Below are 144,179 nucleotides of genomic sequence, written 5' to 3' on the forward strand. Positions count from 1 at the left end.
AGTAGGACTTAAGTGACTTAGTATGTGCACGCTAGGTGGCTGTATTTTTCTTAGAATTTCTTCAGCATCAAGAAAGACAGTGCTAGAATACTGGCTTAGAAAATTATAGCAAACCTCTAAGTTTGACTTTCCCCAAAACTAGGTATAACTGATAGTGCTATGAAGACTTTTTAAAGAAAGGAAAAGGCATATACCAAAAAGATGGTAAAGTGAACACCATTTCCAATGCCTAGCTCCAAGAATTACCCACTGATGGTCAGTCTTCATCTATACCCCTACCCATTCCTCCTCCCTCAGAGACTCATTGTAAAGCAAATCCTAAGTGTTTTATAAGTGAAAATCGCTCAACCATGACCGACTTTTTACGACCCCATGGACTATACAGTCCATGAAAATTTCCAGGCCAGAATACGGGATGGGTAACCGTTCTCTTCTTCAGGGGATCTTCCCAACCCAGGGATTGAACCCAGGTCTCCCACATTGCAGGCAGATTCTTTACCAACTGAGCTACCAGGGAAGCCTAGATGTTTGTAACATCCTATTTATTTCTAAAAGATATAATCACAATACCATTATCCAATGATTCCTACTTAACTACCCTTCACAGCTTCATCCTTGTGAAAAGCACTGTGTGGTTCTTACCTTGAAGGATGTAAATTGTTTGTCATGAAGGAATGGTGGTGTAGTGTTCCGCATGTTTGAAGTCATAAGATCTGAAGAGGTGTGCCATGAGTGTACAATTAAAGCTACACTAACTCTGTCCGGCTTGGCTTCAAGAACTGCATATTTTGGACCTAACTGACCTGGTTTAATTTTTTTCCCCTTAACTTCAGGAAAGCAAGGCGTGGGAAGGAGATTTGGTGTCTGTGTTAAATGCGAAGGCGTGTTTGAACTTGTTTCTTTTTCCAAAATGTACAAGTTGCTGAGCGAACCATGGACTTACGTGAACAAGTGCTGCAAGAAAAAAATAAAAGAGAGACAAAACTGGCTGAGTTAGGAAAAATCGTCGGCTTCGGGTCACGTTCTTGCAGTCGGCAGTCCCGGCCGGTTTGCTCCGGCCGTGCTGGAGGTCAGCGGCCTCGGACTTGGTGCCTGGGTCTCGGGCAGCTCTCTGGCTCCAGGGCGTTTCCTCCTTTTCCGGCCTCGGAAAGTTTTGTTTCGGTCCTTAATTCCCTATCAAGGAAAGGCACCCTGTTGACCATTTCTCAGAGTCTCCTCCGGTTGGCTAGAGGCCAAGTTTCCCCCATCCCAGTTGGCCCCAACTTGGGTCCCTCGCCGAGATCCTCGAAAGCTCAGGAAGCGAGCCTTCTGAGGAGGGAGAGAGAAGGCAGCCTGGCGGTGGGTTCCACTGTTTCTGGCCGGCCCTTCTCTTCGCTCCGTCCCTATGCCGGTACCCAACGCACAGCGAAGGGTGCGGGCAGTCTACCGGGTGATGCTCCGGGGCCGGGTTCTCCACCATTCCAAAAAGAATACTCATTCTCCGACGCGCCAGCGCTGGGCAGAGAGGAAGACGACGAAAAGCCCGGGAATGGGGCCTAGGGCGCATGCGCAACCCAGCCTGGGCGTTTGAAGGTTCGCCCCGCGGCGGCAGCCGCTAGGTGGCGCATGCGCCCTGGAGGGTGCGGGCAGGTCTCCGGGAAGAAGGCGGCGGCTGCAGCGAAAGGCGGGGGCGCCGTGGGGGCCGGGCCCGTGTTTACGGAGCGGCGGGAGGGCGCGGACGCGGAACCCGGCGCGGCGTCGGCAGCGGCACGATGGTCATGGCGCATTTCGTTGAGAATTTTTGGGTAAGAGAAGGATGTTGGACATGGTGTGGGTTTCGGAGGCCGAGTTTCTCCGCCTGACCTCGGCCTGCGTGCGCTTCGGGCGGTGGCGGCGGCTCCGCGGGCAGGGCCGGCGTCCTCGGACCTCCGCCTGCTGCGTCCCGCCTGGACGAAGCCCGTCGAATGACGACCGGTCGCCGGCCGCGCCGACTCGCGGGCTCGCCGCCCCGGCGGGGGGCGGGGGCTGTCAGCGCGGCCCCTCAGCCCGCGGCGGGGACGCCCAGGGGCCGCCCGCCGCCCGCCGCCCGCGCGGGGACAAAGCGCCGGATGGGGCGGGAGACCGGAGCCGGCCCCGCCGGAGACTCCCGGCGCCGGGCGCGCTCCGCGGTTCGGACGCGGACGACGGGCCCGCGGCGCGGCCACCCCAGCTGCGCGCTGCCGGCGAGTGCGGCCCGGAGCCGGGCGGGGAGGCTCGCCTCCTTCCCGGCCCGCAGGCCCTCATCTTAGCCCTTCGGCCCCCCACCATTTCCCCACGAATTCCCGGGCGGACTTGGGCTGGATCAGCATTTCCTCTCGGCCTCGCAGCTCGACTCGTTGGTCTGCGCCCAGGACTTTGCCTCTGGGCCTGTTCACAGAGCGAACAAAAGTTGAATTTAGTGTAACTGGACTCCTTGGGCTTGAACGCACCCATACTTCCCCTTGTTCCCTGGGCTCCTTCGCCTTCCTCATTCTTTCCACACCTCTCCTCTCAATTCAGTATTGGTTTTAGGTGGTTCTCTGAGAATGACTTCCCGGTTTCCCAGTGGAGTGTTTCTCTGCAGTTGCTGTTCGTTATGTTGGGGAGTAGAGTTCAGCCGTGTACAGGAAAGGAACATGTGTACTCAGGTGTCTCAGGAATCCCATTTTATGGCTTGACAGTCGCAAGAGGTACAATTCCATTTTAGTTAAGATGTAGAAATATTTAAAGTGGTACGGATAAAGTGAATAAGGAATGTCTTAAATTCTTAGTGTCTAATTCACCCACAGGTTTGCTTAGTAATCAAATCAGTTCATAGTTATTTGTCTTGAATGTTCCTTGTTTTCCACAAGCGACACAAATACTATACGTCAGCTTTGTGTTTTTTTTAAAGAGCTTTATTGAGGTACAGTTCACTCGCCATACAACTCATTTAACAATTGAAGGATTTTTCGTATATTCATAGAGCTGTGCAGACGTTAACGACGCTTTATTGAGGTATAATTCACCTGCTGTAACCTATTTAAATGAACAATTCAAGGTTTTTCGTATGTTCATAGAGTTGTGCAGACGTCAACCATGCTTTTAGAATAATTTCTTCATCTAAGGACGGATCCCAGTGTTTATTAGCAGTCATCTTACCTTACCATGTAGATTTGTAGTCATCTTTCCTTACCATGTATATTTGTCTACGCTGGGCATAATCATATAAGTGGGTTCATACACGTGGTCCTTTATGACTAACTTCTTTCATTAACATGTTTCCAGGGTTCACCCAGGCTGTAGCAGGCAACAGTAGTTAATTCTATTTTATGATCAAATAATGTTTGTGGATGTGTGTGTGTATCGTGTTTTATTTAGCCGTTCATCAGTGGTAGAGATTTGTTTGGTTGTGCTTTTTGACTGTTACAAATAATGCTGCTGTGAGCGTTTTTGTACAAGCTTTTATGTGGGCACATGTCTTCATTTCGTTTGGGAGTCGAATTCTTGGGTCATACAGTAACTGTGTGTTGAACATCTTGAGGAACAGCCAAACATTTTCCAAAATAGTTGCACCATTTTACAATCCCACTAACAATGTCTGAGGGTTCCAGTTTTTTCACATGCTGGATGGACTACACTTGTTGTTATTTGTCTTTTATTGTAGTGGATGGGTGTGAAGTAATATCTCATTGTAGTTTTGGTTTGCACATAACATAATTTTGTAAGTATTATCTCCCATTGTTTGGGTTGTCTTTTTCACTCTCTTGATAGTGCCCTTTGCAGCATGTAAGTTTTTAATTTTGATGAAGTCGAATTTGTCTAATTTTTCTGTTATCTGTTACACTTTTGTTGTGATATCTGAGAAGTCTTTCCTAACCCAGGATCACAGAGGTTTACTGTGTTATTTCTGTGGGTCTTATATGACATTTCAGTTCTTACATATAGGCCTATGATCCATTTGAAGTTAGTTTTTGTGTACAGCCCTGGGAAGAGGTACACCTTTATTCTTTGCATGTGGGTTTGGTTGTCCCAGCATTATTTAAAAGGCTGTTCTTTTTCCATTGGATAGTTTTGGCACTCTTGTCAAAAATCAGTTAACAATAGATACATGAGTTTTATTTCTGGATTTTCATTGGTATCTCTATCCTTATGTTAGTACCACACTGTTTTGATTACTGTAGCTTTCTAGTAACTTTGAAATGTGGAAGTGCGAGTGCTCCAACTTCATTTTTCTTTTTCAACATTAGTTTGGCTCTTCTGGGTCCCTTGATTTTCTGTATAGCCTATTGATTTTAGACTTTAGTTTTTACGTAGGCAGTTTCTGAAATTTCTATAAGGATTGTTTATAATTTGGCGTTCTTAGAGTTTTCTGTATTTTTTTTTTTTTTTGGATGCATGATTGTGTTTTTGAAGTTTGATAACCGCATGTTAACATTTAAAAGTTACGTTTTGTTTTCTGTCCATGATTTTGAACATAGCCTTTTGGGGATGTGTTTGGCTATTTTATGAATAATGTTTTATGAACATTTTTGTGCAGATTTTTGTGTTCCCCTTGTTTTCCCTCTTAGTAGAGACATAGGAATAAATTTGGATATCTGAAATGTAGAGAGAATCCCCAGTCTAGTTTATGTTTTAGTGTATGTTGAGTGTTTGCTTTCACTTCCAATATTGTGTATTCTTAAAATAGACTGCATTTTATTTTATCTCCAAGCCTGGTTGTGGCTGAACATGCTAAATTAGCTCTTAAAAAGCTTCAAAGAATGATAAATGAACTGGAAAACCCTGAGAACTAAATAGCTTCTGAAAATTCTTAGCTGTCTATTTAGACAACTTAAAAATGTGCATATTTCTGAATCATTATAAAATAATTTCTTATTATAGAGAATTTATTTCTCTATTCAATTTCATGTTTCTCCCCTAATGTTTAAAGTGGCACTGTCAAAACAAAATAAAACTTGTCAAAGTGGGGTAATGGGAACCTTTAAAGCCTTAGGTTTCTAACCAAACAGGCTATTAATTGTTTTTTTTCCCTATATGTAAAAAGATAGATCTTTTTGTTGTGGCATTTTGTTAGAGGAAAATTTGAATCATTCAAACTCTCTTCGAGTTCATTTGAAAGCAACACATCCTGCTTTTTTCTTTATAGTTTTTTCTTAACTAAAACTATATGCTATGTTACAAATTGCTTTATTTAATACTAACCTTTGAAGAGGAAAATATATACAAAACTTCCTACACAACAGGTGTTTTGTTGCTGATAAGTCAGTTTTTGCCACAGAGTATAGTGCTGCAAAGATAATCAAGTAGAAAATGTTTTTCTTTCTATTAAAATTAGATGGCAAGAATAATTTTGATAACATATCCACAGTTACCTTTAGTGTATAAAAACAGTTGTTAGCCCTTCAAAAGATTATTTAACTTTTTTTAAAAAGTTACTGACAAATATTACAGCGAAGAAGTGTCTCCAAATGCTGCTTCTTTCTCAAAAAGTCCAGTACTCATTTTTAGTACTCTTGAGATTATAGATGTCCACTTTACATTATAAGGATTAAAATGGTGATTTATATTTTTTATAAAGCCCAAATTATTTTAATTCAGGAGTTAAAAGGTTTTTTATTTTTAAGAAGTAGATTTCATAGTAATAAGGAGAAAAAACAAGTACAACATAACATAGTGATCCCAATCTATATAAGGTATAAAGCATTCTCCCAAAGACACCAAGTATTTTTTAGCATGCATTACATTGTAATAAAATGACATTTTTACTTAGGTAACTTTTCAAAGATCTCCATTCAGCATATCAAGAATGAATGAATAACAATTATCTTAGATATTTTTGTTCCGAATCTTTTTTTTTTTTTTTTGGCTGCAACAGGTCTTAGTTGTGGCACATGGGGTCTTTACTTGTGGCACATGGGCTCTGGTTCCCTGACCAGGGATCGAACCCCAGGCTGCTGCACTAGGAACTCGAAGTCTTAGCCACTAGACCACCAGGGAAGTCCCTGTTCTGAAGTTTTTCTTCCTTTTGTTTTCTTTTAGTGCTTAACTAGTTAAGAAGTCTCATGTCATTTATCTGTTGATTTCACTGGTATTGTAGTGCTTTGCTTTTAAATGAATTGAGAGCACCTGGTTATGCCGCTCTCTCTCGGTATCCTTGGGGCATTGTTTCCGGGGCCAGTACCAGTATCTACAGGATGCCCAGTCCCCTGTGTGAAAGGCATATGGTGCTGTATAGCCAAAATTTGACCTGTCATTATGTGGATAAACTGGGAGGGTTAAAATAAAAAAAAAATCTGGAGTTGCTATTAATAAGGACTATGGAATGCAAACCATTATTATGTTTTTGCTTGGTTATTTAATCTAAATTTAGTATCCTACATGAGAGACTAATGGCACCCCCCCACACACACACATATATACACATTCTTTGGGGTTATTTATCCATATGAAAAATTTTAAATACACATTTTTAGAAAATTAGTTGAGGTGACCATATAAACCCAGAATATAGACTGTTACTTGAAATTTACAAATATTGTAGTTAGATCTGATCCCATCAGATGATATACAAAAATTTTTAAAGGGTGTACGTTTGTATATTTGCAATATGTTAATTAACATATTTACATGTTTTAGTATTTAACAGGTGCAAAAAGGAATGTAGTTTAAGATCTTCCTCCTTTTATCCACCCACCAAGATATCCCAAAAGGCAATTCACTGTTACCAATTTCTTATGTCGCTTTCCAGAGGTAACCTATGTATATACAAGCAAATAGCATATATGTTAAAAATATGTTATTATATGTTAGCCAGTTATCTATGCCCAAACTTTTTTCAACTGCAACATGCTATGAAAACTCAAACTACAGGTTCATCTATCTTGGTTCAAGTAGACTTGTCAGGTAGATATTATATAATTATATTATTTCAGATGAAACTGAATTTTATTGTCAGTCCCTTAGGTTTTTTTCTGGGGGGGAGGTGGAGTGGAAGGGTGGTTTATTTTTTGTTTTTGCCTTTATTGTTGAAATTGAGAAGTTACTGATTTAGTCTCCTTTTACTAAATTTGCTAAGAAATATAGTCTGCATTTACTAAGAAATTGTTACTGATTTAGTTCAATTTAGGGGAAGGATTTTAGAGAATTGATACAGAGTGATAAAAATTTGCTGTTTAGGTTCTTTTCCAGCCCTACAGACTGAATCTTAATTGTTCAGATCCTTTCAGAGATTTAGACGAAGGCATGGGAGAACACTTTGCTTTGTGTCTTCCTGCAGGTTTGATTAGCATAAGCCCTTTGGAAATACATTGTTGTTGTTTAGTCCCTAAGTCATTTGTCCAATTCTTTTGTGGCCCCATGGGCTGTAGCCAACCAGGCTCCTCTGTCCATGGGATTTCCCAGGCAAGAATACTGGAGTGGGTTGCCATCTCCTTCCCCAGGGGATCTTCCAAACCTGGGGATGGAACCCGCATCTCCTCATCTCCTGCATTGGCAGGCGGATTCTTTACCACTGAGCTCCCCGGGAAGCCCTTGGAAATACACACACGTATGTTTTGGGAGGAGAGCAAGTAATTTTTTGAGTCATAGGGTGTCTTCTCAGATTATCCATCCTGATTTTATAATTGTGGAACAATTTTACAGAAGCCCACTGGGAAGTCTTTCTAGAAATACAGTGCAAGGAAAATTGTGCAGAAAGGAGAATTAGGACTTGTCTTTAAATTTATCTAGTGTGGAAAAATTAAGATATTTGAATTGGAAGAATTTTAGTAGAAATCTGGCCTATAGGGATAAGCAAAAATTGGTTAGATGTGAGGAAAAACAAAAGCCAGGCAGTAATGGAGACCTATAATTATAGTTGACCCTTGAGCACTATCGGAGAAGGCAGTGGCACCTCACTCCAGTACTCTTGCCTGGAAGATCCCATGGACAGAGGAGCCTGGTCGGCTGCAGTCCATGGGGTCACTAAGAGTCAGACACGACTGAGCGACTTCCCTTTCACTTTTCACTTTCATGCATTGGAGAAGGAAATGGCAACCCACTCCAGTGTTCTTGCCTGGAGAATCCCAGGGACAGGGGAGCCTGGTGGGCTGCCGTCTATGGGGTCGTACAGAGTTGGACACGATTGAAGTGACTTAGCAGCAGCAGCTTGAGCACTATGAGGTTTAGGAGTGCTGACCTCTGCGTAGTTGATGCTTCCTATCCATGGTTCTCTGTAGTGGGACTCTACATCCTTGGATTTACCAGGCCCCTGGTCGTGTAGTAGTACTGAAGGAGGTGCTATTGAAACATGTAAGTGGTCCTGCACAGTTCAAACCTAAGTTGTTCAGGGTTCCTCTGTGCATCTGCTGGTGTAGAGGCTAGAGAACATTGCTGCAGTGGCCAGAGACAGAGAGGATTACATTGGGAAGTGATTAGTGAACAGCGTGATGAAGTTGAGGCAGAGGATTCCATCATTTCCATCACACACACTCCGTGATGGTCTGGCAGGAGTGAAATGTATGGAAGACATGCCAAGCATGTTTGCTTGACTTGAGGGAAAAGATAGGAAGGTACAATACGAGTAATGCAAACTAGTGGCTGCTGGGACCTTAGATAAGAGGTGTTAGTTACTAGTGGCTTAACAGCCAGTGACTGGCTCATATCATGAACTCCGTATTGCAAAATTCAGACTTAAATTGACGAATGTAGGGAAAACCACTAGGCCATTCAGATATGACCTAAATCAGATCCCTTATGAGTATACAGGAGAAGTAACAAATAGATTCAAGAGATTAGATCTGATAGACAGCCTGAAGAACTGTGGACAGAGGTTTGTAACGTTGTACAGGAGGCAGTGATCAAAATCATCCCCAAGAAAAAGAAATGCAAAAAGGCAAAATGGTTGTCTGAGGAGGCCTTAAAAATAGCTGAGAAAAGAAGCGAAAGGCAAAGAAGAAAAGGGAAAGATCTGAATGCAGAGTTCCAGAGAATAGCAAACAGAGAGAAAAAAGCCCTTTTAAGTGAACTATGCAAAGAAATAGAGGAAAATAGTAGAATGGGAAAGACTAAAGATCTCTTCAAGAAAATTAGAGATACCAAGGGAACATTTCATGCAAAGATAGGCACAGTAAAGTACAGAAAGAATATGAACCTAACAAAAGCAGAAGACATTTAGAAGAGGTGGCAAGAATACACTGAATCTTAATGATCCACGCAGATAACCACAATGGTGTGATCACTTGCCTAGAGCCAGACATCCCGGAGTGTGAAGTCAAGTGGGCCTTGGGAAATGTCACTATAAAACAAAGCTAGTGGAGGTGATGAAATTCCAGCTAAGCTATTTCAAATCTTAAAAAATGATGCTGTGAAAGTGCTGCACTCAATATGCCAGCAAATTTGGAAAACTCAGCAGTGGCCACAGGACTGGAAAAGGTCAGTTTTCATTCCAGTCCCAAAGAGGGACTATGCCAAAGAATGTTCAAATTAATGCACAATTGCACTCATTTTACATGCTAGCTAAGTAATGCTCAAAATCCTTTAAGCTAGGCTTCAGCAGTATGTTAACCAAGAACTTCCAGATGTTCAACCTGGATTTAGAAAAGCCAGAGGAACCAGAGATCAAGTTGCCAACATCCTTTGGATCATAGAAAAGCAAGAGAATTCCAGAAAAACATCTGCTTCATTGACTACTCTTAAAGCCTTTGATTGTGTGGATCACACCAAACTGTGGAAAATTCCTGAAGAGATGGGAATACCAGACCACCAATACCTCCTGTGAAACTTATATGCAGGTCAAGAAGCAGTAGTTAGAACCGGACATGGAACAACAGACTGGTTCCAAATTGAAAAAGGATTACATCAAGGCTGTATATTGTCACCTTGCTTATTTAACTTATATGCAGAGTACATCATGCAAAATGCTGGGCTGGATGAAGCACAAGCAGGAGTCAGGATTACTGGGAGAAATATCAGTAACCTCAGGTATGCAAATGACACCACCCTTATGGCAAAAAGCGAAGAGGAATAAAGAGCCTCTTGATGAAGGTGAAAGAGGAGAGTGAAAAAGCTGACTTAAAACTCAACATTCAAAAAACTAAAATTGTGGCATCTGGTCCCATCACTTCATGGCAAATAGACAGGGAAACAATGGAAACAGTGACAGACTTTTATTTTCCTGGGCTTCAAAATCACTGTGCATGGTGACTGCAGCCATGAAATTAAAAGACACTTGCTCCTTGGAAGGAAAGCTATGACAAACCTAGACAGCATATTAAAAAGCAGACACATTACGTTGCCTACATATGTCCATATAGTCAAAGCTATGGTTTTTCTGGTAGTCGTGTACAGATATGAGAGCTGGGCAATAAAAAAGTCTGAGCGCCGGAAAACGAACTGTGGTGTTGGAAAAGACTCTTGAGAGTCCCTTGGACTGCAAGGAGATCAAACCAGTCAATCCTAAAGGTAATCAACCCTAAATATTCGCTGGAAGAACTGATACTGAAGCTGAAGCTCTAATACTTGGGCCCCCTGATGCAAAGAGCTGACTCATTGGAAAAAGACCCTGATGCTGGGAAAGATTGAAAAGGAAAAGGGGACGACAGAGGATGAGATGGTTGGATGGCATCACCAACTCAATGGACGTGAGTTTGAGCAAGCTCTGGGAGATAGTGAAGGACAGGGAAGCCTGGCATGCTACAGTCCATGGGGCTGCAAAGAGCAGGACACGATGAGTGACTGAAGAACAACAGATAGTCAGTGAAAATGCTTTTCCTATTTTTGGGGTGTGTGTGTGTGTGTGTGTGTGTGTGTGCCTTTTTATTTATAGCTTATTATGTGATAGTTAAAAGACATAACAAAGTAAAAATTACCTATAGCCTTTTGTTCCAAGATTTTCTTTGGAAATACAAAATTCTTAGCGAGTTATACTATATACTTCTGTATCTTGATAGCTTCAAATGATACATCAAAGCATTTTTCTCATGATTAAGTATTCTTTGAAAATATTTTCAGGATAGGTTTCATGGAATAGATAAGATGTCATTTTTAGCATTCTCCTTTTGGACATTTAGGTTACTTTCAGTTTTTGTTTTTCTCTGTTCATGAATTATGAGGATTGGTGATTTAAACCACCAATTAATGTGAATGAAATGCCAGATTAAGAAGGTAGCCTTGTGTGTCTTTCCAGTCATAGACTGAGAAGTTTTTGAAAAAGCTGAAATTGTTTTATTTTTCATTTTGAAAGTAATGAAAACAAATTTATATACAGAATACTACAGAAAATTTGAAATATAAAACAGTAGAGAATTAGCTCAAAACTATTTGCTTCTGCTGTTTTTGTTGTATCCGTAAAATATTTTTTTATATGGCTTAAGGATTTAACTAACTGGAAGAGCTGAGTTGTAATTTAAAAGATATGAGAGGAGTATTTGAGGGGTGAGAAAATGATTTTTTTTTTTTTAAGTAATAAGATTTGTTTCTTTCAACCAATCAACAGATGTGTTTGAATGACTACTGTTCTGACTGCTGAGCAGTACTCATTCTACATTTTAATCACTGTTTTCTGCTTTAATAATATCTTGCCAAGAGCTCTACATAATAGTTTTAGTGATCTTGTGTGAAAATTTTAATACGTAGAGGTTATAACTTGTGGTTGAAGTTCTGTTTACCTGTAGAAAAACTGTGTGCATGTATTCTTTTTTTCGCCAAAAAAGAAATGGCCCTGGAGGGCCATTTGTTGGGCATATTTGTTGAATTCCTATAAAAAATACCTAGAAAATTCCTCACTAGAGGGGCCATTCTTCAAAGCAAAAAAAAAAAACTTCAGAATTAGTTTAATGTTTCATCATGTTTTTCAGAGAAGGCAGAATAAAATGAGATGATATCAAACACAAATTTATGTTTTGCAGTGATTTGTCCTAGGTTACCTGTTAAATGTCAGTAAGCGCTAGAGTAAAGGGAGAATGTAGCAAGGTTGGAAATGATGATGTTCATTCATTTTTGAAGCAGTTTAGGTGGAGAGAAAACGGAGGTATGAAATTGCTGTTCACATGACAGTGCCTCCTGATCCTTCCCTCCTTCCAGGAAAAACTTTTGATTAAAAAGGAAACTAGGTAAAATCAACTTTTTAATGAATAGCCTGATTATGCAGCATGCATTCTTAATCTTTTGCCTATTTTCTAGTTCTTTGACTTACCAAAAGTGAAGAATACCCAGGTTTTTAATTTTAGTGTTTAATATACGGTTGCCCTTAAAAGTTCTTTGAAGGAGAAGTATCAGAGCCCAATTAAAATCTATAGGATTTACAGTGTTGTGCTTTTTCATCATTACTTTCCATGGCTCTCTAAAACCCAGATATGTTGACAGTTCCGTTTTTATTCAGATAGGAGTTTCATAGCATTATTAATACAGTGCACATTTTTCTTCAGGTGGAAATACTTTGTATTTTGATTATATTTTATAACTATTAAAAAAAATGAAAGCGTATATTTATGAGATCAGCCAGAAAAGTGAGTGTTTTGAGTAGCCAAACTAGCTTTGATGACTTAAACATTTTAACTTGGAATTTCAAGGCTGCCTCACTTGTAGACTGTATGTTGTATGCTCAGTCACTCAGTTGTGTCCAACGCTTTGCGACCCTGTGGACTATAGCCCACCAGGCTCCTCTGTCCATGGGTTTTCCAGTCAAGAATACTGGAGTGCGTTAACATTCCCTTCTCCAGGTGATCTTCTTGACCCAGGGATCAAACCCAGGTCTCCTGCATTCCAGGCGTATTCTTTACCATCTGAGCCACCTGGGAAGCTGCAAGACTCTATATTAGACTGGAACAAAATCTGAACATTTTTAGTGACTTGGTGGCCTTTTTATAACTTAGTTATCTTTTCAGCTAAATTTCACTTAAATTGATGATTTAGATGTAAAACAATATGAATAAATGATCTCATTTTTATATTAAAAAGAAGCATGTTTTTATATGTATGCAAAGGAGGAATCTGCACTGATACAAATCAAACTGTTAATTTCAAGAATCTTACTTCAATTAGCATCTTTAGAAGAAATGATAGGTACTAAGTTGGTCTTCTCTTAAAGGATCTGTTAAAAAAAAAAAAGCAAGTTCCAGAAAAACATCTATTTCTGCTTTATTGACTATGCCAAAGCCTTTGACTGTGTGGATCATGATAAACTGTGGAAAATTCTGAAAGAGATGGGAATACTAGACCACCTGACCTGCCTCTTGAGAAATCTGTTTGCAGGTCAAGAAGCAACAGTTAGAACTGGACATGAAACAACAGACTGGTTCCAAATATGAAAAGGAGTACATCAAGGCTGTGTATTGTCACCATGGTTATTTAACTTATATATGCAGAGTACATCATGAGAAATGTTGGGCTGGAAGAAGCACAAGCTGGGATCAAGATTGCCAGGAGAAATATCAATAACCTCAGATATGCAGATGACACCACCCTCATGGCAGAAAGTGAAGAACTAAAGAGCCTCTTGATGAAAGTGAAAGAGGAGAGTGAAAAAGTTGGCTTAAAGCTCAACATTCAGAAAACTAAGATCATGGCATCTGCTCCCATCATTTCATGGAAAATAGATGGGGAAACAGTGGAAACAGTGGCAGATTTTATTTAGGGGGCTCCAAAATCACTGCAGATGGTGACTGCTGCCATGAAATTAAAAGACGCTTACTCCTTGGAAGGAAAGTTATGACCAACCTAGACAGCGTAAAAAAAGCAGAGATACTGCTTTGCTAACAAAGGTCCATCTAGTCAAAGCTATGGTTTTTTTGGTGGTCATGTATAGATGTGAGAGTTGGACAGTAAAGAAAGCTGAGTGCTGAAGAATTGATGCTTTTGAACTGTGGTGTTGGAGAAGACTCTTGAGAGTCCCTTGGACTGCAAGGAGATCCAACCAGTCCATCCTAAAGGAAATCAGTCCTGAATATTCATTGGAAGGACAGATGGTGAAGCTGAAACTCCAATACTTTGGCCACTTGATGTGAAGAGCTGACTCATTTGAAAAAACCCTGATGCTGGGAAAGATTGAAGGCAGGAGGAGAAGGGGACTACAGAGGATGAGATGGTTGAATGGCATCACCGACTCAATGGACATGAGTTTGGGTAAACTCTGGGAGTTGGTAATGGACAGGGAGGCCTCCTGGCGTGCTGCAGTCCATGGGATCGCAAAGAGCTGGACACGACTGAGTGAACTGAACTGAAAGGATCTGTATGATTCTAGACTTCCATCTTTAAAGGATGATGAAACTTTTTCCCACTTCATATTAGAAATTATTAAAAAGATTTTTACACCTGTTTGTATTGGATTATGACAAAATTTTATTTACCCTGGGCACATTCAGGGGGACTTTCTATGAAAATGTTACCTCTTTGCAGCATGCATTGAGATTGGCAGAGAAAAGATCCTCTCTCAGTCTGAGCCTTCATTGTAATTGTCCTTGGATCAGCAATGGTGTTAGTAGCTGTTCTTGCCAGTTAATACTGAAAATTTCCCTGCTAGAGTTGATTATCAATAATATTGATAAACTTATGTAGTTGGGCTTCACTGGTGGTTCAGGTCGTAAAGAATCCGCCTGCGATGTGGGAGACTGGGGTTTGATTCCTGGATTGGGAAGATCTCCTGGAGAAAGGAATGGCTACCCACTCTAGTATTCTTGCCTGGAGAACTGCGTGGACAGAGGAGCCTGGCTGGCTGCAGTCGATGGGGTCACAAAGAGTCCGACATGAGCTGCTTTCACTTCACTTCGTTGTTTAGTTTTTTAGACAACTTTATTGAAATATATTTTGTGTATCATACAGTTTTTCATTTGAAATATACAGTTTCATTGTTTTGGTAGCATTCACAGATATTTGTAAACCATCATCACAGTCAAATTTAAATTAGCTCAAAAAGAAATCCTGTACCTTTTATCAACCCCGTCTCATCCTCACCCCACCTCAAGAAACGCCCTAATCTACCTTCTGTTTCTCTCTTCTGGCCTTAAATAAGAGTGGAATCATATAGTCTTTTGTGACTGGCTGCTTTCTCTTAGCATAATGTTTTCAAGGTTCATCAATACTATAGCACGTATCAGTATTTCATTTCTTTTGTGGCTGAATCATATTCCAATGCATGGAATATCACATTGCTTACCCATTTGTTAGTTGATGGACGTTTGGGTTGTTTCCATCTTTTGATTATTATGAATAATGCTACTCTAAACATTACAAACATCATAAGTATTTGATATACATTAGTGTACTGATTTGTTTTTGTGGACATAGGTATTTTCTTATGTGTTGATTGAACTAACGACAAAGACGTGAGGGAAGGAGAAGGTGGGATGGATTGACAAGTAGCATGGAAACATATCTATTACCATATGTAAAACAGGCAGCCAGAGGGAATTTGCTGTGTGATGGAGCTCAGACCCGCTCTGTGACAGCCTAGAGGAGTGGGATGGGGTGGGAGGTGGCGGGAGGGTCAAGAGGGAGGGGACATATGTATATCTATGGCTGATTCACGTTGATGATATGGTGGAAACCAACAAAATGTTGTAAAGCAATTATCCTCCAATTACAAATAAATTTTTTAAAAAATTGAAAATAAAGCTCATCACTGATGAGTGAATACCTTCTCTTTAAAACTTAGCTGTTTGGATTTGAATTTCTTTCTGGTGTTCTAAAATTGATTGCAGTAGTGGTGCAGTAGTGGTGTTATAACTCTGTAAATATACTAACATTTTTTGCATTGTATACTTTAAAAATTTTGTATCATGTGTGAATTATATCACAATAAAATTGTTACTAAAAAAGAATAAAACTTTGAGGAGAAGAAGGAAAAAACTGACTGTTGATAATCAAGATTTTATATCAACAATTGTAACATACTTGGCAGAAAATTGCATTTTAAAACTGCGTATCACCATAGCTTTTAACTCTACTGCTTCTGTATTAAAGACTTGACTTGTTTATTAGAAAGTTAATCTATGCTCATTATTCCAGTTTCCAGAAATAATTTGCTGTTAATAGTTTAGATTCTTTTTGTATGCATATGTGCAACCTGTTGGGCTTCCTAGATGGCTCAGTAGTAAAGAGTCGCCTGCCAGTGCAGGAGATCTGGGTTCAATCCATGGGTCAGGAAGATTTCCTGGAGGAGTAAATGGCAACTCGCTGCAGTATTCATGCCCGGGAAATCCAAGCACAGAGGAGTCTGGCAGGCTACAGTCCAGAGGGTTGCAGAGTCACACAGGATTTAGTGACTGACCGTGCATGTGTGCAACCTGTTAATTTTTTCAGTGGAAATCAAATTCTACATGTACTGTTTTACACCTTGCTTTTTTAGAAAAGGTTTTATTGGAGCATATTTTATATATCATAAAATCTACCCAATATAAGCGTGCAATTCGTTGATTTTTAGTAACTTTACTGAATGGTGCAGCCATTATCAATTTTAGAACATGTTTATCCTCCCATTGATTAGATTATGCCCACTTAACAGTTAATACTCTTTTCTACCCTCAACTCTGTAGATTTGCCGGGTCTTACATTTTGTATAAAGGGAATCATACAGTATATAGTCTCTTGTGTCTGGCTTTCACTTAATAAAGTGTTTATGAGGTTAATCCATAAGGTCTTATCTGTCAGTGTTAGTTAATTTTTATTGCTGATATGTATTCCATTGTGTGACTCTACCTCATTTTGTCTCTGCATTCATCAATTTGAGACATTTAGGTTGTTCCCAGCATTAGATTATTTTTGGCTTTTATGAATAATTGTATCATGCTTTTTTTTTCTCACTTACATTATGTATATCTGGGCAGATTTAAGAGATTAATACTTAAAATTCGACTGCAAGTTTTTAATGCAATTAAAAAACACTATATTTCATTGTCGGATATGCTAGCATTTGTTTAACCAGTAATGTTAATGGATGTTTTTGAGTTGTTCTGTTTTTTCACAATTATGAACAGTACTGCAGTGAATATTTTTCCACATTTATCTTTGTATGTGTGTTTTTGCAGTATAGATTTCTAACTATGGAATTGCTGGACAAAGGGCATGAAAATTTATAGTTTTAGTGAAATACTGAAGACCAGAAAACACCTTTAGTTATAATTCTACTTGATAATAAAACTGTTGTCTATTTGCTTGTACAGTTGTGTATTTGTAGTTAGCTAAGAAAAAGCAAGCTCTGCTTGCTTGAGTTAACAGAATATGTTAAGATAAATTTTTGTGTGTGTCGGAAAAAAACATACTACCAAAGGGAAATGGTGCTTGATGGGGATAAATTGGATTTGGGATTAACATGTACATACTACTGCATATAAAATAATCAACAGGGACCTACTGTATAGCACTGGGAACTTTATTCAGTATTCTGTAATAACCTATATGGGAAAATAATCTGAAACAGAATGTGTATATTTGTATGTGTAACTGAATCACTTTGCTATACACCTGAAACTAACACAGTGTTGTAAATCAATTATACCCCAATATAAAAGAAAAATTAATTTAAAGGAAATTACAGGAACATATCCACTTCAAGGTCTAAGATGATAAAATGGATATGTAATTCAGAAATATTTCTAGTTATTTTACTTGTCTTTGAATTAGAATAAAAACATTCAGTTCAGTTCAGTCGCTCAGTCGTGTCCAACTCTTTGCGACCCCATGAATCGCAGCACGCCAGGCCTCCCTGTCCATCACCAACTCCTGGAGTTCACTCAAACTCACGTCCATCGAGTTGGTGATGCCATCCAGCCATCTCACCTCTGTCGTCCCCTCCTCCTCCTGCCCCTAATCCCTCCCAGCATCAGAGTCTTTTCCAATGAGTCAACTCTTCGCATGAGGTGGCCAAAGTACTGGAGTTTCAGCTTTAGCATCATTCCTTCCAAAGAACACCCAGGGCTGATCTCCTTCAGAATGGACTGTTGGCAGCTATTAAAAAATTAATTAGAACTTGCATGGAAGTACTTGTAGTTTTAAGAAAACTGGTTAATCTCAAATGGTGACGGAATTATGAGTTAGGATTGCTAGTTTCCAGAGTGATCTTCCCCATCGCCCCAGAATTTCCAGTTTTTTTCAGGTGAAGATCCTGCCGCCTGAGCTCTAGTGCTCCGTCTCCTGCTGTATTTCACCTGTGTATAGATGTGTGTGTATGTAATACACTGTCATCTCTTATCAAAAGCTATAAAGCAAGTTTTGATAAGGTAATAGTAGGCTTGGGTTCTTTTTTGGTACTTACCTTTGAACACTTCTCTTTAAGATACATGTATATTTGTGTGTGTGTTGAGATAGAGCCACTTGAAGTATTAAAATTTTTGCTTAGTTTTACCAAAGGAAAGTTAATGATCTATTAAGTATTTGTGTTAACAGGTTTGTGAAATTAAGAAAACAGTGCCTAGAATCGGGCGTTTTTACACTTTTTAGAGCATCAAATGAGTGAGTGGGCTTCCCAGGTGGCTCAGTGGGTAAAGAACCTGCCTGCAATGCAAGAGACACCAGAGATATGGGTTTGATTCCTGGGTGGGGAAGATCCCCTGAAGGAGAGCAAGGCAACCCACTCCAGTATTCTTGCCTGGAGAGTCCTGTGGACAGAGGAGCCCAGCAGTCTACAGTCCATAGGTTGCAAAGAGTTAGACACGACTGAACACAGCATAGCACCAGCTTATTTCTAATTTGAATATGCATAACCGCTGAGTGACTTCACTTTGACTTTTCACTTTCCTGCATTGGAGAAGGAAATGGCAACCCACTCCAGTGTTCTTGCCTGGAGAATCCCAGGGACGGGGGAGCCTGGTGGGCTGCCATCTCTGGGGTCGCACAGAGTTGGACACGACTGACGTGACTTAGCAGCAGCAGTGACTGTGCATAACACACATTGGGAACCTGACTTAGAATTATGTGCCAGAGAAAACTGGCAGTTGTCAGGGAAGATTTTGGGGGGCTGAGAGCTCCAGACTGTGGATTTCATGATTTTAGATTCCAGATTTGTTTTTCTTTCAGGGCTCATGGCTGTATTATGGGAGTTGGTGGATAATTTAATTATTTGTAGTTTCTGTAGTATATTCAAGTAAATCTCCAGTCTTGGAGATTTCAGGTCCTTTATTATTTTGTCTGTAATTTTATTTATTAATCTTCATGTTGTTTTTTTTTTTTGCTTGCTATAGACTAGAGATAATGGTTACCTCAGAATATTATTTTGGCTGGAATAAATTTGCATGAAAAACCCAGAGAAAGTAAAGAACTAAAGTTAGATCATAATTTATTTTAAATGTGAAAAATTATAGAAGCAAAAATGGATGTGTTTAGATTTATAGGAGAACTGGAGAAGGAAATGGCACCCCATTCCAGTACTCTTGCCTGGAAAATCCCATGGATGGAGGAGCCTGATAGGCTGAAGTCCATGGGGTCACACAGAGTTGGACACGACTGAAGCAACTTAGCAGCAGCAGCAGCAGCAAATTTATAGGAGACTCTAGTTTTATATCCTTGATAAAATGGAAATGGATGTTCAGAATGCTAGGGATATTGTTTGTATTATCTCATTACATATATTTTAATTTTTTGTTTGTGTAACAGTCTGATTACTTGCTATGCTAGCTCTCATTACATATATTTTAATTTTTTGTATGTGTAACAGTCTGATTACTTGCTATGCTAGCTGACAGGTTTATTAGGAATCACTTCAAAATAGCCGGAACTTTCTATAATATGTTTCCTGTTTTTGTTGAACTGTGGAAAACTAAGTCTCAGATTGCATAATACTTGCTTTTGGCATTGCTTTCTATTTCCAACAAATATGTTCAGTTCTTCTTATCACTAAGTGAAGTGAAGTGAAGTGAAGTCGCTCAGTCGTGTCCGATTCTTTGTGACCACATGGGCTGTAGCCTACCAGGCTGCTCCGTCCATGGGATTTTCCAGGCAAGAATACTGGAGTGGGTTGCCATTTCCTTCTCTAGGAGATCTTCCCGACCCAGGGACTTGATCACTAAAGAAAAACTAAAACTGCTGATTGTAAAAAGAGTTGTTGAACTTAGTTTATACTCTTTCATTTCACCCATAAAATTTCCATTTCTAATGTTTTCTTTGCTATTACTTGCTAATTTAAATTTGTATTGGATTAAATGGCTCTAAGATTTTCTAGGGTTCTATAGTAGTCTGGTTCTGTTAATTTTCCATTAGTTGAAGTCACGGGGTTGCAAAGAGACACAACTGAGCGACTAACACGCAGCCAGTAGTCTGTTGCTGCTCTTTTATTAGAATTTTGCCTCCTTTTTCATTTCTCAGGTTAAGTTCACTGAAAGGCTTATATCAGCGATTATAAAGGGTTTTGTGGTGTTTAGTGCTTATGTGATTAGTAAATGCTGTTTTGACTCAAAAATCAAGATTTAGTTATTTTAAAGTGTAGACTCTGAGTTAAATAATCAGGAATCCCTCAATATAGGTAAAGGGATTGATATGGGATTTGGTAATGATCCATGTTTATCTTTCCCAAATTCAGTTCAGTTGCTCAGTTGTGTCCGCCTCTTTGCGACCCCATGCACTACAGCACGCCAGCCTTCCCTGTCCATCACCAACTCCCAGAGCTTGCTCAAACCCATGCCCATTGAGTCAGTGATGCCATCCAACCATCTCATCCTCTGTCATCCCCTTCTCATCCTGGCTTCAATCTTTCCCAGCATCTGGGTCTTTTCTAATGAGTCAGCATCAGGTGGCAAAAGTATTGGAGTTTCAGCTTCATCATCTGTCCTTCCAAAGAATATTCAGGATTGATTTCCCTTAGGATTGACTGGTTTGAGTCCAAGGGACTCTCAAGAGTCTTCTTCAACACCACTGTTCAAAAGCATCAGTTCTTTGGTGCTCAGGTTTTTTTATGATCCAACTCTCACATCCATACATGACTACTGGAAAAACCATTGCTGTGACTATGTGGACCTCTGTCGGCAAAGTAATGTCTCTGCTTTTTAATATGCTGTCTAGGTTGGTCATAGCTTTTCTTCCAAAGAGCAAGCCTCTTTTAATTTCATGGCTGCAGTCACCATCTGCAGTGATTTTAGACCCCAAGAAAATAAAGTCCTAAATTACACTGCATTTATTTTTTTTAAATTTCAAATGTGTTTCATTAAAATATCCTTAATAGTGATTATAGGGTGTATGTATATATGTATGTTGTGTATATATGTGTACGTAATGTACACTTTATCAAAGCCTATAGTATTCCTTCTTACAGTTTAAAATTATACAGTGAGGAGCAATGCTTAACTTAAGGAAAACAGTTCATTTGAACATTGGAATTGCATAGTAGTTTTGCTTAAGTAATTTTGATCTCTTCTTTTATTAAACTAAAAATCTTTTTAAATTTTAGGGGGAAAAGAATAGTGGCTTTGATGTCCTTTACCATAATATGAAACATGGACAGATATCGACAAAAGAACTAGCAGATTTTGTAAGAGAAAGGTATGTATTTTTTAATAAGTCATTTAATAATTCATTATTGAGAAACATTTCAGAATATGAATAATTGAGAAAATTTTTCGTTGGATTTGAACAAATGTAATCAACTACTCTTTTAAAAAAGTATACTCTTTACACTTTAAAGTAGTGGTTCTCTGTCATCTATACACTGTGGGCTAAGTAGTGGCTCTCAGTGGCATTGATCTGGTTTGCAGATCACTGCTTGAGAATATTATCTATATATTTTTTATTAAATATGCTAGCAAGGTGATAAAACAGGAATTTTGTAGGGTGAGAAATACTGTTTCTTTAAACAAGTATGTCATTAAACATACTAAAATAACTTGAAAAGACTTAAGTTTTCTGAATTTGTCATTTAGCTATATATAGTTTTATGACTTTTATTTTTAAAAATCCTTAATTATGTGTTTTTAGATTGTGCAAATTTATAAAACATAGTTTTCCTTAATACTCTTAGAATATAATAGTCAATTAAAAACTGTTAGTATCAGCATAATTTAATTTGATTAAGGCTATTTTGTGGCTGGTCCTACTTGGTCATTTTTATGTGAACACATTTAAAATGTTTTCCTTGCTAATATAGGGATATGTTGCCTTTAGATACAATATGCCATTCATTTATTATTTCCATATATATCCCACATCTGCTGTGTGTCGGGGAATGTGGCGATAAGGATTCAGCTTCTCCCTTCTTGGAGTTTATCAACTTGTAGCAATTGAGGAACTAGGTATCGTTAGACAGATCCTCTTTGACTTCCACCTTTCTGCTGCAGTTGAAAGGGGGACCATAAGCCCTAAGTGCTGTGGATAAAGCTGTCCCTTACTGACATACTTTGCATCACTAGAAAGAGTAAAAGGAGAGACAGTGGAACTGCATCTCCTGGCCCATCCTCTAGCCTCCATCTCGACCAGCACTTACATCACTACTATAATTATCTACTTTGCGACCAACAGGGCAGTTGTAATTATGCCTTTTAGTCCTGTTTGTGTCAGTTACTATAAGAAGTCCAGGACTCCTGGGTCATCCTTTGTTCAGAATCTGACCCGTGAATGTTTCTGTGGGCATTGAGAAAACACCTCCTTCCACCTGACCGCTGCTACTTTATTTTTCTCCATAGCACTTAATAGCCACCTGATATGAGTGATATTTTACTTATTTAGCCTGTCTCTCCCGACTAGAATATAAACCCCACAAGAACAGGGTTTTGTTTTTTTTCTTTTTTGCTTATTCATTGTCCTGCACTTAGGATAGAGCTTGGCCTTGGTAGGCCCTCAGGAAACATTTTTGGATAGAATGAATTTCTAACAGCTCTGTCCTGATCCAAGCTATCATTATTGTTGGCTGGACTGTAGCAATAGTGCCTAACTGTCCTATCTACATTCATTATTATTCTCCTGCAATTTATTCTCTGTACTGCAATTGGAGGTTTCTTTTTCAGACTACAGTTTGAAAGTTCAAAGTGAAGTCTTTCAAAGTTCAGTTTGTTACTTCTGTGGAAACCACTTCAGAGGCTTCCCATTGCTCTTAAGAGGCCTACATGGTATGACCCCAAATTGCCTTTCAAACTTAGCTCACACCAGACTTATATTTATTTAGACTCCTTTTTCCTCTCTAGAAACATTGGCTATTTTATTGACAGGCTTTTATCAATCGAAGTTTTATACATGTGAAGGCAGTGGCACCCCACTCCAGTACTCTTGCCTGGAAAATCCCATGGACGGAGGAGCCTGGTAGGCTGCAGTCCATGGAGTCTCGAAGAGTCGTACATGACTGAGCGACTTCACTTTCACTTTTCACTTTCATGCATTGGAGAAGGAAATGGCAACCCATTCCAGTGTTCTTGCCTGGAGAATCCCAGGGATGGGGGAACCTGGTGGGCTGCCGTCTCTGGGGTCACACAGAGTTGGACATGACTGAAGTGACTTAGCAGCAGCAGCAGCAGCAGCAGTCCTTATTTATACGTACTGACCTTAGAGGTCAGCAATGTATTAATACTCACCTTTCCAGGAATGCATTTCCTAATCTCTTTGACTAGGTCAAAATCACCTTTTATAATCTCTCTCAAGATCACATATCTCTTTATAGTATTCAAAAAATGTTGTAATTTCTTATTTTTCTTATTTGTTTCTATGTTCTCCTATAAGGGAAACAATATACAATATTCTGTTGTAACCCAGTGCTTAGCAGAGAGCCTGAAACAACTGGATACTCATATTTCTTGAAGGAGTGAATGAGAAAGAAAAGAAGAAAAGATATGCACACAAACATATGCTGTCTACTAAGAATTTGCGTGTGTGTGTGTGTGCTAAGTCACTTCAGTTGTGTCTGACTCTTTATGACCCTATGTACTTAATAGGGTCTCTGCTAGCCTGCCCGGTTCCTCTGTCTGTGGGGTTCTCCCAGCAAGAATACTGGAGTGTGTAACTGTCCTCCTCCAGAGGTCTTCCCAACCCAGGGATTGAACCTGCCTTTTTTACATCTCCTGCACTGGCAGGCGAGCTCTTTACCACTAGTGCCACCTGGGAAGCCCAAGGATTTGCATACGTTATCTCATTTAACTGTCGAAACTCTAAGTCTCATTTTATAGATAAAACAACTGGGGCCCAGAAAGGTTAAATAACTTCTTAAGCTAATCATTCAGACTTTCTTTCTCTCATACCCTTGTAATTCTTTCCTCCCCTCTTCATGCTTCCTTCCTTTCTCTTTCCTTTCTCCTTTGCTCCTTTCTTTCTTTTCCTTCTCTCCCTCCCTCCCTACAGCTTTATTGAGGTATAATTGATGCACAATATATGGCATATATTTAAAGTGTAGAGTTCGATACATTTTGACATATACATATACTCATGACCATCGCCACAAACAAGATAGTAAACATATTTATCTTTCCTTGGTAATTCCTTCCTTCTCTCCCCACCCCGCCATCCATAAGCTAATACTAGTTTGCTTTTGATACTTAAGTTAGTTTGCATTTTCTAGTATTTTATCTGAATGAATCATGCAGGATATACTTAGTTGTCCAGTGCTTTCACTCAGTATAATTATTTTGAGATTGGTCCATGTTGTTATTGAGTAGTGTTCCATTTATGGGTATATGGTAATTTTATCTGTCAAAGGAAGTAAGTTATGCCTATTTTTTAACTTTGAATTAATTCTGTAGAAGGTATTTTTTCTGACTTCTGTTATTCAGCACTGTTGTGAGATTCATTTGTGTTGAATTTACTTATAATGCTGTTTAATTTCAAATTATGTAAATATACTGAATGTATTTATCTATTACTGTTGACAGAGATTTGGGATGCTTCCAGGTTTTTGCTGTTACAAGTAATACTGCTTTGAATATTCTTGAACATGTGTCTCAGTGTACATATATTTATATTAGTTAATTATGCTGGTGTAGAATTTAACAGGATTCCATGGACAGAGGAGCCTGGTGGGCTACACCCCATGGGGTCACAAAGAGTGGGACATGACTGAGCGACTAATGCTTTCAATTTCACTTTCATTTACCCTGGAGTAAAATTGCCAAGTCTTAGAGTATATGTATGTTCAACTCTAGTAGATAATACCAAAGAATTTTCCAGGGTGATTGAACCAATTTACAGCAGCAGCAGCCTTGTTGGAGAGTTCCAGCTGCTCCATGTCCTCAACAACACTTGGTTTTATCTATCCTTTTATTTGAGCCATACTGATAAGTAGTACTCATTGTGGTTTTAACTTGTATGTCCCTGATGAATAATGAAACTGAACATCCTTTCATATATAATTGGCATGTTTTCTTTAATGAAGTATCTGTTCATCTTTTGCCTATTTTTCTGGTTTTTCTTTCCTTTTAAAAAATACATTGACAAAAATTCTTATATATTCTAGATAAAAGCAATTGGTCAGTTATTTGTTGCAGATCTACATAAACATGCTTGAGTTTTATATTTTGATTTTTATGTCCAGCAGCCTGGGGAGTTCTTACTTATTCTGGTAATTTTATTTATCTGTAGATTCTTTTGGATTTTCTGTGTGTTCAGTCATCTTGTGAAAATGACAGTTTTACCTCTCCCTTTTTAATCTGTGTATATTTTATTTGATTTCTTATTGCACTGGCATACACCTCCAGTGTAATGCTGAACAGAGATGGTGATGAGAGGTGTCCTAGTCTTGTTTCCAGTCCCACTTCACACTCAAATATTTATTCCAGTTCTTTTCCCTACTGTTTATCAGACTGTGGAAATTCTACATATTGTTTTGTAAGGCTTTTGTTTTCCTTTTCAAGAAAATCATGAATGGATGTTTTCTTTGTTATTTCTTTTGTTAATCTGAATTACATTGAATTTTGAACTTTCCAGTCCTGATGTAAGCCAAATTTAGTGGAGATGTATTAATCATTTTTATACATTAGTAGAGCTGTTTGCTGCTATTTTATTTTATATTTTTGCCTCTATATTTATGAGTAAGATTGACCTGAAAATTTCCTTTCTCTAAATGTCCTTCTTAGGTTTTGCTAATCAAGATTTGTTGGCATCATAAAATGAGTTGGGGTGTATTCCTTGTTTTTGTATTCTCTGGAAAAAATTTGTGGAAGATTATAGTTTCTTCCTTACGTGTTTTATAGAATTTGCTGGTAAAACCACCTGGGCTTGAAATTCTTTGTAGGAAAGTTTTAAATCATGTATTTAATTTTTTAAATAGTTACAGGACTATTCAGATACTCAGTTTGGTAAGTTGTACTTTAAGAGTTTTCCCTTGTGTAAATTTTCAAATATATTGGCAAAAAGTTTTTCTTACATTCTTTAGTGAACTTTTAAAATTGTCTACAGGATCTATACTGATGTCTTACTTTTTATTCCCGATACTGGTTATTTGTGTCTTCTCCCTTTTTCATGATCAGTCTCATTGGATGTTTGTTGGTTTTAATAGTTTTTATGAAGAACCAGTTATTAACTTTGTTGATCTCTTTTTATATATTTCCTGTTTTGTTAACTTCTATTCTTTATTTCCTTAAACTTTGTGTTCAATTTGCTGTTCTATTGCTAAATTTTGGGGAATGGATGCTTAACTTAATAATTTTCAACTTTTTTCTTTTCTGATATATTCATTTAACTCTGTGTATTTCCCTCAAGCCTTGCTTTTGTTGTACTCTATTATTTTTGAGAAATAGTATTTTCATTGTACTTTGTTTAAATATATATTTAAAGTTTCATTGTGTTTTCTTTCTTACCTCTGTGGGTTATTCAGAAGTATATTTCTTAATTTCCAAATATGTATTCATTTTTAAAGGTATATTTTTTTCTTTTTTTCAAGCTTAATTGCATTGTGGTTAGAGAACATACTCTGTATGATTTCCAGTGTTTTGAAATTTGTTGAGACTTGATTTATGGACCAGGATAGAGTCAATTTTAGTAAATATTTTTACCTACCTGAAAGTATTTTGCATTTGCTGGGTATCAAGTTCACTATATATTATGGTAAATTTGTGAATTCTTCTCTTCCAATTCTCATATATTCTCATTTTTTTTTTTAATCCTGCTCATTTTATCAGTTTCTGAAAGAGCTGTTTTGAAAATCTCATATGTAGATTATGAATGTTCATCTATGTAGTTCTGCCACTTTTTACTTTGTATATTTGGGGCGATATGGATAGAAATTTAGAACTAGTACATCTTCAGGTAAATTGAACTTTAAAAAAAATTTCATTCTAAAGTGTCCTATTATATCTCTAGCAGTGTTTTTTTTGTGTCGAAGTCTTCTTTATTTAAAGTTTCATCTTTTTGCATTTAGTTAGTATTTGCATGAAATTTGTATTTTTTTTTCTTACCTGTATTGTTGTGTAGATGTGTTTCTTGTTTGGTTTTAAAGCCATTTTCACAATCTTTATTCTTTAATTGGATCATTAAATACACTTTGCATCAGTGTATTTCCAGATATATTTAGGCTCAAATTTGTTGTGTCAGAGGCTGTCAAACTTTCTGTGTAAAGGCTTTTTGTGTGATTTGGTGTCTGTTGCAGCTATTCAGCTCTAGTGGTTTTGTTGTTGTTGTTGTTGTTTTAATGTATGTATTTGTTTGGCTGCACTAGGTTTTAGTTGTGGCATGTGGGATCTAGTTTCCTCACCAGGGATCCAGTCCAGGCCCCCTGCATTGGGAACTTGAGTCTTAGCCACTGGACCACCTGGGAAGTCCCTCTGTTCTTTAATACAAAAGCAGCTATGACCAACATGTAAATAAATGAGTATGGATATGTTCTAATAAACTTTAGTTATGAAAACAATTGGCCAGATTTGCTGATGGTGCTGCAGTTTGCCAACCTCTTTACTATTTTAATATTTTTTTCTGTTTATCTTACTTGTTTCATATTTTGTCCTTCTCTTTCTTATCTTTTGGCCTTAACTATTTTTTATTCTGTTACATTTTTTTCTTCTCTCACCTTAGAATTAATAGCCTCGTTTTTTAGTGGTTATGAGTATGTGTGTTTAAGTTTTTACTCTGGAAATTAAAACTTTTCTATTTTTAGAACACTTTTTATTATGGAAATGTATACTAATATGCCATTTTTGTGTGTATTTCTTTAGCTTTTTATTATAAACCACTAAGTAATGAACTGTAATATAGTTTGAACAGTTTTTAGTATTTTTACAGTCCTGTTTAAAATAGTTCTCTGACATCAAATTATTACCTGTCCATAGACACTTATGTGTAAGTGTCCATAGATACTTATGTATGTATCTCTAACAGCTAATGATTTAGAGGACAATAGTATTACCCAGGTAACAAAGTTAATGATAACTAAATATTTTAAATATCTAGTTCATTTGTTCAAGTTAGGTGGTTATGTTTTTTATATGTTTTGTATAGTCATTTTTTAGATTTATTATTTTACTTTTCCTCTGATGCTTTTGTCCTGGATCGTTTTTCTTCTTTTTAAAAAACATCTTTTAATACCCCTTAATGTGGATTTTCTGGTGATAAATTCTCAGTTTTTGTTGGTCATATCTTTAATTTAACTTCATTTAAGAAACTTTTTGTTATGGACACTTTCAAACATGAAATATTAGGGTAAAGGAAAACGTTAAAACTATGAATATGCAATTAGCATGTTCTAGGATGTGGGACCCTCTATAGAACAAATAATTTGGTTCCTTCAACATCAAAAAAACAGTAAGGTGAGGAAAGCTACAGATAAAAAGACTCAGAACTCACATCAGTTAAACATAATGTATAAATCTTGCTGTGGTCCTGACTGGAGAAAATCAATTACATGTACTGTGTGTGTATATGACAATTGAGGAAAACTGAGCACTGACTAGGTATCTGGTGACATTGGAGAACTAATACTATATTTTTAGATAAGGTAACATACTGTGGTTCTGTTTTTGAAATTGCCCTTGTCTTTCACAGACACATCTGAAATGCTAATGGGTGAAGTGCAAAGTCTTTGAGTCTGAGATCTGCTTTATAACAGTTCAGTAGAAGTGGTGTGGAGTAGACAGAACAAGCCTGGCTATGGTTTAACCATGCTGCAGCACGGAGATGGCAACATGGGAGTTCACTATATTGAGATCCTAGCTTCTGAGTAAGCTTTGTATATGTTTGAAAGTGTTCATAATAAAAAGTTTCTTAAATGAAGATAAATTAAAGATATGACCAACTAACAAAAACTGAGAATTTATCACCAGAAAATCCACATTAAGAGGTATTAAAAGATGTTTTTTAAAAAGAAGGAAAGTGATCCAGGACAAAAGCACCAGAGGAAAAGTAAAATAATTTTAATAAGTCTAAAAAATGACTATACAAAACATATAAAAAAACATAACCACCTGGCTTGAACAAATAAACTGGACATTAAAAATATTTAATTATCATTAATTTTGTTAGCTGGGCAATATTATTGTCCTCTAAATCATTAGCTGTTAGAGATACATACATAAGTGTCTATAGACAGGTAATAATTTGATGTCAAGTACTGTTTTAAACAAGACTGTGAAAATACTAAAAACTGTTGAAACTATATTACAATTCATTACTTAGTGGTTTATAATAAAAAGCTAAAGAAACACACAAAAATGGCATATAAGTGTGCATTTCCACAACAAAAAGTGTTTTAAAAATAGAAAACTTTAAATTTCCAGAGTAAAAAATTAAACACACATACTCATAATGGAATATAAAGTATATAAGTCAGGAGGTGGTAGTATTCTCAGGTTCCTGCGTTTTCAGGAAGATGATAAAAGTACCAATTATTACTAGAAATTAATACATCAAGGAAGTATGTTACAATCTCTAGGATAACCACTAAAAAAAAATGAGGCTATTACTTCTAAGGTGAGAGAAGAAAAAAATGTAATAGAATAAAATGTAGCAACTAGATAAAATTCAGTTCAATATTTTGATGAGACTGCTTTGTTGGCAATATGTATACTTCCATCAAAGACATATAATATTTTGGTTTTCTCTCTTTCATGATGTTAGTAGCCATTGATGCTCATCACCTAGATCCATTATTTTATTAAGGGTTTACTTTCATTTGTATTTTTGCTGGGTATAGTATTCTAGTTGGAAGATTTTTTTTGTTATTTTTTAAGAGCAGTTTTAGATTTACAACAAAATTGATAGCCAGGCTCCTCTGGCCATGGAATTCTCCAGGCAAGAATACTGGAGTGCGTTTCCAATTGCTTCTCCAGGGGATCTTGCTGACTCAGGAATCAAACCTGGGTCTCCTGCATTGCAGGCAGATTCTTTACTGACTGAGCCACCAGGGAAGCTGAAATTGAAAGGAGGTTTTGTGTGTGTCCCCGTCCCCAGACACATAGCTTTTCCATTATCAACATTACTCATCAGAATGAGACTTTTTTTAAACCAAGAATGAATCCACATTGATACATCACAATCATCCAAAATCCGTAGTTTATCTTGGGGCTCAGTCTTGGTGTTACACATTCTATGGGTTGGTCAATGTATGATGACATATACCCATCATTATAATGTTCTGTGGAGTATTTTCACTTGTCTAGAACCCTTTGTGTTCTGTTTTAATGTTTCCATGGTTTTGCCTTTTCGGGAATGTCATATTTGTAGTTGACTCTTTAACACAGGGTTTAGGGGTGCTAACCCTCTGTGTAGTTGAATATCATGTATATTTTTACAGTGGACACTTCATATCTGCAATTTTGTGTCCATGGATTCAAACAGCTGTGGATCATTTAGTAATCTGTGTATAAGTGGTTCACACCTGTGGTGCTCAAAGGTCAGCTGTAGTTGGAATCAGACAGTATGTGATAATAGCATTCTTAGGTTGGCTTTTTTCACTTAGTGATATGCTGAATAATGTTCCACTGTCTGGATGTGAATTATTTATCCATTACTTATCCATTCTATCTGTTCTACTGAAGGACAGATATCTTGGTTGCTTTTCAAATAAACCTACTGTAACCATTTTCTTGTGCGTGAACATAAGTTTTCAACTCCTCTGAGTACATAGCAAAGAACGCAATTGCTAGATTGTGAGATAAGAGTCTTGTGAAGTGGCTGTATTATTTTGCGTTCTCAACAGCAATGAAAGAGAATTTCTGTTGCTTCACATCCTTGCTGTTGTCAGTGTTCTAGACTGTGGCCATTCTAGTAGATACATAGTGGTATCTTGTTTTAATTTACGTTTTCCTGATGACGTGATGTAGAGCATCTTTTCATATGCTTGTCTGTCGTCTGTATGTTATCTTTGGTGAAGTGTCTCAAAGTTTTTGACACATTTTTTAATCAGGTTGCTTTCTTACTGTTGAGCTTTAAGAGTCAACAATATATTTGGGATAATGTTTTTTTTTTTTTCCCATTCTTTTGCAAATAATTTATCCCAGTCTGTGGCTTGTCCTCTTATTTTCTTGACATCTTTCACAGAGCTGATTTTTATTTTAATGAAGTCCAACTTATCAGTGAATTCTTTCCTAGATTGTGTCTCTAGTGATTTATCTAAAAAGACATCACCGTAGCCAACGTCATCTAAGTTTTCTCCTATGTTATTTTCCATGAGTTTTATCGGTTTGCATTTTACTAGATTAAAAAAAATTCTTCAAAGATTATTGCATTGTACTGTTCAGATGTTAGCTGTCAGTATAATTATTGTTCCTTTGAAGGTAACATTTGATGGTGGGAAGGGTTTTGCTGCTTTTAGATTTTCTTTTTGTCTTTGACCTTCCCCAGTTTTACTGTGATGTGACTTATCTTTTTATTTTTATTAATGTGTACATATCTTTTTATTTGTCCTCTTAGGATTTGTTGGGCTAACTTGAACCTGTGGTTTGATAGCTTTAAACAGTTTTGGAAAATTCTTCAGCATTATCTCTTGTAGATATTTCTTCTGACCTGTTCTTACTTTCTTTACATGTCAGACATTTTTGCATTGTCCTTTGTCTTTTATTTTCTTTTCTGTTTCCCAGTCTTTTGTTTCACTGAGCTTTTCTTTTTTTAAAATTAATTTTTGTTGGATTGTAGTTGATTTTACAATATTATATTTTAGTTTATGTTTCACTGAGCTTTAAACCAGAATAGATTCTTCTCACTTTTCTCTAGTTTACCAATTCTGTATTGGAGATTGGAAACAGCAACCCACTCCAGTATTCTTGCCTGGAGAATCCCATGGACAAAGGAGCCTGGTGGACTTTAGTCCATGGGGTCACAAAGAGTCAGGCACGACTGAGTAACACACACTACAGTGTATTAAATCTACAGTCTAACTGCATCCGTTGAGATATTAATTTTGGTTATTGTATTTTTCAGATATAGAATTTATATTTTTATAATGCATAAACTCAAAAAGTCTGAGCTTCATAATATTAACATTTGGAACATTGTTAAATTTGTTTCTGCTGATTGCTCATCTTGTCTTCTTTCTTTGTGTGCCTGGTGGTTGTTGGAATGTGTTTAAGACAACCATACAGGGTCCAGTATCAAAGTTTGAAAAGATAAGAGTTTGTAGTCACTTTGAGAGCTTGCCTACTTATGGTTCATCCTTAACTCCTTATGCTTACTCTTTGGGTCTCAATTTAAAGGATATAGATTTTCTCATGCTTCCCACCTGTGGCAAGTCTGAAGCTAGTTTTATATCCCTTACCTTGTGAGGCTTTGCTCCATTTCTCAGTCTTAGCTGCCTCTTCTAGATGCCCCCAGGGAAAAGCTGCCCTACATATCTGTCTCTTTCTGGATAGCCTCCTCTTGGATCTTGGCTTACTGATTCTTAACTGGTCTTTAGTTCTCTGATGCCCTTTAGGCATACCCCCCACCTCTTCTACTTTTCTCCTTTCTCATTGGAAGGTTTTTAGATCAATTTGCTATTACTGGAAATTGAACTATTTTTTCCTTGTTGTTTAACTTATTCACTGATATATTATTTCTGTATTAACTTTTAAAAAATTATCAAAGTACTACTCTTGTAATATAGTATATTAAAAAGACACATAAAAGTTTAAAGAAGCAGGAAAAAATCACAGGGCTGTCAGTGAGAGTCAGTTGCTATTAATAGTTCCTTTTTTTTTTAAGTTTCTGTGGAGTTGGGTTTGGGGAAGAGTTTGGAGGTAAGCTTATTTTGGATATTTTGAGTTTGAGGTAATTAAAATATCTAGGTAGAGTTATGCTTGAGGCATTCAGATATTAAACAGATGATTTAATTCAAGAACAGGGTGTCGATCTGAATTTGCACACTAAAAACAATGTTAGTTGAACCTATCAAAGTAAATAAATGGAAGGCAGTGGTGGTTGTAGACTTCCTCTATTAAGGGTAGCACAGATTGAGAAGGGATAGGGTAATTATGGGAGAGGTAAGACAGAACTTAACTTCTGTAGAGTTGGAAAGGCCAAGACAGTATCATATTTTTTATTTGTAAGTTATGTGCCTATGGGAACATTTTTTTCTATTCTATATTTAATGGCTTTAGTTCAGTTTTTTTAGCATAAAATTCTGTATGCTGAATAATAGTATGTAAAACACAATATTATAGTGTGAAATAGTTATTTGTTAGTGTTTTAGATCTAATCACAGACTAGATTAAGAACTTGAGGTTCAGGATCTCATACTTGCTAATAGTCTTGTGCAGATGACTGTCATCAATCTCGTATTCTATTAAGCGTGCATAATCGTGAAATCACAGTGTTAATAATAAAACTATGTTAAACACAAAAGATTTTCATACTGAATCAGTTTGTATGTATAGAGAGAATATAGGAAGCGGTACTTTTGTTCTTCCTGTTCACATGACCATTGGTACTAAAAAAAAAGAGTGACTTTATACTGAAGTTTCTTGGTGACAAACATTATTTTAGTTCTATACCAGACAAATTCTTTAAATAGATGTGCACAAAGGGCATTTAAAGATAGATCAGAAATTCATGACCACATACCTACTTATTTTTAACATATACTTTGATTTATCTGTTTATTTCTGCAGTTGTAATTATTTTGTATTTTCTGTCTTTGGTCATTAAACAAGAGCCCTTACAATATTGATATTTGATTTAACAGGGCTACAATAGAAGAGGCGTACTCCAGGTCAATGACAAAACTAGCAAAATCTGCAAGCAATTATTCACAACTTGGGTGAGTTAATTTCTTTGAAAGCGCTTTCAGTGTTGATTTAGCCAAAGTTTTTCAGAATAATAGGTTTCCATTAAAGATGTAATAGTTCATAAATATAAAATATATAATTATTTGTTTAAAATATGCCTATATGAATATATTCTTGACTTAATAGAAAATACAGCTGAATTTGTTGAATCAGTTAATGCAAAATGAAACTTACTTTTCCCCCTTTAAAACTACATAGTCTTTCAGTAGTATAATTTTGGGATTATAAATGTTATGTGTTATGCACATTATTCTGGTTTTCTGTAAGTTCATTTACATTCTGTCGAACAGTGGTCTTTAAAAACTCACTTAATATAAATTTTATTGAAATGATTAAAATGCATTAAAACTGTCAGTTATGATTTTATAGACTACCTTTAAATTTTCCCTTTAAAAATATGTGCTCAGGAAATTTTTCTTTGAAAAATGAATATTATTAATAAGAATATGTTTTAAATGAGGTATACTTATAGCCATAACAACTCTGGAAAGAGTTATTGTGTAATTTGAATAATAACAAGTCTGGAAGGAATACTTAATCTGACTTACTTATCTAAAATTGGGGGAGAGATTATATTTTAACTAAGATGTTAAAATAGTCTTATATTTACTTAGTATAAAGATTTTTACAGTGATACTCAGTGAAATATTCCTCTTCATCTGGGATTCTGATGAATCTATGATTCCCCTAAAATTTTATATGAGATTTTGTGTAGGTGTTAATCCATACCTCCGAAGGGGTGTATACCGGTTATCAGATTCACATATGGTTCTTATGATCTAAAAAGCTGGTTAAGAATGACTGTTTTATGAAAGTATTCTCTAGTGTAACTGGACGAGTTTAAACAGAAGTCTTCCTAGTTTGTAGCCCAGATAAAGGGGAATAGGGCTTTTAGTTCATCCTCAGGGTGGTGACACTGTCCATTATGTAAGTGCTAACAGCCACAGCCAAGAGGACCTTCTGCAGTTCTGTTTTCACCTAGAGAGTGGAGACTGGTAGTTGATGGCTGTGTTTGTTTTTACCTCCCAGTTGTCCTGCAGTTATTGGTTCCTTCCATGCAACTTCATTCTTCCTTCTTTTTCCCACTCTCTCCTCACTTTTTTCACATCCTCCTCTTTTTAACTCCTCCATGTAGACTTTGCCTCTTCTAAACATAATTTCTTCTTTATTGACCAGAGTAGAAGGGCCACAAAATAACTGGAATAATAGAAACTAGCTTTAACCAATAGGTTTTTTTTTTTACATATATATAGCAAATTATTTTCTTTCATACACTCACTCTTTTAGGTTTCCAGTATGATTGATATTTTAGAAATAATATTTTAAAACAATTTTTATTGGAGTATAGTTGATTTACAGTGTTGTATCAGTTTCAGTTGTACAGCAAAGTGAACCAGTTATCCATAGATTTATATGTATGTATGTATGTGTGTGTATGTATGTATATATATATATACCCAGTCTTTTTAAAATTTCTTTTCCCATATAGGCCATGATAGTACCGCGGAGGTGCTTATCCGTTATCTATTTTATATATAGTAGTATGTATATGTCCATCCCAGTCTCCCAGTTTATCCTTCCCCACCCCTTGGTAACCATAAGTTTGTTTGTTTTCTACATCTGTGACTCTACTTCTGTTTTTTTTTTTTTTTTTTTAAGATTCTTTGCCCATGTAGGCCATTAACAGAGTATTGACTAGAGTTCCCTGTGATATACAATAGGTTATTGTTAGTTATATTTTATATACAGTGGTGTGTATCTGTCAGTTCCTATCTCACAGTTTATCCCTCCTCCCCCTTTCCCTGGTCACCATAAGTTTGTTTTCCACATCTGCGACTACTTCTGTTTTATAAATAAGTTCATTTATGCCGTCCACACATGGGTAATATTGTATGATATTTGTCTTACTGAACATGAGGCCATAGTTTTAATCTAGGAAATTCTACCTTATTTTTAGTTACCAGGTGAGAGGTAGAAAAAAAGGTGTTTCCTAAGAAAGTTACTGACAACATTTCTGTCTTTGAAATGTATGCCTTTCATGAATAATAGATGTTATTTCATTTTTTTTCTGTTAGTGTTGTTACTTAAGATTATAAAGATTTTAAATATTACTGAAATTGAATTTTATCTTTTGAATTTAATTGCATTTAAACATATTTTGGATTCATTAGTTTCATTTCTTAGTGCTTATTGTATGTTATTGTGTATTACCTGGCCAGAAAAAAGTTGTGTGTATCAACCTTTATAAAAGGGAATAGTTGTAATTCCTTAAAGAAACCTTATTTAAAGAAATCTTATGCTGAACCTCCTTTGTTAAAGTAAAGGGACACTCTCATCTGTTTTGTGAAATCTAGACTATCAGGTATCAGATTTACTTGAAGTGATACACATGTATTTTGGTGCTGTTGTGAGTGGATACTTTTCAGGTGTCCTTTTTTCTCTTGAAATTTTCCATCTAATTACTTGGCAGTTTTAGTGCTGATTAGATTCTAAAGTGGGAGGTAAGATCTGATCAGAACAGTCCTATTTAAGTATTTATCCTCCTTGAACATTATTGTTACTGCTTAAAATGATTGTGTCAGTTAGCTTTCTTGCTGGCTAAGAAACACAGCAACTGGTAAAGAGTACATATTAGGATGAGTAATTTCTTTCTCTACCTTCTTGCCTTAGTGATCATTGCTACTCTTTGTTTTATCATAGAGCAAGGCAAATGCTATTGATGAAGTACCTGAGGAAAGCATAGGATAAAATTATTCTTATATCATTCTCTACTGACCAATTAGTTTAAACTGACCTTTGGCATCCTAAGTATTGTCTATGATATTACAGTGCAGTAATTCTTGAAAGTACTTGAACCTGCTAAAAATATTAAATTCTCAATGTTGAGAAAAAGTGATAGGAAAATGTGACACATTCTGTACCAAGTGTAGTAGAAAGGGGACTGTCTAGTGTTCGTTGAAGTACCTGGGTAAAATCTGAAACAAAGTTTCAGAGAACAATTCTAAAATAATTCTTCAGTTCAGTCGCTCAGTAGTGTCCGATTTTTTGCGACCCCATGAATCACAGCACGCCAGGCCTCCCTGTCCATCACCATCTCCCGGAGTTCACTCAGATTTACATCCATCGAGTCAGTGATGCCATCCAGCCATCTCATCCTCTGTTGTCCCCTTCTTCTCCTGCCCCCAATCCCTCCCAGCATCAAAGTCTTTTCCAATGAGTCAACTCTTCACATGAGGCGGCCAAAGTACTGGAGTTTCAGCTTTAGCATCATTCCTTCCAGAGAAATCCCAGGGCTGATCTCCTTTAGAATGGACTGGTTGGATCTCCTTGTAGTCCAAGGGACTCTCAAGAGTCTTCTCCAACACCACAGTTCAAAAGCATCAATTCTTCGGCCCTCAGCCTTCTTCACAGTCCAACTCTCACATCCATACATGACCACTGGAAAAACCATAGCCTTGACTAGATGGATCTTAGTTGGCAAAGTAATGTCTCTGCTTTTGAATATGCTATCTAGGTTGGCCACAACTTTTCTTCCAAGGAGTAAGCGTCTTTTAATTTCATGGCTGCAGTCACCATCTGCAGTGATTTTGGAGCCCCCCCAAATAAAGTCTGATACTGTTTCCACTGTTTCCCCATCTATTTCCAATGAAGTGATGGGACCAGATGCCATGATCTTTGTTTTCTGAATGTTGAGCTTTAAGCCAACTTTTTCACTCTCCTCTTTCACTTTCATCAAGCGGCTTTTTAGTTCTTCTTCACTTTTCTGCCACAAGGGTGGTGTCATCCGCATATCTGAGGTTTATTGATATTTCTCCTGGCAATCTTGATCCCAGCTTGTGTTTCTTCCGGTCCAGTGTTTCTCATGATGCACTCTGCATAGAAGTTAAATAAGCAGGGTGACAATATCCAGCCTTGATATACTCCTTTTCCTATTTGGAACCAGTCTGTTGTTCCATGTCCAGTTCTAACTGTTGCTTCCTGACTTGCGTATAGGTTTCTCAAGAGGCAGGTCAGGTGGTCTGGTATTCCCATCTCTTTCAGAATTTTCCACATTTTATTGTGATCCACAGAGTCAAAGGCTTTGGCATAGTCAATAAAGCAGAAATAGATGTTTTTTCTGGAACTCTCTTGCTTTTTTGATGATCCAGCGAATGTTGGCAATTTGATCTCTGGTTCCTCTGCCTTTTCTAAAACCAGCTAAGTCATGTGCAGATTTAACTTTTGCATGTTTTAATTCAGAAGAGTTTTTATTTTTTAATTGTATTTGTTTATTTGGCCACACTGCATGGCATGGCTTATGGGATCTTAGTTCCTTGACCAGGGGTTCAACCTGTGCCCTCTGCATTGGAAGTGTGGAGTCCTAACCACTGGATTTCCAGGGAATTTCCAGGAGCTTTTATTTTCAATGAAGCTTTTTAAATGGAGCACTATAGGGTCTAAAATTGAGATTTGATAATAGATTAATTTTAAACAGACAGTGATTAGAAAGTCTTCTGATAAAAATCTAAGTAACCAAATCAACTCAGAAAATGACATAATTAAGAGAGGGTCATGGCCAGACCTATGATATGGATTAAGTCATTTCTGTGTATCTGAGGTATAAAAATATTTTATTTCTTTATTTTTAAAATATAAATTTATTTATTTTAATTGGAGGTTAATTACTTTACAATAAAATATATATGTGGAATTTAGAAAGATGGTAATGATAACCCTGTATGCGAGACAGCAAAAGAGACACAGATGTATAGAACAGTCTTTTGGACTCCGTGGGAGAGGGAGAGGGTGGGATGATTTGGGAGAATGGCATTGAAACATGTATAATATCATATATGGAACTAATCGCCAGTCCAGGTTCGATGCATGATACTGGATGCTTGGGGCTGGTGCAGTGAGATGACCCAGAGGGATGGTACGGGGAGGGAGGAGGGAGGAGGGTTCAGGATGGGGAACACGTGTATACCTGTGGTGGAGTCATGTTGCTGTATGGCAAAACCAATACAATATTGTAATTAACCTCCAATTAAAATAAAAATATTTTAAATAACCAAGGCCTAAAAAAATCAAGATCCGTCTTTCATTTCATTTGTGATTTAATTTAATCTAATCTTCTGCCCATTAGTTCCAGTGGTTCTATTTTGGAGCTTTAAACTTTTTTTTCCTTTTAGTAAATTATTCCCATGTTTTCTTCACTTTAGAACATTCGCACCAGTGTGGGATGTATTCAAAACATCTACAGAGAAATTAGCAAATTGTCACTTGGATCTTGTTAGAAAATTGCAAGAATTAATAAAGGAAGTTCAAAAGTATGGAGAAGAACAAGTGAAATCGCATAAAAAGGTATCAGTTATGTTACTCATTGGATTGGTTGGTCAGAGGTTGAATACTTTGTAGTTCTGTTATTTTGATGAATCATTTCATACCTAACAGACTAAAGAAGAAGTTGCAGGAACTCTGGAAGCTGTTCAAGCCATTCAGAGCATAACTCAGGCCCTCCAGAAGTCCAAGGAAAATTACAATGCCAAGTGTGTAGAACAGGAACGTTTGAAAAAGGAAGGAGCTACACAGAGAGAAATAGAAAAGGTAATCGTAATAAAAATAATACCTCTGTGTTTTCAAATACAAGACTGCATTTAATCTTTAAACACTCAAGAATGATCTCATGTTAAAGATGAAAGTCACTGTGCATGAGTGTTAATGATTTTCCTAAGTGAGACAAAAGTAGGTTTGCAGAATATGTTGTGTATGGTAAGTAGTTTAGCAGATACATGAAAAGGGATGATTGCTTTATATCAGTGACACATTTGTAGGATATTTGTATAAGATAATTGATGAGATAGTTCTTGGTATAAGATTTAATAATAAGGTAAAAAAATTTAAAGCTAGACTTTGGTATATTTAGCAAGGCAGTAGATACTTGAGGGTAAGCTATAAATATATGTTGTGGGTGATTTATTGCTGACTTTGAGCCCATGTATCTAGCATTGTGGTAAACCACAACACTTTCCCTTACTCTCATCTTGATTGAAAGTAGATTTTTTTTTGCCTTTCAAAACAGTTTAACCATCCACTTGTTTGATGTGGTATATTATCATTTAGGAATCAGTCATAGGGAGTGATAATTTTGAAAGCTTTGTAGAATATTTGAAATATCCAGTAAAAAAAAATGTGACTATCTTGCAATTATAATAATTATAAAATTGTATATACATGGGCAAGAATTAGAAATCTGGAAAAATCAAAACAGTCAATTGAATTTGGGATATTATGTTTCCTTTAGTGTTGTACAATAAATAAAAATTGGAAAGGGGTAAAAAATGAGGCACAGCAAATTCATGATTTTCAAACAGCATTTCAGACACAGCAGTTAAGAATAAAGTATAAAAAGAGAAAGTAAAACAAAATAACATGGTCCCAGAAGAAGAATATTATTATTATTAATGAACTAGAAATGGAACAGAAACTCAAAGGCATGTGTCAAGATTGATTATGCAGGCTTGTTGGACCCGAAGTCCTAAGTTAGGCAGTGGAGTTTAGCTCTTGTATGGTATGGGGGACTAAATACTCCCCACTTGAGGTGGGGCTATAAATAGCAAAAAAAAAAAAAAAAGGTTTGTGCTGCTGAAGGGCTAAAGCATTATTGGAAGCTGGGGCTTAATGGACACAGTTCTGAGTGGCAGTCAGGCCATGGATTTGCCCTGATTATGACTATTTTGGTCATATCCTCAATATTCTTCCAGGGAAGTAATTAAAAGCTGCCTTTGTATGACTGATGATAAATTGGAACCTTGGAGGGCTGGCAGGAGATAACGTGAAACTGCTAGATAGGATGGGTGAGCCTAAATGATTAAGTACAGCACAATTCTAGGAGGTGATGTTTACCTTGTATTCTATAGAGTTGTCCAGTATCACTGATGGAGGGACAGGGAGAAGAGAGGGGAAAAAAGAAACCTCACACTTGAAATGAGCAAACAACCACACTTTTAGAGTACATCTTAAGAAATCTCATATAGCTTTCCCCTGCTATACAACAGTGTATTTTTCACATAAAAACTTACGTGAACCAAAATGGCAGAGAAGCAATTGCCTTAGAACACATCTTGCTAATGAACGTATGAAGGAAATTGAGTTAAAGCACAGATGATCACAGAAACAGTTCAGATCTGTGGAGACCAATGCTGAGATGCTAAGTGTAGATCGTGGAAAGGAGCTTGGATCACTCTCACTGGTCTCAGGGTGTGTGCTCCCTTCATATTGGCTCCTGCAAAGCAAACACTGAGTACTGTTTTTCATTTCACCTTTTTTTTGTAAAAGTGAAAATCCTCTCTGGATTTTTTTCCAGTTTGTGAAGACAGGTACTAATGTAATTCATTAGTAAAAGCAAAGTGGCATAAGACAAACTTTGGAAAAGCAAGGGATCTTTGTTAAGACAGATGGCAACAAATTTAACAACTAGAAGAAGAATTCAGTTCAAATAAAATTTAGATTTATTAAACAAAATCAGAGGATGCTGAGGATGTTCAGAGTTGCAAATGAACATACACTTATATTAAAGAAATTAAGAGAGACAAATGAAACAAGAACTGGTAGATGGGAAAACAGCTAACTAGAAAACTTGGCAATGAAATATATAGTTAATTTTTAAAAAGCATTAGAGAAGATAAACTTTAGAGTTGATATAGTGAAAGACTGAATTTGGGAACTTACCAGTGACATATGCAGAGAGTAAAGGTCACTGTGGTCTGCTGTGGATTTTAGAAGAAAAAAATTGGAGAGGATTGTAGATCGGTAATATTTGAAGAGTTAACAGATCAGAATTTTTTCAGAATTAAAGAAATTCAAGAATTAGATCACAAATACGTTCTCGGTATTAAGCAGGTTAAATAAAGATAATTCGGACTGAGACACCAGAAAAAAAAAGAGAATATGAAAAGCTGCTGGATGTATCTTTTTCCTCACATCTCTGAAGTTAGAATGCATCTTCAAATGGTGGTATTATCATCATCACTGTGGGCAGGTGGCATTTGTCATGCACTTTCACTGTCTCTCTGAGCTTGGTATATCTGGTGGCTTGATGGACAGCCGCAACACTGTTGTTTCAGGTAACAGACCATTGAGGAAGGAATGGTTCTGATTATTGTTTGAAAACCTTTTGTTGAGACCTGGTAAAATCAAGAAAATGTGAACACCACTGTTTGGAAGAAAATCTGAAGATGGTGGTGGGGCACTTTTAAGATATTCTCTGTCAATAATATTCTTGGTGACTTTGAAGATGATAATATGTGGGGGGAAAAACAGACCCTAGCAGCCCCTGACTTGGAAGTAATTGAGTCAGAATCTGAATGTGAAGAAAGATTGAGGAGTATCTCAAACAGTTCATTTTGCTGTCTTTTTTATTTTTATCACACAAGAATAAAAATCTACCTCTAAGTAAGTCTAAAAGAGCTCTTATAATAAGTCTAAAATAAAAATTTTAAGTGGTAAGAAAGCATTATTTCATGGTTTAATTGACAGTGTTTCTCTGTTTGAGTGGTACACAAAATAATGGTGTGTTTTACAATTAATGGTATATTAGAATTAGTAGTAGTCAAGTATAACATTAAGCATAACTACTGAAAAAAGTATAATTTAAATCTTCTGAATCAGCAAAAATAAGAGAAAACAGTGCTTTTTTCTAATTGTTCTGCTCAAGAAGCGATTATCGTTGCTTGTGATACTAGAGGTGTTAGTGTGTCTCTGATTTATATATAGTTAAATCCAAGCTTAAATAAATATTTTGGCCTGTAATAAGCTCTTTATTAATAAGCTCTTTATTACCATGAATGTAGATTTTTTAAAACACAGATCTTTGAACTATTTTTTGTGTGTGTGAACTTGAAAACATACTTATTGGATATTATGACATACTATGCTTCTCATCTTCATTTACAAACCCTTTTATAAAGCGCCATTTAGAAGTTACTCGTATTTGTGGACTATGACAAAGTACTTATTTTTTATGTATACATTTGATTCATAAGATGTTACTGGAAAAATTATATAGACCCTTAAACAGAATTATTTCCAGTAGTATATCAATAAATTTATTTATAATGCTAAGGAAATAATAAAATACAGGATTTCTTTCAATATCACTCAGTAATCTATTAGAACCAGTCTTTAATTATGAGAGGAAATGTAGCTATTGCTTTTAAAGCTTAGTTTCTTCTGTCCCAGTTTCCCATTTATTTAATTTATTTGGCTGCATTGAGTCTTAGTTGTGGCACGTGGGCTTTTCATTGCGTCATGCAGGGACTTTCATTGCAACGCATGGGCTCTGTAGTTGGAGCCCACAGGCTCAGTAGTTGTGCATGGGCCCTAGAGCATCGGACTTGGTTGTTCCCTGGCGCGTGGGATCTTTGTTGCCAGACCATGAATGGAAACCACATTCAGTTTTGATACAAGATATAGTTTTGATACACTGTAAGATAAAGTGATGTCCTATATTCTTTGTTTATAAAGGCCAGCAAGGATAGAGCATATATGTTTAATATAATATATGCAGTAAAATTTTCAAAGACAGTGCAAAGTTACTTTTTTAGGGTCTAGAACTGTATGCATCTCTTGCCATTCCCAACCTCCAGGTAAACCCAACTTTGTGTTTCTAATACTTATTAGATTGGTTTCTAATACTTACTGTTAGACTCCTGAACATAGCTGGAAATAATTACCTATGGTTCTGATTGTCTCTGTACAAATTCCAGGTTTTGCAGCTTAGCCCTCAGTGGCTCTTTGTAATACTTTTACTGCTATAATTATTAGCAGCTGCATCCTCCATCACCATGGTTTGAAACTTTATTCTGAAGTTTCCAGCCATAACCTTCTCTTCACTCATAGCAGACCACCTTTTATCACACCAAGAAAGTGGAGATCTTTTATCTTGAAATGCTATAGTTTCTCTCTTTTGTTTTTCGATCTTCTTTAAACTCTTATTTACTTCAACACCCCTTCCCTTCAAACTTCCTGTATTCAAATTGAGCAGTCTTTTGAGAATAATCAAATTTCTTGATAGCCACATGTCTGCCCCAGTCTACTGGTTACTTTCCACCTATTTCTAGCCTTTTTTGTATGGCTTGTGCTTCTTTTATGAACTCCCCGAGGAAAAGAGTTGTACATAATTTGTCTTCCTGTTCCTTAGTACCTAATATTTAATATATTGTTAAATTTGTGTTGAATAAGTAACTTTGATAAAATTAAAACTATTATAATACAGTAGCAATTAAAAAATAGAAATCTTGAAAAATAGACAATGATTAAAACAAATTATTGACTTTCTGAAGTGTAAAAAAAAATTGAGCAACATCAAGGAAAGTAGATATTATTTTTTCAATTTTCATGCTAGCTTTATAGTCACTGATCAGACCTTAAATGGAGTATCTGTTTGTTGTAGGAGGAAGGAAGAAGACTCATATTATATCCTGCTGGTATTGTCACATTCTTGATTGCTGAATTTTTAGTAACATTGTACTGTTATAATGTGGTTGTGTGATCTTCCTCTGGGTTAAAAATGAAAGTATTTTAACTTTTAAAAGCACATTCCATTGGACAAAAGAATTAGGATTTAATTTCTACATCATTGTGTGACCATAACAAAAAACACTAATAAGAAAGACTTGAAAAAAGGTATTAAAGTTAGTTTATGTCATCTTGAACTCAGCATAGGCCTCACCTCTTAAAATGCACTTTTTTTTTTTTTTTAAGGAAAGTAAAGTGATTTTGTGTAATTCTAAATGTTTTTGTTTTGTTACAGGCAGCTGTTAAATCTAAGAAAGCTACAGATACGTACAAACTCTATGTGGAAAAATATGCATTAGCAAAAGCAGATTTTGAACAGAAAATGACAGAAACAGCTCAGGTTGGTATTTTTAAGGCTTTAAATCTAAAATAGGATATTTGTATTTATTGTTTATAAATTACAGTAAGTTATATTAAATATATTTCTGATACAAATATTTTTTTGTCATAATATTTTTTTATATTAGAAACTCTTAAAATGCACAGTCTCAATATTTTAATAATGCTGTTTTAAAAATATACCTCTTGTTTTGGAGATTGAAAATTATGGTCAGTAGTTATAATATCATAAGGGATTATTCAGATCAACTAGAAGAGAATGTTTAAAGAGTATTGCAGAAAATGAGGACATTGGTAGATGATGAAGATTATGTATGGGTTTTAAAATTTGCTATAAGTAGGAAACTGGAAATCACTCAGTGCTGAGGATGTAATGGTTAATCAATAAAGCAATCAAGAATCCCTGCTCATAGAACTTCCATTTTAGTAAAGGAAAGTAGACAATTTTAAAAAGTCTGTCTCCCATTAACTTGGGATAAATTATATTCAATTTGATATTCTTAAGGCCTTAATTACAGGACTAGATTTAAGATGGGTGCCTTTTATGAATCGTATCCAAAGCTTCTACCCTGATGTCTTGTCCTCTTGTTTTGTTTTTCTCCTTAACAGCTGTCATCATCTAACACCATGAATTTTATTTACTATTTCAGACAGGATAGGATGGGGATGCTGCGGTGACAGAGAATCCCCGCAGATCTCAGTGGATTACAATAGCAAGTGCATGCTGCTTGTCCATGATGAGTCAGCTCTTCACTCTGGCACTGAGACTGGTAGAGAAACCTCTTTTTTAGAGCATTCTTAGTCATCATGTCTGAGAGGACTAGAAACGTGGTGAAATACACTAGCTTTGCTGCCCGTGTTTTTTATTTTCTGTCTCCCACCGTTGAGTAAGTTCTGTGAGAGCAGAGAGTGATTTGTTTGCTGCTATCTCCTCTGCATTTAAGACAGTTCCTAGCTCATGGTAGGCACTCTGTAGGTGTGAAGAAGGACTTTATGAATCTGCCTCTTTGGATTCTAGGGCGTCATCTTGCTTGGAGTGCTGAATGAGTCATGTCCCAGAAACAAAGGGTTTGCATGCTTGTGTGCAGGCATAATGCATTCGTCTTACCATGTTGTAGGCACTGCTAGATGCTAGATGTGTACAGTATATATGTAAATAAATTCTCTGTGCTTTACGTGGAGTATATACAGTATAGAGGAGGGAGACAGACATTAAATATATGCTTAATTATAAAGTTACAGATTATTATAATTGTTACAAAGGAAAAGAACAGGCTTCCGTGAGATCATGAGATAGAATTGTAGAGATGGCCTAATTTGGACTAGAGACTTCCCGGTAGCTCAGTTGGTAAAGAAAATACCGGCAATGCAGGAGACCCTGGTTTGATTCCTGAGTCGGGAAGATCCCCTGGAGAAGGGATAGGCTTCCCGTTTCAGTATTCTGGCCTGGAGAATTTCATGAACTGTATAGCCCATGAGGTCGAAAGAGTCGGACTTGACTGAGTGGCTTTCACTTAATTTGGATTAGGGAGTTAGGAAAGGCCTTTTTGGAGAACTAACATTTAAAATTGAGCCTTGAAGAATCAGTACAAGACAGTCTAGGGTATGTGTGTTCCAGGCATTGGGGACCATGGCTCTGAAGACCTAGGTGTATAAAAGAGCTCCACATTCTAGAAAGTAAAAATGCTTACTAAAACAGGAGAGATGGTGGTAGAAATGAGGTTAAAGAGATAGTCAAGGGCCAGGCTCTAGTGAGGGCTTAGGTTTTCTTCTAAGAGCAGTTGGAAGACACTGAAGAGCTGTATGCAGGGATAAGACATGATATGATCTGCATTTTTAAAGCTAATTTTGACAGTTTCATGAAGAATGGATTATAGTGAGGCCAAAGGAAAATCATGAGTCCAATTTGGAAGGTAGTATTGTAGTCCAATGAGAAGGATGAGAGTCAGTGTGGTTGCCTTGGAGAAGGAGAGAAGTGAATACATTTGGAGATGGCAGGGTTAGGATGGATGGGAGAATTCTAAAGGGGTTCCAGGTCTCTTCCAGATTTGACAGAGATGAATAGCAAAGTCTAGATGAAGACCTGTTAGTTTGAGGGGTTGGAAGGGGGTCTCCTGCATTGTAGGCAGATTCTTTACCCACTGAACAATTGGGGATTAACCCTTTTATACTTAAGTGGAGAAAGCAAATGGCAGTTTTGGAGGCTCTAAGTAATCTGGACTGGACATAATGTTCACAATCCCTTATTGACAATTCTGAATTCTCTGAACCCCCCCCTTTTTTTTTCTAGAATTCATTTGGCAGCAGAACTTGATTTGATCTGATGTAAGGCTGTATATAGTCTCTTTATCCTACGTAGGCTGAATATAAATGTTTTCCTTTAGTGTTTGATAAACAGATGCCACTGCAGATCCTACTCCTAGTATAATGATATATATGATAACACGTTACCTTTATTTCAAAAAAATCCAAAATATTTAAATTCCCAAACACTTGGTCCCGAAAATTTTGAATAAAGAATTGGGCCTTTATAATATAGGGGCTTGGCAGTACACAAAACCATAATGACATCATCTATGGATAGAGAGTGGGGAATTAAAGCCAAACTCTGAGAGGTTCATCATTGTCAGTTTGGAAGAGGAAGAGATGCTGAAACCCAAGTAGGAGAAGCCAGAGAAGAAAAAAAACTGGAAAGTGTAATGTCGTGGCAGCTCAGAAGTGATAATGTTTCAGGAAGGGTTTAGTTTCAGTGAGGCTCCAACTCCAGTGAGATAGAAGGTTTCAATTTCTATAGCAACTGTGGTCCTTGTGGACTCCAGCAAGTTCTCTTTTATCTTTTAAATCATTATAAGGCAGATATTGATTTATTTTCTATCAGAATGATTAGTTTCTATCATTCAAAATCTTGCCTTCAGTTATTAAATTGAAAAAAGAGAAGTTGGAATTTGTTCAAGTCAGTGTTTTCGATTGTATGTACTACCTTTTATAGAATTTCAGCACTTATTTCTCCCTTCCCTCTTTCTGCTTCCTCATTACATTTTTTTTCAGATTGGCATTTTAATTGTTTATCTTGCCAATCCCAAGATGGAATAATTAATTTGTTTGAACAGAGGTTTAGCCACGCTGCTTTTAAAGAAAGGTGATGGTATACTGTGCTAATACGTGTATGTTTTCTCTCTTGTGTTCACTCTGTCTCTCTCCCTCTCTAGCTTGTACACACAACCGTAGAACAGGTTAACTTTTGTTTCTTAATAGGTAGTAGGCTTTATTTTTGGTTACTTAGAAAGGAAAAGAATTCTTTTGCTTCTTTGGTTTTTGTTCCAGGCCAAGCAGGTTGACCTAACCCTAATGGGAAAGGGATCTGTCAGTCTAGCAGTAATGAGATTTTGGTGGCAGGACCACACCAGAGTGAGAAGAAATTGAGTCCTTCGGTGAAGGAACTTAGCCTTTACTTGGAGCACTTGTGATGTTAATTCTGTCACTTGAGACTGTGTGCTCAGTCACTCAGTCATGTCTGCCTCCTGCAACCCCTTGGACTGTCGTCAGCCAGGTCTCTCTGTTCGTGGGATTTTCCAGGCAAGAATGCTGGGATGGGTTGCCATTTCCTCCTCCAGGGAATCTTCCCCACCCAGGGATTGAAACTGCATCTTCTGTGGCTCCTGCACTAGCAGGTGGATTTTTTTTTTTTTTTTTTTTACCACTGAGCCTCCTAGGAAACCCTGAGTTAAGAAGAAGCATGACTAAAATTGTGACCCTGTGCTTATGCTTTTCACCACTATCAGTTTAACTTGAAACAGTAGGGAGATTTTGTTTACTTTGAACAGTAACATGGCTAGTACAAAGAAATTTGAGAATTGTTTAAGTAACACCCTCAGATTAAGTTTAGTGTTAGAGTGCTTTTATATATATATATCTATCTCTCTGTGGTGGTGGTGTTCAGTCGCTAAGTCATATCTGACCCTTTGTGACCCCATGGACTGCAGCACGCCAGGCTTCCCTGTCCTTCACTATCTCCTGGGGTTTGCTCAAACTCATGTCCATTGAGTCAGTGATGCCATCCAACCATCTCATCATTTATTGTCCCCTTCTCCTGCTGCCTTCAATATTCTCAGCATCAGGGTCTTTTCCAGTGAGTTGGCTCTTCACATCAGCATCAGCCAAAATATTGGAGCTTCAGCTTCAGCATCAGTCCTTCCAGTGAATGTTCAGGGTTGATTTCCTTTAGGATTGACTGGTTTGATCTCCTTGCTGTCCAAGGGACTCTCTAGTCTTCTCCAGCACCACAGTTCAAAAGCACCAATTTGGCGCTCAGCCTTCTTTATGATCCAACTCTGACATGTATACATGATTACTGGAGAAACCATAGCTTTGACAATACAGACCTTTGTTGGCAAAGATATCTGTTTTTTAATATGCTCTCTATAGATTTGTTACAGCTTTTCTTCCAAGGAGCAAGCGTCTTTAAATGTCATGGCTGCAGTCACCATCCACAGTGATTTTGGAGCCCAAGAAAAGAAAATCTGTCACTGTTTCCACTTTTTCCTCATGTGTTTGCCATGAAGTGATGGGACTGGATGCCATGATCCTAGGTTTTTGAATGTTGAGTTCAAAGCCAGCTTTTTAACTCTCCTCTTTCTCCCTCATCAAGGGCTCTTTAGTTCTTCACTTTCTGCCATTAGAGTGGTATCATCCATCTGCATATCTGAGGTTTTTGATGTTTCTCCTGGCAGTCTTGATTCCAGCTGGTGATCGTCCAGCCCAGTATTTCACATGATGTACTCAGGCAGGGTGACAATATATAGCCTTGTCATACTCCTTTCCCAATTTTGAACCCAATTTTTGTTCGTCTGTAGTGGCTGACAAAATTGTACTTTTTAAAAAAGCTAATGTAACAATAATATGAACCCAGTGAATTTGAATGCAAGGAAGAAAAACCTGTTTTGTTCAAGAAAAAGTTTATTCATTTATATTCAAACACTTGATACTATATTCCTTTGCTAAATAACTGAATTTATTTAGTAGTCACTAATTTTGAGGAATTGTGATATTTACCAATATCTTACCACCGGAAATACAGCATAATTTCAAAATTGCAGCTAAATCATGCTTTTAGGTTCTCTTTGGCTTCACGCTTCAAGGTATTTCTCAATTATTAAGGATCTGACAGATTTGGTGTTTCAAAAGAGAAAGAAGGTGCACAATTTTCTTGGTATTGGGAATCATCCATATGAAATTAGTGGCCATTTGGCCAGTCTTTCCTGGATTTGAGACTACCTTTCTGTGAAAAAATATCTTGTTCATCAAATTGCCAAATTTTAAGCTAAGGGTGAATTCTTATAATAGAAACATAAAGTAGAATCATGTTCTGGCTGACTGTTCCTCAGTTCTTAAGAATAATTTAGGATCTTGCAGTATTCTCATTGGACTTGGTCAGAATTAGCCAAACAAGTTCTGTATTTTAACTCTATCATTCCTCACGAATAAAACTGGTAAGTTTTTAGACTGTTGTTGCATTACTGCCAAAACTATAATTTCACCATTATTGATTTTTTTTGAAGTTCATACCCTTTACACAAATATGGATATGATTATTTGCCTTAGAGATTTCTGATGCATGCTGAAGGAAACTGAACATTTAATATGGGGTGAGGGAATTTAATTTGATAAACTAGGGAAAAATAGCAAACATCTAGGTCTGCTCCTTAGACCTGATATAATTTGCCAGGAAAGAGGGTAATCAGGTTTGGCAGTGGAAATGACAGATGTATTTTTTCTTTTTTTATTTGAAAATGACTAGTTCAGCATTTCCCAAATCCTGTTTTGAAGAATATAATTGTTCTGTGAGATATTAGTAGATACTCAGAGAGGAAAAGAAGGGTTGTATGGTTAAAGAAATTTGGAAGACACAGGGTTAAGCAGAGTAAAACAAGCTTTGTTACTTTAGTATTTCTCAGTTACTTCAGTTTTTAATTCTTGTGAAGCGAAGTATAGCACTGGTTTTCTTCCCGGGAAGTAAAGACTGCAATAACGTGGAATTTTTTTCCCAGTAATATTCTTACCTCTTTCTAGCCCATTTCCTGAATAGTCCTGGAGGATCTGTGTGTTTTGTAATTTGAAAACATTCCCCAGGTCATCTGAATCATCCCTGCCTTCAGTTGAGAACTGCTGAGATAGAGTATACACACACGTTTTCACAGATTTCTTAAACCGTAGACTACCTCTTTTGGAGAGTATATATTAACATTTTAAGAATTAGACATTTTGAAAGTCGCTGGGCTAGATTTTAAAGTCTTAAGAAGTAAACTGTAGTTTTAGCTCTGCCAGCTGGTTGTTTTTCAGTTTTTTAAAATATTTCTCCTAAAAATAAATAAATAAATAAATACTTCTTTGGTTTTTTGACACTATTCTCTTCTGGGTCTCCTCCTAGTTTTCTGACCCTGATTATAGATTTTAATTCGTGGTATCTTCTAATACTTAAAAAATTCATATTTGCCTGTGAAATGGCACAAAAAGTTAACTTTTTCTGATGTTGTATTTCATTATGTTAACTAGACTCATTTGTCTAGAAGCATAGTTCAGTTGCTGAGTCATGTCCAACTCTCTGAGACCCTATGGACTGCCGCACGCCAGGCCTCCCTGTCCAACACAAACTCCTGGAGTTTACTCAAGCTCATGTCTGTTGAGTCAGTGATTCCGTCCAACCATCTCATCCTCTGTCGTCCCCTTCTCCTCCTACCTTCAGTCATTCCCAGTATCAGGGTCTTTTCAAATGAGTCAGTTCTTCGCATCAGGTGGCCAAAGTATTGGAGTTTCAGCTTCAGCATCAGTCCTTCTGATGAATATTCAGGACTGATACCCTTTAGGATGGACTGGTTGGATCCTTGCAGTCCAAGCGACTCTCAAGAATCTTCTCTAACACCATAGTTCAGAAGCATCAATTCTTCGGCGCTCAGCTTTCTTTACTGTCCAGCTCTCACATCCATTTATGACTACGGGAAAAACCAAAGTTTTGACTAGATGGACTTCATTGGCAAAGCAACGTCTCTGCTTTTTAAAGCACTGTTAAATTTTGTATAATAATGGTAACTTGTTAAGTTTCGTTAGCTGTATTAAGATGACTTCAAAAAATTTAATTTCAGAATATATCTGTGTGTGTGTAATTTTTTTTTTATATTTGCTACCCAGAAATTTCAGGATATTGAACAAACTCATCTCATTCACATAAAAGAAATTATAGGATCTTTGTCAAATGCTATTAAGGAAATTCATTTGCAAATAGGCCAGGTAAGTTTTTGCTTTTAGTAAACTGATTCATGAGAATTTTATGTTCTCTTATGACTTTAAAAATCCAAACTCATTACATGGTACTGAATTATTTCAGATAAAGACTATATATTTACATGTATTAAATATGAAATAACCTGGAGTTTGACGTCCTATTAAAGATGATAATTTAATTTTTAAAATTAATTTTGCTCAGTCTCGTATTAAAAGTCTGCTGTTAACAATTTTTGAATATTTCTTTTTTAAATTTTTGTTATTTTAAAATTTAGAATAGCAACTTTAGTAAGTTATAGGATTTATACTTAGAAATTTTCCAAAAATATAAAAGTGGTTTAATGATGATATTTAGGGTGCATTGAAATATAGCAGAGAAAGATGAAGTCTGTTATCTTTGTTACTAAAATTCTAATACTATATTCATTGCTTTATGAGTTTTATTTCTTGTAAGACTGATGTCTCTAAAACACTCAGATACGAACATGTCACTGCACTGACTTCTATTTTAATTGTTTTGTGGAAATTTTGTCTGAAATACAATATTTATGGAAAATGAAAAAAACTTATCTGTATTTCATTTTAACAGGTCCATGAAGAATTTATAAATAACATGGCCAATACTACAGTTGAAAGCTTGATACAAAAATTTGCTGAGTCAAAAGGCACTGGGAAGGAAAGACCTGGTAAGATGACAGACTCTGCAAGGAGACATATTCGTATTTCCCATTCAGTAACAAGTGTGTTTGCCTTTAAATTGCAAAATTGCAAAATGGAGCTTGGGAGATAACCTAAAAATCTGTGTGAAACCTCAGATATCATTTACTTTGTGTCAGATGGTACATTAAGTTTTTGTTTTGACCTTCCGTATTAATAATTTAGTACTACCTAAAATGGTAGTGCCTAAATGGTGGCTCACGCAGTAAAGAATCTGTCTGCAATGCAGCAGACATGGGTTTAATCCCTGGGTCAGGAAGATGCCCTGGAGAAGGGAATGGCAACCCACTGCAGTATTTTTGCCTGGAGAACTCCATGGACAGAGGAGCCTGGCAGGCTACAGTCCATGGGGTCGCAAAGAGTCGGACACAATTGAGCAACTAACACTTACTTACTAAAGTGGTTATCATACTTTACTAAATGAATATATTAAAGTTTATATTTCCATAAGTATAGTTAGCAACAGAAGGCCATTTTATAATAAGACAAAGAGTGGGAGAGAATACTGAGCCCTCAGAGCATTGAAGACAGTAGAGAACCTTCCTTAAAATTTAGTAAGAATTTAAATTTTCTTTCCTCATTCATATATGTATTCAATGTTTTTATCGAGTGCTCACAGGATTCTAGGTACTGTTCTAGACCCTGGGGACATACCAGTGAGTATAGGAATCCCCTTTCCTATTTTATGAAGAGATGATTATAGGTTTCCTTAATCTCACTTTTAATATACATTTTATATCAAACATCATAAGCAGCATTCTCTTACCTACTCAGCATGCTTACAGTCTTCTATTTAATAGATTTCTTGAATCTATTTATTATACTTATAGTATTCTAGATTTTTTTAAATCATTTATTCCATATTCTTTCAAGATACTTGTTTTCACGCTACAGGTAAAAAGTATTCAGTTCTCAGTGGACTGAAGTTAAAATCTAGTTTAGAATTCAGGAAAATGAATAAGTGATTTAATTAGTCTGTGAGCCATTTTTCTTTAGTGTAGTTCACAATACTAAGTTTAAAGCCTAAGTCATCTTCACTTCCATTTTCCCACATTTCGTTCAGTTTTAAACTGTGTTGATTCAATTTCTTCAGTATTTTTCCGTTCAGGCTTTCCTCCTTACCTACATCATTGAATGCAGCAGGAGGTTTCTAAATACAGGCGCAGTAACAATTTCTCTAGTCTATCTTACATTGTATAGCATATTAATGCTTTGGCTATATAATTATGAACTTAATAACTGAATTACTCATAAATTGCTGACTTTTCATTATCAGTTCAGTCGCTCAGTCGTGTCCATCTCTTTGCGACCCCATGGACTGCAGCACGCCAGGCCTCCCTGTCCATCACCAATTCCTGGAGTTTACCCAAACTCATGTCCATTGAGTTGGTGATACCATCCAACCATCTCATCCTCTGTCATCCCCTTTTCCTCCCGCCTTCAATCTTTCCCAGCATCAGGGTCTTTTCCAGTGAGTCAGTTCTTTGCATCAGGTGGCCAAAGTATTGGAGTTTCAGCTTCAGCATCAGTCCTTCCAATGAACACTCAGGACTGATCTTCTTTAGGATGGACTGGTTGGATCTCCTTGCAGTCCAAGGGACTCTCAAGAGTCTTCTCCAATACCACAGTTCAAAAGCATCAATTCTTCGGCGCTCAGCTTTCTTCACAGTCCAACTCTCACATCCATACATGACCACTGAAAAAACCATAGCCTTGACTAGACGGACCTTAGTCGGCAAAGTAATGTCTCTGCTTTTGAATATACTGTCTAGGTTGGTCATAACTTTCCTTCCAAGGAGTAAGCATCTTTTAATTTCATGGCTGCAGTCACCATCTGCAGTGGTTTTGGAGCCCCCCAAAATAAAGTCTGCCACTATTGCCACTGTTTCCCCATCTATTTCCTATGAAGTGATGGGACTGGATGCCATGGTCTTAAGTTTTCTGAATGTTGAGTTTTAAGCCAGCCTTTTCACTCCTTTTTCACTCTCATCAAGAGGCTCTTTAGCTCTTCACTTTCTGCCATGAGGGTGGTGTCATCTGCATATATGGGGTTATTGATATTTCTCCCGGCAGTCTTGATTCCAGCCCAGCGTTTCTCATGGTGCACTCTGCATTTCTTCTTTATAGACAGAATGCAATTTAGACTCTGGACTTAGATTCAAAGCCTTTCAGGATCTGCCCTTGCCCAGTCTTTAGTGTTACTTTCCATTATTTCTTTTCTGTCATCCTCCATTGAAACCAAACTGAACTGCTTGCTGTTTCCTATTCATACTCCCTTTGTGCCCTTGGTACCTTAGTTATGTTCATGTCTCCTCTAGAAAATGCTATATCCCACTCATTTGCCAAATTAAGCTCTTAAAGAAGCCAGGTCATGTGTTACTTGCACCATCGTTGTTGTCTAACTTAGATTTTAGTAATTGTGCTTTTGTGAAGAAAGGTTCTGTATTTGATTCATCTGTTTATCTTCATTATGTGTAAACAGTACATTTTTGCTCAGTGAATGAACAGATGGACATATATGGTAAGGTTAGGGTGTTAAAGAGGTTGGAATGGTTGAAGATACTGGAATGGATGGAATGCTGTTAGAAAAGACTTGGTAAAGAAATAGTAAGTAATTATGGCTAAAGTTTAGTAAGTACTTATTTGTAGCATGTACTGTGTTAACTGCTTTGCAGGCAAAGCTTGATCTTCAGGAACTCTTTGAAGTAGGTACTTTTATTCCCATTTTACAGATGATGGAAATATTGAGAGGTTAAATTATTTGCCCAAACTAAGTACATGGCAGAATACTGGGATTAAATTTCAGAATCCTTGACCTCAAGGCCCATGCTTTGGAGGAATGAGAATTGAACTGCGTAAGTTTACATATGTAGAAAGAATGAGAATGCTGAGATACATAACTATAGAGTAGTGTGAAACCCTAAAATTTATGGTGAAGATTGGATGGCATCACCGACTGGATGGACAGGAGTTAGAGTAAGCTCCAGGAGTTGGTGATGGACAGGGAAGGCTGGCCTGCTGCAGTCCATGGGGTCACAAAGAGTCAGACACGACTGAGTAACTGAACTGAAGACGAGTTATGAGAGGTAGAAGCAAAGAATTTTTATATGGAGCATTTAGAAATATTGATAGAATAAAAGCAAATGTGTATTGGCTAACTGAAAATGCCTTAGAACTGAGTGAGGTTGGTACATTGTATCATTGTGAGTATCCTTTTTGTGACATTATTTTGTAGTTTTGAAACTCTTATTTCAGGAAACTGGGCCAAGTGTACAAGGAACCTTGTATTTCTTTCCTTTTTCCTTTTTTAAAAAATTGTAAATCTACAGTTACCTCATTAAGTTCAGTTACTTTCTTATCTGTGGTATAGCACAGTACTTAACCCTTTACTATACTAGTGAGATGTAAGCCTCAAAGTCTTCATCTATAAAGTGAGAATAATAATAGTTCCTACCTCATGGGGATTTGGGAGGTTTACCTGAGATAATGTAACATTTATTGAGTACTTGGTGTTATTTTTCCCAAATTAATACATACTCGATTATAGATAGGTACTATGGGGTATTGTTTATAAATTTAAATGTATTTGCCTCAAGATACACAAAGACATGTAGAAAATTTCTGTGACTAACTGGTAAGAGGGAGGCCAAGATTGGTGATGACATGGGCTTTCCTAGAATTACTTAGCCCAGAATTAGGTGACAGTTTTAGGATGACTATTGACATCATGTATATAGGTGACTGATTTTCAAGATAAATGATCCTAGAACTAACTTAGGGGAAAGAAAAGGCGTCAGTGGGGGTGGAATGGAAAAGTTAAACACTACTTCTCTAGTTGACTTGCTGTGGGCGACACGCTCTTTCATACATATTTGTTCTATCTGTGGGCACTAGAGGGAGCTCATTTCAGTAATGGAAATGTATTTCTCAGAAAATAATACATGTGATTTTCAGAAATTACTGGATTTAAAGAATTTTGTTTTGTAAGAAATACACTTCCTTTAATTGTGTATACTAGGGCTTCCCTGGTAGCTCAGCAGTAAAGAATCTGCCTCCAGTGCAGGAGAGGAGGGTTTGATTGCTGGGTCGGGAAGATCCCCTCAGGTAGAAAATGGCAGCCCACTCCAGTATTCTTGCTTGGGAAATCCCATGGACAGAGGAGCCTGGCTAACTGTAGTCCACGGGGTTGCAGAGTCAAAACACACACACACAACCACTCTCTGTCTCTCTCTCTCTCTCACACACACACGTTCTCTCTCTCTCTCTCTCTCTCTCTCTCTCTTTCTCTCTCACACACACACACACACACACACACACGGACGCACACGCGCGCACACACACACAGACGCACACTGCTGGTAACACTTTTTCTCTTTTGTAAGGGCTCCCTCTGGTGGATGAGTTCTTCTGTAAACTGGTTTTAGTCCTATGGGGCACAATTTTAAAAGAAAACAAGAGGCCCACTTCTTTAGAAACTCTGCATAAACTGAAAGGTAACCCATTTGTCTTACACTGAAAAATGAGTATTTTTTTTTTGTAGCCAGTTATCTGTTGAAAGATGTAACCTTTAGCTTTATGTCTCCAGTTTTCCTGTGTAAATCACACTTTGAGAAAGTATTAAATTTTCTCACTATTATTGAGACTATTTTAAAAACATAAATATACATATATAATAATGTATATTTAATAAATATATATTCAATTCAGTTCAGTCACTCAGTTGTGTCCGATTCTTTGCTACCCCATGGACTGCAGCACACCAGGCCTCCCTGTCCATTACCAACTCCCGGAGTTTACTCAATGTCCATTGAGTCGGTGATGCCATCCAACCATCTCATCCTCTGTCATCCCCTTCTCCTCCCACCTTCAATCTTTCCCAGCATCATGGTCTTTTCCAGTGAGTCAGTTCTTCACATCAGGTGGCCAAAGTATTGGAGTTTCAGCTTCAACATCAGTCCTTCTAATGAATGTTCAGGACTGATTTCCTTTAGGATGAAAGGAAAGGAGAAAAGGAAAGATATGACCATTCAAATGCAGAATTCCAAAAAATAGCAAGGAGAGATAAGAAGGCCTTCCTCAGGGATCAGTGCAAAGAAACAGAGGAAAACAATAGAATGGGAAAGACTAGAGATCTCTTCAAGAAAATTGGAGATACTAAGGGAACATTTCATGCAAAGATGGGCTCACTAAACATTTCATGCAAAGAAACGGTATGGACCTAACAGAAGCAGAAGATATTAAGAAAAGGTGGCAAGAATACACAAAAGAACCATTCAAAAAAGATCTTCACGACCCAGATAATCATGATGGTGTGATCATTCACCTAGAGCTTGACATCCTGGAATGTGAAGTCAAGTGGGCCTTAGAAAGCGTCACTACGAACAAAGCTAGTGGAGGTGATGGAATTCCAGTTGAGCTATTTCAAATTCTACAAGATGATGCTTTGAAAGTACTGCAGTCAATATGCCAGGAAATTTGGACAACTCAGCAGTGGCCACAGGACTGGGAAAGGTCAGTTTTCATTCCAATCCCAAAGAAAGGCAATGCCAAAGAATGCTCCAACTACTGCCCAGTTGCACTCATCTCACACGCTAGTAAAGTAATGCTCAAAATTCTCCAAGCCAAGCTTCAACAGTACATGAACTGTGAGCTTCCAGATTTTCAAAGTGGATTTAGAAAAGGCAGAGGAACCAGAGATCAAATTGCCAACACTGGTTGGATTATTGAAAAAGCAAGAGAGTTTCAGAAAAACATCTATTTCTGCTTTATTGACTATGCCAAAGCCTTTGACTGTGTGGATCACAACAAACATGTATATTAAGATTAAATATAAATATACACATATAAAAATATATTTTATAATACATAGTATCATTTTTGTCATTGCTTTTTTATTGAATTATAATTGACAAATACCATTGTATTAGCTTTAAGGTATGCAACATAATGGTAAATGTATATATTGCAAATGATTGCCAGAGTAAGTTTAGTTAATGTCTATTCCCACACATAGTTAAATTGTTTTTCTTGTGATAAGAACTTTTAAGGACCATTCTCAGTTGGCCCTCTCTATCTGAGGATTCTACAACCATGGACACGGAGGGCTGACTGCATTAGGCCATATAAGGGACTTGAGCATCTTCAGAATTTGGTATCTGCAGGGATCCTAGAACCAGTTGCCTTCAGATACTGCGGGATGACTGTACTCTCTTAGCGGCTTTCAAATACATAATATGATATTGTTAAGTAAAGTCACCATGTCTGTGGGCTTATTTTGTCCTATAACTGGAAGTTTGTATGTTTTGACCACCTTTACCCATTTTACCCAGTGGCTTTCCCCCTCACCCACTCTATCTGTCATTTCAGATTTATTTTTTTAGGTTCCACATGTAAGTGAGATCATAGAGTATTTGTCTTTCTCTGACTTAGTTAACTTAGCATAATGCCCTCAGGTTCCATCTGTGTTGTCACAAAGACAGGATTTTCGTGGTTTTTTTTGTGGCTGACTATTTTGTGTGTGGAGAGAGAGAGATATATATGTGTGTATGTAGATATATATATATATATTTTTTTTTTTTTTTCTTGACCCTTCATCTGTCAGTAGAGACTTAGGTTTGTTTCCATGTCTTTGCTCTTATAAATAGTCCCACACTGAACATGGGGCTTCCCTGGTAGCTCAGATGGTAAAGAAACCGCCTGCAATGAGGAAGACCTGGGTTCAATCCCTGGGTTGGAAAGATCTCCCAGAAAAGGGCATGGCAACCCACTCCAGTACTCTTGCCTGGAGAATCCCCATGAACAGGGGAGCCTGGTGGGCTGCAGTCCACGGGGTCGCACAGAGTCGGACACGACTGAGCGACTAAGCACATACCTACACTGAACATGAGAGTGCAGACTTTTTTTCCCGGTAGTGATTCAGTTTTCTTCTGATAAATATGGAGAAGTGGAAGTGCTAGAGCATATAGTAGTTCCATTTTTAATTTTTTGAGGAACTTCCGTACTGTTTTTGTCATTACTTTCTAAATGTTGTACTGCCTGGCTTTTCTGGAATTTGAGTTACTCTGAGTGGATGCTTTGGATATCAAAGCAATGTGGTCTGAAAGAATCATGAATAAACAGGTGTTTTCTAGTTGTGAATGGCTTCTTATGTTCTAATGACATTATCCTAGTATTTCTACTCATTCTCATATATTTTAGTTGCAGCTAAAATTAAGATTAAAATCTGTATTTTTTTAATTTCCTGTTTTACAGTCATTCTGCTAATTTCACTCTGTGCTGTTTATAATTCATAAAATCTAAGCAAGTTTCCGTTTATAAGAAACAAAAGGATAGATAAATAAAAAGTTGGTAAACCAGTGTCTAATATGTTTAAATAAAAGATTTTGTTGCAAAGCTTATCTATATTTTCATTATATGATAATACAGGTTTATGGCTTCCATCTGAGGACTTCCAGGGAGAAGGAAATGGCAACCCACTCCAGTATTCTTTCCTGGAGAATCCCAGGGACAGAGGAGCCTAGTGGGCTGCCCTCTGTGGGGTCACACAGAGTTGGACACGACTGAAGCGACTTAGCAGCAGCAGCAGAGACTATATATTGTGTTTACAGTTACAAATAGAAAAAGCTTCAGAAAGGTAGACATAAAATAAAACCGCCTACCAAGAAAAAAGGAAAAATGAGATTCTTGTAGTCAGACCACCTAAATGTGAAATTGATTAGTTTAGATTTTTAGAAATTTTCACCTTCTAATTTTAGGTATATTATTTTATATATAGGGTACAGATAATAGAGTATTATTTTAAATATAGTTGAAAAAAAATCTAGTGATCATCTTTCCAGGCTCCTCAGTGATTTGGAGTAATGCCAAACCTATAAATTGAACCTTCTTCCACAAAGTTTTGTTTTTTTTTTTTTTTTTTTTTTGGAGAAGCATTGAAACCCTTTTGTAGAGAGCAAAATCAAAATTAGCTGATAAAACCAAAGACCCACAAACCACACCAGATTTGCTGTGATTACTTCATTTTTCTAATTGATAGTAAGTGGGAATGATAAGAGAAAAGAATGGATAATGATTAGTGAAGAGGATAATAAGATTTGCACAAATTGGAGACTGAAAGAAGAAAACTTCCAGAGCAGATAACATAGAAAAGCTTTGCTTTGTGCAGGAGTACACCTCTACCTAGGACAGAGGCATAGAAGTCTGCCTGTGGGATGCGTGTGCCTCCTGATAATGATTATCTCCTGAGCTAGATTTAGCCTTGTCTCTTATTTTGAGGCCTACAAAGAATGAATGTGGGGTGGGGAGAAGTATTTTGTGATACATAAAATTATAAAATTCAGGTGTTGGTGTCCATGAAAGTTTTTTGAAACCAGTCACACTTGTCTGCTGTGACCCATGTCTTGTCTGCTCTCACACTGTGGTAGCCAGGGTCACTAGTTGTGACAGACTTTATGACCCACAATGTCTAAAATACTTATTAGCTTGACTTTTTATAGAAAATCTTTGCCTAACTTTGGAGAATGTACTTTTTAATGTAGATAGTAGCAAGCTTGATAATACATTAGAACTGTATAACTTACAACAATACTGATTTTTTTTTCCCAAAAGTTGGTTCTGCTGTTCTTGGATTCAGAAATCATTTAATCTGATACCCTGCACCAACTACATCTGTGGTCATATCACAGTACAGTAACTGATCATCATCATCATAATCCTGAATTGTAAAGTAAAGATTAAACTGTTTTGAGCAGAGACTTTAAGGAAAACTTAGTTCATTAATTTGAAGTCACGATGAAAAGTATTCGATGTGTGTGCATGTTCAGTTGCTCAGTTGCGTCCAGCTCTTCACGACCCCGTGGACTGTAGCCTGCCAGGCTCTTCTGTCCATGGAATTCTTCAGGCAAGAACACTGGGGTGGGTAGCCATTCCCTTTTCCAGGGGATCTTCCCAACACAGGGACTGAACCCAGGTCTCCTGCATTGCAGGGAGGGTCTTTACTGTCTGAGCCAGCAGGGAAGCCTATTCAATGTATAAGCACTGATCAAAAAAAAAAAAAAGTAAAGAAAACAAAACTAAAGGAAGCTCATTACAGTTTTTACATGTGGATCAGAATAAAGACAGGGTTTTAGTTCCTTTTGCAGTGTGTAAAAGAAGTTAATCAACTTGACCTTAAAAGGAAGTTTATGGAAAAGAAACTGAGGTACTCCAAGGATTCAAAATCAGGAATATAGCCAGGCTACAGAAGGAAACCCTAACCAGTAGAAATACTAGGTATCATTTTTCCTTTACTGAGTCTCTGCATTTCTATTGCTTTTTTTTTTTTTTCTTTGCAGAATGGCTTTCTTTGCTTCTCCAGGTACATTATGTAAGGTGATCTCTTAGTAAATTCTAGATATTTTCGCTTGTCCCTTAATTGTATCCATAGCTCAGAATTAACCCAGGTTTTTGTCCTTTTTCTAGACCAGAAACAACCTGGTCTAGGTAATCTTGGGTTGGGGTGATCTTCTTCCTAGTTCAGTCAGTTCTCACTAGGTCTCACTAGTGGCTGCTGTTCCACTTGTGAACAAGGGGAAAGTCCCAGAGAAGAGAGATTACAGCAAGCAGAGTGTTAATTCCTAAAGGTTTTATTAGGATCCCAGAAAGTGAAAACATGACTCAGTCGGGGGAATGGAAGCAGTGTCAGATTTTGGATATAGGGGGAGATTATATTTCAGTGCCAAGATACTGTGTTGGAGAACTCGGTGAAAATTTAGATTTTACAGTGGCTGAAATTCTGTGGTTAAAAAACTGTTCTTTTTATTTGAGACCAAGGTTCCTAAATTAGCTTCATCACTGCTTCTCAAGCCTTGGCTACATGTGAGAATCATTTGTTGAAAATATTTTCCTTTTCCTTTTTATTTCTTTCTCTCTCTCTTAAAAAAATGTACAAACATTGTACTGTCCCAGAAATTTTGATGTCATTGGTGAAGGGTGGGTCCTTGGTATCACTATATTTTAAAACTTGTCCAATTCCAACATGCAGCCATTGTTGAGAAATTGTAGCATTACATCAGTGGATGCTTGTCATAAACGCAGACGCTCAAGCCCTGCCCCAGACTTACTGAATTAGAAGCTATATTTTAGTAAGATCGGTGGGGAGTTTGTGGTGCTTCCCTGGTGACTCTGGTTCAGTGTCTCCTCAGGAGACACCCGGACTTCAAAGGCAGGTCTGTCTCACTCTGTGGGATCTCTGGGTCCTGGTGCACACAAGGTTTTATTTGAGCCCTCCAAGCATCTCTAGTGGGTATGGCGTTTGATTCTAAACGCAATTTTGCTCCTCCTCACATCTTGCTGTGGTTTCTCCTTTGTCCTGGGACGTGGGGTATCTTTTTTGGGTGGGATCCAACATTCTCCTGTCGATGGTCAGCAGTGAGTTGCAATTTTGGAGTTCTTGTAGGAGAAGATGAGCGCATGTCCTTCTAGTCTGCCATATATGTAGATAGAGAAAGAGGAAGGAAATATGGCAAAAGATATTATCACCCCTCCATATCATTCATAAAAGACCTAGGTTTAAAAAGGTAAGTAACTAGTCCAGGGTAACCAGCCAACAAGCAAGTAGCAAAACCAGGACCTGAACCTCCATGTCCTTTGCATACCACCGCAAGCTAGAGTTTGGTGCTCTTTTTCCTGTTAGCTTTCCTGGTTCAGCATCTGAGACACGTAGGAATGTGGCTGTGTTGCGGTCCACAGGCCCAGGAGCAAGCTTGAAAATGTCACTGACTCCCATTGTTTACAAGCCTCTCCCCTTTCCCTTTGTCTCTCTCTCTTCCTCCTCTCTCCCCACCTCTCCCTCCTCTCTTCCTCATCCCTCCCTCTTTATCATCACTTTTTGTTAAACTTTGAGGTCTGGGCATATTTGTATGTTTTAATTTGGCTTCTAAATAAAACCAGTGATCTGTGGTTTTAGTTGAGTATATGCAGTAAATACTTGATTTAGGTAGCCCAAACCTGTTTGAGTTTGGGGGCCAGTTTATAACTAGACAAAGTTGCTAATTTTGTTGATGGCTTGAGATTTAGAATTGATTCCAAAACAATGGAAACTATTAATTAAATGTTTCACATTTTTTTAGTACACTACCTCATTCCACAAAATACATGTAGTGATTAAAGATTAGTGTTAAATAAATTCTTTCCTCCTGTAACATTTCCTAAAGTTTTGCTCCAGATTAGATTTGGATGAATTGTTTGGGTTATTGACTTTTTCTCTTGCTAGCAACAATTTATTCCTACCTGATGATTAAAGCATCATATATAAGAATCATTGGCCCTCTTTGAGGTCTCCCTTTAATTTCTTCTGCATTTAATTGAACTCTTGATGGCATTTTTAGATAATGTGTAAAAGAGCATCAGGAGGCAGAACCAAAATGGTCTTATTTGCTTTTATACAAACTAAATTGCCCTTGTGGCCCAGCATAAAATCTAAGTACTAAGAGCAGTTATTTATTTTGACAACAGAATTAATTGAGCCTAAAACAATTGAAATTCCAGTTGTAGCAAACTATTCTTTGACTCTCACTCTGGCTTTGGTACTGTCAAAAAAAGTAACTTGTCTTATGATTAAATAGCAGAATGATGGGCAGTGGACTGCATTTGGGAGAGATGCTGAATAAACTTTCTGCTTGTGAAACAGTTCAGAAGTGACATGCTACAAGGGGGGTCAGAATGTGCATTGATATCCAGCTGAGCTGTCAACTGGCACTGAGCCAGGCACGCAAAGCTTTGCCATGTGAAGCAGCAGTGGAGCGTATGCCATTTGAAAGAGAAAATCTTTTTCATGCATGATTTAATGGTTTTTTTAAGTGCATATATTTAGTTTTATTGTTCCAGAAACTGTTAGTATTTCTGTTTTAATAGAAAAGATTATGTATGGATGGAAGTCAATTAATTTTTTTTAATATATAGTTTATAATTTGAAAGGATTTCGCATCTGACATTGCAGAAATGTCATTTTGAATAGCTTATTTTTATTGAATATTTTTTCTGTTCCAGATGGATTTTAAGAAGATGTTTAAAAAAGATAAAGGGAAAAATAAATCAAGATATGTCTGGGTAAAAATATGAGAAAAAAATGTAGAGTTTTGTTTGAAAGGATTGATGTTAATAGGGATAAGGGATGTCTTTACTATTTTCACATATTTGAAGACAGCCAGAGATCTTAAAAGAATATATCCTGTATTTGCTCAGGTGATGTTTTAAAAGGTTTTCTAGATACTGCTTTTTAAAATTGTAAATAATGCAATTTGGTATTGCTGTTTTGTTTTGTTCCCTAGAAAAAGCCTATAGCTTGAGTATTAGAGATTCTGTAAATAGTTACTGGGCACAAATGATGTGCTTATAATAGAAAAATTTTGGATTAACTATGTTTCTGGTTGTGTTTTCTTTTTTTTTTTTTTACGGGTGGTTATAGTCTCCCAAGCTTTATTAGGAAGTGAGAAAATTAATAATATGTAATAAACTGCTGGTGATTTAGGCAGAGATTTTTCATTCTTCATAATTCTTAAACAGCAAAAGATGGCTGTTTATCAGATGCACATACTACTGAAATTCCTTACCTTTATTAGTCTTTCAGTTCTCATCTCTTTGTAAACTATTAGTGTAGGCCTTTAAGGGATTCTAAGACCAAGCTCATTACCCTTTCATTTAATGAATTTTTAAGCTTCTAGATTTACAGAGTGGACCTGAAGTCCTTGAAATTTTAATTGGGCCGTTTTCTGACTGTTAAGAATTTTTTGGATGGAAGTAGTGAATGTATTTTTTTCATTTTAGCCAAATGATGTTTACCATAAGAATGCCCCAGTAGGGAAGGTATTGCTAATTAATTAGTTAAGACCTTGTTTATCGGCACATTTATAACTTTTATTCTGCTTATCACTAAATGTTAATCTACTCTATTTGAATAGAAACTGGAACTGAGGAAGTAAATCTTTGACTTAGAGGTAAAAAGAAAGACATTTTAGCCAATATTTTTAGATGCTCCTACTTGTAAAGAAATTTTCCTTGTTGGTTAGTGGTTTTCTTTCGTAATGGAATGACCTATAAGAACTCTGATCATGAATTTGGACATAGTTACAGGTAAGCTTAACCTATCAGAAGGATCAGTAGTGAAATCTCTTATGTACTCTTCACTTCAAGCTCTATTTAAAAATCTCTTGATGTAGCAGATTGTAGCAATTATCATTAATAAATTAAAAATGGTTTCACAAAACTGGACTTGCATAAATTTGTGTATTACAGAACAGGGCTAAAGCGACAATTTAGTGGAACGTGAAATTTTAGTTTGATAATTAGTTTTATGTATATTTCAATAGAAAAATAATTCCTGCTGTTCACTACTTTATTTACTGTCTAAATAATTTGGTATTTTACATATATGAAAGATACCACATTTTGTAGCATTTAAGGTTAGTCTCAGCAGACCTGTCATTTCAGGGCTATTTTAATTGTTTTTCAGCTGGTTTCCATTTTATTTTTGTCCCCTTCTCTGCAGTCTATCTCTCATACCAGTGCTGAATTAATTTGTATATAAGACCACTTTCAGGAAGGTGTATGTGTATCACTTTCTCACATGAAAGCTCTTCCCACTGCCTGCAAACTAGAGTTTAAATTCTTTGACCTGTTATATGGATAGATCTGAGTTTTGACTTCAGCATCACCTCTTAGCTAGTATGTAATTAATTCACTTACTTATTTAGCAGATATTCATGGAAGACATTATTTGCTAGGGCACAGTGGTGAACTGAACAAGCAAGGTCCCAGGCTTCCATTCTAGGCGTGTTTGCTGTCTTGGCCCCTTGGTCTTAACACCAGCGCAACCAAGGATTCAGCAACTGCCTCTTACAGTTGTTTTCTCTCAACTATACATACAACAGGCTCCCAACTACATGTTAGATCTCTTTGCTCCAAGTTTGTGTGGCATCATATATAAAGCGTTTGCAGTAAATTGTGGTCATAATAATGGGCCAATCACAGTTTTTTTTTTTTTTCAGTAACACTGAACATGCTTGCTATTTGATTTTTAAATTATTGCTGATATTTTAATTAACATCAGGTCACTCTGAAACATTTCAGAATCATTAAAAAAATGTAATGGGATCCCATCTGATTGTTTTCTGTCACTTTTTTTTTTTTTTAACCCGTACTTGTCCATGTAATAACATTTTTCTTTTTAGGCCTTATTGAATTTGAAGAATGTGACCCTGCTAGTGCGGTTGAAGGTAAGTTGACTAGTTGTAATGTGTGGCAGCTAGCTGGTAGCTTCTGTTTACTGAATAGAGAGGCTGCTGCCCATTGGTGTTAGCATGTCTAGGGAGTGATGTAAAAAATCTGAATGTGGTTTAAAGGCTTGCTGTATTAATGTTTGCTTTATAAATAATAAGTTTGCCCAAAGGATACTAATGTGTTAGAATATATATTTTTTAAAAGATTAAATATAACATGTATTTGTTTTTAGATATACATTGAGAATGTTTTCTCCATTGAGTCCTTCTTTAAACATTCTAATGTTATATATAAGAAACATCACTACATATTGATGTATACTGCTTATTCTACAATGGGTAGTACTTCAGTAATTAATAAGGTTATGCATTAATGCTAATGTGACTGTCATTCAAAATAGGTGATGATTTGAATTGGAGAAAGGGTCCACAACACTTCCCATTTAAATTTATGTTTTTTATAGTATGAAGCCCAAGAGATATCTGCAGTTTTTGTTGTGGGTTTGTGTGTGTGTGTGTGTGTTGTGTTTTATATATCTCACTTTGTGAGCTGGTAGAAATAATTTGAAAGCAGTCTTTGATTTTTTCCAAGACCTGTGTAAGAGTTTAGAGAAACGGTTTGCTATTGTGTGTAAGGTTATTAATTCAGCAGTCAAGGAGCTCCAGGGCCTAGACTTTTTATAGCTGCCGTCTATGGGGTCGCACAGAGTCGGACACGACTGACACGACTTAGCAGCAGCAGCTGTTTGATTAAGAGCAGTAATTATTTCAAGTTCTCTGTAATCTTTAAAGATTCCTCAAAAGCTGAAAAGAATTTAAAGAGTTCTTTAAAATGTTTATAATAAATAATACCTACTCTGAGGAAAAAAATTATTTTAAAAATATTGTAATATGCTATACAAATATATGGTTCAGGGAATTAGTTTTACATGAAAGCAAGTACATTATTCTAAGACATTTGGATTATTATCCTGATTGTAGTTATAACTAGCTGTATAACAGTTACAAAAACTTAGTTACCTAATGCTTTTGAGTTTCCTCATCTACAAGGTGTGAAGTTAGCTTAAAGTGAAGAGAAGTCGCTCAGTCGTGTCTGACTCTTTGCAACCCCATGGACTGTAGCCCACCAGGCTCCTAGGTCCATGGGATTTTCCAGGCATAAATACTGGAGTGGGTTGCCATTTCCTTCTCCAGGGGATCTTTCTGACCCAGGGATCGAACCCAGGTCTCCCGCATTGTAGGCAGACACTTTACTGTCCCAAGCTACCAGGGAACCAGAAGTTAGCTTGGGTACTCAAACCAGTCAGTCCTAAAGGAAATTAACCATGAATATTCATCGGAAGAACTGATGCAGAAATTGAAGCTCAACACTTTTTCCATCTGATCCAAAGAGTTAACTCATTGGAAAAGAGCCTGAAGCCGAGAAAGATTGAAGGTGAAAGGAGAAGAGGGCAGCAGAGGATGAGGTGTTTAGATAGCATCACTGACTCAGTAGACATGAATTTGAGCAAACTCCAGGAAATAGTGGAGGACAGGGAAGCCTGGTGTGCTGCAGTCCATGGGGTCACAAAGAGTCAAATATGACTTAGCAACTGAACAACAGCAGCTAAGCTTTAAGTGCTGAATTCTATTAACAATTGATAGCATTACTGACCTTTTTAAAAAATAATTTGTCATGCAAGAAGAGAAAGAACTGCCTTATTTGGCAAAACAGAAATGATATTTTTCTTCATTTATGGTTGGATCCACTTATAACATTGTTTTTATTAGAGATAACACATGTACAAAAGAATGCCATATTATAAATATCTGTCATACTGTTAATGGACCTGTTGTCATCTATTTATTTAAAACAACACATTTATATTTTGTGACCTTTTATACAGAGAACGTGATCTGACCTGCATTTATAACCAAATACTCTTATAATGAATGATGTACTTTCTTTGAAGTCTTAAGAGATCTGCAAATGCTTACTTTGCCTGAGGTAATTTAGAGGAGGAGAGAATGTCATCGCTCAAGTGATTGTTCTATGTATAACCTTTTGGTGAATAACAGGCTATATTATATTAACATAAGAAAAATTTAAACAGATTATGACCCTGCTTTAAATTTTAGGGCTTAGTAATTGATGCTTGTATTTCTTTCATCCAAATTTAGTATCAACATTTATGAGCAAATCATGTGTCAGGATACAAGATGCATTCATAAATTTAATATGTTTATCAGGAAGAGTCATGTTCTATAACAATATATGTTTATTTTAAGGTATAAAACCAAGGAAAAGAAAGACTTTTGGTTTACCAGGAATAATTAAAAAGGAAAAGGATGCAGAGTCTGTGTAAGTATACTGTATTGTCAAAATTCTTTCCATTTTTAGAAATAATATTTTATAAATAGTCTTATAACAATAAAACTATTATGAATTTGAAAAGAAAAAATTATTTTGGAAATAACTCAAAAGTATATATGGCTAAGGTGTGAAAAATACAGACTTTTCTAAGAACATTTGCCAACCCCTCTAGTTTTAATTAAAAATGTTAACCTTTTATTTTAAAATTTCAAGACAAAAGCTTTAGTATTTTTAAATTGAAACTTCAAAGATGCCTTTATTTTATAAAATGATACATGCATATTAAAAAAAAATGAAAAGTACAGTGAAAACTAAAAATTGTTCTAAGTCTTAATAACCTAAAAGCAGCTCCATGGTCAACAATTTGATGAAAATCTTTCAAGACAACTCTAAGCATATAGGAACTTAGTGATACACGTATACATAAATGGAAAATGTTAAATGGAGGAGAAAAAAGCCATAGCACATTTTAAACATTTATATTAATTGATATGTTTTAGATGGAAGATGGAGTATAAACTTCTTTTACCTTTTTTAAAAAAATAAATTGGTATACAGAGAAATACAGTTATCATATGAGAAATTAAAATATTATTAACTAACTCAAATTTTGTACCTTGGCTACACTGTAGAACTACCTAAGAAATTAAATGTATCTATGCCAGCCTCTGCTTCAGACCAATTAAATGAGATTCTTTGGGTGTGAGGCCCCAGAAGTTTTTGTGTTGTCTTAATATACAACGGGGGTTGAGAGTCATTAAACTATGATTAACCAGAGACAAATTGGAATTAAAGGAACTTTTCTTTGCTTGATTATTCAACTGATTTAGACTGCAGAGACACTAATGCAAAATCTCAAGTGATTTGTTGATCCAGTAACACTGAATGAAAATTTGTTTAAAATCCCTACTACTACTCTAGCATAATCAGTAAAACTCTCCCAAGAATTAACATTTTGATGGACAGTCATACTTTCTATATAAGAGAACAATTTGTGCTTTGGGTATTCTTGTCTCCTCCCTGGTTATATGCTTATCTGAGTTTCTAACATTCCAAATGTCTGTTTCTTTCCTCCTCCCTAGTGGTATTTTGGTTTAACAAATTAAGACTATTTGCAAAGTGACTTATGCCTTTAGTTACTGTCTCTTCTGCAGATGTCTTTTGAACTTTGTGAAGGGGGTATTTTGCTAAGGGATGGAACCTAATCTCTTTTATAACATTGGAATTGAAGTCTTAACAGTTGATTTGTAAGTAAATTTTTAAAATGTAGCCAGTTTGTCTGTTAGTGACTGTATTATAAATAGTTAATATGTTCATATAATTGACAGCTTTCACAGCTGTTCATTTAGGGAGCTCTAATATTTTTGTGTATTTCATGTTTTTAAAATAGTTTTTCATGATCAGTAATTTCCCAATATGATCATTAGGCCACTTGGATATTGGAATATATTAATCAATAAAAATACTAAGTCAGAAAACTAACGCTTAAATCATTGCATCACTATCGCCATCTGTCAACACTGCTTGGCAGGAAAAATGTTAGAGTTCACTTTGCTTGAAATGCCCGAGGCTCTTGGCGTGCTTCTTCTCATAGCCTGAAGGCTTTTGAAATGCCAGCAATTGTGTACGAGGGGTCCTGCTCAGAGCTTTGTCTTCCTGGGGCTTCATCTTCAGGTCTCACACTGCATGCTGTGAAGGCAAACAGATAAGTGCTTTACCACAAAGACAGAGAATTCTGGCTTAAAGATAGAGAATAAATGGTTTGGAACTTTTACATTTACATTTATATTTCAACTTTATCTTTTAAAAAAAGAAGTAGAAATGTTCTAACATCTTAAGTGATTTGATTCTGTACAGGGATTGAATTGATCGTTATAGTAGCTTTTCTGGTCATTTCCTCAGAGTATACATAGGTTTGTTTGATAACAATATTCCTTATAATCTACCAATAATAAGGAAGCCCTTTTTCAGCATTTACAATTTTAAGTAAATATGAAGGCCTGTGGGATTTGCATTTACCCTCGGTGCTCCCTTTTGAGTTAAGAGCAGGATAGTCATCTCCCTCTTTTTATCATTCTTTTAGTGTACTCTATCTTATCTTTATTTAAGAAAGTTCTTATGGATTTTTCTGGTTTGTGCTTGGTCTTTGAATTGATACAGATTACCTGTTTATCTTATATTTTAATTTTTTTAAAAATTTTGTTCATTTAGCTCTTAAGGTGTACCTAATGTCTGCATTTTCAGATGGTTATTAAAGTGGCAGAATCTGATATGATATTCAACTAAGTCTATCAAGCCAAAAACTATACCTAATCCACTGCCTTTTAAATAGACACTCTAATTTCTGTTTGTGAATTTGTTTTAGAATATATATGTATAAATTCTTCTAACCTTATTCTAATGACTTCAATGCCTTTAATTTTATATATTTAGGGCTTTATTTGTTTAGTTGAGAACGTTGGTGTCTTTTGTTTCAGATTTAAAATAATAGTTTTCACTAGGTTATATCCAGATTTATATTTGCTTATCAGTTAAATGATAAAATATCAGTGCTCAATTGCATATTACATTAGACTAGAAACTATTCTAACTGGAAGTCTAGCTGCTCATTTAACATATTTGGAGAAAAGTGGTTTCACTTCTATATATTCTGCCTTATGGAAGTACTTCAAAGGGAATAAGTTAAAATTTTTTTTATTTAAAAATGTTACTGTTATTTAGCAATAAATGTAAATACAGGCTTTTTAAAAGCCAGACTTTCTTCTTTAAGGGAGTTTTTTGTTTGCTTTTGTTCTTTTTTTATCTTTTTCTACTTGAAGAATTAAAAGCCACTAGAAATCCTTGACAGCTTCGTTGATATGACTCATGTGCCAATTCATGGAAAAGAAGTAATTTTGAAAGTTTTAAAAATATTTGTAAGCTGTTTGTTTTATTTTGTCTTGTATAATAAGTAAAGGGGAATGTCTGAATTTTAAAATCATTTGGTATATTTTAATATTCATGATTTGATTTCTCTAAATACTTTAATGGGGTTTAAATGAAAGTTATGTTTAAATCCCAAAGCAAACACTTTCAAACAGTATATTTACGAGATCTAATAGTTGCATATTTATAATGTTTTGTTTGTTTTAATAGGGAATGCCCTGATGCAGATTCACTTGTAAGTAGATTTTACTTTGGTACAAACAATTTAGCTATTTTCTTTAGGAATGCCGAGCATATTTGGGTTGAGTTTGTTTGCAGATCTTTCCAAGAAAAATACTAGCCATATTATTAGAGATTCACTATTGAAATTATTTTACAGATGTATTTTTGGTTTTACATTGCCAGATGCTTTCCTTTAATAAATAGAAGGTATTTCTAACTACTTTTGAAAAGTGGACATTTACTTTTAAAATTGGAGTAGAGCCATAATATATTGCTTTTTCTTGGGAAATGTCAGATATCAAATCTGCCTGTTTTATTTTAAAATGTGCTGTTACTAATTGATTCTTACATCTGTTAAAATACTGCTATATCTGTTCATGTATTTGAGGTTTGTTTAGGAGACTATCATTTTAGAAAAAGTAGCAACAACCATGGTTAGGACTTTTGTGTGCTCTTGAGTTTGTGTTTTAATGAAAATTTGTATGTATTTCTTATTTAAATCTATTTCTTCATGTATAATTAAAGAAGACATCAAATGGAGCTCCCTGTGGTTACAGTGAGAGAATAGATTTACCAAATGATGTTAAGTAATGGGTAGACAGACATGGTCAGGTCTGTCATTAGGATTGGTCATTAGACACTGGTCATGTTGCTAAGTGTAGTAGAGTTAAGCTTTCTCCTTTATTGTTCTTGCTTGCATAACTTGTTTCTTTTGACTCCAAAACATTATGGTCTTTTTCAGCATATTGGTGTACCAACATAAAGAACTTCATATTTTGTAAAACATTGTGGTTTATTTTAATTAAGATAAAACTAGTATTTTTGTTGCATGTTTCAGGTTTAAGATAAGAAAACTATTGTTTGTTAATAAAATTATAGTGAAAATAAATTGACTTCTGATGAGCTCTAGGCCCCAAATTATTGATGTGTGTGGAGTTGTAACATTTACTTTCCACTTGCCTGTTTTGATACCCTTAGTTTACTAATTAATAAAAAAGTCAACAGATGTGTTTGGCATTTACTGTAGTGCTCATCATGCATTTTATTTCTGAATGATTTATAGCATTTATTTGATGACTGCAACATTGAATAAAATTTTTAATACTTTGTTTTATTTTATATACACACTCCTATAAATAAAATATTTAAAATTTTCTTAGTTCATTGATACTTTTCTGTAATGATCAATATTTAATAGTTTTGAACTTTAGCCAGTACTTATCTGGAATTAGAAAGGGGCTTTAAAAGAGGACACGAAATTCTACTGCTCTGTAAGAAATGATTGATCAATTTGATGGTACAGAAATGAAAATCATAAAATTAGAAAAAATAGGCCATAGAAAGATTTGAATCACTAAAGATATAGTTGGGCAGAGTGTATTTGCAAGATGTTTAACAAGGGGCTAATTATTTTCCTTTGCAAAGTTTCTATACAAGTAAGTTTAATAAAAGATAAGCAAGTATCCCAGTAGGAAAAGGGCATTAGGATAAAAACAGGCAATTTTCATAAGAATAAATAAAAGGTTGTGGTGAATAATTATGCTGCTGCTACTGCTGCTAAGTCACTTCAGTCGTCTCTGACTGTGCAACCCCATAGACCGCAGCCCACCAGGCTCCCCCATCCCTGGGATTCTCTAGGCAAGAATACTGGAGTGGGTTGCCATTTCCTTCTCCCATAAGTAATGTTATTCAAAATAGTAGTCTTCTTCTGATGCAAATTAAAAGGAAATTTCTATATTCACCATTCATACTGGCAAAGGTTTTGATACACGTGTACTGTTGTTAGGACTAAACTGGTGTAATCTGTCTTGTGCATAGTTTGGCAGTATCTCTCCAAATAAGAAATGTGTATTCTTTTTGACTTTGCAGTCCTGCTGCTAGAGCTTTACTGTTATTGTTACAGTCTCAGGCATTGTGTGTATGTGCATGTGTGTATTGATATATACACATCTATATATATATTCTTCCATCAAGACATATGCTTATATAGATAGAGAGGGAGAAAAGGTAGATAGAGACATGTTTATTTCAACACTGTTGATATTAGCAAAAAATTGGAAGCACTAAAGAAAGCATCAATTAAAATGGAGATTGGTTAAATAAATTATTAAACATTCACTTGAAGAAATAGTTACAGAGCTAGGTGGCTCTGTGTCTGTTCATATGGGAAGACCTATGTGGTCTTTAATTGCTTTTTAAAATATATACATGTGTGTATGATATGTATCCTCTTTTTTAAAAAGAATGAGTTACAAGACGTTGAATTTTGGTTACCTTTGAAGAGAAGGATTGCAGTGGTGATGAGCAGAGAAAGGAGGCTTTCATTTTCTGTTGTTTCCTTTTGTTTATGGCCTTTGATTTAGGGCTTCCCTGGTGGCTCAGTCAGTGAAGAGTCTGCCTGCAGTGCAGGAGACCCAGGTTTAATCCGTGGGTCAGGAAGATCCCCTGGAGAAGGAAATGACAACCCACTCCACTCTTCTTGCTTGGAAAATTCCATGAACAGAGGAGCCTGGCGGGCTACAGTCCATGAAGTTGCAAGAGTCGAATACGACTTAGTGACTAAACCACCATGATTTATTTATAGCCTCAGTTCAGTTCAGTCACTCAGTCATGTCCGATTCTTTGTGACCCCCATGGGCTGCAGCATACCAGGCTTCCCTGTCCATCACCAACTCCCGTAGTTTACCCAAACTCATGTCCGTTGAGTCAGTGATGCCATCCAACCATCTCATCCCCTCTTGTCCCTTTCTCCTCCTTCCTTCAGTCTTTCCCAGCATCAGGGTCTTTTCCAATGAGTCAGTTCTTCGGATTGGGTGGCCAAAGTATTGGAGTTTCAGCTTCAACATCAGTCCTTCCAGGGAATATTCAGGACTGATTTCCTTTAGGATGGACTGGTTGGATCTCCTTGCAGTCCAAGGGACTCTCAAGAGTCTTCTCCAACACCACAGTTCAAAAGCATCAATTCTTCAGCGCTCAGCTTTCTTTATAGTCCAACTCTCACATCCATATGTGACTACTGGAATTTCCATAGCCTTGACTAGATAGACCTTTGTTGGTAAAGTAATGTTTCTGCTTTTTAATATGCTGTCTAGGTTGGTCATAACTTTGCTTCCAAGGAGTAAGCGTCTTTTAATTTCATGGCTGCAGTCACCATCTGCAGTGATTTTGGAGCCCCCCAAAATAAAGTCTGCCACTGTTTCCACTGTTTCTCCATCTATTTGCCATGAAGCGATGGGACCGGATGCCATGATCTTCGTTTTCTGAATGTTGAGCTTTAAGCCAACTTTTTCGCTCTCCTCTTTCACTTTCATCAAGAGGCTCCTTAGTTCTTCTTCACTTTCTGCCATAAGGGTGGTGTCATCTGCATATCTGAGGTTATGATATTTTTCCCAGCAATCTTGATTCCAGCTTGTGCTTCATCCAGCCCAGTGTTTCTTATGATGTACTCTGCATATAAGTTAAATAAGCAGGTTGACAGTATACAGCCTTGACGTACTCCTTTTCCTATTTGGAAACAGTCTGTTGTTCTATGTCTAGTTCCAACTATTGCTTCCTGACCTGCATACAGATATCTCAAGAGGCAATTATGGCCTATTTGTCACCTTTTTGTTTATGGCTAGTCTTAATATAACTTAAATGTCAGTAGGCTACTTTGGTAGGGAAATATCCATCATTTTCTATTCCTTTTTAAAAAGATCTATGTATGTAATTTAAAAAAATTATTTTGAGATACAGATCTTTTGAAAGTTGACGAATGAAATGTAAATGCTCTCTTCTTTTAGTTTTAGCCAATTTCCCGTCTCCAGAGAGATTGAGAAATATACCATTGACTTGTAATATTTAAAAAAAAATTACTACCACCACTATCTGCCAACTTCCTTTAAGGTTGTTGACTAAAGTTACCTGCTCATTTCTTTTTCTTGTACTGCTTTTGACTTAATACTTTCCTCTAGCAGTATGGGGCCCTAATATAGAAACCATGGATTCAATGGACAAAGGTATAAACAGGTAATGTGTAAGTTTTTATTAATATCATGAATAGTTCTAGCATTGAAAACCTGATACAGTAAAAATTACTGCTATTTTTTTAAAAAACACATACCAAGAAAACATTTTATTTTGGAATAATTGTCAATTTACAGATCATTACAAAGACAATACAGAGCAGTGTCATATGCCTTTCATCTTGCCTTTCCTGATGGTAACATCTTGCAAAACTTTGGTACAGTAACATATATAACTAGAATATTGACACTAATACAGTCAAAACAGAACATTGCTATTAAACAAGGATCTTTTTTTTCCCCTCACCTATTTAACCCTGTCCCAATGCCCAGATCCCTGGAATTTACTGATGTGTTTATTACCTCTATATTTTTACCTTTTCCAGAATGTCATATAAATGGGATCCTATAAGATATAACTTTTTCAGACTGGATTCTTTTGCCCCAGGAATATTAGATATGCATTTAAGATTTATTCATATTGTTTCATGACTCCATATTTCATTCCTTTTTTTGGCACTGAAGAGTGTATCATATATACATACACTGAAGAGTGTTTAGATGTCCCACAGTTTACTTATTTACCTGTTGAAGGATATTTTGCTTGCTGCTTCTTTTAGGTGTTTATGAATAAAGCAGCTTAATCACATTTGTGTGCAAGTCTTTGTGGGGAAATAGCTTTAATATCAAGTGGGTAAATACCCAGGAGTGTGATTGCTGGATTTCTGGGAGGATCTTTCATTTTAATTGCCCTTTTTCTGTCACTTTTGTTCTGATACTACCCTTTCCCCCAACCACCTCTGGCAACTACTAATCTTTTCTCTATTCCTATAAACTTGTTATTTCAGTAATGTTATTTAAGTGGAATTGTATTGTATGTAACCTTTTCAGATTGACTTTTTTTCACTCAGCACCCTTTTCTGAAGATTATTGCAGATTGTTGCATGTATAAATAGTTCATTCCTTTTTATTGCTGAATAGTATTCCACAATGGAGGTGTACCAAAGTCTGTTCACTTTGGGATATTTAGTTGTTTCCAATTTTTGACTATTAGAAATGCTACTTTGAACAATTGTATACAGTCTTTGTGTACATAATGTTCTCTTTTGACACTGGTAATTTTCCTGAAGTCTATTTTATTAGTCTATCTAATAGTGAAATAGTCACTGTCATTTTTATTTTTTAAACTAATATTTCCTGGTATATATATGTTTTCATTTTCCTTTCAACCTACCTATTTTTGTTTGTTTGAAGTGAGTTTCTTATGGGTAGCATATAGGTCATGTTTTTTTAATTCATTCTGTCCGTCTGTCTTTTGATATATACGTGTATATTATGTTAAATATTTAATGTAATTGTTGACATGTTGGGATTTGTCTGCCATTTAATTTTTTGTTTTTGTTCTTCTCTGTCTTTGAATTTTGTTTTCTTTTTCTTACTTTTCTGTGGGTTATTTGAACCTTTTGTTTTTAGAATTTCACTTGGATTTATAGGTTTTTTTTTTTAAGCATATCACTTTGTATATCATTTTAGATGGTTACTGTGGGCCACTCTCCAGTGCCTTCAGATGGTGGTTTTTGTTTATTTTGACCAGAGTTTATTGATGTAATCTGCAGGAGGTTGATTCAAAGCAGTTTATTTGGTCTTATAGAAAACAGCTCTGTATTATTTTAAATTAGTACATTGTATAGTATAGTGTATTATAAACAAATTTTAAAATAGTGTCAGTAGCCGATCCCTCATAGGACCTCTAGGAGATTAAATATCTGCTATATTTCTAGGGTATCAAGAATACAAATAAAGTGTTTTGAGGAAAACTTTTTTATTCTGAATTTTAATGAATCCACATTTGGCAAGGTTTCTTTAAAGTAAAGTATTATTTGCATTTTAAATATTATTTGCACATTAGCAAGCAACATACAGAACTCAAAGAAAGTGCTCTACTTCTGGGGTCATAACTACATCGCTTGTCATCTTTTTGTCTATGGAATCTGCTCTTTACCTTATATTAGATATTTCACTTCTAAACTTTAATCCAGTCTGTTAACTCACTGCGAGCTACATTAGAATCTAACAGGCACAGCACAAGGTTTATACAGTTATAACTTGGAAGCTGTAACTGGGTAAACCTTGTGCTATGCCTCTTAGATTAGCAGTCCTTCATGTTTCTCTTGCTGAGCTTCAACAAGTGATTGGAGGAAGAATGGGAAGCTTTACCAGTAAAAATAATACAAGCTGTCCTCTGCGTGCGTGCTCAGTCGTATCTGACTGTGTCTTTACCAGTAAAAATGATACAGGCTGTCCTCTGTGTGTGTGCTCAGTCGTATCCAACTGTGTGACCCCATGGACTGTAGCCCATCAGGCTCCTCTGTCCATGGAATTTTCCAAGCAAGAATACTCATGTGGGTTGCCATTTCCTACTCCAGGGGATCTTCCCGACCCAGGGATCGGACTTTCATCTCCTGCATTAGCAGGCAGATTCTTTATCACTACACCACCTGGGAAGCCCATTGGCTGTCCAGTTACATACAACTGGTAAACCCTAGGTTTTCTTGGCAGTCCTTTTTTCCTCCCTATTTTAAAAAACTTTTTATTTGGAAATACAGTCTAACCTCAAAAAAAAAAAAAAATACAAGAGTAAACTAGTACAAAGAACACTTGTATGCCTTTAACTTTTTACTACATTTACATATGTGCATGTGTTTATAATATTTTTTCAGATCCATTTGAGCATACATTTTATATTCTTTTGCCTAACTGCAAAAGCATTTTTAGAGAAATGACCCTTTTGTATCCCTTCTGCTTCATTGCCCTTCCTTCTTAGGAACCAGCTTTATTTTATTTATCTTTTCAGTATTTTTTTTAATAAAGATAAACAGATATCTATATGTTAAATTTTAAATTTCCCCATCTTTCTTACTTAAAAGGTAGTATACTATATATGTTCTCTTGTACTTGGTTTTTTTCAGTTAGCAGTATTTCCTGGAGGTCTCTACATATCAGTTCATAAAAACTTTTCAGATCTTTTTTGTTTTTAAATACCTGCATAGTACTTCATTTTGTGTATACACCTATAATTTATTCACTATACTTGGACATGTTGTGCTTTCCAAAATTTTGAGTTACAAATAACCCTATTGCATATGTATTTTTAAATTCTTGGGGGGCATATCTTCAAATAAATTCCTAGAAAAGGAACTCTTGGGCAGAAGAATGAGCATGTAAATATTTTTGTTAGATACTGCTATTTTTCTCTCTGTATGAATTGTACTATTTTGTATTTATACCAGCACAGTATAAGAGTACATTTCTTCACAGCTTTGCCAACAGAGTATATTTTCAAACTTGAATTTTCATCCAGTCTCATGGGTAAAAGATGGTATTTTAGTATAGTTTAAATTTTCTTGGTAGTCTTTTATTTGTTTTTTAATTTTGATATGTATTTCCATGTACTCAAGCTGTCAGTCCTCTGATTTTACCTTCTCTCTTCCCTGATACACACAACCCCATGCTTTTATTTCTTCATTTTGAAGATTTGGGTGAAAATTTGGTTGTTCACAGAACTGCTGGCATGCCTAGTGGAACACCTGTTCTCTTCCTTTCAGTGTTTATCCTGTTTGTTTTGCAGTGCTTTTCTCTTTTAGACATCTTAAGTATGGAGTATCATTTGAAGCTAACTAAAAAGACATAATTTCCCATAGTGTTAATAATTTTGTTAATCTATTGATATTTGATAAATTATAGTAAAATCCCTCAGTAATAGTTAAATTAAGGCTGTTTTGATAAATTTGAATGTTTTTGCAGTTGGAGCCATTGTTAAAGCTTTTTTCTTTTCCCCATAGAACATTCCTGATGTGGATGAAGAAGGCTATAGTATAAAACCAGAAGCAAATCAGAATGATATCCTTTTACCATCTGGGTATTCTTGTGGATTGTGTTGGCATATATAAGTAGACAGTTATAACAAAATAACCTATTGTTTAATAAAGACGTTAATTTTTAATTAATTGTAATAAAATGTGCCTCTTTGTTCTTTATTTGATATGTTATGAATAAGTTAGTAGTTAAAGTTCTGGTAAAATCCATCTTTTAAAGTTTTTTGTTCCTTTCTATCAATGTGTGAAAAACTGGTTGTGCACTAAGATAATCTAAAAACTCAATTCTTTAACCAGTACTCACATACCAAAGAGAACCATTTCTACTCATCTAGTGATTCTGATTCTGAAGATGAAGAACCAAAGAAGTATCGGATAGAAATCAAACCTGTGCATCCAAACAACTCACATCACACAATGGCTTCCTTGGATGAATTAAAAGTATCTATAGGAAATATAACACTCTCCCCAGCAGTATCTGTAAGTAAGAAAATAAGCAAGTTTCCACTTGTATATAGAAGCCTTTGGTATTTGTTTAGTAGCTCATCTACCTGCATCTGGATAGTTTTAGGACTAACAAAAATTAAAAATCACTTAGTGAAAGAAAGTGAAGTCGCTCAGTCATGTCCGACTCTTTGCGACCCCATGGACTGTAGCCTACCAGGCTTCTCTTCTCCTTCCATGGGATTTTCCAGGCAAGAGTACCGGAGTGGGTTGCCATTGCCTTCTCCAGGGGATCTTCCCAACCCAGGGATCAAACCTGGGTCTTCTGCACTGCAGGCAGCTGCTTTACCCTCAAAATCACTTAGTAAATTTAAGCATGTTGGATGAGGAAATAATTTATGATTTTTTCAGCTTTATTGAGTATACAGTTAATAATCTTTATGCAGGCGAATGAGTTTGTGAGTTTGGCTTAGCTTTGCTTCCTTTTGAATGTGTTTTAACTGAAAGCATGGAAAATCTACTATTTTTGCTGTTGATGTATTTTATAAATACTGCTATATGTCTCAGGCAGAATTTTGTAAACTACAGTGTTAACCTTTTCCTCATCTGATGTTAAAGTCTTTCATCCATTTTTTTTTTGTAAGCTTTATTGTAAAAGGGAATTCCATTAAAATGAAATTATGATTAAATTATATCTTCTTTTTTTTCCTGTCACTGTAATTAATGGTTGTTTTCCATAATTTTCATACTGGAAAAGGCACAGATAAGAATTCTTAGTTGATAGTGATTAATTCCTCAATTCTGAGATACTAAACTTGATAGCTTCTGAGGCAGAAAACCAATCACCATAATGGATTTTTCTAATGATGTCATACTTTCAAATTCAGAAATGTTAAACTGTGGGGAATAAAAGCATGTCTTAGAATATCAAGTTAGTTATCTGTACATACTTATTGTAGTTGATATTAAACCTATTGTTCTTGATAATGGATAATAAAAATTCTCACCATTTTGTATTATTACTTAATTGCAGATTTTAAGTAGTTTATATGTATTTATTGGAAAAAGTGTTTTTCTCCAGTGTCATCAGTTCAGCTCAGTTTAGTCATTCAGTCATGTCCAACTCTTTGCGACCCCATGGACTGCAGTACGCCAGGCTTCCCTGTCCATCACCAGCTCCTGGAGCTTGCTCTAACTCATGTCCATTGAGTCAGTGATGCCATCCAACCATCTCATCCTCTGTCGTCTCCTTCTCCCACCTTCAGTCATTCCCAGCATCAAGGTCTTTTCCAGTGATTCATTTCTTCGAATCAGGTGGTCAAAATATTGGAGTTTCAGCTTCAGCAATCAGTTCTTCCAATGAATATTCAGGACTGATTTCCTTTACATTTTTAGAATTTGAGAACTGTTTTTTCCACCAAAAAGATATTTCTGAAATGAGGTTTTATTCTACCATTGTTATTAATGCCATGGTTAAATCATGGTGCATATATATATGAAGTAGGAAGTTGTAAAGCCATTAAAAAAGTTTTATTGTGTAAGAGCACAACTAATTTAAAATTTATATGTAAATAAATAAAAAACCTAGAGAAAATATTAATCATCTTTGGGTAGGGAGATAATTGATTGCTTTGTGCTCTTTTTTTTTTTAAAAGGAATGTATTGATTTCATATTCAGAAAATAAATAATAATCAGAAAAGTTAATTGTTAATATCAGGTTTGAAAAAAGGATCTTGAGAGTATATTTTGTTGCCTGGTTTGCTTATCCAGTTTAAGTTGTTTTTTCCTCCAACAGTATATGTCTTTTAAGGTGTGTATATATATATATATGTATATATATATATATATATTAGATACAATTAAGAAGGGAATAGACAAATTGTTAGAGCAGAGAAATATATTTCAAACTCTGAAATGAGTACTGTGGTTTTCTTTACTCTTTTTTTAACACTATGTTTTTCTTTTTCTTTCCATGTACTACTAGAGACACAGCCCAGTAAGTGCAAAATTTTATGTTTATTTATTGACTTAAAAAATCATTGTGTATTTAAACATTGATTTTCAAAATATTTGCTTTTAGATTATCAAGTCATAGTATCTTGCTGTAGGTACTAGTATTTTAAAACATTTCATTTTATTGAATTATTTAAAGGTACACATGTTATATTTTGACTATAAAATAAAAGGTTTTTTCTGTAATCTTGTTAGCTAAATACAGTTTCTAATTGAGCAGATATACGGAAAACTTAATATTATGTTCCCGGTGTTAACATTTTATCAAGTAATTTTATTACCACATTAAATTATTTGTTTGATGGCACTTAGTTTTTGCATTTCTATTTTAGGTGCAGATGAATCGGAATTCATCTAGTAAGTTTGACATTTAAATTAGTTATTTTAAGTCTATTAAAATTTATCAGAGAATTTGCCAAGCTTGTAGCCTAACATATGTAGCTGTAGAAATGGTCTTTGCTCATCATTTACCACAACAATATACCATTTTTACAACAGAAGACAATTTATGTATATTATTTCTGTTAGTTTTAAGCTGTGCTTTAAGCTTTAATACATGGCTACCAGATTTTTCATAAATCAGCAAAACCAAAGAGCAGCTTCTGATTAAGCTTATAAAACAGTTAAACTATCATAACTCTTTATGAAGCAGAAGGCGCTTCTGAGTTTTAGCTTGATCTTTAAGTCATATCACATTTGTAGTTTCTATTATAAAGTTTTTAGTATAGTAACTTAAATTATACTAAAAGTCATTTGGGGATGGTAACATCATTTGCAGAATCATGTGTTAAACATAACAAGAGTGGAACCAGGGTCTCCTGCATTGCAGGCAGATTCTTTACCAGCTGAGCTATCAGGGAAGCCCAGACATAGCACATATTGTGGGAAAAACAGCGTTGAGCAGCCCACACCAAAGTTACGCAGTTCTGTGAACAGTGCCTGTTAAAAACCATGGCATCAGTCGTAATTAAAAATTCTAGCACAGTTGAAAAGACCTATTAAATTCATAGTAAATACCAAACTAAAAGTAAGATTTCATTAATACTTTTAAAAAATAAATGGTAAGTAGCTTGTTGATTGAGAAGGCAATGGCACCCCACTCCAGTACTCTTGCCTGGAAAACCCCATGGACAGAGGAGCCTGGTAGGCTGCAGCCCATGGGGTCGCTAAGTCGGACACGACTGAGCGACTTCACTTTCCCTTTTCACTTTCATGCATTGGAGAAGGAAATGGCAACCCATTCCAGTGTTCTTGCCTGGAGAATCCCAGGGATGGCGGAGCCTGGTGGGCTGCCGTCTCTGGGGTCGCACAGAGTCGGACACGACCGAAGCGACTCAGCAGCAGCAGCAGCAGCTTGTTGATAGGGGATATGAGGAAAGAGTATAAACTCAGTTTCAGCGCCTGAGTTATTGAAGATGAGGGCAAAGTGCAGAAAGATAAAGAACACCACAGTGAACACGTTGAGGCAAAACATATGGCTGAGAAAAGCCAAATGGGAGAATGTGATATGAATGGGCATTATGTACAATGTGGTATTATTCCACATTTGTAGTGTTTAGTCGCTAAGTAGTATCCAACTCTTTTTGTAACCCCGTGGGCCCACCAGATTCCTTTGTCCGTGGAATTCTTGTCCAGGCAAGAATACTAGAGGGGTTTGCCATTTCCTTCTCCAGGGGATCTTCCCAACCCAGGGACTGAACTTGTGTCTCCTGCATTGGCAAGTGGAATTTCACCAGGGAAGCCTGTTATTCCTCATAGTTTGCTGCTGTATTTTGCATTCATCAGCTATTCTTGGTGATGCAAAACATTAAGGTGCAGTGAAAATTGCTTATGAACCAGCAGAACTTTTGCTTTACTGATGCTGTTCCCCCACATACCAGTTGCTTATGAAATGATTCATGTTACAAATGCAGAAGGTAGAAAAATAGACTATCTCATAAAGAGACTGTTGCTCTAGGTTGTTACAAAAATTTTATTTTTCAAAATAAGGTGTTCTTCAAGAGTTGCTATCTACTTTTGGTCAACAAAATAATCACTAATAATATCTTAGAGCTTGAAAAATGCTTTCATGATTCATCAGTTAAAGTTGTTGAGTAGTGCATAAGCTTTTAAACATCTGTTCCAATATTTAGAGTTGCATCCCATAGTTTTTTGAGAACAGCAGTTTAATGAATATGATAGTTTAGTTGACTCAAGTTATTTCTTATCAAAGGTATTAGAGATAAAGGTTTAGCAGAAATTCAGCTCTTATTTTAATATTCTTAAGCATGGTAGGAAATTTGTTAAAGGCCTGTTTTCCTTTTCTTCGTGTGTGTGTGTGTATGTTACTAATATCAGAATTTAAAAGTTGATCTATGTGTAGTAGTTCTCTATATTAAAATATTTTATTGGATTAATTTTTTCATAATATTTCGACTTTTTAACTAGGTGAAGAGTTAACAAAATCAAAGCCATCTGCTGCATCCAATGAGTAAGTTTTACGTTCGAAATCTTTTGTAAATAGACTTTATTTTTTAGAGAAATTTTAGGTTCACAGCAAAATTGAGTGGAAGGTACAGAGGTTTTTGCATATAACGCTTTGCCTCCACATATGCCAAACCTCCCCCACTATCAGATTCCACCACCAGAGGAGTGTAGTTACAATTGATGAACCTTTATTGACAAGTTGTTACCATCCAAAATCCATGGTTTACATTAGGGTTCACTCTTGGTGTTGTATATATCCTGGGAGTTTTGACAAATGGATAATGACACATGTCCACCATTATAGTATCATACAGAATAATTGCACTGCCCTGTGTCCTCTACCTGTTAATCCTTTCCTCCCTACTACATTTAAATTTTAAGTATCCTTTTGTTCTTTCTAGAGAGTTTTGCTTTCTCTGTAGTTTTAATTCTAGAAGACTGTTTATAGTCATCCCATTTCCTAAGCTGTGAAATGTCAGTTTTTAGATGTTTTAAATTATTTCTCATTTGACAGTATTTATTTCTATGATAATTAAAAAAACATTCATTCCACTGTATTTGGCTTTGGGGTCCTCACTGCTGCTGCTAAGTAAATGATAGTATCCCAAAGTCATACATGTCTATTTTTTTTTTAACTCAAGTTTACATTGGAGTATAGCTGATTAACAGTGTTGTGACAGTTTCAGGTGGAGAGCAAGGGACTCAGCTATACATATACATGTATCCTTTCTCCCCCAGACTCCCCTCCTGCTGCCACATAACCCTGAGCAGAGTTCCCTGTGCTGCACAGTAGGACATTGGTTAATCACTTTAAATACAGCAGCGTACATGTCTATATTTCAACTAGTTATTCTCATGGAAATTCTCTCACTTTTCCTTCAATTTTGTCTGTGACTTTGTAAAGTAGACTGTATACTTTATGAACCTCAAAATGAAGTGTTTCAATTAAGTTGATAAAGGAGAGAAGACGTGTTGCCAGTTCTTAAGAAGAAAAATATTTTAAGCCAGTGTTGCATGGCTTTTTTCCCTCACTTCTATATTAGTAAGAATACTTTAAATATTTATTGCATGAGTAAAAGTAGACTTAATTAAATGGATAGTTTGAAATGGAAACTTTCAAAGCTAAACACTAATTGAGCACACCAGTGGTATTCATTTGATTTTTCATTTTTAAAGATAAGTTGTTTAGTGTTTTAAGACTGTTTTCAGGAATCATTTATGCAATTATGATTCTGTACTTTATCATAAGTGTGTTTCCATATGGGTACATGTTGAGATATTAGATCTCTACTTATAAGTGATTGTAATATTTTATTATCGTGGGCCTGTTTTCTCAGATTTCTAAAAAATATTTTAAATAATGGTAGTTTGATATATTGAATTATTTTGAAGTGGGGATTAATTTTATTTTTATGCATAAATATATACAATTTTTATTTGTCAAGAATACCTCAGTAAAGTTGGGAAAATTAGTTTAAAAAGAATGGGTACAAAGGTCAGGTGTTCAGAATAGAGATTAAGCATCTTAAAAGGGCTATGACTAAAATGAAAAAGAGAAACATTTATATAAAAGTTTGTATTAAAGTGAAGAGCCAAGATTGAAATCCTGAGGGTAACTAGTTTGGAGGATTCCAAAAGGTTAGTGGAGGAAAATCTTTGGTTACGCAGCACATTGAAGTTTCTGAAACAAAAATGTTCATGCTCTTGATTTTGTAGTTAGTCTTGGTAACCTCTCATAAAAAGGCATGTATGACCCATAAATCTAGTGGCCCAGGCAGGGATTACCTAGGGAGAAATCCTGCCTGTGCATGAGCTACTGCAGTGGTCAGACCATTGAATTGAGGCTTGTAGCATCATTTATATACATAGGGTTTAAGCCACCACCCTGTACTTAAATGATACTTTTAAAAAGTCCTTTCCCCTCTTTCTTCATCTTCCATAATAAATATGGCCTTATAAAATTTCTATCTGATTTCATGTCACTTAAGAAATTTCTGTCCAGGACTGGGTTCTAGATATGAATTCACAGATCTGACACTACCGTAGAGTTAGCTACGTGATTTTAGGCAGCTCTTTTAGACTCCCCATGCTACTTTTCATTTGTAAAACTGAAATTAATTTCCATTCTGGCAGCTCCTATGATTATTAGAATATAACAAGATTTAATTAGTAGGGATTAAACTATTCTCACTTAAGAACTTTATATAATGTTATTGTAGGGTTCTGTTTATAGCAGTTAATAAATACAGTTTATTAAACTTATTTACCTGCTAATTAAGTTCTTTATATATTCAACTGGCAGAATATCCAGTTCTTTGATCATATATATTGCTGTTGTAGTTCTTTCTATGAAATGTATTCCTAGATTTTATACTAATAAATTGCTCATTTGCTAAAATCCTTCTTTTTAAAATGTTCTGATAGGAAAGGGACCAGTGATCTACTTGCTTGGGACCCCCTGTTTGGACCATCTCTTGATTCATCTTCCTCAGCTTCATTAACTTCATCATCGTCATTAGGTAAATATATTTATTTTTTTTTAACTGTAAAAGAATGCAGCAGTTATTTTTTCTGATTTGTCCATTACTTCTATGTTGTACTTAACTATCAAAAATTTAACTTGTCCTCTGATCATGTTGCCATATAAAAGTAATTTTATATTGATTTGTTAATTTATGTTAAAGACCATATGTCTTTAAAAATTAATCAAAAACCAACTTTTTTCCCTTTGTATATCACTGCACAAATAATAATTTTTAGTATTCAACTGCATAGATGTGTATTAATATAACTAGTCCATTCTTGATGTACATCAAATTGCATCTAATTTTTAGTGTTATGGGCATTAATAGATATAACAGATTTTGTCCACACATCTCATATCCTTATAATAATTTATCAATACAAGATTTAGGAGTCACAAGATATGCCCATTGATGTTTACTGCCAAACTGCTTTCCAGAAAGGCTTCGGCACTTCCCAAGAAGTTCATGAAAGAACTTAATGAATGCATTTTAGTTATTCTTCTGGAAAAAATATATTAAATTCCTCTTTTCTTCAAAATATAAAATCCCATTAGTCAACAATCAAAGCATGTTTAATCAAACTTCTTGTTCAAAAACAGAAAATAAAGTCACTTTAAGTTGATCTTCAAACTTCTTTGGGATTTCAGAAATGCCATATAGTATTTAGAGTTAAGGAAGTATTGCATGAAGTCCTTTTTATTATCAGTATTTTATATATGAAAAAATTAAAGTTCAGAGATGATCAGGAACTTCTTTAACACCGTATAACTAGGAAATGAGGCATAGATTCAAACCTGGATTTTTACTAATTCCAAAATCCGTTCAATTCATCATACTCTGGCAGATTAACAAAACAGTAAGCTACGTTGAAACGCTTTGCTATAAATACTAAAATAAACACTAGCATTTACAGTTGGATTGTTTAGAAACTAACGCTTTTTAGTTTTAGAAATTAAGTGGATTTTAGGCAACCTTAGCTGAAACAACTGAGAATTTTGAAGAGCAAGAACCAGTCATTAGATAATTGAACATATTCTGAAGTGGCATTATAGCCTTTCTCATTTGGCTTTTGTTTACCGTTCAGTTTTAGGAAACTAATCTTACTAATGGATCTTACAAGTAAAATAATTGTATAGGAAAAACTGAAGTTGTATTAAGGTCTTAATCAAAATTTTCACATTGTCTGTTCTCACAGAGGTTTCCATCATACAGAAATTTCTTCCTAACTTCACCATTGTTTCTATTTTCTTTAGCACAGTCTCTTTCTTTTCAAAAGATTGCTCTTATCCTCTTGCTACCATCTAAAGAATGTTTTGCCCATATTACTTTCAACTTCAGGTAAAACAAAAAAAAGATACTTTAGTTGTCATTTGATGTTTAGTTGGGAGTGATAAAACTTTTTTTTGGCTTATTTCAAAATTTGTTTTGATATGGCTTTTAAAACCTTCCTATTAAGTCTGAAAAATACTATATTATTTTCCCTTCAAAGACTGTTAGTGATGTTGAAAAGAGTTATTCTGCTGTGCAATAATTATTATTAGGTCTTCACCCATAATTATTATTAGGTCTTCACCTGGACAGGATATAATTATTAATAAAACTGATGAATACATTATGATGATTCTATTTTGTAAGACTGGCTGTAAGTGAAATTATTAAATAGGCATTTGTCTTAAATTTCCTTCCACCTCTTTTTGCAGTACATGTCTCCCTTATTTTAACATTGTCTACACCAATAACCCATTTTCACGTTAGAATGGGCCAGGTTGTCAGATTATTCTCTCCTCTCTTTTGTCCCCTGCAGAATGTTAATTCATTAATTACTCCGTCTCAACTAAACTAGTCTAAGAAAATAATTCCTGTCAGTTAGTAACTGATACATTAAACCTTTCAGTGTTTTGTATTTAAAAAACATGCTTAGAGCTTGGTACAGAAGTGTTTTCAGTTGCTTTTTCTACCATATAGATGTTATATATGTATAACTTACAAATTTATATATAATAAAAGCATGTATATAAAATTTAATATAAATATCTCATACCTGCCTCCCCTTGGATAAGTGCTATTATAGACCATGGAGAAGGCAATGGCACCCCACTCCAGTACTCTTGCCTGGAAAATCCCACGGACGGAGGAGCCTGGTAGGCTTCAGTTCATGGGGTCGCTGAGGGTCGGACACCACTGAGCAACTTCACTTTCCCTTTTCACTTTCATGCATTGGAGAAGGAAATGGCAACCCACTCCAGTGTTCTTGCCTGGAGAATCCCAGGGACGGGGGAGCCTGGTGGGCTGCCGTCTACGGGGTCGCACAGAGTTGGACACGACTGAAGTGACTTAGCAGTATAGACCATCTCAACTCTTAACACTGATTTCGCCTGTCTTACTTCCTGTGACAGTTTCAAGTTTTACCACTTGTTGAGGAACACATGTACCCAGCACCGTCACTTTGACACCTTGTCAAATCTTTTAGACTTCTACTGACTCTTAGCATCACCTTTTGCTCCTCTGGGAAAAAAAAATAATTCTGGCTTTATATATTTTTGGGCCATAAATTTAGTTTCTTATTCTCGTAATTATTTTCCCCAATTAATATAAAGTTTGAGCTCCTTGTCTTGTTCCATGTATTATTAAAATTTTCTGGTTTTGAGTAATAAAAATAATACTACCTGAAATAAGAACTATTTGCTTATATAGATTTATATTTTAATTTTAGAATTTTCCTGTTGTTTCTAGTTTTTCAGTTGCTTTATTCTGTTGCTGTTGTTCTTAATGAACAAAATAGGAACTCCGCTTTTCTCTCCCAGATTGATTTGTCTGGGCATGTGATAATTAAATGTTAACTTGAAATCATGTCAGATTTTGGATCTAGAAAACCCATCACCAGACTATTCCACCAACCCTCTCTGCTCTCCTGCTGTGATGACACCACCAGGAAGCATAAAAATTTTCTTTTGCTTCATGGTTGCAAGTTGGTGGATTTCCTTTACTGAGGAACTTGTTAAAATTACTAGTGGAGCCCAGAAGGTACTCCAGAGATTGCATTGTAAAGCTGGATGAAAATACTTTCAGGTTCTCTGGTGCTTTGGATAGATTTGTTTATAATTTATTAATTATAACTTACAACTAATAGATTAATTTATAACAGTGAAGTCAATGAATATTGCTGTTAGTTTTTCTCAAAAAGCAAATTCTGATTATTTGAAGAAGTGGAACTTGACACCCCTGCCAGGCTTGGATTGAATCAGTCTAAATGCCACTTGTTCCGTAGTGAAGTTTCAAGTGTTAATACCTCTGCTGTGTTAAGCCCTCTCACAAGCGTGAAGTAGCTTGAGTGTTGGTCACTGCTGGCTTCGTTGATAATGAACACATCTTTAAAGTAAATGTGTCATCATTCCACCCCTCGGGTTATTTCACATTTCTTCCAGTGTTCAGCTTAAAGTAAGGGGGCAGCATGAAAGAACTGGTGCTGACTGGAAGATGACAGCTGCTAAAGTTGATTTCTTATCAGGGTTCTACTGTTTTCTTCAAGCAACCTGAACTGTGCTTGCATCTTTTATCTCTTCATATGACCTGCTTTCTGGATAATTCTGTACCCCCATGCGTTTGCTTTCACTCCTGTGTGACTGCCTTTTTCTTCAGGTCTCTTCCCACCACCTCCATGCTCCCTTTTACTCCTCCATTGCTGACTAAGAGTTCTCAGCTCTACTGTTTGTTGTTCTGTGCGTATACTCAGGCACTTTCTTAGGTTTTTAGCTTGGCACATTGTAAACATACAGAAGTTACTGAGATATATTCTTTAATCTGAATTACAGACCCACTTCTTAGAGTGGACCAAAGGAATTTGAAGGTCCTTTTAATTAAGGATTATTTAGATGTATTTGCTTCCATTCTACATTCTTGCTTTGATTATGCTAATACATGTGTAACTTTTGATAATATACACTTGAACTTTATTCATTAACTTCTGTCATGCTGAGAGTTATTTTTAATTAGGACTACTGAGATTTGTATTTCTGATTTTTAAAACTGCAACATTTGCAAATAGTGTTGAAAAACATTGAACACTAAATTTATGTAGGATTTAGGAAGTTAATGTATAATATTCTATGTTTGCCAAAAATTAATTATAGTGATTTGGGGAGGGTTTTTGTAAACTAAAAAGATATTTTGATTGTCACCAAAAACTGTTACAGTATGGTTCAACTTAAAAGTGAGATTACAAGTTTAATTAAGGTAGATATTTTATTTAGAGTTTATGTTATTACTTTGAAGATGTTGCTTCAAAAGCTTGTTCTTACATAAGTGTAAAGTACAAGTATTGGCAAGAAACTAAAGACCTAAGGCCTTATATTAGTTTACTTTTACCTTCTTATTAGATTTAATTTTTATATGTATAAATAATTGAAGCTAATATAATTTATAATTGTCAGTTTTATTGGAAACTTAATTTTTTCAGGAATATTATTGGTAACTCTGAGAAAATCATACTTGCATTTCACAAATAGCCATAATTACATTTTAAAGAGAAAGAACTTCTGAAGAGTGAGCTTTGAACTCTCACAATTCCTCTGTACTGGAATGTTTTCATCTAAGGATTGCTATGTATTAATGGTTTTCTTTAAATCCTCTTTTTCTGCCCACCAGCCAGGCCCGCAACTCCTCTTTCTGTGGGCACCATTGTCCCGCCGCCAAGGCCTGCTTCCAGACCAAAGCTTACTTCAGGCAAACTCTGTGGGATTAATGAAATAGTATGTACTCACTTTTCTGTTTCATTATAACCGTTTTGATTTAATATGCAAATGATATTTTTCTATATGTTCGTTTACTGCTAAATCCTTGGCATTTTCTACTCAAGTCTTCACAGTACAGAAAAATTTTCCCTGCTTTACTTCATCTTTTACTCGCCAGTTTAATTGCCAGAATTAAATTTCTGAGTATCAAGCTTAATCTTTTCCCCTGATACACATCTGCAGTGTTACCCCATAATCCATGTATAGAATGTTTTAGCTGAAGTAAAACAGAACAGATTGAAGGAAAGACGACTAGTCTGGGAGAATCTGACTCTGAATAGAACCCAAATAACTGGGGACAGAAGAGTGTCTTTCACTGCTTTGTATCTAGTACCCATGATTTGACATGTAGTAGGCACTAGGTAGGGAGAAGGCGATGGCACCCCACTCCAGTGCTCTTGCCTGGAAACTTCCATGGACCGAGGAGCCTGGTGGGTGCAGTCCATGGGGTCGCTAGGAGTCAGGCACGACTGAGTGACTTCACTTTCTCTTTTCACTTTCATGCATTGGAGGAGAAAATGGCAACCCACTCCAGCACTCTGGCCTGGAGAATCCCATGGGCAGAGGAGCCTGGTGGGCTGTAGTCCATGGGGTCGCTAGGAGTCAGACACAACTGAGTGATTTCACTTTCTCTTTTCACTTTCATGCATTGGAGAAGGAAATGGCAACCCACTCCAGTGTTCTTGCCTGGAGAATCCCAGGGACGGAGGAGCCTGGTGGGCTGTAGTCCATGGGGTCGCTAGGAGTCGGACACGACTGAAGCGACTTAGCAGCAGCAGCAGGCACTAAGTAAATACTTAATTCATAAAACTTTATAAACAGGAAAGGGTTCTTTTTAATTAAGCTCAGTATTCCATATTTTAATGATAAACCACCTGAGGAAGTGTTGGTAATGTATTATTGGAACAGTTAGGAATTTGGAAGGAAAAAAATCCATTTACCAAGTAAAAGATAAATGAATTAGAATCATATTTTTTGTATTTGTTTTTAACTAGAAAACTGGAAAGACAATAGAATTAAGATTTTCTCCTCTGAATGGGGTAAACTTTTCTCAGTAAGGAGGCATTAATTACAATGAATTATAAGGAAAATGTAGACAGGTTTATAAATGCCAAAAGTGAAGCAATATTTAGGAAGAAAATACTTGCTTCAAATGAAAAAAAGAGTTAGTGAAAGCTCAGATAATACTAAGATTTCCTCAAACTAAATCAGGCAGAGCTAATATAGACAGCTTGTAAGACAGAAATGCCAGTTTTGTTTTTATCTATAGAATTAGCTAAAGTTTTTTTAGATTTATTATTTTTCCTTCTTCTAAGGTTCATCTATTCATTGCTGGCAAGAGTGCAGAAAAATATTCTCTTATATTATTATAGGCAATAGGGTAAATTGAGTTACCCAAATAGTAAGCAGTTTGGCATTATGTATGAAAAACTTTCATACTGTTTAATAATTTAGCTTCTGAGAATCTATCTTAAGTACGCTTTTTAAAATACAGAAAAAGTTTTATATACATTACAGAAAAAGTTCTATATACAAAGATTCTCTTTACAGGATTATTTTAAAATAGTCTTTTCAGCTCTATGGTATCTAATTGTGAGTTTTAAGAGACACAATAAATTTGGTTTATTAATAGTATGTTAAAACTAATCTTACTTGATACCTAAAAATATTTTCTGATAACTGGGGGATTATTTGAGCATTTTGGTAAGTGACATTTTGTTTTTAAGCCCAGGCCATTCAGCCCACCTATAACTTCTAATACCAGCCCACCTCCTGCTGCTCCATTAGCACGGGCAGAAAGTTCTTCCTCTATCTCATCTTCTGCTTCCCTAAGTGCTGCCAATACTCCAACTGTAGGTAAGTACGTATCACAGATTGCATGCAAAAGTTAACGTCCAAAATATGATCAGGTTGACTGATGGTAGTAAAGTTTTAACATTTGACATTTTGGTTTTGGGGAAACACACCTGGCATTATCAAACTAATAATGATAGTTCCTTTTTCACATTTTATATTATCTGAATAGAGAATTTTAATCATGATTAGCACTGTTAAGAATGCATCAAACATAAATTTTTGACCAATATGAATATAATTGAAGGCAGAATATGATGCAGTACTTTCTACTTGCATTCCTAAAAAAAAATTGTTTTAAAAAGCAGTTGACTCTGAAAGAAAGAGGGCTTTGTGCTTGCAGTGTGATCCTTGGACCTGCAGCATCTGTCTGTATCACCTGGAAACTTAATAGAAATGCAGTCCTTTTAAGTTAGAAACTGTGGAGTGGGGCTAGCAGTCCTTGAATAGGCCTTCCAGGCAACTCTGATGCATGTTAAGCTTCAGAATCCCAACTATAATTAAGCTGATTTAATTATACCCAATTTGATTTGTCAAAACTCAGGAGAAATGCAGCTTCTGTGTATATCCAGTATAAAAATTGCATAAGTGGTACAGGCTGAGAGAATTGATTTGATTTCTAAATGTCTGAACATGGTGTTACTATTTTTATTTTATATACCTTTGTGAGCATACTGTTTTTCCCATGTTCTAACTTTATGTAAATAATATATTCAATAAGTATTTCTGTTTGCTGTAATGGGCACTTTCTTTTTATATTTTGTTTGCATATGTGGTTTTCTTACTTTTTATTTCCATAGAATCTGTGTTTTAGTCATAAAGAACATAGATGGGTCCTGTTAGAAATCAAGCAGGTCTGAATTACCAAAATTGCTTTAGTCATTTCCCATTACCTAGATAATTCATAACGTTTTCTGTTTGTAAAGGAAACTTTAATTTTGATTAAGTTGGAAAATATTTGTTTATAGTTTTAGCCAGTGCTGGCAATAGGAGAATCAAAGTAGGTGGCAGTGATGGTACAGGCATGCAGGATGTAATGTGGACTTTGTGCAAGAGTTTCTTTAAATCTATCTAAATTGTTCTCTCTCTTTATTATGATATTTATTCAGCTCTCTGTTCAGATTTAAGTTTTTGATTCTTCTTGTTCTTGAAAGTATTTTCTTTTTCCTGCAATATTTTGTTTTATTTAAATATGATAGAAGATGATAATTTGATTGGGACACTCTGTGAAATTGAAAAGCACTGTGAAACTTCACAAGGTATTGTATCAAAAGCAGATGTATGTGTTAACTAATGATCCTAAAGTATATCTAAAATATTGTTACCCAATTTTTCCTTTTCCAGCAATGTATAGTGTTTAAGAAATCAAGAATAACTCTTAAGGTTTAAGTGTCTCAATTTTGTACTAATTATGTCCAGTTTCTATACAGGATCTATTGATGATACTGGATAAATTATAGAAATATACAGTATTTTTGCATTATCTTCCATCCCCCCACTCTTCTTTCCTCTCTATTAAGATATAACAATAAACATTACTCTGGGGCTATCAGAAGCAGAGAAAAACTGATTAGGAAAGAACCAGAAAGATTATATCAGTGTAAAGAAAACTATAATATAAAGACATGCAAAGCAAACACTAACATACAAAAACCGCTCATACAGTGAGCTGAAGTTAGAGGCACAGAGGCAGGAAGTAGTTGGGATTAAGCACCTGTTTTTCACTTCTGAGCTGAAAGGAATTCCACAAAAATCTATTCATTGAATGTTACAAAGGTAGATACTCTTTATTTCAGCTTTCTCTGTCTGCACTTTCAAAACACATACAGTGTTTAAATATGCAACAGTTAAGTCAGAATTAGAATGCATATTATCCTTAAAAAAAGAATATCCAAGGAATTATTTCTGTACAGGGAGTTATTCTGAATAATACAGTACACATTTAGACTTTTTAGGGACTTAAGTACATATTTCCTATGTTAAACATTTTAAGTATACAATATGGTCTTGGGAACAAAGATGGAAAACAAAGGAGGATATGGAAAAATGTTAAGTAGATTTTGAGTTTTCCCCCTAACTCTCCAATACTTTTTGCTTCTCACCAGTATTTCAATAACAGGCTTTAGAATTTATGGGGAAACTTTTTCAAGAACTCTAATTTTATATGCCCAAATTGGGTAATTGAAAAGAAGAACTTTGTAGGTTCGTTTGATTTTTAATGTCAGAGCAGTCGCAGACATTAATGTTACCCCTGACTGTGTGTCAATATTCACTTGTGTAGATTATTTAAGGGAAAAGATTAATTTCATATTTAGGAAAATATAATTTTCTCTAATAAAAGATTACTATAGCCTTCCTCTTTCTCTGAAAATATGCTTTCCTGAATTTCTAGTGACTCTCTAGTTTAGAACAATATATTTATTTAAAAATTGAACTAATTTAAATTTACAGTGAAATTTTCCCACTGCATGAACATGTGTTTGCCTAGTTGTAATCACATATCCTAGAAACTACTGCCTCTTGATCAAGCCCGTTATTTAATTATCTCTTGCCTCATCTTGAATTTCTGTCAAGTCATTTGTATCTTCAATCCAGGATTCACTGTATTCAGTGATCTTGCAGAATGCAAAACATAATCATGTTTTTTTAAAACATTTTCAGTGGCTTTTAGTGCCAGAAGAATAAAATTAAAGGTCCTCCATGTCCTGTCTGGGTCATAAACACTTCTTCAGACACATTTTCATGTCCTTTCATCACTCAGCCTATCACCCACAAAGTATGTTTCTGATTTCCAAAAAGAACTACTTGTGGTTCAAAAAGGCACCATTTCTTCCATGCCTCTTTGGCAAAGTGTCTGGCATATATTAGTGCTTAGTAAATAGTAGCTGTTGTGATTTCGTGAATACATTTTAATACTGAGTTTATTTTCATATGAAATTTTAAGTTGTCTTGTTAGGGAGGATTTACTTTCCCAGTGACCTAGAAATAGCAGTTCCTGTTTCTGTGTATTTTTAATCACTGAGCCCTTTTTTTAAATTATGAAGAACCTTCTAAATCAGAATTCATCAAAATCTTTAACATTACAAAATCTTCCTGTCCTCTAAAGGTAACAAAAGCTCTTTCTCATTGTTAGTAGCGTACTAAGTTTAGTTGCAAGGCAAAAAAAACTGATTTTTGTCAGAATTAATATTCTAGGTATCATGAAGTAACTCACATTGAAATAAACATATCTGGTGGCTGTGAACATTGTATAATGTTTACATAACAAAAACATACATTCAAATTTTGGAGATACGTGTTGATCTAGGTTATTTTTTTCTTTAAGAATGAATAATTACTCTATTGACTTATTTTTACAAAATTGCATCATAAATCACATGTTAAAAGAAATGTTCCACTTTCCAATCAGTAACAATAATGGTAAGGCATAAATGAGAAGAGTACATTTGTAAAGAAAGAAAAAAAGAAGAGCAGTACACTATTTGAAGGGATTTTTCTGTCATGAAGTAAACCAGATATGTTGTTTAGGTTTTTAAAATACACATGCATTGAACTTGTTTACATTTTGTTATGCTTTTAAAACATGTATGATTTGTCTCTAAATGTATCTTACTAAGTGAATTTTATGTCAAGAATGTTACACCCAAATGATGTTATTAGTCGTATTTCAAGGAAAGATAATATGGGAATATAGTACAAGCATTAGACAAAGAAGAGGTAAAAGAGAATTACAGCAACCCACTCCAGTGTTCCTGCCTGGAAAATCCCATGGACAGAGGATCCTGGCGGGCTATAATCCATAGGGTCACAAAGAATCAGACGTGACTGACCATCTGTGTGTGCGCACACGCACGTACATACACATATATACACAATGGTAAGGAGTACATGATCACATTACATTGCTCATTTAGAAGTACCCAATGGACAGAGATACCTTAAGTAGAAAAATCTCAGGGTAGAACCTGAGAGAATTTAATATCTGAATGGTTTTGAAGCCATATTGTAGTAACTTCAGCTCTTCGTGTGAAGAGCTTTTTCCCCTCTGACATTCCTTAACCCAACCCTTCTGTGTCATTCCTTTAAAAGTCAGTGTGACATGTTTTCCTGACTTTTTATTTGTTCAATTTGTTTTATGCTCTGTCTTTTAACCAGATTTATACTTGGGGCATCTTTGAAACCAGTAATAGAGTTAATTGTGACAAGCTAACATTTTGACTCTACTCTGTCTTGGTATTCAATAAATACCTTTCTATAGGATTAACAAAAGACTTGTATTTATTCTAGGTGTGTCACGAGGTCCCAGTCCTGTCAGCCTTGGAAATCAAGACACCCTGCCTGTGGCAATTGCCCTCACAGAATCTGTTAATGCCTACTTTAAAGGGGCAGATCCCACCAAGTTAGTTTTTCAAAGATGTGTGTGTACGTGTGTGTGTGTTGCAGGGAACAGGGGACGTGGTGGTAAATTTTGAGAGTTATCTTTTGATTCTCTATAGGCTAGGGTTTTCTATTACTTGTTTACTTGCTTTTTGCTACCAAATATAGTCATTTAGAGATTGTCCTTCAGATGTAAGAAACCATTATAATCAGTAGTGTTGGCTATTTTCTAGTTTATGTACCTTTTTGGCCAGGTTTTATGACCAGTGTGATACATCTGTTGTTTAACACATCTGTAGAACAGGATTGTGGCAGCTGACCTAGATGGGGATAGAACTCTGAATCTTTGCCTAATGTATATCTTTGGTGAAAGTGTGATTTTTGCAAGAACGACCTACAGTGTATATCTGTTTACAGCAGACTCTTGAAGGGTTAGTTTAACCTCTTACTTTTAAGAAAATGATCTTTGGGTAAATGATCACTCTTATTTATTTTTCATGTATAACATTCATTCATTAAATATTTTAGTGCATAATATGTCTAAGACTTATAAGTTTGCATTGTTGTGAAAGAAAGTTTATTAGTTTTCTCTTGAGATAATGTAAGCTCTGTAGAGAAGAATTTTTGTTTAGTAAAGTATCCTCAGCACTTAGAATCTTACATATGGTAAGCGTGCAAATATTTTATGAATTAATGTGTGTTGAATGAATAATGTTACTTATGAAAAGTAGAGGTATTGATAATATGCTATGAAGAAAAATAAACCAGGTTAAGGGGATAAACAGTTAACAACAGTCAGCTACTATTTTAGATAAAATGATCAGAGAAAACTTTTTGAGGTTGATTTAAGTAGATGTGTGAGAGACATTGAGGGAAGAGCAAGCCATGCACATAACTTGAGTGAAGAGCATTCCAGGAGGTATAAGGGACTGAGGTAGAAGCACACTTGAGATATTCAAGAAACAGCGGAAAGAACCATGTCACTGAGTAGAAGTAAACAAGGAGGAAGGTAGTCATGATAAGTCCACAGAGGGAACAGATCAAGTTGGATATTGTAGACCATGATAACGAGGTTGGAATTCCTTCTCCGTGAGGTGGGAAGCAAGTCGAGACTTTTGAGCAGAGAAGTGATGAGGCTACTAACCTATGCTTTTGAAGTAGCACTCTGCCTGCTATATGGAGAATAAACTAGAAGGAGCCAGAGTGGATGCAGTGAGAAAGGGTTAACCACTGAAGTCCAGGTGGGAAATGATGGTTATTTGTACAAGGTATTAGCAGAGGAGATGGTGAGTGGTAATGGGAGTTTTGAATATATTTTGAAAAGAGAGCTGTCAAGTTTGTTGAGGGTGTAGATTGCTAAATTTGAAGTACTTATTAAGACAACTTAGTGGAGATGTTGATGATAGTTGAATACATGATTCTGGAGTTAGGGAGATAGGTTCAGATTAGAGAGAAAATATTTGGAAGTTATTAGTTTGTACATGACACTTTAAACTGAGGGCATTAGGGTGTAAAGAAGAGATCTGATGAGAACTAAGTCCTGGCCCCCTCCAGTGTTTAAAAACAGGAAGCTAAGAATGATCAGCAGTGGAGTTTGGGACAGCAAGCTATATGAGAGGCGAGGAGAGAACCAATAGAGCAGTGTCCCAGAAACTGAATGAACTCTCTCATGAAAGCAGGCGTCAGGCCAAGAAAAATCGATCATTGACATTATAGAGGTCATTAATGACCTTCACAGGAGCAGCTCTAGTAGACTGGTGGAGATGAAAGCCAGCTTCAGGGAAGCTCAGGAGCAGGAGATGATGCAAATATAGACAGCTGTATTCAGAGAAAGCAAATGTTAGGCAGTTCTTTTAGGATAGTTTGCTCTAAGTAGGAGGAGAGAAAGTGGGCGGTAGCAGGAGAGGAATCAGAGGAGGCTTTTATTAACTTTAGTTTTTGTGTTTTTTAAAGATAATAGGCATTTCAGTATGCATGTGGGAAAAATCTAATATTTATGGAAAAAACTGGACCTGCAGGAAAGGGGACAATTGGATGAGTGAAATTCTTCAGTATGAGATGTGCTTCAGGACAGAAGTGACAGGATTAACCTTAGGTGCATAGACTTATTATCTGTTGAAATTGGAGGGAAGGCAGAAGGTATAAATGCCTTCAGCCTAAGGGACATTTAGGATTTTAGCAGTGAGACTGTGAGGAAGTTCTTTTCTCATTTTATTTCCTTCATAAAATTTAAAGGAAAGTCATTGACTGCAGGTGGAGGGGGTGATATTTTACAGGTTAAAGAAGAAAGAAAGTATGAAAAGAGCTAGGGAATGTAGTCGAATATCCTATACCAATACTAAGGAGGTCCAATTGAGAGTTCTGGCTGTATAGTTATATGGTTTTTCTAGTCACATTCAGCCATATAGAAGGGGGTGAGGAGCTGGATTTGGTTAAGACTTTTGCCAAGCAAGCATAGTCAAGTGAGAGAGAACCAAGGGGTGGTTCTGCAAAGGAGTGTGCATAATGATGGACCGTGATGTCTCAGGCTGGGAAACTGAGGATATTAAGGGAAGGAAGAGTGAAGATGAGTGGAAAAGCTAGGAGGAACATGGGCCATGGAGGGTTTGATGAAGCTGGGGATGCAGTACTAGGTGGAATGATTTAGAAACGTAGGAAGTGACAGTCTGATCAGTGGGGAGTCAGACTGAGGTGATAGAGGGTCTGAAGTGTGGCTGAGGTAGGCTGGAAGGCAGGAGCTAGAAGGTAATACCAAAGTATTGAGAGGATTTATCTGTGTGGATAGTGATATCACTAAAAATTTATGATAGGAGTAGTGGTACAGAAATAGATTGCCAATGAGTCAGGAGCTGAAATTTTCAGGAAATGAAATGTTGAAAATGATTTGAAGGGTTGTGATAGAGAATAGAATAATCTGATGTTTTTTCAAAAGAAGGTGGTTCTTCTTTCAAAAGAATGTTTTTCAGAAGGAAGGAAGAATATATAGTTGGTAAGAAGCAGTGAGAAGGCACCTACCACTGCCACCATCAGGCCCAGCACTTTGTAGGGTTTGGAGGGGAAAATAGCTACAGCTGGAGATAGTGTTACCCAGGGAACACTATGAGACTGCCAGGGGATGGTTCGAGCAAACGTTATCAGTGTGCTTCCATTTGTGTTTGGCATTTTAATTCTAGGAGAGACTGGTGTTAGATGAATAAGTCATTTCACAATTAATCATTTTTTATTAGGAAATAATTCATCCATAATTATAAAGTGCTGTATATATAAATAAAGCCCTTTTTAAACTAAATATGCCTCAAATGGAGATTTAAATGCCTTATTTATAAACTGTTTAAATTTTTCACAATCTCCACTTCCAGGTGTATTGTGAAGATCACTGGTGACATGACAATATCATTTCCAAGTGGAGTTATTAAAGTCTTCACCAGTAATCCATCTCCACCTGTGCTCTGCTTCAGGGTGAAAAATATCAGCAGACTAGAACAAATTCTTCCAAATGCACAACTTGTGTTCAGGTTTGTGTACTTTTGTTTTGAAGGTGACATTCCTCTTTAAGAAATTTTTTATTTCTTCTTTGAAGCAATACTAGTTCAATTTGAAGACAGTACCAAAATTACTATATTAATTAGGCTACTGCTATCTTTGTTTTATGCATGCTGGTGGTGGTAATAGTTATTGTTAAATCCTTCTCTGCTGTACATCTTCTCATCTTTTAGGCAGCCTTCTGCTGTGTACCATTCTTTATCCCCTAACTTTAACTTTTTCTACCCTATCTTTTGGTTCATTTCTACTAGTCTTTCCCAAGTCACCAAATTACTACAGAGAGGCAGATCATAAAGATAAATAAAATAATGAAAAATTTCTTATATGTACAGTGATCCATCACAGTGTGATTCTAACACAAAAGATTTCTGGATGAACATGCAAGCTGTTACTGTCTACCTCAAGAAGCTATCAGAGCAAAATCCAGCTGCTTCTTACTATAATGTAGATGTATTAAAGTATCAGGTAAGTATCATATCATTATATTAAAATATTTTAATATTCAATTAAAATACTAGCAAATAGAATATTGCATAACATTAAATAACATGTCATGGCCAAAATGAAGTTCATTTGAGCAATGCTGCAAAGATATTTCAAAATTTTAAAATCTTTTAATAAGCTTATGGAGATTTTGACCAATTTGATCAAATTCACCACCTATTACCAATTAAAATACTGAGTAAATATAAATATATGAATATGTCCTTCACCTAAAAAGACTAGCATATCAATCTTAATAATGAAATACCTAAAGCATTGAAAGAAGTGGCAAAGATACCTATTATTCCTATTAGTATGTAAGATTTTTCTGGATGTGTTAGTATAGTTCAGTTCAGTTCAGTCACTCAGTCGTGTCCAACTCTTTGCGACCCCATGAATCACAGCACACCAGGCCTCCCTGTCTATCACCAACTCCCGGAGTTCACCCAAACTCACGTCCATCGAGTCGGTGATGCCATCCAGCCATCTCATCCTCTGTCGTCCCCTTCTCTTGTCCCCAATCCCTCCCAGCATCAGAGTCTTTTCCAATGAGTCAACTCTTCACATCAGGTGGCCAGAGTATTGGAGTTTCAACTTTAGCGTCAGTCCTTCCAAAGAACACCCAGGACTGATCTCCTTTAGAATGGACTGGTTGGATCTCCTTGCAGTCCAAGGAACTCTCAAGAGTCTTCTCCAACACCACAGTTCAAAAGCATCAATTCTTTGGTGCTCAGCTTTCTTCCCTGTCCAACTCTCACATCCATACATGACCACAGGAAAAACCATAGCCTTGACTAGACGGACCTTTGTTGGCAAAGTAATGTCTCTGCTTTTGACTATGCTATCTAGGTTGGTCATAACTTTCCTTTCAAGGAGTAAGCATCTTTTAATTTCATGGCAGCAGTCACCCTCTGCAGTGATTTTGGAGCCCCCCAAAATAAAGTCTGACACTGTTTCTACTGTTTCCCCATCTGTTTCCCATGAAGTGATAGTTAAACTAGAGAATTAAGTAATTGGTGGTAAATTGGGAAAGAACCAAAGTTATTAGTACAGGTGATATATCTCTGAATATATCAAGAGATATATTGATATCAATATATCTTAAGAGAATCAACTTAAAAACTGATGTAGGAGAATTTAGCAAAGTGCTCATTTAGAAATTAATAGCTTTCAAAACAACCATTTAGGAAAACTAATGGAGAATAATATTCACATCAAAAAAAAAAAACCCTAATTAGAGCTGGAGACGTTGTCCAAGGTGGTAACACAGGAAGATCCTGAACTCACTTTCTCCCAGGGACACACCACATCTTTAAGAGGGAATGTTCCCTCTTAAAGACTGAAAGATAGCTAAGTAGCTCCTTCACATCAGCACATAAGAAAAGGACTACATTGAGGCAAGTAGGAGAGGCTGAGATCCAGCTTCACCACAGGCCTCAACCCCAGCAAGGCAGCCTGTTTATCACCTGGATGGAACTCAGAAACCTGGAGCTTCTTTCTGAGGTAAAACAGTTGTAACCAGCACAGACACTCCAGCTTCTGAGACCTGCACTTGATAGACAAGTCCCTGAAACATCTGGCTTTGAAAACCAGTGGAGCTCACATCCACAGGAACCAAGGGCTACAGGGATCTGAGAAACGCTTTAAAGGGCTTGCATGCAGACTCAAGCATTCCAGGTATACAAGTGGCCATGTGAAGGAGATTCATTTGTTGATCTTAAAGTGTCAGCTTGAAGGGCCAGGGCGTGAGGTGAACACTCTCCAGGGAATGAGGTGCTGAAGGGCACCTCTTTAGCTCTCCTCCTCTACTTTGCTAAAGCAAACAGGTACCACTTTATGATTATTTTTCCTATAGACTTTTTTTCTTGGTGGGTGCTACTTTATCCTCCAACCAGTGGACTCTCTCTCTCTCTCATGCTAAGGCTGGCAGGTGCTATCTTTTTTATTTAAGACTTTCCCCACTTTTCTTGGTGGGTGTCATTTTTGTGCTGTCTTCTGCAACACTGGTATCTACTAGAAGAATTTTTATAGATGTCTAGTGCCCCAGGTTTTGCAGCTGTAGACCAGGGGACACCCCTTGTTCTCCTGCCTCTGGAGGCCAGGGTAGCTTATAATTCTGAGTCCCACAGGACTGTAACAGTTAGTGAGACAGTTCTTGGCAAGATACTGCCACCAGGGTAATGCACAGAAAGCAGACTGAAAAACTCCAGTAGTCTTTCTCTAAAAGACTTCATTTGCTTGGCCTGGAACAGCAGCCCAAGGGACGGGCTTCAGATTTGACGCACATCTAGGAGTCTGCAGGTATGTTCTGAGAGAACATAGGCTTGGGGGTGCAGTCAGTTCACTCCCTCAGCCTCGCCCCAGCTCACCAGTTTCTCCCAGAAGGGAACTTATACACTCATCCAGAGCCCTGATTTTTGTGACTGTCCACCCAGGGACATCTCCAGATCACCTGATCGGGTGGCCAGCGGGGCTTACACTTGTCTTCAGTCCCACAGGACTGTATCTACTTGCCTGCTTTCAGAGCTGCTGCCTGGGGGGGTCTAGCTTCCTAATTGGTCTGAATCTACATGCTGGCAGATGTCCTGCTTTGGAACACTAACAGGTCTTGGCACTCCCTTGATCACCAGGAGCTAGTTAATATAAAATAGGCTGCTTGGACAATCACCAAGGTTTGAGAGGCAACCAAGAGCTAAGGCAAGATTGAACAGTAAGGTTCATCTCCTACAAGAGATTAGTCATTCAAGACTGGAAGGGATGGTTATTTCACCTAATACAAAGCAGCACAGAAAATCAAGTAAAATGAGGAGACAGGAATATATTCGAAACAAAAGAATAAGGTAAAACCTTAGTGAAAAAACCTTGATGAAACAGAGGTAAGTAATTTACCTGATAAAGAGTTCTAAGTAGTGGTAATAAAATGCTCACCTCACTTGGGAGAAGAATCGGTAAGCACAGTGAGAATTTCAGCAAAAAAAAAGAAAACGAAAGAAAGTAACAAATAGAAGTCACTGAACTGAAGAATACAGTAACTGATTTGAAATATGTACTGGAGGGGTTCAGCCACACAACTACATGAAGCAAAGAAAAGACAAGTGAATGCAAAGACAGGGCAGTGAAACTCACCTTAATCAGACCAGCAGAAACAAGAAAAGAACTTTAAAAAGTGGACACAGCTCATTGGACAACATCAAGCAAGCAAACATTCACATTTTGGGAGTTCCAGAAGGAGAATAAAGGGGCTGAAAACTTACTGAAGAAATAATAATTGAGAACTTCCCTAAGAACCTGGGGAAGGAAACGGACATTAGATCCAAGAAGCCCAGAGAGACTCACACTAAGACACATAATTAAAACGATGAAAGTTAAAAAAAAAAAGAATCTTAAAAGCAGGAATGGAAAAAAAAAAAACAAGGGAACTCTTTTAAGACCATCAGCAGAAACTTTGCAGGCCAGAGGGATATATTCAAAGTAAGTTTTTAACCAAGAATTCTCTACCTGGCAAAGTTATTGCTCAGAATTGAAGGAAAGATAAAAGAGTTTCCTAGACAAGCAAAATTTAAAGGAGGTCATCACTAATCAACTGGCCTTACAAGAAATGTTAAAGGGACTTCTTAAGCTGAAAAGGGTACTAATTGGTAACAAAAGCATGAAAGTATAAACCTCACTGGTAAAGGTAAATATAAAGAAGAGGTGGATTAATCCTATATAGGTAATATGAAGGATAGACAAAAATAGTAAAAAATAACTGCAATAATTAGTGAAGGGATACACAAGATAAAAAGATGTAAAATGTGATGTGAAAACCAAAATTTGGAGAAGTAAAAGTGTAGAGCTTTGGAAAGTATTCAGACTTAAGTTGTTTGCAACTTAAAAATGGACTGTTAGGTAGGTTGTTATATGTAAAGTGTTAATGTTGGTCACTTAGTCGTGTCTGACCCTGCAACCGCATGGCCTGTAGCCTGGCAGGTTCCTCTGCCACATTAGACTAGATAAACTTAACAGATAATTAGAAAACATTCCATCCAAAAGCAGCAGAATACATATTCTTCTCAACTGCATATGGAATGTTCTCCAGGATCATCCATTAGGTTAAAAAGTCATAATCAATTTAATATTGGAGTCATGTCAGGCATCTCTTTTTGGATCACAGCAGTATGAAACTAGAAATTGGTTACAAGAAGACTGAAAAATTCACATATATGTATGGATTAAACAGTATTAAAGCTACTGAGTAATCAGTAGGTCAACAAAGAAATCATAGGAGAAGTAAAAAAAATACCTTGAAACGAAAATACAATATACCAAAATTAATGGGATGCAGCAGAAGCATTTCTTAGAGTGAAGTTCAAAGTGATACAGGCCTACCTTAAGAAGAAAGAATAATTTCAGACAGCTTAACTTTACACCTCAAGCAAATAGAAAAAAAAAGCAAACAGAGCCCAAAATTGGTAGAAGGAAGGTAATAACAAAGTTCAGAGCAGAAATAGATACTAAGAAAAACGATCTGTGAAACTAAGAGCTAGTTCTTTGAAAAGATAGACAAAATTGACAAACTTTTATCTAAACTCACCAAGAAAAAAGGAAGGCTCAAATAAAATCAGAAACAAAGGAGGAGTTGTTACCACCAATACCACTAAAATACAGAGAATCACAAGAGACTACTATGAACAATTATATGCACAAATTGGACAACCTATAAGAAAAAGATAAATTGACAGGAACATCCAACCAACTTTCCAATACTGAATCATGAAGTAGAAATATGAATAGATCAGTTCCTAGTAAGGAGATATGAATCCATAATTGGAACCCTCCCAACAAACAAAAGTCCAGGACCATATAGTTCACTGCCAGATTCTGCCAAGCATTAAGAGAATTAATACCAATTCTTCTCAAACTGATTGCAAATAGATGCCAGGGATTAGATCTGATAGACAGAGTGCCTGAAGAACTGTAGACGCAGGTTCATGACATTGTACAGGAGGCATGATCAAGACCGACCCCAAGAAAAAGAAATACAAAATGGCAAAATGGTTGTCTGAGGAGACAGATAGCTGAGAAAAGAAGAGAAGCTGAAGACAAAGGAGAAAAGGAAAGATATACCCATCTGAATGCAGAGTTCCAAAGAATAGGAAGGAGAGATAAGAAAGCCTTCCTCAGTGATCAATGCGAAGAACAATAGAATGGGAAAGACTAGAGGTCTCTTCAAGAAAATTAGAGATACCAAGGGAACATTTCATGCAAAGATGGGCACAATAAAGGACAGAAATGGTATGGACCTAACAGAAGCAGAAGATGTTAAGAGGTGGCAAGAATACACAGAAGAACTATACAAAAAAGATCTTCATGACCCAGATAATCATGATGGTGTGATCACCAACCTAGAGCCAGACATCCTGGAGTGCAAAGTCAGGTGGGCCTTAGGAAACATCACTACAAAGGTAGTGGAGGTGATAGAATTCCAAATGAGTTATTTCAAATCCTGAAAGATGATGCTGTGAAAGTTCTGCACTCAGTGTGCCAGCAAATTTGGAAAACTCAGCAGTGGCCACAGGACTGGAAAAGGTCAGTTTTCATTCCAATCCCAAAGAAAGGCAATGCCAAAGAATGCTCAAACTACCACACAGTTGTACTCATTTCACATGCTAGTAAAGTAATGCTCAAAATTCTCTAAGCCAGGCTTCAAAGTTCATAAACCGTGAACTTTCAGATGTTCAAGCTGGATTTAGAAAAAGCAGAGGAACCAGGTCAAATTGCCAGCATCCATTGGATCATCAAAAAAGCAAGAGAGTTCCAGAAAAACATCTATTTCTGCTTTATTGACTATGCCAAAGCCTTTGACTGTGTGGATCACAATAAACTGTGGAAAATTCTTCAAGAGATGGGAATATCAGGCCACCTTACCTACCTCCTGAGAAATATGTATGCGGGTCAAGAAGCAATAATTAGAACTGGACATGGAACAACAGACTGGTTCCAAATAGGAAAAGGAGTACGTCAAGGCTGTATATTGTCACCCTGCTTATTTAATTTATATGCAGAGCACATCATGCAAAATGCTGGGCTGGATGAAGCACAAGTTGGAATCAAGATTGCTGGGAGAAATATCAATAACCTCAGATATGCAGATGACACCACCGTTATGGCAGAAAGCGAAGAAGAACTAAAGAGCTTCTGGATGAAAGTGAAAGGAGAGTGAAAAAGTTGGCTTAAAACTCAACATTCAGAAAACTTAAGATCATGGCATCCGGTCACATCACTTCCTGGCAAATAGGTGGGAAACAATGGAAACAGTGAGACTATTTTGGGGGGCTCCAAAACCACAGCAGATGGTGACTGCAGCCATGAAATTAAAAGACACTTGCTCCTTGGAAGAAAAGTTATGACCAACCTAGACAGCATATTAAAAAGCAGAGCTATTACTTTGCCAACAAAGGTCCATCTGGTCAAAGCTGTGGTTTTTCCAGTAGTCATACGTGGATGTGAGAGTTGGACCATAAAGAAAGCTGAGCACTGAAGAATTGATGCTTTTGAACTGTGGTGTTGGAGAAGACTCTTGAGAGTTCCTTGGACTGCAAGGAGATCAAACCAGTCAATCCTAATGGAGATCAGTCCTGAATATTCATTGGAAGGACTGATGCTGAAGCTCCAGTACTTTGGCCACCTGATGCGAAGAACTGACTCATTGGGAAAAAAACCCTGATGCTTGAAAAGACTGAAGGCAGGAGGAGAAGGGGACAACAGAGTATGAGATGGTTGGATAGCATCACCGACTCAATGGACATGAGTTTGAGCAGGCTCTGGGAGTTGGTGATAGACAGGGAGGCCTGGTGTCCTGCAGTCCATGGACGTGACTGAAGTGAACTTCTCAAACTCTTCCAAAAAAAAAAAAAAAAACAGAAAAAGAGGAAAGACTTCCAAACTCATTTTATGAGACTAGCATTACCCTGATACCATAACGAGATAAGGACAGAACAAGAAAAAAATTACAGGCTGATATCCCTGATGAATATAGATGTAAAAATCCTCAACAAAATAATAGCATACCAACTCAGTAATACATTAAAAAGGTCATACACCATGATCAAGTGGGATATATTCTAGGGATGCGAGGATGGTTTCACATGCAGAAATCAATCAACATAATATACAACATTAAGAAAAGGAAGATGAAAATCATATGATCATCTCAGTGGATTACAGAAAAAGAATTTGACAAGATTTAACATCTGTTTATGATTAAAAACTCCCAGTGCAGTGGGTATAGAGGCAGCGTGCCTCAACATAATAAACGCTATATATGACAAGCCTACATACAGCTAGCATCAGGCTCAGTGGTGGAAATCTGAAAGCTTTTCCTCTAAGAGCGGGTATAAGACAAGGAGGCCCACTCTTAACTCTTTTTATTCAGTAATAAAAGTTCCAGCCATATCAATTAGGGAGGAAAAGAAAAGGCATCCAGTTTTCTCACTCTTCGCTAATCACATAGTATATGTAGAAAGCCTTTAGACTCCTTCAAAACAAAACTTAGAATAAGTACTGAATAATAAATGGATTCAGTGATGTTGCAGAATCCAAAATATATCTGTTGTGTTTCTGTACACTAATAATAAACTAGAAGAGGAAATTAAGAAAATAATCAAAAGAATAAAATACTTAGAGATAAATTTAACCAAGGAGATGAAATACCTGTACATTGAGAACTAGAAGACAGTGATAAAAGACAAAATGAAAAGCTAATCCATGCTCATTGATGGAAGAATTAAAATTGTTAAAAATACCCCTACTACCCAAACAGATGTAATGTAATACCTATTAAAATTTCAATGGCATTTTTTCACAGAAATAGAATGTGCTTAGTCGCTCAGTCATGTCCTACTCTTTGCGACTCCATGGACTGTAGCCCACCTGTCCTTGGGGGTTCTTCAGGCAAGAATACTAGAGTGGGTTTCCATCCCCTCCTCCAGGGGATCTTCCCAACCCAGGTCTCCCACATCGCAGGCAAATTCTTTACCTACTGAGCCACCAGGAAAGCCCCACAAATAGAATAAACTATCCTGAAATTTGCATGGATTGACAAAATTTGTGTGGGCTTAGCCAAGTAGCCAAAGCAGTCTTGAGAAAGGACAAGATGCTATAGGGATTATGCTCCATGATTTCAACCATATGACGTAGGTATAGTAATGGAAACGGTATTGGCAAAAAATAGTGAAATGAACCAAGCAAAGGAAGACAGAAATCGCAGGATCTTTCTTATATGTGGACTCTATAAAGCCAAACAAACCAGACCAAGCTCATAGGCACAGGGAACAGATTGGTGACTGCTGGGGCACAGGGGGCTGGGCATAGGTGAAATACATGAAGTGGGGGGGAGTCAAAAGCTACAGACGTATAAATGAGTCATGGGGATGTAATGCACAGCGTGGTGACCAAAGTTACTTCTGGGTTACATGTTTCCAAGTTGCTAAGAGTATATTTTAAAAGTTCTCAGGACAGGAAAAAAAATTGTAGCATGTATGGTGACACCCAGTAATTAGACTTACTGCGATGATCATTGTGGTCACTGCACAATGTATATAAATATCAAATCACCGCATTGTACACCTGAAGCTGATAAATCAGTTATACTTAAAAATTGTTTTTAAAAAGATTATAGCATCCCTTTCCTGTGGCTACAGTGAACACAAAATTTTTTTTCAAACTAATTAAGAAACATAATATCTCTTCTGCCTTGAATATTGTTAGAAAGGTATACTTTAAAAAGGAAGACTTATGTTGTAAAAAGCTGTTTCTAAATTAGCTTATAAATTTAATCTGATCCTGATCAGGAACTTAGTGAATTCTGGAGACCTGACAATCATTTTTAAGTTCTCAGAAGCATAAAGCTTGGAAAATTAAGAAGTGTTTTAAAAAGTAACCTAAAGTACTGTTTAGTTTTAATGGGAAAACATTATAAACCAACAGTATTTAAAATAGTTTGGAACTGGCAGAACAATAGATGGCCAGATGAATGGAACAGATTAGAGTATCCAGAAATAGATCTAAGAATAAACGGAAAACTGCTTATATGACATAGTAGCATTTCAAGACAATGTGGAAATGATGAATTTTTCAATAAGTGAAATTGGGGCAACAGACTAGAGATTTGAGGGGAAATTTTGGCTAAATTCCCAGCTCATACCTTAAAATCTGCAAGTATCAAATGTTTAATAATAATAATAAATCAAGCCATGAAGTGAAGTAAAGTGAAAGTTGCTCAGTTATGCCTGATTCTGTGACCCCATGGATTATACAGTCCATGGAATTCTCCAGGCCAGAATACTGGAGTGGTTAGCCGTTCCCTTCTCCAGGGGATCATCCCAACCCAGGGATCAAACCCAGGTCTCCACGTTGCAGGCAGATTCTTTACCAGCTGGGCTACCAGGGAAGCCCAAATAAAGACATAAAAAGTACCAAAATAAAGCATGGGTGAATATATGTATATCCATGGGTATATATGCATGTGTACTGTGCGTTTGTTACATATTTTAATCTTAAAGTGTGGAAGACCTAAGTATACTACAAGCCCAGAAGACATGTAATAAGCGAATAAGATACTTGAAACAGAAGGAAATGAATCTGTGTTTTTATATTTGTTTAAACAAAATCAGTATTTAATGAGGGAAAAGTATTATATAAAATATATCAAAAGGTTTACTTCAAAGAATCCTTATAAATTAGAAGTAAAAGATGAATAACTCAATAGATAACTTTTAGAAACGTGCTTCATGTCAATAGTAATCAGTCAGAGCAATTACTGTTAAGACAACAATGAGATACTAGTTTTAGTTCTCATTAGACTGACCAAAATGAGAAAGACTGCTCTGTTAGGAAAGGTGTGTATGTGCGTGCATGCTCATTCAGGTCTGACTCTGCGACCCTATGAACTATAGCCCGCCAGGCTCCTCTATCCATGAAATTACCACTTGTTAATAGAAGTACAAATTAAGAAAACCTCTTAGAAGGTAACTCTATTAGATTGTTGAATAGGTGTAACCTTTAATTCAGCAGTTCCAGAAATCAGTTCTTTGGAAATCACACAGATGGGGTTGGAAGGTACAAAGGATATTCATTTCAGCATTGTTTGGAACCCACTCGAGTACATGTCCACAGAGGAAGAGATTGATTAATTATTATGGCCATTTCAAAGAGTGAGACAGATCTTGTTTGCATCCCTAGAAAGTCTGGAAGTGTATGTACCATGAGGTTAACAGTGGGAAGTAAGTGCCAAGGGATAAGTTTCCTATTTTCATATTCTTATGTCTTGTTTGAATTTTTAATAGGGTAACTGTATTAAAAATGACTTACGTTTCTAGGAAATAAAAGAATAAAAAAGTACTGTCACTTAAGTTGGCTTAAACTTTATTTCCAGTATTCATTTTATCATTCATTCAGAAAGTATGTATTATTCAGTGCTTGCCAATTGCTATGACTAGCATAGGGATATAGTAAACATAATAAGTAAATAATGTATATTGTGCTATGGAGAAAGAAAAGTCTATAGAATAAGATATGGAAGAGTGAAGATGGAGTTTTCATTGTAACTTTAAACAGGATGATCAGAGTAGGTCTCATTGAAAAGGAGTAAGTCATTGTGATTAAAATTTCATTTGAAGTTTAGAGTACTCTAACTCCAGGCTTGCAGAACTGCATGGTGACCCAGTTTTTCTGTTTTAAATCTAAATTCTTATGAAGAATCTTAGAATTTTCTGTTGAATGTTGACATTCTCAAATGTTAACCTGCATAAATAAGAATCACCTGGTAACACCCTGATTTCTGTACTCTGTACCTGTTGAATCAGATTTTCTGCATTTGGAAGGCAGCAATGGTCGGAGAAGGAAATGGCAACCCACTCCAGTACTCTTGCCTGGAAGCTCCCATGGACAGAGGAGCCTGGTCAGCTGCAGTCCATGGGGTCACTAAGGGTCAGACACGACTGAGCAACTTCACTTTCACTTTTCACTTTCCTGCATTGGAGAAGGAAATGGCAACCCACTCCAGTGTTCTTGTCTGGAGAATCCCAGGAACGGGGGAGCCTGGTGGGCTGCCGTCTGTGGGGTCGCACAGAGTCGGACACGACTGAAGCGACGCAGCAGCAGCAGCAGCAATGGTAACCACTAATATCACCCACCAATGCCTCCAGATTTTCTGCGTTTGGAGCCAGCGGACTATGCATTGTCCACAAGCACCACAGAAATTTTGATGTAAACAGTCCCAGGTCTACACTTTGAGAGTCATGCTTATACCTTTGAGATGAGCCTGCTTCACTCTACCTAGCAACAGACAACTCCCTCATTATTGTTTTTGAATGTGTGATCTCTTGTGTTCATGTCTATGTCAGTATGACTTGTTTACTTTGTAGGTCAAAGGCAGTTGTTTGTTTTTTTTCTCTCTTTAAAGGTATCATCAAATGGTATTCAGTCCACTCCTCTAAATCTTGCAACATATTGGAAATGTAGTGCTGGCACCACAGATCTTAGAGTGGATTATAAGTACAACCCGGAAGCTATGGTGGCACCAAGTGTGCTTTCCAACATACAGGTGGTGGTACCAGTGGACGGAGGAGTCACAAACGTGCAGTCCCTTCCCCCTGCAATATGGTAAAGAGTCGATTCCTGAATTCCTTCTAAAGTTCTGTCTGCAGTCCGCCAGTATAGGACCTCATTTCTGAAAGTTGTCTTACAAGTTTGAAAATTTTTAGTGTATTTTCACATGGAAATCATGTTATAAAATGTACATTTTACTAGTCAAGCTACAGTAGCTTCAACCCAGAATAAACAAACTAGTTTGCTGTCCCCACCCAGACTTGAATGATTCAGTACAACTTTACCCTCAAAGTACGTTACTTCTCTAAACTATTTTTTTCATTTAAAAATAAAGATAGTTATTTTACAGAGTTAAATATAGCATCTAGCATATCTATAGGCAAACCTACCTGGTTAGTGTTTAGTATTTAGTCCCATCTCTTAACTGCCTCTCTTGCTTCCTCCATTAATGTTAGTATATACTCTAACTACTGTTTGTTTATATCTGCTTCACCATTTAATAATAAAACTATTGAGTAATGAAGGTACTCGATCACCTATACATTGTTTTCCTTTCTCTTATCAACAGAAATAGAATTATATAATTTGGTAGATACCTACTTATTAAGAAAAATAATAGTACTTTGTTTATATTATTCATAAACACATTTTCACCAGTGATACTATTCTGAAGAAAATTTAGCACTAGTTCTCATGAAATATTTAAAATGTATTTATTGGAGTGCTCATCCATGTACAAGGCATTATGCTAGACACATTAGCTGTGAAGATATTTGTTCTTACAGGAATGCAGAACAGATGAAAGCCTTTTGGAAACTGTCTGGTATTTCAGAAAAATCAGACAATGGAGGTAAGTGTCTGCATGGTTTTTTTGTTTATAACGTAATGACACTGAAAATGGATCTTTTAGGCATGTTTATGGAAAAGTTTCTCCTGGAATTTTATGCCTTCAGTTCTAGAACTGACCACTAGGTGGAAGTTAATACAAAGAAGAGTGGACCAATTGAGATTCAGAACACATTTTTTTCTTCTAGATTGAATGTGCTTTCTCTGTGAGAAAATGTTTTGCTATAACTTTATAAATATTACGTAAATGTTCCTTATGTTCATGTGCTAACGTTAAGAGAAGTGAAGTGAAGTGCAGTCGCTCAATCGTGTCCGACTCTTTGCGACCCGTGGACTGTAGCCCACCAAGCTCCTCCGTCCATGGGATTCTCCAGGCAAGAATACTGGAGTGGGTTGCCATTTCCTTCTCCAGGGAATCTTCCCGACCCAGGGATCGAACCCAGGTCTCCCACGTTTCAGGCAGACACTTTAACCTCTGCACTATAGACATCTGGGAAACTTGATAATTGAAACTGATAACTAATTAATCAACATGCTGTTTAGTTCACTCTGTTAATGGGGTCTGCCTGGCCTCCCAGAAATAGTACAGAAGCTTTCAGGCTTTAAAAACTCCCCTTGCCTATCTTGCCTACTCTTTCTCAAGAGAACCTTTCCTTGGTCATTTACCCTTATTAAAGCTATTAACAGCCTTTAATTCTGTGATCATTATTTCAAGAAGAAGCAAGTTAATTGCCTCCTCCCTCCCTGCCTGCATTTGTTTGTGTTCACAGTGCAAAGGAGAAGTCTCTACTAGTTAGTTGATCACTCCTAGTATACCCTCTAACTCAGTTTAGAATATAATTCCCAGGACAGTCTTTAACATTTTAATGGCAGTTTCTCTTAATCAAAGGAGACTTCTCTTACCTTTTTTGAATACCTAATTAATCTCCAATAACTTTTCCTATTAAGTAGGTTTTTTGGCTTTTCAAGTTTTACTCACTTTTCTCCTTTTGAACATTTTAAGCATTATGTGATTAAAATGTAAAATATATCATCAGTAGTTTTTCTTAAAGGTATTTTTGCATAAAAGACCAGGTACATACTTGCATTGTACACCTCCTGTGCTGAACTAGGCTTTTACTACTAGAGAACCACACTCCTAACCCAGCTAATCTCTGGTTTCTTTGTTTGTATTTGGTACTTAAAGTTTGCCTATGTTCAAGTGTCAAGTGTACTGATTTTTACTCTAGCTGTATGACTAGGAGATAAACCTGAAATTCCTAGTTGTAACTGGAAGTACAGCCAGTTAGCAAGGAGGAAAGGGTATATTTTCCCCATATTTAATGAAACAATATTATTGTAGATATTTGCCAAGAACTGAATTTGTTCTCTGAAAAACAGGATACAAATTTTCTAACTGGGTATTGTAATTATAGTTTCCCTCTGCTGTTAAGGTATCAGAGTGACTGAGGAAATGGAAACATCTTACAAATGTGGTTCTGATTTGGTTAGTCAACTTTTAAAAAGAGATCTCCAAATTAGAATACAATAAAGTAGAAGCCTGTTTCTATTTTGGCTTTATGCTTGGAGAGGAGCAGGAAATATTCTAAAGTTTTAGGGTTGCCCTGGTGACTGCTCTTGGCCTGTGGTCGTACTTTCACAGAATTGAGTTGCATATCACAAACTAAAAGTTTAAGGAGGACTTGGACACGGGCTAAGAGTTAGGACAGCAATTCATTTTCCCAACTGATCTGTGTGCCACCAGGTACAATAGTATAGGGTGGGTCTTTGTTACATTTTTGTTCTGTACAGGGAATCACAGAATGTCACTGTTTCTACCCAGCAATTCTGTCTACTTTCCTCAAACCAGAAACCTGGGAACCCTCCCTCCTAGGCCTCTCCTCCTATTTACCCTTTGATTTCAACTCCTGAATGTTTTCCAAATTCATTCTCCTCTTTCCTTTCCCTCAGTGCAGTTCAAATACACTTTACCTGTCACCTAGAGTCCTAGACCATTCCATTGACTTCCAGGGGGTGTCCCTGCCTTGCACCTTGCTGCCCTTCTGCCCTGCCTTGCACCTTGCTGCCCTTCTGAGATTCCTGCCTGAAATGTTTTGTCTTCCTTGTCTTGGTGGCTCCCTATGTTTACTTCTTTCGTGGTCTGTAAAGATGCTTAAGAGCTTTTCTCAGCTACCAGTCTACCATCTTCTGCCACTTTGCCCCACTTACATCTATCCTCCAGATCTTCTGGTATAGGTGTAGTTACCTTAAATGCAACGTGCTGTCAGCTCTCCCGTCTCTGCACCTGTAGTTACCTTTTCCTGAAATAGGCCCCATCATCCCCACAACATTTTATGTGCTTTGTGTCCATAGCTTTTGATAGTTTTTTCGTATAATAAATTTATAATATTATAAATTTATAATAATCATAATTATATACTATTTCTGCCAGACTGTTAGACTAAGGAATGTGGAATAAATGGTTATATTGAAAAGAAAGCCCCTCAGACATATTTGGCATGATTTTAAAAAGAAAGATGAATACAGAGGTAATACTGAGACAGCTCTTCTCAACCTTAGCTATCTTAGCTTCTTTACCTCTCCCGCCCCATGGTACTCAGCAGTCATTTCCCTTTGGCTTTAATGCCCATTCATCGCTTCCAGGGCTTCCTTTCTTCCTGTCCTCAGCCTTACTTGTCTTTTAACTCACTTCAACACACACAGAGTGTAGGAATATCAATAGTAAATCCCTCTGAAGACTTATTAAGTCAAAGAGAAGCATGGATTAAGATTACTTAATGAAAATCCAGATTCACTGACTAAAATCTGATTTGAAAACAGGACAATGATTCACTTATACGTTTAAAGAATTTGGGATAGGATTGACTTTCAGTTTTTACTTGCTCACTTGCCTTTTTTGGTGTGAAATATAGTATCCTGTATAAGTTCTTTGTTCTTTTCCTTGTAGGTTCTGGGTCCCTCAGAGCAAAATTTGATCTTTCCGAAGGACCCAGTAAACCCACAACACTTGCAGTGCAATTCCTCAGCGAGGGGAGTACCCTCTCAGGAGTAGATACTGAACTCGTAGGCACTGGCTACAGGCTTTCCTTAGTAAAGAAGCGCTTTGCCACTGGTAAGTTGGGAGATTTCAAGCTTTTTCATGTACACGGGAAACATTTATATTCTAACAGTTACTAAATGACTCTAAAGTAGTTTATAGTCTGAAGGCATGGAAATGTTTCCTTTGACCTTTGGTACAAAGTGCCAGATAGAGACACACCTGGGAGAGAGAGTACTCATGGTCAGTGTAGCTGAACACCTGTGATCTGATTCTAATGTACTGTAAACAGCAGATGGGAACTGGGGTTTGTATCTGTAACCACAGTGGAAATGTCTTCCTTTGAGTTCATTTGAAATTATAATGGCAAAGGTCTCCTTGGTGTTTTCCAGGACGATACCTGGCGGATTGTTGATGGACCTGGGAAAGTGGTTGGCTCAAGGGAGTAGTACAGACCTGCCGTTCTGCATTATTTTTCTTTCCAAACACTATTCTGACTTGTATTATATCTTTAAGAGCTGACTACAAACATTAAATTGCACTTTTGAAGTGAGTCACCGAAGAAAATAGCACTGAAATGATTTTCAACGCTGTAAATGATCAACTGCAATATTCAGGAAGCACATGTATTCCGATTCTCAGTAAAATGAAGTTTTTATAGGCTGGAAATTTTATCTTCAGTGTCTATGTTGAAAAAGGGGCTTATAGTGTAATATGAGGCCTGAAATTTCAGGAGAGGAAGCACAAAATAATTTAGCTTTCTATAAGTTTTTAGAGTCAGAGATAGCTTTTAAAAACATTTAAGTTTGATATTGAATGGATACAGACAGAACGTGAATTCTAAGTTTGGGATAATGTTGATAACACTCAATCAAATTGAGTTATGTGCCATAAAGTAATCAGACCAGAGTCCAAGGTGTATGCAAAATCTATAATTTGATTCTCATATAAACATATTAATAAAGTGTAAATGGTGTTTTATATGATTTTTTTTAATCCTCAAGTGCAATGTGTTTTAAAATAAGCTTGCAAAAGACAGCAGAGAAATTTGCTTCTGCAGTTAACTTTATAGAAGTTGTGATTGTTTTGATGAATTAATGCTGTAGATTTAATTTATTTTTATATGGATTGCATAATGTGTGCCTTTAAAACAATAACAAAACCCAGAAATGTGCCTATCCAGTTTGTGTTCATTAATGTGCCTCACTTTTTTCCTCACAGTCCAGATTTTGTATTCAGAATCATAGTCAAGAATTTTTATAAGATAATTGCGATTTTTTATAAAAATCTTTGGTTGCAATTGCAATGGGAATTCAGAGTAACTAGAGGACAATTTATACTTAAGAACCCTGGCTCCCTTCTTTAGGGTTACACTGTAGCCACTAGAGAAATATAACTAACGGCATATGTTTACAGGGAAAAAGATTACCTTCAGATGTTCCATCTTAACCTTATCAAAAAATTCTGCAAAACCGTAATGGTAAATTGGTAACTGGCATTTTCACTCAAGTTAACATTTCCTCTCACTCTTATTATTGGAAATTTATATATTTATTTACTGAATGTGATGTGAGCATGAGTTTGTAGTAGTTTGTGAGGAACACACTTTAGAAAAGATCAGTTTGGGCATTTTCAACACTTGGAAAAATTGGCAGTTTTTATGTTCTCATCACCTCCTGCTAAAAATGAGGAAACTATTTGAAATGATGGATTGGGTTAAGCGTTTCTTAAAATAAACTACTAATAGTAAATAGTAAAAAGCCTAACTTTATAACAAATCCTGATTAACTGAAGGAAGTAAATATTTTGGACACAGTTTCATAATTTACAAATGGGAATTTTATTTATAAGGATAAGTACCAGTGTCCTACATTTTGCATAGAAGTAATAAATTGTGTTATATATAGTAAATTTATATAAAATCACTAATTGTTCTCCTAAGCTCTACAGAAAGTAAAATCCCTCCCTCTATACATTTATGTAACATCTTGCTATGTTAAATACAGCAGAAAATCTACTCATTAGCAATATATATATATAACACAATATGTGCTTTTTTAATATATTCAGTGTTAGCCCCATTCTAAATTTAGATTTGACTAAAGCAATACATAAGACAATTTGCTGAAATTTTCATCTTTACTAGATAGTGGACAGAATTAGAATTTCTAACATATTGTACCCTTTTAAATGCCAATTACAGTCCCTTACTGAAATCTTAACTGTAATTGCTTTGCAGTCAAACTGCTTTTATTGGGCAGTTAATATTTTATTATTGGATAGACACCATTATACTCACCATGTTTGTTTTTAATAAAGTATTACCTTAAAACACACAAACTAGTGAAATGGTTATACTTCTGCACTTTCTTAATTACCAGTCTTCATACCAAGTGTTGGTACATAAATTTGTATCGGGTGCAGGTTACAATTTTGAAGCCATATGAGTTTATATTGATTTTTTCATTTAAAAATCCACTAATGGTGTAAAAAAGACCAATAGATTTTCAATGGGAAATGTATTTTAGCAAGCTGGTTCTTGCTTATGTATAGTGATAAACTTTGTAGCTGCCTCTTTAACCAAGAATTTGTAAACACAGAACTCTTAACAAATGTGAGTTTTTAAGATTTGTTATTTACTACTCTGAGTTGTAATTAGAACAATGCAAATCTTACAATATTTTGTAAATATTTTTGATTTTTCATAAAAATGTAAATTTTACATAAAAGTTGTACCCTTAATAAACATGTAATATATAATTTATCAGTTGGCTTGTGTGTTGTACTTTTGTTGATAGTAATAATAGCTATGTCATAGACATTATGACAAGGCAAGCTTGGTAAGTAATGAATAATTGGTTTTGAACTTTGTATCACCATTTAGACAGGCATATAGATTGGTCTGTTACTAAGTTTTAATTGGTTATATAGGAAAACTTCATTTAGCATATAACCCAAAAATGTAGAAATTGTTTAACAAGGGATTATTTTTGTTTCTAAATATACTTAAATTGATGTTAAGCTTTAGCAAATACTTTGCCCCTGACCAGTTTTTTAGGAACACAGTGTTACAGTTTCAAAATTATATTCTTCCAAGGAACATCAAGGCTTTCAGAAACCAGTGGATTTAGAAAGGAGTTAAAAAAATAAAATTGAAAAAGATTTCCTCATAAATATTAAAAATTTTGCTGACTCTGTCATAAAAAGGACAGGTTGTCTTGGGTTGGGGAACCTGTGTAACAAACAGGTAGCACTCTTCCATTCATGTCACACACTTCACTTATTTCTTCATTAGCCTCTTTTTTCCCCTTCCTCTGCTCCCACCTGTTATAGTGAAGGATGCTAGCTGCTATAATAAGTAAGGTCTCAGGAACTTAACACTGTAAAATAGTATTGCTCACATCACAGTTCTAGGAGGTTGGAGGAAGAGCTCTGCTCCTCACAGTAATTCAGGGCAGGCTCCCTCTGTTTTTGTGACTCTGCTCAAAGTCTTCTCCATTTGGCCAGTGGATGGGGAAAGAGAGAAAATGGGTATTTATGGGCCAGGCCCAGAATCGGCATTATTTCTCTTCACATTCCTTTAGCAACAACTTGATCTGTGCTCCCAACTAACTACAAGGAAAGATGGGAAATATATAGTGTGGCTGTGTGCCTAGGAAGAAAAGAAAACATGCTTTGATAACCCAGCAATCCTTTGGGCATGTATCCTACCCTTTCTCTATTTCGTTAACTTACTTTACTCCTTTCTCCTAAATGTGTATTTAATGGTGTCTGTGGCTTTCACTACAAAGGGTCTATTCCATCATCTCTTGCTATATATACATATTTTACCCCTATTTTAAATTATATCTGATTATTTCCATATGTCTTCTAATTATATATGATATTTATGATTATTTGTAACTCAGAAACCAGTGCTTTAGTATGCAGCATTTCATCTGTCAATTATTTTTTAACTGCAAGTAACACAAAACTAAAAATGTTTTAAATAAAGTGTTTTTAACATCACAAAGTCTGTGAGTTTGTCTGTTGCTGTTATTGGACAGAACAAGTGATTCTCTTGGCATTTTTCTGTGGTTGCAATGTGGCTGCCACAGCTTCAGATTATATGTTTTCATCCAAAGCTAGGAGAGGGGCAGTTTCAGGTATGTCTGTCCTTTTTTGTCAGGAGAATTAAAGCTTTTCCAGCACATTTCTGCTTCCTACTGGCCAGAATTGTGTAAGGGGCAGAATTGTTTAAAGTAGCCTTTTTTTTTTTTTTTTAAATGATAAAGGAGAAGGGGCTGGGAATGGCTTGAATATGAGCTGGCCAGCAGATCAAGCACAGAGTTTCTGACTGGTGGCACTAGTAATAAAGAACCCGCCTGCCAATGCAGGAGACAGAAGAGACACACGTTCAGTCCCTGGGTCGGGAAGACCCCCTGGAGGAGGACATGGCAAGCCACTCCAGAATTCTTGCCTGGAGAATCCCATGGACAGAGCAGCCTGGAGGGCTACCGTCCATAAGTTCAAAGAGTTGGACATGACTGAAGTGACTTAGCACACCAGTGCACGTGAGCATGTTTCCTTATAGCCTATTTCCAATTAAATCTCTGCACTTAGCCCAATCAACTTACTTGACAATTTTAAATTTTAACTCATCAAGGAGCAGGGTGAACTTGAAAGTGCTCTAAATCTTTTATCTTCAGAAGAGTGAATCAGTATAATTTCCTTTAAGAGCAGTTTTCCAAAACCTTTAAAAACCTTATTTATCATTTAAACTAGTAATTCATCACTGTTGGGAATCTGTCCTAAGAAAATGAGACAAGTAAGCAAAGATAAGTTTATAATATGAAAAGCTTGGAAGGATTGGTTAACTGAGTCTATAACACCCATTTAGTGAAATACTATATAGGTATTTAAAATAATCATGAACAAGGTTCTACTGAATAGCACAGCGAATACCTATAATAAACCATAATAGAGAAAAATGAAAAAGCATGTGTATATATGTATAACAATCTCTTTGCCATACACCAGAAACACATTGTAAATCTACTTCAATAAATTAAAACAATCATGAAGGTCTATAGTCCTTGATAATGAAAAGGTCAGTTTTTATTTCAATCCAAAGGGCGATGCCAAGGAGTGTTCAAACTACCACACAATTACACTCATTTCACATGATAGCAAGGTAATACTTAAAATCCAAAGAAGTTCTCCCACTCTTGTGAAGGTTCTGAACCCCACTTCAGGCTTCCTAGCCTGTTGCTTAGTCACTTGAGTCATGTTCGACTCTGTGTGACCCCATAGACAGCAGCCCACTAGGCTCCCCTGTCCCTGGGATTCTCCAGGCAAGAATACTGGATTGGGTTGCCATTTCCTTCTCCAATGCGTGAAAGTGAAGTCGCTCAGTTGTGTCTGACTCTTAGCGACCCCATGGACTGCAGCCCACCAGGCTCCTCCGTCCATGGGGTTTTCCAGGCAAGAGTACCGGAGTGGGGTGCCATTGCCTTCTCCGTTCCTAGCCTGAGGATCCGACAAAGAAACTAGGAATCCCCAGGGAATCTGACCTTGGAGGCCAGCGGAATTTGATTATGAGACTTTTCACAGGACTGGAGAAAACAGAGCCTCCAGTCTTGGAGGCCACAAACAAAGCCTTGCCCGCACCAAGACTCAGGAAAGGAGCAGTGACCCCATAGGAGACAACCAAAACTACCTGCTGGTGTTGGAGGGTCTCCTTGAGGCGTGGGTTGGCAGGAGCTCATCACAGGGATGGGAACACTGGCAGCAGCAGTCTGGGAAGGTCCCCCTTGGCGTAAACTGTCTTGGAGGTCGCCATTAACCTGACCATAGAGCCCAAAATAGAACCCGTAGACGTGAGGGCTGGGTCACCTCAGGCCAAGAAACTACCAAGAAGGGAGTGCAGCCCCACCCATCAGCAGATAACTGAACTGAAGCTTTACTGAGCAAGGCCCTGCCCAACAGAGCAAGACCCAGTCTCTCCACCACCAGCCCTTCCCATCAGGAAGCTTACAAAAGCCTCTTAACCTCCTCTGTCAGAGGGCAGACTCAAGAAGCAAGAAGAACCACAGTCCCCCAGTGACTAAAAAAGGCACATTATAGAAAGTTAATCAGCATGAAAAAACAGAAAGTGATGTCCCAGAGGAAGGGACAAGATACAAACACCAGAAAAACAACTAAATGAAGTGCAGATAGGCAACCTTTCAGAAAAAGGGTTAATGATAGTGAAGATGATTCAGGATCTCAGAAAAAGAATGGAGGCAGAGATTGAGAAGATGCAAAAAATGTTTTAACCGAAGAGTTAAAGAACAGAGATGAGTGATACACTAGAAGGAATCAATAGCAGAATAACTGAGGCAGAAGAACGGATAAATGACCTGGAGGACCAAATGGTGGAAATCGCTGCTGCAAAACAGCATAGAAAAAAGAAGGAAAAGCATGAAGACAGCCTAAGAGACCTCTGGGACGACACAAAATGCATCAACGTTCGCATATAGGGGTCCCAGAAGGGGAAGAGAGAGAGAAAGGACCTGAGAAAATATTTCAAGAGAGAATAGCTGAGAATTTCCCTAATGTGGGAAAGGAAACAGTTAACCAAGTCCAGGAAGCACAGAGTCCCAGGCAGGATAAACCTAAGGAGGAACACAAGGAGACGCAATAATCAAACTGTAAAAATTAAAGACCAAGATAAAACATTAAAAGCAACAAGGGAAAAACAACAAATAATACACAAGGGAACTTTCATCAGGCTATCTGCTGATTTCTTGACAAAAACTCTACAAGCCAGAAGGGAATGGCATGGTATATTTAAAGTGATTAAAGGAAAGAACCTACAACCAAGAAGACTCTCCCCAGCATGACTCTTTCAGATTTAATGGATAAATCAAAAGCTTTCCAGACAAGCAAAAGTTAAACTCAGCACTACCAAAGCAGCTTTACAACAAATGCTAAAGGAATATCTCTAGGCAGGAAACAGAAGGAAAAGACTACCTACAAAAAATAAACCCAAAATAATTAAGAAAATGATAACAGGATCATACATTATTGATCAGTTCAGCCACCAGTTCAGCCGCTCAGTTGTGTCCAACTCTTTGCAACCCCATGGACTGCAGCATGCCCCCCTGGACTGACTTCAGCACATTACTGATAGGATCGTAAATATCATTAATTAACTTAAATGGATTAAATGCACCAACCAAAATACATAGACTGACCGAGCACTATCAAATCATAAGGGATTTGATAGAGTGCCTGATGAAGTATGGACTGAGGTTCATGATATTGTACAGGAGACAGGGATCAAGACCATCTCCATGGAAAAGAAATGCAAAAAAGCAAAATGGCTGTCTGGGGAGGCCTTACAAATAGCTGTGAAAAGAAGAGAAGCAAAAAGCAAAGGAGAAAAGGAAAGATATAAGCATCTGAATGCAGAGTTCCAAAGAATAGCAAGGAGAGATAAGAAAGCCTTCCTCAGCGATCAATGCAAAGAAATAGAGGAAAACAACAGAATGGGAAAGACTAGAGATCTCTTCAAGAAAATTAGAGATACCAAGGGAACATTTCATGCAAAGATGGGCTCGATAAAGGACAGAAATGGTATGGACCTAACAGAAGCAGAAGATATTAAGAAGAGGTGGCAAGAATACACAGAAGAACTGTACAAAAAAGATCTTCACAACCAAGATAATCACAATGGTGTGATCACTCACCTAGAGCCAGACATCCTGGAATGTGAAGTCAAGTGGGCCTTAGAAAGCATCACTACGAACAAGGCTAGTGGAGGTGATGGAATTCCAGTTGAGCTATTTCAAATCCTGAAAGAAGATGCTGTGAAAGTGCTGCACTCAATATGCCAGCAAATTTGGAAAACTCAGCAGTGGCCACAGTGACAGTGAAGTCGCTCCGTTGTGTCCGACTCTTTGTGACCCTGTGGACTGTATAGCCCACCAGGCTCCTCTGTCCATGGGATTCTCCAGGCAAGAATACTGGAGTGGGTTGCCATTTCCTTCTCCAGGGGATCTTCCTAACCCAGGGATCGAACCCAAGTCTCCCACATTGCAGGCAGACACTTTAACCTCTGAGCCACCAGGGAAGCACAGGACTCGAAAAGGTCAGTTTTCATTCCAATCCCAAAGAAAGGCAATGCCAAAGATGCTCAAACTACCACACAATTGCACTCATCTCACACACTAGTAAAGTAATGCTCAAAATTCTCCAAGCCAGGCTTCAGCAATATGTGAACTGTGAACTTCCACATGTTCAAGCTGGTTTTAGAAAAGGCAGAAGAACCAGAGATCAGATTGCCAACATCTGCTGGATCATGGAAAAAGCAAGCGAGTTCCAGAAAAACATCTATTTCTGCTTTATTGACTATGCCAAAGCCTTTGACTGTGTGGATCACAAGAAACTGTGGAAAATTCTCAAAGAGATAGGAATACCAGACCACCTGACCTGCCTCTTGAGAAATCTGTATGCAGGTCAGGAAGCAGCAGTTAGAACTGGACATGGAACAACAGACTGGTTCCAAATAGGAAAAGGAGTACGTCAAGGCTGTATATTATCACCCTGCTTATTTAACTTATATGCAGAGTACATCATGAGAAACACTGGACTGGAAGAAACACAAGCTGGAATCAAGATTGCCAGGAGAAATATCAATAACCTCAGATATGCAGATGACACCACCCTTATGGCAGAAAGGGAAGAGGAACTAAAAAGCCTCTTGATGAAAGTGAAAGAGCAGAGTGAAAAAGTTGGCTTAAAGCTCAACATTCAGAAAACAAAGATCATGGCATCCGGTCACATCACTTCATGGCAAATAGATGGGGAAACAGTGGAAACAGTGACTGACTTTATTTTTCTGGGCTCCAAAATCACTGCAGATGGTGACTGCAGCCATGAAATTAAAAGACACTTACTCCTTGGAAGGAAAGTTATGACCAACCTAGACAGCATATGAAAAAGTAGAGACATTACTTTGTCAACAAAGGTCCGTCTGGTCAAGGCTGTGGTTTTTCCAGTAGTCATGTATGGATGTGAGAGTTGGACTGTGAAGAAAGCTGAGCACTGAAGAATTGATGCTTTTGAACTGTGGTGTTGGAGAAGACTCTTGAGAGTCCCTTGGACTGCAAGGAGATCCAACCAGTCCATTCTGAAGGAGATCAGCCCTGGGATTTCTTTGGAAGGAATGATGCTAAAGCTGAAACTCCAGTACTTTGGCCATCTCATGAGAAGAGTTGACTCATTGGAAAAGACTTTGATGCTGGGAGGGATTGGGGCAAGAGGAGAAGGGGACGACCGAGGATGAGATGGCTGGATGGCATCACTGACTCGATGGATGTGAGTCTGAGTGAACTCTGGGAGATGGTGACGGACAGGGAGGCCTGGCGTGCTGCAGTTCATGGGGTCGCAAAGAGTTAGACACGACTGAGCGACAGAACTGAACTGAACTGAACTGAACTGAATACTGGGAAAGATTGAGGGCAAAAGGAGAAGTGGAAGGTAGAGAATGAGATATTTAAGTAGCATTGTCAACTCAATGTACATGAGTTTGAGCAAACTCTGGGAGATACTGAAGAACAGGTAATCCTGGCATGCATTCCATGGGGTTGCAAAGAGTTGGACACAACTGCGTGACTGAACAATAGCAACAACATGGAATATTGCCATGACATTGTTAGATGTTAAAGGTAATTATTTTTTGTTTTTTAAAATGCATATACCTAAAGCAAAAAACCTTTGTAAACTTAGGTACCAAGTTGTATTATAATTTCTGGGTAATGGGATATTTTATTTTACATAGAATGTTTAATGTCCAAATTGCACTTTTTAAAATAATGGGTAGGTATTACATTTATAACAAAAAGTTTTTATTTTGAAAAACAGTTTTAGAAATAGAGTACAAGCTGATATAAACAATGTACAGTATCTCTTTACATGATGGTCTTCCTATTTTGATCATTGCCTTAACCTTCCACTTGATTCTGTCATTCTGCAAAATAACTACTTTGCTTTGTATTGCTTATTAATGTATTGGAGTAGATTTCTGCTCCACTTGCTCCCCCCACCACACACATACACTTTTTTTGTTTCAAAGCTAAATGCCCTGATTCATTTTTCCTAAGTGAATACAGGATCAATTCTTTTTTCTCCCCAAATAAATCTCTTTTACAAAGGTATGATCAAGAGAAGGGACAGAGAAATGCATCAGTACAATGTGGTTCAGGCTATCTTTTTTTAACATAACAATATTTAATTACATCAGTTTCCTATCAACACACAAGTCAGTTAATGATGTTGACACTGCCATTTCCTTGGGTTGGCAGGAAGCTGTTCCACTGAAAGCTCCCACAGTTTCCACTGAATCATTTTTCTGTCTTAGGGTAGCTTTTGGCAGAATTAAGAGCCTTTTAAATTTCAGAAACTTGATGTTATCACCTCAATATCATTCCAATAATTTAGGTGGCTGGGCTTCCCTGATAGCTCAGTTGGTAAAGAATCCACCTGCAATGCAGGAGACCTGGGTTCAATCTGTGGGTTGGGAAGATCCCCTGGAAAAGGAAAAGTTAAGGCTATGGTTTTTCCAGTGGTCATGTATTGCTTTAGGTATATGCATTTTAAAAAACAAAAAATAATTACCTTTAACATCTAACAATGTCATGGCAATATTCCATGTTGTTGCTATTGTTCAGTCACGCAGTTGTGTCCAACTCCAGTATCCTGGCCTAGAGAATTTCATGGACTGTATAGTCCATGGGGTCGCAAAGAGTCAGACACGACTAAGGGACTTCCACTTTCACAGGTGGCATATTAGCTTTATTATTTTCCATCCTAATTCGAGCAATTATCTCAATAGTTCATATATCAAAGCATAACATTCTGACCCCTCAGCCAGTGCTCATTCTGACTTCTAGTAGCAGACCTACCAATGTAAAAGAGTTGGAGGATAACCAGTTAAATGCCCATTTATCATCACTGGACAACTAGCATCAATCTTTTATTTTCTTATTCTCTACTTAGGCTACGTACAATCTTAATTGAAAATAACCTAAAATGAAGAATCTTTGTAGTTTATTATTCCAGTCTTGTAACCCAGAAAAGGAGAAAAACCTCCCTGCAACATCAAGGAAGAAGGTCCAACTCCACCATCAGCACCCAAAGCTGGAATTCTACCTAAACTATTCCTGGAAAGTTGCACAGCAGTAAACTACTACTGCATGTGCTATGTCAGGATTAAACCTCTAGAGGATCACAGAGCTGTGTGCTTCAGATATTGCATGGCCTACCCTATCACAGTGTGTTAGTACACACATGCTTGATTGTCCATGATACACTCTCTATATAATTATACATTGTTTACACCATGCATGAGTACAAACTATGAATATAACATAATTACACAGAACAAAATACTAATTGTACAAATTCCATTAAGTCAACTCTAGTCACCATACTTAACACAACCAATGACTTCCTTAATCCAAAGCTTTGGAAGTCTGCAACTCACTCACAAACGTGCCCCTCTTCTTGCTTTGGGCCCATTTAACACATGGAGGTTTCTAGAACTGAACTGTATCTGCCATCTGGTTCTTCAGGACCATCTCACCTAAAATCTCCCAACCTTTCCTCTTAAATAAAACATCTTGTTGGACTAATGACTAATCAGCCCATGTGCACACATAAATATGATGTCGTACTTTTGATATTTTTAAATGTGAGGGCAGCTATGGCCATCTGAGTCCTTGACGCAGTCAAGCAACATATAGCCAAGTCTATATTGAATATTATTTTTCAACATCAAGAACCTAGATATTAGTCAGTGCTTGAAATACATAAGAAAATGGAGACATGTGTATATTTATGCTCCAAATAAAAATTAGCTAATTCCCCTTAGTTCCTGTACACCTCCCAGTATATATTTATTACCAATCTTGCCAAGTTTCCAATAAGTACATAAAAGCTTACTTTCTGTAAGAAATATCTAAATCACAAATTAAACTAAGACATACTTTAGCCAAGATTTTTAATGAAATGAAAATTTCAACACCAAGAACTCTAACTTTAAATCTACTCACCTGGACTTCCCTGTTGGTACAGAGGATAAGAATCCACCTGTCAACACAGGGGACATGGCTTCCATTCCTGGTCTGGAAAGATCTGCATGCTGTGAGCAACTAAAGCCCATGCACCACAGCTACGGAGCCCGTATGCCACAGCTACTGAAGCCTGTGCCCCTTAGAGTCTGTGCTCTGCCACCAGAAAAGGCACTGCAATGAGGAGCCCGAGCACCACAACTAGGCAGAGTCCTCACACAGCAACAGAGACCCAGCACAACCAAAAAACAAAAAGACCTATGGACTAGAAAAACTTACTCCCTCCACAGTAACTTAAAATTCTTCCACTAACGACCTGCCTCTTGAGAAACCTTATACAGGTCAGGAAGCAACAGTTAGAACTGGACATGGAACAACAGACTGTTTCCAAATAGGAAAAGGAGGACGTCAAGGCTGTATACTGTCACCCTGCTTATTTAACTTATAAGAGTACATCATGAGAAACGCCGGGCTGGATGAAGCACAAGCTGGAATCAAGATTGCCGGGAGAAATATCAATAACCTCAGATATGCAGATGACACCACCCTTATGGCAGAAAGTGAAGAAGAACTAAAGAGCCTCTTGATGAAAGTGAAAGAGGAAAGTCAAAAAGTTGGCTTAAAGCTCAACATTCAGAAAACAAAGATCATGGCATCCGGTCCCATCACTTCATGGCAAATAAATGGGGAAACAGTGGCTGACTTTATTTTTCTGGGCTCCAAAATGACTACAGATGGTGACTGCAGCCATGAAATTAAAAGATGCTTACTCCTTGGAAGAAAAGTTATGACCAACCTAGACAGCATATGAAAAAGCAGAAACATTACTTTGGCAACAAAGGTCCGTCTAGTTAAGGCTATGGTTTTTCCTGTGGTCATGTATGGATGTGAGAGTTGGACTGTGAGGAAAGCTGAGAACTGAAGAATTGATGCTTTTGAACTGTGGTATTGGAGAAGACTGTTAAGAGTCTCTTGGACTACAAGGAGATCCAACCAGTCCATCCTAAAGGAGATCAGTCCTGGGTGTTCACTGGAAGGACTGATGTTGAAGGTGAAACTCCAATACTTTGGCCACCTGATGCGAAGAGCTGACTCATTTGAAAAGACCCTGATGCTGGGAAGGATTGAGGGCAGGAGGAGAAGGGGACGACAGAGGATGAGATGGTTGGATGGCATCACCGACTCGATGGACATGGGTTTGAGCAAGCTCCGAGAGTTGGTGATGGACAGGGAGGCCTGGCGTGCTGTGGTTCATGGGGTCTCAAAGAGTCGGACACGACTGAGCGACTGAACTGAACTGAACACTAGCATGCTACTTAAATTCACAAAATTTTGATGGACAGGGATCTCCCTGTATCTAGCTTGTTACTCTAACAATAAAGCAAGGCACTAAAAATACCTAGATGAGATTACTAATTCCATAAACACATAGGTTTGGCCCCAGTCTTTCTATTAATTCTTAATAAAATTACACGTGCAAGTATTCTCCATCCAAGTAAGACTGGCCTTTGGATCAACAGCAATTAAAAGGAGTAGGTATGAGGCACATTACCAAGTAGCTCATGACACCTATGTGGAGCCCTGCACCAAAGTCACAGGCTGTGCCAAAGCCACAGATGCAGAGCCCCACATAAAGTTCATCTCCAGAACTGACTGAGCCTCATACCAACTGTTGCCATAAGCCCCACTGATCTAAACTGGCCAGCTCCCTAATCCCACATTAGGTAAAATTACCCAGCCTAACCAGTCACCTAATGCCATCCTTCTAGCAGGAATTGTCTTTATCTTGAGGCTATAAAATTGGGTACTAGCCCACAAAAGCATGAGCTCTCCCTTGAGCTGCCCCCGCTGTTCTAACAGCATCCCCTGCTCTAATAAACTCTATTCTGAAACACTCTGGGTCTGGAAATTCTTTTCCAACCCCTGTTCAGACCATGACATTTGGTGGCCCAAATGGGGCTTCCCTGGTGGCACAGTGGTAAAGAATCTGCCTGCAGTGCAGAAGACAGGGGTTTGATCCCTGGGTTGGGAAAATCCCCTGGAGAAGGAAATGGCAACCCACTCCAGTATTCTTGCCTGAGAAATCCCATGGACAGAGGAGCCTGGTGGGCTACAGTCCATAGGGTCACAAAGAGTCAGACACAACTGAGTGACTAAAAAACAGCGAGAGTTGTGAAATTTCGTGCCAGCCATCAAGGTCATATGAGTAACTCAAATTAATAAAACTTTCAGTGTAAAGTATGTTAAAAATATATTAAACTTAAATTTTAATTAGGCTAAAAAGTTGCAGCTAAAATGACTTTAATATTCCTGATTACACAATAACACTCAAACAGGGATCCAATATTCCATTATGCTTAGCCCTAAACGCAATAATTAAAACTATACCAGAGTACTACATGCAATAGCCTGAAATTCAAAGGACTTGGTATTAATTCATCTCTCTCCTAAAAGATGAAGCTGTGAAAGTGCTGCACTCAATATGCCAGCAAATTTGGAAAACTCAGCAGTGGCCACAGGACTGGAAAAGGTCAGTTTTCATTCCAATCCCAAAGAAAGGCAATGCCAAAGAATGCTCAAACTACCACACAATTGCACTCATCTCACACACTAGTAAAGTAATGCTCAAAATTCTCCAAGCCAGGCTTCAACAGTACATGAACCAACTTTCAGATGTTCAAGTTGGTTTTAGAAAAGGCAGAAGAACCAGAGATCAAACTGCCAACATCCATTGGATCATCAAAAAAGCAAGAGAGTTCCAGAAAAATATCTACATCTGCTTTATTGACTATGCCAAAGCCTTTGATTGTGTGGACCACAACAAACTCTGGAAAATTCTGAAAGAGATGGGAATACCAGAGCACCCGACCTGCCTCTTGAGAAATCTGTATGCAGGTCAGAAACAACAGTTAGAACTGGACATGGAACAACAGACTGGTTCCAAATAAGAAAAGGAGGACCTCAAGGCTCTATACTGTCATCCTGCTTTATGCAGAGTACATCATGTGAAATGCCAAACTGGATGAATCATAAGCTGGAATCAAGACTGCTGGGAGAAATATCAATAACCTCAGATACGCAGATGATACCACCCTTACGGCAGAAAGTGAACAGGGACTAAATAGTCTCTTGATGAAGGTGAAAGAGGAGAGTGAAAAAGCTGGCTTAAAACCCAACATTCAGAAAACTAAGATCATGGCATCCAATCCCATTACTTCATGACAAATAGATGGGGAAACAATGGAAACAGTGACAGACTTTATTTTCTTGGGGTCCAAAATCACTGCAAATGATGACTGCAGCCATGAAATTAAAAGACACTTGTTCCATGGAAGAAAAGCTATGGCAAACATAGACAGTGTATTAAAAAGCAGAGATATCACTTTGCCGACAAATGTCTATCTAGTCAAAGCTATGGTTTTTCTAGTAGTCATATACAGATGACTCTCAAGTCCAACTCTCAACTAAGACCATGAAGAAGGCTGAAGCACTGAAGAACTGATGCTTTCAAACTGTGGTGCTGGAGAAGACTCTTGAGAGTCCCTTGGACAGTAAGGAGTTCAAACCAGTCAGTCCTAAATGAAATCAGTCCTGAATATTCAATGGAAGGACAGCTGAAGCTCCTATACTTTGGCCACCTGATGTGAAGAGCCAACTTATTAGAAAAGCCCCTGATGCTGGGAAAGATTGAAGGCAGGAGAAGGGAGCAACAGAGGATGAGATGGTTGGATGGCATCATTGACTCAGTGGACATGAGTTCAGACAAACTCTGGGATGTGGTGAAGGACAGTGATGCAGTCCATGGGGTCACAAAGAGTCGGACACGACTTAGCAACTGAACAACAATGACCGTTTCAACTTAATCACTACTCACGAATACTTCTAATTTCTCTGTCTTGGCTGCTGGCCATAATATGATTTCTCTCAATCCCAGCAGAAACCAACCAAGCTCCTTTCTACTTAACAAAAGGAGAATCAGAACTTGTCTCTGGCTTCAATTCTGAGCATACAGCAGGTCCATTTGCCCTAGTCTTTCTAGCAGAATATGCCAACATGACTATTATAAGTATCTTTTTTACAATTCTATTCATAGGAGCATTTCGCAACCCCCACAAACCAGAAATATACTCAATTTTATTTCCTAAATCATCTTCCTAATCATTTTTCCTATAAATTTAAGCATCCTATCCATGATTCCAACTTATATATCTTCTATGAAAAATTTCCTACTATTAACACTAGCTTTTTTAATATGGATTGTATTATTTAGTTCACTTCAGTTCAGTCGCTCAGTCATGTCCGACTCTTTGCAAGCCTATGAATCACAGCACGCCAGGCCTCCCTTTCCATCACCAACTTCCCGAGTTCACTCAGACTCACGTCCATCGAGTCAGTGATGCCATCCAGCCATCTCATCCTCGGTCGTCCCCTTCTCCTCCTGCCCCCAATCCCTCCCAGCATCAGAGTCTTTTCCAATGAGTCAACTCTTCGCATGAGGTGACCAAAGTACTGGAGCTTCAGCTTTAGCATCATTCCTTCCAAAGAAATCCCAGGGCTGATCTCCTTCAGAATGGACTGGTTGGATCTCCTTGCAGTCCAAGGGACTCTCAAGAGTCTTCTCCAACACCACAGTTCAAAAGCATCAATTCTTTGGTGCTCAGCCTTCTTCACAGTCCAACTCTCACATCCATACATGACCACAGGAAAAACCATAACCTTGACTAGACAGACCTTAGTCGGCAAAGTAACGTCTGTGCTTTTCAATATGCTGTCTAGGTTGGTCATAACTTTTCTTCCAAGGAGTAAGTGTCTTTTAATTTCATGGCTGTAGTCACTATCTGCAGTGATTTTGGAGCCCCCCAAAATAGTCTGACACTGTTTCCACTGTTTCCCCATCTATTTGCCATGAAGTGATGGGACCGGATGCCATGATCTTCGTTTTCTGAATGTTGAGCTTTAGGCCAACTTTGGAAGCAGGTCAGGAAATGTATTATTAACCATCATTATAACAAGCATCCCACCAAACATAATGTCTGACAAAACAGTTACTTTGATGGAATAAATTATAGGAGTTTAAATCCTCTTATTTCTATTATTATAGGGATAGAACCTACTAAGAATTCAAAAATTTATGTGCTACCAATTACGTCATATTCTATAGTAAGGTCAGCTAAATAAGCCATCAGGCCCATGCCCTGAAACTGTTGATTTGTATCCTTCCCATAGTAATAAATCCCCTATTTTTATTATCATTTCACTATCATTTCAGGAACTACAGTTGTTATGATAAGCTCACACTGTTTAATAATCTGAATTGACCTTGAAATAAGCATATTAGCTATGAGTTTTAATTAAAAATTCAACCCAGGAGCCAAAGAAGCCTCCACTAAATATTTTTTGACACAAGCCATCACATCTGTTCTTACTAATCTAATATATTCTAGCCAATGAACAAATATAAACATGTTTAATTCAACAACATCCATTACCACAGCAGCCCTTGTCATAAAACATGAACTTGCCCCTTTCTACTTCTGAGTACCTAATCTTATTAACGTGACAGGAACTTGTATCACTATCAAGTTTATTTTTGATAGAAATATAAAAACTTTTCTTTTGTATTGAGTTTTATCATTCATTAATCTAAACATGTTACTAAATAGAGCTATTTTATCAATCATAGTAAGAGGATGAAGAAGTCTCAACCAAACCCAACTACAAAAAAATCATAGCCTGCTCATCAATTGGTAACATAAATTGAATAACAGCTATTATCATTTATAATCCAGCTATAATAATCCTATACTTATAAACACTAACTACATTTATATTATTATATATAATTCATCCACCACAATGCCATCCCTCCCCTAATTTATGAAATAAGCACCCTTAATTGCTATATTTATTCTCATTATTACATTATAATTAGGAGGTCTCCTACCACTTTGAGTTTTTACCTAAATGAACGATTACTCAAGAAATAAAAAGTATTTCACCAATATTAATAGCTATCAGAACACTATTCAATCTGTATTTAATATATAGTCTATTCCATATCATGAACCACATTCCTATCAATAACATGAAAATAAAATGACAATACAAAAATTATGAATTGAATGTTTTTACCACCACTAATCATAGTATCAACAGTACTTCTTCCCTTTTCATCAATATTATCAGCACTGGACTAGGATCTAGATGAATGCAGACCAAGAGCCTTCAAAGCCCTAATCAAGTATTATTTACTTACTTCCTGAAGATAAGGATTGCAAGACTTATATCCTACATCAACTGAATGCAAATCAAACATTTTTTTAAATTTATTTTTAATTGGAGGATAATTACAAAATTATGATGGTTTCTGCCATATATCAATATGTCCCATTCTTTTGAACCTTCCGCCCACTTCCTTCCCCAAACACTTTTATTAAACTAAATTCTTACTAGATTTGGTGGGCTTTGATCCCATAAAAAAGCAAGAGATCCCATAGAAAAAGCAAAAGAGTTCCAGAAAAACATCTACTTCTGCTTTATTGACTACACCAAAGCCTTTCATTGTGTGGATCACAGCAAACTGGAAAATTCTTAAAGAGATGGGAATACCAGACCACCTTATCTGCCTCCTGAGAAATCTGTGTGAAGGTCAAGAAGCAACCGCTAAAACTGGACATGGAACAACAGACTGGTTTCTCTGCATTTTTTTTTTTCAGACTGGTTTCAAATTGGGAAAGGAGTCCATCAAGGCTGTATATTGTCACCCTGCTTATTTAACTTACATGCAGAGTACATCATGCAAAATGCCAGGCTGGATGAATCACAAGCTGGAATCAAGATTGCCAGGAGAAACAGCAATAACCTCAAATATGCAGATGACACCACCCTTATGGCAGAAAGAGAAGAGGAACTAAAGAGCCTCTTGATGAGGGTGAAAGAGGAGAGTGGAAAAGCTGGCTTAAAACTCAGCATTCAGAAAACTAAGATCATGGCATCTGGTCCCAACACTTCATGGCAAATAGATGGGGAAACAATGGAAACAGTGACAGACTTTGTTTTCTTGGGCTCCATAATCACTGCAGATGGTGACTGCAGCCATGAAATTAAAATGCTAACTAATTAAATTAGCCATGCTCGCTCCTTGGAAGAAAAGCTATGACCAACCTAGACAGCATATTAAAAAGCAGAGACATTACTTTACCAACAAAGGTCTGTCTAGTCAAGGCTATGGTTTTTCCATAGTCAAATATGGATGTGAGAGTTGGACTATAAAGAAAGCTGAGCACAAAAGAATTGATGCTTTTGAGTTATGGTGTTGGAGAAGACTCTTGAGAGCCCCTTGGACTGCAAGGAGATCAAAGCAGTCCCTCCTAAATGCAATCAGGCCCGAATAATCATTGGAAGGACTGATGCTGAAACTGAAACTCCAATACTTTGGCCACCTGATGCGGAAAACTGACTCATTGGAAAAGACACTGATGCTGGGAAAGATTGAAGGCAGGAGGAGAAAGAGACAACAAAGGAGAGATGGTTGGATGGCATCACCAACTTGACAGACATGAGTCTGAGCAAGCTCCAGGAGTTGGTGATGGACAGGGAGGCCTGGGGTGCTGCAGTCCATGGCATCGCAAAGAGTCGGACACCACTGAGCGACTGAACTGAACTGATGTCATTCACCACAGGGCTTGGCCAAAAGGCCTCAACCTGTCTTTACATTTACAGTCTAATGCTTGCTCCATCTTTTTTTCTATGTTCATAAACTGCTGATTATTCTCAACAAACCATAATGTCACAGACACTGAGCATCTGTTTTCCGGTCTGTGCCAGAGTGGAAGTCCTGCCTTAAGCCTTTTAATTGTGCCAAATCAGGCCTGGAGCTTTACTGCAATGTAGCTGTACCACTCGTGCATCTGTAGTAATTTTTCCTAGCTATACCTAGTATTAATATAATTGGAGGATCCGGAAACTGAATAGTTCCACTAATAACTGGAGCACGTGACAGCATTTCCCCCAGTAAAACAGCTTTTCACCTTTTCCACCACCATTTCTAGAACAGGCTGACAGGCTCAACAGTGTATCTATGTTTACTGGCAACCTGGCCTGCATGGGAGCTTCTGTTGACCTAACTATTTTTTCCCCTACATTTAGCAGGTTTATACTCAATTCTAAGTGCTATTAATTTTATCACCACAATTATTAGCATAAAATCTCCAGCTACATCTCTTTACCAAACACCACTGTTTGATTCATTTTAATTCCGGCCATACTATTATTGTCCCTCCCAGTTCTAGCAGTTAGAATCACTTTGTTAATAACCACAGTCGATTAATTTTTCTTTAATCCTGAAGGTGGAGATGATCCAATTTTATATCAACATTTATTCTGATGCTTTGGCCACCCAGATTTTAACGTCCTTCATTTACCTGGCTTTGGGATAATTTCACATATCACATATTATTCAGGAAAACAAGAACCTTTGGAGTACACAGTAATAGTCTGAAGAGTTAGGTCTTCCCAGGCTTTCACATGTGAGCTCAACACGTGTTCACAATAGGAGCAGATGTTCATATGAGAATGTATTACATCAGCTACTCTAATTACTTCTGTCCCCATAGGAGCTGAAGTATTTAGTTGACTAGCAACCTTCCATGGAGGTGATATTAAATGACCATCAGCCACATTATGGGCCTTAAGTTTTATTTTCTTATTTTCAATAGGAGGTTTAACTGGAATTGTCCTAGCTAATTCATCTTTAGTGCTTTTCACGACACATACTATGCAGCAAGACATTTTCACTATGTCTTAACAACAGGAGCCGTATTCACCATTTTAAGAGGATTGATCATTGATTTTCATTATTTTCAGACTACAGACTCAACTCAACCTAAGCAAAGTTTCATTTTACAATTCAATTTGTAAGCATTAATATAAATCTCTTTCCACAACATTCTTGGCCTTTCAGGAATACCACGACATTACTCTTGCTGATATAGATGTATGCTGCTGCTGCTGCTGCTAAGTCGCTTCCGTCGTGTCCGACTCTGTGAGATCCCACAGATGGCAGCCCACCAGGCTCCCCCATCCCTGGAATTCTCCAGGGAAGAACACTGGAGTGGGTTGCCATTTCCTTCTCCAATGCATGAAAGTGAAAAGTGAAAAGTGAAAGTGAAGTCATTTAGTCGAGTCCGACTCTTTGCAACCCTGTGGACAGCAGCCTACTAGGCTCCTCCATCCATGGGATTTTCCAGGCAAGAGTACTGGAGTACAGGCAAGGTACAAGAGTACCTTCTCCAGATATAGACGTATACACAACACGAAACATCACCTTATCCATAGGTTCATCATTAACAGAAGTAATACCGGTAATTTTTATAATTTGTCAAGACTTTGCATCTAAACAAGAATTTAGACGCAGTAGTGGAATTAACAAATACCTTGAACATCTGTTTCCCACCATAACATACTTGAAAAACTTACACAAATTTAAGAAGGAAGGAATCAAACCTTCTCCAGCTGGTCTCAAGCCAGCTTCATAATCACTATGTCTTCTCAACAAGCGAGATATTAGTAAAAATTATGTAACTTTGTCAAAGTTAAATTACAGGTTCAAATCTTTTATATCTCTATGCCATATCCACTCCAACTAGGCTTGTAAGACACAACACTGCCTTTTACAGAAGAACTTCTGTATTTTCATGATTAGTTCTGTGGCTCTTTACGTTATTTCATTAATACTAATCATTAAACTAACTCACATAAGTACAATAGACGTACAAGAGGTAGAAACAGTGTGAACTATTCTAGCTGCTATCATTCTAATTTTAATTGCTCTACCATGGTTACAAATTCTTTACATAATAGATGAATTAATAGTCCTTCCCTAGCTGTAAAAACTATAGGTGACCTATGATGGTGAAGCTTTGCACACACAGACTATGAAGTTCTAAACTTTGATTCCTATATAATTCCTACAGTGGATTTAAAGTGAGAACTACAGCCAGTCGATAACGGGGCAGTCTCACCTTCAGAAACAACAGTCTGAATACTAATTTACCCAAAGACGTTCTACACCCATGAGCTATTCCCTCATAGGTCTAAAGACAGATGCTATTCTGGGGCATCTTCAACAACACTAATACTTATAGGCTTGGACAACATTCAGAAGCTTAGGGGTCAAGTCACAGCCTCATGCCTATTGACTTCAAATTAGTTCCACTAAAACATTTTTAAAAGGGTCACCATCAAATTATAAAATCATTAAGAAGCTAAATAGGATAAACTTTTTAAGTTAAAAACTGAGAATTTCAACCTTTCCCTAAGGATAAGCCACAATAGATATTAACATGATTCATCACTATTATAGTTCAATTCAATTCAGTCGCTCAGTCGTGTCCGACTCTTTGTGCCCCCATGAATAGCAGCACACCAGCCCTCCCTGTCCATCACCAACTCCCGGAGTTCACTCAAACTCATGTCCATCGAGTCGGTGATGCCATCCAGCCATCTCATCCTCTGTCGTCCCCTTCTCCTCCTGCCCTCAATCCCTCCCAGCATCAGAGTCTTTTCCAATGAGTCAACTCTTTGAGGTGGCCAAAGTATTGGAGTTTTAGCTTCAGCATCAGTCCTTCCAATGAACACCCAGGACTGATCTCTTTAGGATGGACTGGTTGGATCTCCTTGCAGTCCAAGGGACTCTCCAGAGTCTTCTCCAACACCACAGTTCAAAAGCATCAATTCTTTGGTGCTCAGCTTTCTTCCCTGTCCAACTCTCACATCCATACATGACCACTGGAAAAACCATAACCTTGACTAGATGGACCTTTGTTGGCAAAGAAATGTCTCTGCTTTTTAATATGCTGTCTAGGTTGGTCATAAGTTTCCTTCCAAGGAGTAAGTGTATTTTAATTTCATGGCTGCAGTCACCATCTGCAGTGATTTTGGAGCCCAAAAATATAAAAGTCTGACACTGCTTCCACTGTTTCCCCATCTACTTCCCACGAAGTGATGGGACCAGATGCCATGATCTTCGTTTTCTGAATGTTGAGCTTTAAGCCAACCTTTTCACTCTCCTCTTTCACTTTCATCAAGAGGGTCTTTAGCTCCTCTTCACTTTCTGCCATAAAGGTGGTGTCATCTGCATATCTGAGGTTATTGATATTTCTCCCGGCAATCTTGATTCCAGCTTGTGCTTCTTCCAGCCCAACGTTTCTCATGATGTACTCTAGTACTATTTATTATATTTCAATTGAAAATTTCAAAACACTCTTATTTTTCAACTCAGAACTGAAATTAAAACATCAAACATTATACCCCTTGAACAAAATGAACATTTTTTTACCTCTTTTACTACCCAAACAATAACAGAATTACCTATTGTTGTTTCAATAGTTTCTCAAACCCCACTAACTAATTAGTAACTGTGTCATTTCTATCCAAAGATGATGAATTCAACATACACCAAAACAGATAATGGCCATCTGAAGCAGCTCAGCTTTTGCCATTGGCAGCTCTGCCACTGGGGAGAAAGTGCCAGGACCCTTCCAAGCGAGGACTCTTGTAGGCGCAGGGCCCCTCTGGGTGGGCAGGCACTGAGACTCACTATGTGCTGCTGCTGCCGCTCAGTCGTGTCTGACTCTCTTCGACCCCACGGACTGTAGCCCGCCAGTCTCCTCTGTCCATGGGATTTCCCAGCCAAGAATGCTGGAGTGGGTTGCCATTTCCTCCTCCAGGGGAACTTCCCTATCCAGGGATTGAACCTGCGTCTCCTGCACTGCAGGCAGATTCTTCACCAGCTGAGCCATCAGGCAAGCCCCCTCACTATATGATAAGCATGTAAGTAAAGGCAATCCCTAACACTCACATCACTTATTTATTGGCTCAAAAAACCTGCTAGGCACATTTACACCTGCTACACAGTGCTCAATAAATCTAGGAATTGCCATTCCCTTGTGAGCAGAAACTGTAGTTACTGGATTCCCGCCACCCCCAAAAAAGGAACATTTTGTTTCCTACTCCAAGAGACACCCATTCCACTTACTCCTATATTACTAATAATCAAAACCATTAGGCTATTTATTCAGCCAACAGGCTTAGCGATGTGACTAACAGGCAGCGCTACTGCTGGGCACCTATTAATATTTTTAATTGGAGGAGCAACCTTAGCCTTATTAAGTGCTAGGCCTACTACGACTTCTATCATATTTATTATTTTGATTTTATTTACTATTCTTGCATTCCCAATAGCTTTGATTCAAGCTTACGTGCTTAACAATTAGGAAGCCTTTATTTGCATGATAACAATGACACAGACTGCTTCATATCCTCAGAGAAGGTGACGGCACCCCACTCCAGTACTCTTGCCTGGAAAATCCCATGGACGGAGGAGGCTGGTGGGCTGCAGTCCATGGGGTCGCTAAGAGTTGGGCACAACTGAGCGACTTGACTTTCACTTTTCACTTTCATGCATTGGAGAAGGAAATGGCAACCCACTCCAGTGTTCTTGCCTGGAGAATCCCAGGGACGGGGGAGCCTGGTGGGCTGCAGTCTATGGGGTCGCTCAGAGTCGGACACCACTGAAGCGACTTAGCAGCAGCAGCAGCATATCACATAGGAAATCCCAGTTCCAGCAACTTCTAGGAGCCCTGCACTTATAGGACCCCTCACTTGGAAGGGTACTGGTGCTTTCTCCCCACTGACAGAGCCATCTTGATGGCAAAAGTTGAGTTGCTTCCTGCCGCCCACCCCTCTTCAACGGACTCGAGCCCATTCCCAGCACCCGCCTTCCCCGATGCGCCAGCCAAGTCCTCTTTCTCTCGGGGCTCCGTCTTCCTGGGCAAGGTTTCCTTCACTCTTTCTTACTCACCTCTGATTGCTTCCTCCTCCGTTCATCTTCCCACTTCTACGGGCTCATCCGGAAATCCATCTTCCTCAAATGGGAGATCTCTGTATTGTTTCCCTTTCATTTTGACCCTGTTGTGAACCAGCTGTGTGATCTTAGGCAAACACTGCTTTCTCTGGGTCCAGCTTCTCTGTGTGTAGGGAGGAGGGGCAGGTCAGATGGGGCCAGGCTAACGCTCCAAGGGAGTCCAGCCCAAGATCTGTTCCACACACTGCGCCTTCCTGGTTGTCCATGCTCAAGACTGCGCTTGAGTAAAGGCTTTGGGGCTGAAGGAAGATCTCCATCTCTGAGCTCCAGGGCCCATCCTGCCCCTCTGCCCTGCGAGGCAGTGGCAGAGTCGGGACTGGGATTGCCTCCAGAGCCACTGCTCCTTTCTGCTCACGGCCCACATGACGGGTGCCCACTGCTTCTTTCCTGATACGAGGTCAGACTGTCAGTGGATATGTCTTGGGCCAGCTAGGGTTCCTCTGCTGGGTGGGCTCCTGCCGCTGCTCCCATGCCAGCAACTGTTCCTCTCTTCCATGACTCGGGACAGAGGCCACCAAGGAAAGGGATCATCTCACCCCACTTTACAGATGAGGAAACTGAGCTACAGAAAAACGAATTCCCCAGCTCCTGCTCAGAGCCAGGATGAGACATGGGTCTTCCAGGTCCCATCC

General features: G+C 37.0%; 1 protein-coding gene across 1 annotated transcript; it reads left to right on the forward strand.

Moving 5' to 3' along the window:
• The first annotated feature begins 1,658 nt into the window (after positions 1–1,658).
• On the forward strand, positions 1,659–119,952 carry FCHO2 (FCH and mu domain containing endocytic adaptor 2). Its single transcript, XM_040262705.1, has 26 exons — positions 1,659–1,784; positions 21,329–21,420; positions 33,935–34,009; positions 39,236–39,377; positions 39,468–39,620; positions 44,827–44,931; positions 52,116–52,214; positions 52,798–52,894; positions 67,133–67,177; positions 69,449–69,521; positions 72,669–72,693; positions 80,527–80,584; positions 80,864–81,039; positions 82,989–83,000; positions 83,350–83,374; positions 85,445–85,487; positions 87,908–88,002; positions 92,653–92,756; positions 94,526–94,655; positions 98,940–99,051; positions 102,389–102,544; positions 102,905–103,037; positions 114,499–114,698; positions 115,430–115,494; positions 118,438–118,602; positions 118,920–119,952. Exons 1-26 carry the CDS (start codon positions 1,752–1,754, stop codon positions 118,940–118,942), a joined length of 2,436 nt encoding a protein of 811 aa, XP_040118639.1. The 5' UTR covers positions 1,659–1,751; the 3' UTR covers positions 118,943–119,952.
• The last annotated feature ends 24,227 nt before the right edge of the window (positions 119,953–144,179 follow it).

The sequence above is a fragment of the Oryx dammah genome, unplaced genomic scaffold (genome assembly GCF_014754425.2).
Source record: "Oryx dammah isolate SB20612 unplaced genomic scaffold, SCBI_Odam_1.1 HiC_scaffold_20, whole genome shotgun sequence".
NCBI lineage: Eukaryota > Metazoa > Chordata > Mammalia > Artiodactyla > Bovidae > Oryx > Oryx dammah.

Bases quoted from the DNA above. Each gene is read 5' to 3' on its own strand.
- FCHO2 (XM_040262705.1), top strand. From the start codon at position 1,752: ATGGTCATGGCGCATTTCGTTGAGAATTTTTGG. The intron at 72,694-80,526 runs GTAAGTAGATTT...TTTTCCCCATAG, and splicing joins GCCCTGATGCAGATTCACTT to AACATTCCTGATGTGGATGA. The intron at 103,038-114,498 runs GTAAGTATCATA...CTCTCTTTAAAG, and splicing joins TAGATGTATTAAAGTATCAG to GTATCATCAAATGGTATTCA.